The sequence below is a fragment of the Salmo salar genome, chromosome ssa12 (genome assembly GCF_905237065.1).
Source record: "Salmo salar chromosome ssa12, Ssal_v3.1, whole genome shotgun sequence".
In the NCBI taxonomy this organism is placed as follows: Eukaryota; Metazoa; Chordata; class Actinopteri; order Salmoniformes; family Salmonidae; genus Salmo; species Salmo salar.
Window position 1 is genome coordinate 17,430,682 of NC_059453.1, and position 137,500 is coordinate 17,568,181.

General features: G+C 43.7%; 3 protein-coding genes, 1 long non-coding RNA gene and 1 pseudogene across 4 annotated transcripts; 2 read left to right on the top strand and 3 right to left on the bottom strand.

The window, feature by feature from the left end:
- Nucleotides 1-40,105: 40,105 nt before the first annotated feature.
- Nucleotides 40,106-49,964, top strand: LOC123723972 (Kv channel-interacting protein 2). Its single transcript, XM_045690913.1, has 6 exons — nucleotides 40,106-40,410; nucleotides 42,803-42,872; nucleotides 44,255-44,433; nucleotides 46,288-46,392; nucleotides 47,446-47,508; nucleotides 49,815-49,964. Exons 1-6 carry the CDS (start codon nucleotides 40,243-40,245, stop codon nucleotides 49,860-49,862), a joined length of 633 nt encoding a protein of 210 aa, XP_045546869.1. The 5' UTR covers nucleotides 40,106-40,242; the 3' UTR covers nucleotides 49,863-49,964.
- Nucleotides 49,965-59,088: 9,124 nt separating this feature from the next.
- On the bottom strand, nucleotides 59,089-92,933 carry LOC106601627 (sialoadhesin). Its single transcript, XM_045690914.1, has 17 exons — nucleotides 92,912-92,933; nucleotides 91,776-91,839; nucleotides 89,220-89,297; nucleotides 88,593-88,937; nucleotides 87,659-87,883; nucleotides 64,437-64,769; nucleotides 64,095-64,325; nucleotides 63,640-63,864; nucleotides 63,174-63,500; nucleotides 62,847-63,062; nucleotides 62,427-62,690; nucleotides 61,928-62,191; nucleotides 61,556-61,819; nucleotides 61,261-61,351; nucleotides 61,099-61,153; nucleotides 60,780-61,015; nucleotides 59,089-59,219 (listed from the first exon to the last, which is right to left on the bottom strand). The coding sequence occupies exons 2-17, from the start codon at nucleotides 91,837-91,839 to the stop codon at nucleotides 59,138-59,140; spliced, it is 3,300 nt and encodes a 1,099-aa protein (XP_045546870.1). The 5' UTR covers nucleotides 92,912-92,933; the 3' UTR covers nucleotides 59,089-59,137.
- On the bottom strand, nucleotides 65,024-77,692 carry LOC123725435 (uncharacterized). The gene is made up of 4 exons (XR_006757905.1): nucleotides 77,615-77,692; nucleotides 66,843-66,920; nucleotides 66,620-66,659; nucleotides 65,024-65,133 (listed from the first exon to the last, which is right to left on the bottom strand). It is a non-coding gene; the product is annotated as an uncharacterized lncRNA (long non-coding RNA).
- An 11,090-nt stretch (nucleotides 92,934-104,023) lies between the features above and the next one.
- Nucleotides 104,024-112,203, top strand: LOC106591589 (Kv channel-interacting protein 2-like; annotated as a pseudogene).
- A 4,684-nt stretch (nucleotides 112,204-116,887) lies between these two features.
- LOC123725433 (B-cell receptor CD22-like) lies at nucleotides 116,888-123,306 on the bottom strand. The gene is made up of 8 exons (XM_045690916.1): nucleotides 123,155-123,306; nucleotides 122,480-122,557; nucleotides 119,655-119,870; nucleotides 119,214-119,477; nucleotides 118,957-119,047; nucleotides 118,797-118,851; nucleotides 118,478-118,713; nucleotides 116,888-117,447 (listed from the first exon to the last, which is right to left on the bottom strand). The coding sequence occupies exons 2-8, from the start codon at nucleotides 122,532-122,534 to the stop codon at nucleotides 117,381-117,383; spliced, it is 984 nt and encodes a 327-aa protein (XP_045546872.1). The 5' UTR covers nucleotides 122,535-122,557; nucleotides 123,155-123,306; the 3' UTR covers nucleotides 116,888-117,380.
- Between the last annotated feature and the right edge of the window lie 14,194 nt (nucleotides 123,307-137,500).

Here is a 137,500-nt window from a genome sequence, read left to right on the forward strand (position 1 = left end):
ACCCTGGTCTAAAGTAGTGCTCTAGAAAGGGAATAGGGAGCCCTACCCTGGTCTAAAGTAGTGCTCTAGAAAGGGAATAGGGAGCTCTACCCTGGTCTAAAGTAGTGCTCTAGAAAGGGAATAGGGAGCTCTACCCTGGTCTAAAGTAGTGCTCTAGAAAGGGAATAGGGAGCTCTACCCTGGTCTAAAGTAGTGCTCTAGAAAGGGAATAGGGATCCCTACCCTGGTCTAAAGTAGTGCTCTAGAAAGGGAATAGGGAGCTCTACCCTGGTCTAAAGTAGTGCTCTATGTAGGGAATAGGGAGCCCTACCCTGGTCTAAAGTAGTGCTCTAGAAAGGGAATAGGGAGTTCTACCCTGGTCTAAAGTAGTGCTCTATGTAGGGAATAGGGTGCCCTACCCTGGTCTAAAGTAGTGCTCTAGAAAGGGAATAAGGAGACCTACCCTGGTCTAAAGTAGTGCTATAGAAAGGGAATAGGGAGCCCTACCCTGGTCTAAAGTAGTGCTCTAGAAAGGGAATAGGGAGCCCTACCCTGGTCTAAAGTAGTGCTCTAGAAAGGGAATAGGGAGCTCTACCCTGGTCTAAAGTAGTGCTCTAGAAAGGGAATAGGGATCCCTACCCTGGTCTAAAGTAGTGCTCTAGAAAGGGAATAGGGTGCCCTACCCTGGTATAAAGTAGTGCTCTAGAAAGGGAATAGGGAGCTCTACCCTGGTCTAAAGTAGTGCTCTAGAAAGGGAATAGGGATCCCTACCCTGGTCTAAAGTAGTGCTCTAGAAAGGGAATAGGGAGACCTACCCTGGTCTAAAGTAGTGCTCTAGAAAGGGAATAAGGAGACCTACCCTGGTCTAAAGTAGTGCTCTATGTAGGGAATAGGGTGTCCTACCCTGGTCTGTAGTAATGCTGTAGAAAGGGAATAGGGAGCCATTTGGGACAGCCATACCGTTCATTATATGGTGAAAGTACTGCCTGCCTAGATGATCACATTCAGACACTTGAAAACACACTCACACACTCACACACACACACCACATGAGTTGTGCTGGAGAGGAGAGAGGTGTCAGGCAGAAAGAGAAAGAGAGAGAATGAAAGAAATGGCAGATGAAGGTTGTAACAATGGAGGGAGAAGAGGAGTGACCTCAAGGTGTTTCAGGGATGGAGAGAGTCTGAAGGAGAGAGGGATGGAGGGATGAGAGAAGTGTTGTGAATAGCAGGGAGGGAGAGTTAAATGAATCAGGGGTAATGGGCCTTTATCAGTGGACCTGGGTTAGAGAATAAAGAGAAGAGAAGAGGAGAGAAAGAGTAGAGGAGGGGAGAGATGGAGAAGAGAAGGGGAGAGATGGAGAAGAGAAGGGGAGAGATGGAGAAGAGAAGGGGAGAGATGGAGAAGAGAAGGGGAGAGATGGAGGGGAGAGATGGAGAAGAGAAGGGGAGAGATGGAGAAGAGAAGGGGAGAGATGGAGAAGAGAAGGGGAGAGAAAGAGAAGAGGAGGGGAGAGATGGAGAAGAGAAGGGGAGAGATGGAGAAGAGAAGGGGAGAGAAAGAGAAGAGGGGAGAGATGGAGAAGAGAAGGGGAGAGAAAGAAGAGGAGGGGAGAGATGGAGAAGAGAAGGGGAGAGATGGAGAAGAGGAGGGGAGAGAAGGAGAAGAGGAGGGGAGAGAAGGAGAAGAGGAGGGGAGAGATGGAGGGGAGAAGGGGAGAGAAAGAGAAGAGGGGAGAGATGGAGAAGAGAAGGGGAGAGAAAGAAGAGGAGGGGAGAGATGGAGAAGAGAAGGGGAGAGATGGAGAAGAGAAGGGGAGAGAAGGAGAAGAGGAGGGGAGAGAAGGAGAAGAGGAGGGGAGAGATGGAGAAGAGAAGGGGAGAGAAAGAAGAGGAGGGGAGAGATGGAGAAGAGGAGGGGAGAGAAGGAGAAGAGGAGGGGAGAGAAGGAGAAGAGGAGGGGAGAGATGGAGAAGAGGAGGGGAGAGATGGAGAAGAGGAGGGGAGAGAAGGAGAAGAGGGGAGAGAAGGAGAAGAGGGGAGAGATGGAGAAGAGAAGGGGAGAGATGGAGAAGAGAAGGGGAGAGATGGAGAAGAGGAGGGGAGAGAAGGAGAAGAGGAGGGGAGAGAAGGAGAAGAGGAGGGGAGAGAAGGAGAAGAGGAGGGGAGAGATGGAGAAGAGAAGAGAAGGGGAGAGATGGAGAAGAGAAGAGAAGGGGAGAGATGGAGAAGAGAAGGGGAGAGAAAGAGAAGGGGAGAGATGGAGAAGAGAGAAAGATAGAGAGGGGGAGGAGATGAGGTCACTGTCTTAACTCATCAAATACTGAGAAAGAGGGTGTGTGTGTGTGTGTGTGTGTGTGTGTGTGTGTGTGTGTGTGTGTGTGTGTGTGTGTGTTTCTGATGCAGGACCAGTCTCTGTAGTTCTGACCTGGTTTAGTCCTAGCTTAATGGAGGCAGTCCATTTCCTCAGTCGCAGAAACTTGAGGTCACACAAGAGTGGAAAAGAGGGAGAGGGATGAAATGTGGAGATGGGGATGAATAGTGAGAGGAATAGTGAAGGGAGTAAAGAGAGGGAGGAGGAAGACAGAGGGAGTAAAGAGAGGGAGGAGGAAGACAGAGGGAGTAAAGAGAGAGAGAGAGGAGGAGGAAGACAGAGGGAGGAGGAAGACAGAGGGAGTAAAGAGAGAGAGAGAGGAGGAAGACAGAGGGGAGTAAAGAGAGAGAGGAGGAAGACAGAGGGAGTAAAGAGAGAGAGAGAGAGGAGGAAGACAGAGGGAGTAAAGAGAGAGAGAGAGAGAGAGAGAGGAGGAAGACAGAGGGAGTAAAGAGAGAGAGAGAGAGAGGAGGAAGACAGAGGGAGTAAAGAGAGAGAGAGAGAGAGAGAGAGGAGGAAGACAGAGGGAGTAAAGAGAGAGAGAGAGAGGAGGAAGACAGAGGGAGTAAAGAGAGAGAGAGGAAGACAGAGGGAGTGGTCCATGTACAAATATAGCCAGTGTAATGGACAGAGAGATACTTCCACTCTTACAGTACTGAGGAGTGTGTGTGTGTGTGTGTGTGTGTGTGTGTGACTCCCAATGAGTCTTTCCAGGCCCATCTAGGTCCGTTGATCACAGCACCTCCAAGACCTCCAGTATCCAGGGAGGAGGTATGGAAATGACCCCAGTCAGGAGATTAGATATGGTGGGAGGAGAGCAGAGCAGACGTCTGATCACCTTAGGGACTAGTCTCTCTCTCTCTCTCTCTCTCTCTCTCTCTCTCTCTCTCCCTCATGACAGCTAGTTCTAGAGTTGTTTCCTGAGAACACCCTCACTCCTACATGGTGAAAGAGAGAGTTCTCTCTTTCTCTCGATTGATGGCACAGTCTTTGTATATGTCAGCTTTCCATCTCTCTATTTCTCTCCCTCTGTAGTCACCATCTTACTCTATACTCTCTCTCTCTGTCTCTCTCTCTCTCTCTCCCTCTGTAGTCACCATCTTACTCTATACTCTCTCTCTCTGTCTCTCTCTCTCTCTCTGTAGTCACCATCTTACTCTATACTCTCTCTCTCTCTCTCCCTCTGTAGTCACCATCTTACTCTATACTCTCTCTCTCTCTCTCTCTCTCCCTCTGTAGTCACCATCTTACTCTATACTCTCTCTCTCTGTCTCTCTCTCTCTCTCCCTCTGTAGTCACCATCTTACTCTATACTCTCTCTCTGTCTCTCTCTCTCTCTCTCCCTCTGTAGTCACCATCTTACTCTATACTCTCTCTCTCTGTCTCTCTCTCTCTCTTTCCCTCTGTAGTCACCATCTTACTCTATACTCTCTCTCTCTCTCTCCCTCTGTAGTCACCATCTTACTCTATACTCTCTCTCTCTGTCTCTCCCTCTGTAGTCACCATCTTACTCTATACTCTCTCTCTCTGTCTCTCTCTCTCTCTCCCTCTGTAGTCACCATCTTACTCTATACTCTCTCTCTCTGTCTCTCTCTCTCTCCCTCTGTAGTCACCATCTTACTCTATACTCTCTCTCTCTGTCTCTCTCTCTCTCTCCCTCTGTAGTCACCATCTTACTCTATACTCTCTCTCTCTCTCTCTTTCCCTCTGTAGTCACCATCTTACTCTATACTCTCTCTCTCTCTCTCTCCCTCTGTAGTCACCATCTTACTCTATACTCTCTCTCTCTGTCTCTCTCTCTCTCTCCCTCTGTAGTCACCATCTTACTCTATACTCTCTCTCTCTGTCTCTCTCTCTCTCTTTCCCTCTGTAGTCACCATCTTACTCTATACTCTCTCTCTCTCTCTCTCTCCCTCTGTAGTCACCATCTTACTCTATACTCTCTCTCTCTCTCTCTCTCTCTCCTCTGTAGTCACCATCTTACTCTATACTCTCTCTCTCTCTCTCTCTGTAGTCACCATCTTACTCTATACTCTCTCTCTCTCTCTCTCTCTGTAGTCACCATCTTACTCTATACTCTCTCTCTCTGTCTCTCTCTCTCTCTCTCCCTCTGTAGTCACCATCTTACTCTATACTCTCTCTCTCTGTCTCTCTCTCTCTATCCCTCTGTAGTCACCATCTTACTCTATACTCTCTCTCTCTCTCTCTCCCTCTGTAGTCACCATCTTACTCTATACTCTCTCTCTCTGTCTCTCTCTCTCTCTCTCCCTCTGTAGTCACCATCTTACTCTATACTCTCTCTCTCTCTCTCTCTCCCTCTGTAGTCACCATCTTACTCTATACTCTCTCTCTCTCTCTCTCTCTCTCCCTCTGTAGTCACCATCTTACTCTATACTCTCTCTCTCTCTCTCTCTCTCCCTCTGTAGTCACCATCTTACTCTATACTCTCTCTCTGTCTCTCTCTCTCTGTAGTCACCATCTTACTCTATACTCTCTCTCTCTCTCTCTCTCTCCCTCTGTAGTCACCATCTTACTCTATACTCTCTCTCTATTTCTCTCCCTCTGTAGTCACCATCTTACTCTATATTCTCTCTCTCTGTCTCTCTCTCTCTCTCCCTCTGTAGTCACCATCTTACTCTATACTCTCTCTCTCTGTCTCTCTCTCTCTCTCTCCCTCTGTAGTCACCATCTTACTCTATACTCTCTCTCTGCTGTCTCTCTCTCTCTCTCCCTCTGTAGTCACCATCTTACTCTATACTCTCTCTCTCTCTCTCCCTCTGTAGTCACCATCTTACTCTATACTCTCTCTCTGTCTCTCTCTCTCTCTCTCCCTCGGTAGTCACCATCTTACTCTATACTCTCTCTCTGTCTCTCTCTCTCTCTCTCTCCCTCGGTAGTCACCATCTTACTCTATACTCTCTCTCTCTGTCTCTCTCTCTCTCCCCTCTGTAGTCACCATCTTACTCTATACTCTCTCTCTCTGTCTCTCTCTCTCTCTCTCCCTCTGTAGTCACCATCTTACTCTATACTCTCTCTCTCTCTCTCCCTCTGTAGTCACCATCTTACTCTATACTCTCTCTCTCTGTCTCTCTCTCTCTTTCCCTCTGTAGTCACCATCTTACTCTATACTCTCTCTCTCTCTCTCTCCCTCTGTAGTCACCATCTTACTCTATACTCTCTCTCTCTCTCTCTCTCCCTCTGTAGTCACCATCTTACTCTATACTCTCTCTCTCTCTCTCTCCCTCTGTAGTCACCATCTTACTCTATACTCTCTCTCTCCGTCTCTCTCTCTCCCTCTGTAGTCACCATCTTACTCTATACTCTCTCTCTCTGTCTCTCTCTCTCTCTCCCTCTGTAGTCACCATCTTACTCTATACTCTCTCTCTCTGTCTCTCTCTCTCTCCCTCTGTAGTCACCATCTTACTCTATACTCTCTCTCTCTGTCTCTCCCTCTGTAGTCACCATCTTACTCTATACTCTCTCTCTCTGTCTCTCTCTCTCTCTCCCTCTGTAGTCACCATCTTACTCTATACTCTCTCTCTCCGTCTCTCTCTCTCCCTCTGTAGTCACCATCTTACTCTATACTCTCTCTCTCCGTCTCTCTCTCCCTCTGTAGTCACCATCTTACTCTATACTCTCTCTCTTTCTGTCTCTCTCTCTCTCTCTCCCTCTGTAGTCACCATCTTACTCTATACTCTCTCTCTCTGTCTCTCTCTCTGTCTCTCCCTCTGTAGTCACCATCTTACTCTATACTCTCTCTCTCTGTCTCTCTCTCTCTCTCCCTCTGTAGTCACCATCTTACTCTATACTCTCTCTCTCTGTCTCTCTCTCTCTCTCTCCCTCTGTAGTCACCATCTTACTCTATACTCTCTCTCTCTGTCTCTCTCTCTCTCTCTTTCCCTCTGTAGTCACCATCTTACTCTATACTCTCTCTCTCTCTCTCTCCCTCTGTAGTCACCATCTTACTCTATACTCTCTCTCTCTGTCTCTCTCTCTCTCTCCCTCTGTAGTCACCATCTTACTCTATACTCTCTCTCTGTCTCTCTCTCTCTCTCCCTCTGTAGTCACCATCTTACTCTATACTCTCTCTCTCTCTCTCCCTCTGTAGTCACCATCTTACTCTATACTCTCTCTCTCCGTCTCTCTCTCTCCCTCTGTAGTCACCATCTTACTCTATACTCTCTCTCTTTCTGTCTCTGTCTCTCTCTCTCCCTGTCTCTCTCTCCCTCTGTAGTCACCATCTTACTCTATACTCTCTCTCTCTCTCTCCCTCTGTAGTCACCATCTTACTCTATACTCTCTCTCTCTCTCTCTCTCTCTCCCTCTGTAGTCACCATCTTACTCTATACTCTCTCTTTCTCTCGCTCTCTCTCCCTCTCTCTCTGTCTCTCTTTCCCCCTCTCTCTTTCTCTCTCACTCTCTCTCTCCCTCTCTCTCTCTGTCTCTCTCTGTCTGTCTGTCTGTCTGTCTGTCTGTCTGTCTGTCTGTCTGTCTGTCTGTCTGTCTGTCTCTCTCTCTCTCTCTCTCTCTCTCTCTCTCTGTCTCTCTCTCTCTGTCACTGTCTCTCTCTCTCTCTCTCTTCCTTCTTAGTTTCTCTCCCTCTTTCTATCAGCAATTGTTTTCACCATCTCTAATGCTCTCTCTATCAATCTCATTGTCCTCCGTCTCCCAACCTCTCTTTCTCTCTCTCTCTATCAATCTCATTCTCCTCCGTCTCCCAACCTCTCTCTCTCTCTCTCTCTCTCTCTCTCTCTCTTTCTCTCCCTCTCTCTATCAATCTCATTCTCCTCTGTCTCCCAACCTCTCTCTCTCTCTGTCCCTCTCTCTGTCTGTCTGTCTCTCTCTCTGTCTGTCTCTGTCACTGTCTCTCTCTCTCTCTCTTCCTTCTTAGTTTCTCTCCCTCTTTCTATCAGCAATTGTTTTCACCATCTCTAATGCTCTCTCTATCAATCTCATCGTCCTCTGTCTCCCAACCTCTCTTTCTCTCTCTCTCAATCAATCTCATTCTCCTCCGTCTCCCAACCCCTCTCTCTCTCTCTCTCTCTCTCTCTCTATCAATCTCATTCTCCTCTGTCTCCCAACCTCTCTCTCTCTCTATCAATCTCATTGTCCTCTGTCTCCCAACCTCTCTCTCTCTCTCTCTCTCTCTCTCTATCAATCTCATTCTCCTCTGTTTCCCAACCTCTCTCTCTCTCTCTCTCTCTCTCTCTATCAATCTCATTCTCCTCTGTCTCCCAACCTCTCTCTCTCTCTTATATGCTGTCTCTTTCCATGTCCCTATATGTCTCACTCTCCTTTCCATCCTCTTTCTCTCTCTCTCTTTCCAATATCCACCTCTTTTCATACCCTCTATACCACTCCATCTATCTCTCTTTCTTAGACATGTCCATCCTCCTCTCTTCTCTCATTCCCTCCAAGTCATTCCTAATGTACCTCAGGCTGTGTGATGCGAGACTGTAGTCAATGGCCATTTAGCGATGGGATGTGCGTTATCAGATGTAATGATCCTCAGGGTAGACGTTGCCCTTAGGCACAGATCTAGGATCAGTTTTATCCTCCACCATATCCTGTCCTTAACCAATAGGGTGGTGAATATAAAACTGACCTTAGATCAAAGTCTCAGTTACTACTGTTGACCAGGGTCTAATCAAAAGTAGTGCACTATACCATTTGGGATGCAGCCTAGACCTAAATGAGTCTCTTCCGTACCCACCTCTACCCTGATCATCTCTTTTCATGTTTCTGTTCCTTACTGGCTAATAGAGCCTGTCTGGCTGACCCATGGCAGTCCCATTAGGTTGCCAGTTTGGGGAATAGAGCATACAGCCTGGACTTTAATACAGGGGCAGAAACACCATCCTGTTAAAGGAGAAGGACTTGAAGTGTAATATATATACACTGAGTATAGACTGACCAGGTGAACCCAGCTGAAAGATATCCCTTATTGATGCCACCTGTTAAATCCACTTCAGTCAGTGTAGATGGAGATTGAGTTATCCAACTGGCCCCTCCGTCGCGACGTAACCTGAACGCCCATCTGCGGCCCGCTAATCGTTAGCTGTCTTATCGGCTGCTATCTTAATAGGTCTATTGGACAATTTTCTTGGGCCACTATAACTATAACTATTTTGCCAATTGGACTGGTCCCCCCTACCACACGGAACCCCACTAACCTACAGACGGAAACGCACGAGGTGGCTAAAAACAGACCTCCCTCCATCTTCTACCAGCTTGCTTCCTATGGCCCTGTTAGCTGTCTGAATCTCACTTGGACATTTATGATCACTCGGCTAAGCATGCCTCTCCTTAATGTCAATATGCCTTGTCCATTGCTCTTCTGGTTAGTGTTTATTGGCTTATTTCACTGTAGAGCCTCTATCCCTGCTCATTAAACCTTATCCAACCTTTCAGTTCCTCCACCCACACATGCTATGACATCTTCTGGTTTCAGTGATGTTTCTAGAGACAATATCTCTCTCATCATCACTCAATGCCTAGGTTTACCTCCACTGTATTCACATCCTACCATACCTTTGTCTGTACATTATAACTTGAAGCTATTTTATCGCTCCCAGAAACCTGCTCCTTTTACTCTCTATTCCGGACGTCATAGACGACCAATTCTCATAGCTTTTAGCCGTACCCTTATCCTACACCTCCTCTGTTCCTCTGGTGATGTAGAGGTTAATCCAGGCCCTGCAGTGCCTAGCTCCACTCCTACTCCCCAGGCGCTCTCTTTTGATGACTTCTGTAACCGTAATAGCCTTGGTTTCATGCATGTTAACATTAGAAGCCTCCTCCCTAAGTTTGTTTTATTCACTGCTTTAGCACACTCCGCCAACCCGGATGTCCTAGCCGTGTCTGAATCCTGGCTTAGGAAGTCCACCAAAAACTCTGAAATCTTCATCCCTAACTACAACATTTTCAGACAAGATAGAACGGCCAAAGGGGGCGGTGTTGCAATCTACTGCAGAGATAGCCTGCAGAGTTCTGTCCTACTATCCAGGTCTGTACCCAAACAATTTGAACTTCGACTTTTAAAAATCCATCTCTCTAAAAACAAGTCTCTCACCGTTGCCACCTGCTATAGACCACCCTCTGCCCCCAGCTGTGCTCTGGACACCATATGTGAACTGGTTGCCCCCCATCTATCTTCAGAGCTCGTGCTGCTAGGTGACCTAAACTGGGACATGCTTAACACCCCGGCCATCCTACAATCTAAGCTTGATGCCCTCAATCTCACACAAATTATCAATAAACCTACCAGGTACCACCCCAAAGCCGAAAACACGGACACCCTCATGGATATCATCCTAACCAACTTGCCCTCTAAATACACCTCTGCTGTTTTCAACCAAGATCTCAGCGATCACTGCCTCATTGCCTGCATCCATAATGAGTCAGCGGTCAAACGACCTCCACTCATCACTGTCAAACGCTCCCTGAAACATTTCAGTGAGCAAGCCTTTCTAATCGACCTTCTCCGGGTATCCTTGAAGGATATTGACCTCATCCCGTCAGTAGAGGATGCCTGGTTATTTAAAAAAAATGCCTTCCTCACCATCTTAAATAAGCATGCCCCATTCAAGAAATTTAGAACCCTGAACAGATATAGCCCTTGGTTCTCTCCAGACCTGACTGCCCTTAACCAACACAAAAACATCCTGTGGCGTTCTGCATTAGCATCGAACAGCCCCCGTGATATGTAACTTTTCAGGGAAGTTAGGAACAAATATACCCAGGCTGTTAGAAAAGCCAAGGCTAGCTTTTTCAAGCAGAAATTTGCTTCCTGCAACACAAACTCAAGAAAGTTCTGGGACACTGTAAAGTCCATGGAGAATAAGAACACCTCCTCCCAGCTGCCCACTGCACTGAGGATAGGAAACTCGGTCACCTCTGATAAATCCACTATAATTGAGAATTTCAATAAGCATTTTTCTACGGCTGGCCATGCTTTCCACCTGGCTACCCCTACCGCGGTCAACAGCACTGCACCTCCCACAGAAATTGTTGCATCCCCTGTTACTAGCCTGTTCAACCTCTCTTTTGTATCGTCTGAGATTCCAAAAGATTGGAAAGCAGCTGCTGTCATCCCCCTCTTCAAAGGAGGGGACACTCTTGACACAAACTGCTACAGACCTATATCTATCCTACCCTGCCTTTCTAAGGTCTTCGAAAGCCAAGTCAACAAACAGATTACCGACCATTTCGAATCCCACCGCACCTTCTCCACTATGCAATCTGGTTTCAGAGCTTGTCATGGGTGCACCTCAGCCACGCTCAACGATTTCGTAACCACCATCGATAAGAAACAATACTGTGCTGCCGTATTCATTGACCTAGCCAAGGCTTTCGACTCTGTCAATCACCACATCCTCATCGGCAGACTCAATAGCCTTGGTTTCTCAAATGATTGCCTCGCCTGGTTCACCAGCTACTTCTCTGATAGAGTTCAATGTGTCAAATCGGATGGCCTGTTGTCCGGGCCTCTGGTAGTCTCTATGGGGGTGCCACAGGGTTCAATTCTTGGACCAACTCTTTTCTCTGTATACATCAATGATGTCGCTCTTGCTGCTGGTGAGTCTCTGATCCATTTCTACGCAGACGACACCATTCTGTATACTTCTGGCCCTTCTTTGGACACTGTGTTAACAACCCTCCAGACGAGCTTCAATGCCATACAACTCTACTTCCGTGGCCTCCGACTGCTCTTAAATACAAGTAAAACTAAATGCATGCCCTTCAACCGATCGCTGCCTGCACCTGCCCGCCCGTCCAGCATCACTAGTCTGGACGGTTCTGACTTAGAATATGTGGACAACTACTAATACCTAGGTGTCTGGTTAGACTGTAAGCTCTCCTTCCAGACTCACATCAAACATCTCCAATCCAAAGTTAAATCTAGAATTGGCTTCCTATTTCGCAACAAAGCATCCTTCACTCATGTTGCCAAACATACCCTCATAAAACTGACCATACTACCGATCCTTGACTTCGGCGATGTCATTTACAAAATAGCCTCCAACACTCTACTTAGCAAATTGAATGTAGTCTATCACAGTGCCATCCGTTTTGTCACCAAAGCCCCATATACTACCCACCACTGCGACCTGTACACTCTCGTTGGCTGGCCCTCGCTTCATACTCGTCGCCAAACCCACTGGCTCCAGGTCATCTACAAGACCCTGCTAGGTAAAGTCCCCCCTTATCTCCGCTCACTGGTCACCATAGCAGCACCCACCTGTAGCACGCGCTCCAGCAGGTATATCTCTCTGGTCACCCCCAAAGCCAATTCCTCCTTTGGCCGTCTCTCCTTCCAGTTCTCTGCTGCCAATGACTGGAACGAACTACAAAAATCTCTGAAACTGGAAACACTTATCTCCCTCACTAGCTTTAAGCACCCAGCTGTCAGAGCAGCTCACAGATCACTGCACCTGTACATAGCCCATCTATAATTTAGCCCTCTTCCCCTACTGTATTTATTTATTTATTTTGCTCCTTTGCACCCCATTATTTCTATTTCTACTTTGCACTTTCTTCCACTACAAATCTACCATTCCAGTGTTTAATTGCTGTATTGTATGTACTTCGCCACCATGGCATTTTTTTGCCTTTACCTCCCTTATCTCACCTCATTTGCTCACATTGTATATAGACTTATTTTTCTACTGTATTATTGACTGTATGTTTGTTTTACTCCATGTGTAACTCTGTGTTGTTGTATGTGTCGAACTGTTTTGCTTTATCTTGGACAGGTCGCAATTGTAAATGAGAACTTGTTCTCAACTTGCCTACCTGGTTAAATAAAGGTGAAATAAGAGATGAAGGGGAGGAGACAGGTTAAAGAAGGATTTTTAAGCCTTGAGACAGTTGAGACATTGTGTGTGTGTCATTCAGAGGGTGGAACCCAAAGGGTCTCAATGTGTATTCGTGCTTCTTCTGTAGCCCAGACTAATGCTGTGGGCGGTCAGATATTGGACAGTATATTACACACACACACACGCGCGCGCGGATGCCTGCGTCGCCACTTTACAGTGACAGCACATTATCAGATGAGTATTTATGCAGAGCCCCATAGTGCACTACTCTGGTCAAAAGTAGTGCTCTATGTAGGGAATAGGGTGCCATTTGGGACTCTACCTGTATGACTATATTAGACACACTGCATGGCCAAAAGTATGCGGACGCCTGCTCGTCGAACATCTCATTCCAAAATAATGGCCATTAATATGGAGTTGGTCCCCCCTTTTGCTGCTATAACAGCATCCACTCTTCTGGGAAGGCTTTCCACTAGGTGTTGGAACATTGCTGCGGGGACTTGCTTCCATTCAGCCACAAGAGCATTAGTGAGGTCGGGCACTGTTGTTTGGAGATTAGACCTGGCTCGCAGTCGGCCTTCCAATTCATCCCAAAGGGGTTCGATTGGGTTTAGGTCAGGGCTCTGTGCAGGCCAGTCAAGTTCTTCCAAACCAATCTCGACAAACCATTTCTGTATGGACCTCGCTTTGTGCCCGGGGGCATTGTAATGTTGGAACAGGAAAGGGCATTCCCCAAACTGGAAGCACAGAATTGTCTAGAATGTCATTGTATGCTGTAGCGTTAAGCTTTTCCTTCACTGGAATTAAGGGACCTAGTCTGAACCATGAAAAACATCCCCAGACCATTATTAATCCTCCACCAAACTTTACATTCGGCACTATGCATTCGGGCAGGTGGCATTCTCCTGTCATCCGCCAAACCCAGATTAATCCGTCAGACTGCATAAAAGGGGAAGCGTGATTCATCACTCCAGACAACGTGTTTCTACTGCTCCAGAATCCAATGGCGGCAAGCTTTACACCACTCCAGCCGACACTTGGCATTCCGCATGGTGATCTTAGGCTTGTGTGCGGCTGCTCTGCCATTTCATGAAGCTCCTGATGAGCAGTTCTTGTGCTGACGTTGCTTCCATAGGCAGTTTGGAAGTTGGTAGTGAGTGTTGCAACTGAGGACAGACGATTTCATCACGCTACACACTTCAGCACTCGGCGGCCCCATTCTGTGAGCTTGTGTGGCCTACCACTTTGCGGCTGAGCCGTTGTTGCTCCTAGACTTCACAATAACAGCACTAACAGTTGACCGGGGCAGCTCTAGCAGGGCAGAAATGTAACAAACTGACTTGTTGGAAAGGTGGCATCCTATGACGTTGCCACGTTGAAAGTCACTGAGCTCTTCAGTATGGCCAATGTTTGTCTATGGAGATTGCATTGCTGTGTACTCGATTTTATACACCTGTCAGCAATGGTTGTGGCTGAAATAGCCGAATCCATTAATTTGAAGGGGTGTCCACATACTTGTGTATATGTCGTGTATACCAGACCCATCATTAAATATTAATTCTCACGGAGATTGCCTACCCTGTCTTCACTGAGGCTGTGTATATTGTGTGTACATTCACCGGCTAGTTTATTAGCTACATCCATCTAGCACCGCGTCGGATCCCCCTTTGCCTCCAGAACAGCCTGAATTCTTCAGGTAATTCTACAAGGTGTCGGAAACGTTCCGCAGGGATGTTGGTCCACACTGATGCGATGACATCACGCAGTCGCTGCAGATTGGACGGTGGTACATTCATGCTGCTAACAGGCCGCTCCATCTCATCCCACAGATGCTCTATAGGGTGGAGGTCTGGGGACTGACCAGATAACTGAACTCTCATGTTCCAGGCTATGTTTCTCCAGGCTATGTTTCTCCACTCCTCAATTGTCCAGCGTTGGTGAAGGCGTGCCCACTGGAGTCACTTCCTGTTGTTTTTAGCTGATCGTAGTGGAACACGGTGTGGTCGACGGCTGTAATAGCCCATCAGTGACAAGGAGGGGCGAGTTGTGTGTTCTGAGATGCCGTTTTGCACACCACTGTTGTACTGCTCCGTTATTTGTCTGTTTGTGGCCCGCTTGTTACCTTGCACCATTCTTGCCGTTCTCCTTCGACTGCTCTCATCAACGAGCTGTTTTCGCCCACGGGACTGCCACTGACTAGACATTTTTTGTTTGTCGCGCCATTCTCGGTAAACCCTAGACTGTCGTGCGTGAAAAGCCCAGGAGGGCAGACGTTTCTGAGACGCTGGCACTGACGTGCCTGGCACCCACGATCAAACCACACCCAAAGTCGCTTAGGTCACTAGTTTTGTCCATTGTAACATTCAATCGAACAGTAACTGAATGCCTCAATGCCTGTCTGCCTGCTTTATATATCAAGCCATTTTCTCCACTAGACTCACTGTCTGTAGGAGCGATCAATTTTCGTGAACGGGATGGTGTACCTAATAAACTGGTCGGTGAGTGTAGTGTGTGTGCACATGCGTGCATGTCAGTGTGTGTGTACTCCTCACACAACCTATAAACATACTGCCGGTATCCATTAGCACTATAAGTAATTGGAGCTCAGTATCTGTCCCACACTAGCCTGCAGTATAAAGCCCTACCTCTATTCTTTTATGGGACTGAAAGTTCAGATAACCCCTATCTACAAAGAATGCTTTTAAACCTCTGGCACATCATTTAAATAAGACCCCCTTCTTTCTGGCTTCCCTTCACCTTATGGATTTATGTCTGTCTGTCTGTCTGTCTGTCTGTCTGTCTGTCTGTCTGTCTGTCTGTCTGTCTGTCTGTCTGTCTGTCTGTCTGTCTGTCTGTCTGTCTTCTTCCCCTCTCTACCTCTCTCTATATGGAGATATTTATTGGAGCCTTTCTTTCTCTATTCCTCTCTCTCCCTCTCTCTCCCTCTCTCTTTTTCTCTCTCTCGCTCTCTCTCTCTCTCTCTCTCTCTTTCTCTCTCTCTCTCTTTTTCTCTCTCTCTCTCATCAGAAACAATACACCATATGAGGAATAAGGTGTAATTTGGGACTCTCTCTCTCTCTCTCTCTCTCTCTCTCTCGTCAGAAACAATACACCATATGAGGAATAAGGTGTAATTTGGGATGTAGCCAGTGACTGCTGGTGGGCTGATCCTCATCAAGCTGTATTCAGACACAATAAGACTTTTTTTTAAGGTGCTCCCTTCTACACGCAGGCGCACGCACATACTCTTTTAGAGTTTAAATAAGGGGCAGACAGAGGAAACGATAATGCTGTTTATCAAAGTATTTTTTATCCCGATATCATGCAGAAGCCAGCTTCCTCATATTTGTGGGTTGCTGTGGTTACTGAGTGTGTTGTTCTGGTTATTAAGTGGGATATTCTATGGAAACTTTGATCGGGGGTTTAAGGTATTGTAGTGATTTGAGGGGGGGGCAGCCTCACTGAGACTTGAACCAGCAATCATGCACCAGCTGTGCCATAGAGGTCCAGACCTCTTGGTAGAGGTGCTGCACTCAAATGGCATAGAAGTCCATTAAAGAAAGAAATTGTTACGTAGAAGAAACAACACAGACTGTCTTTTTCTTAGTATATAGGCTACCCAATGAGAAGCACTCCTGTTATAGATCACACAGACACATACTGATATTCGGCTTAATTGGATCACTTATTGCTTGCTTTTGGTCAATATTTATCTGTTGTTGTTTCCCCCTACCGTCTATTTCCCTCTCTCTCTCTCTATCTTTTCTCTTTGTTCATCTGCTCCCTCCACATGAAAATGTATATGCATTTAATAAACTTGTTCATGTCTTTCTCATTTCCCCCTATACAGTACTCTCTCTCTCTCTCTCTCTCTCTCTCTCTCTCTCTCTCTCTCTGTCTCTCTGTCTTTTCTCTCTCTCTCTCTCTCTCTCTCTGTCTCTCTGTCTTTTCTCTCCCTCTCTCTCTCTCTCTCTCTTTTCTCTCTCTCTCTCTCTCTCTCTTTCTCTCTGTCTTTTCTCTCTCTCTCTCTGTCTTTTCTCTCTCTCTCTCTGTCTTTTCTCTCTCTCTCTCTCTCTCTCTTTTCTCTCTCTCTCTCTCTGTCTCTCTGTCTTTTCTCTCTCTCTCTCTCTCTCTCTGTCTTTTCTCTCTCTCTCTCTCTCTCTCTCTCTCTCTCTCTCTCTGTCTTTTCTCTCTCTCTCTCTGTCTTTTCTCTCTCTCTCTCTCTCTCTCTCTCGTCTTTTCTCTCTCTCTCTCTCTCTCTCTCTCTCTCTCTTCTGCTAGCCAAGTCATAGACACACAAGTTTGTATTCGTTCGGTGTTCCTCTGTTTTTTTTAAATGACACAGCGAAATGGAAATGATCTCTCTCTCTCAGATCCCTTATAGATCACAGCTAAAGGCTGTGAGGGGCTGAGACTGGAGGCTTTAAGCAGACACACACACACACACACACACACACACACACACACACACACACACACACACACACACACACACACACACACACACACACCTCCAGCCCCTCTCCCTTCACACTCCCAGGAACCTAGTCACTCCAAAGATGTGCAACATTTCCAAACAGTTGTGGACAGACAGACACACAGCGTCCCGTCTATGAACGCAGCCCTTGCTGGTATCCCAGGGCATTAGTGCGTGCAGACGTGTTCCCTCGATAATGTTAGTGAAACGCGCACTACCGCCCTGAACCATCTCAGCAGCTCTCCTCATTATGTAACCACTAGCTCTGGTTCAGTAGTATCTCAGCAGCTCTCCTCATTATGTAACTACTGAACCAGAGCTAGTGGTATCTCAGCAGCTCTCCTCATTATGTAACTACTGAACCAGAGCTAGTGGTATCTCAGCAGCTCTCCTCATTATGTAACTACTGAACCAGAGCTAGTGGTATCTCAGCAGCTCTCCTCATTATGTAACTACTGAACCAGAGCTAGTGGTATCTCAGCAGCTCTCCTCATTATGTAACTACTGAACCAGAGCTAGTGGTATCTCAGCAGCTCTCCTCATTATGTAACTACTGAACCAGAGCTAGTGGTATCTCAGCAGCTCTCCTCATTATGTAGCTACTGAACCAGAGCTAGTGGTATCTCAGCAGCTCTCCTCATTATGTAGCTACTGAACCAGAGCTAGTGGTATCTCAGCAGCTCTCCTCATTATGTAACTACTGAACCAGAGCTAGTGGTATCTCAGCAGCTCTCCTCATTATGTAACTACTGAACCAGAGCTAGTGGTATCTCAGCAGCTCTCCTCATTATGTAACTACTGAACCAGAGCTAGTGGTATCTCAGCAGCTCTCCTCATTATGTAACTACTGAACCAGAGCTAGTGGTATCTCAGCAGCTCTCCTCATTATGTAACTACTGAACCAGAGCTAGTGGTATCTCAGCAGCTCTCCTCATTATGTAGCTACTGAACCAGAGCTAGTGGTATCTCAGCAGCTCTCCTCATTATGTAACTACTGAACCAGAGCTAGTGGTATCTCAGCAGCTCTCCTCATTATGTAACTACTGAACCAGAGCTAGTGGTATCTCAGCAGCTCTCCTCATTATGTAACTACTGAACCAGAGCTAGTGGTATCTCAGCAGCTCTCCTCATTATGTAACTACTGAACCAGAGCTAGTGGTATCTCAGCAGCTCTCCTCATTATGTAACTACTGAACCAGAGCTAGTGGTATCTCAGCAGCTCTCCTCATTATGTAACTACTGAACCAGAGCTAGTGGTATCTCAGCAGCTCTCCTCATTATGTAACTACTGAACCAGAGCTAGTGGTATCTCAGCAGCTCTCCTCATTATGTAACTACTGAACCAGAGCTAGTGGTATCTCAGCAGCTCTCCTCATTATGTAACTACTGAACCAGAGCTAGTGGTATCTCAGCAGCTCTCCTCATTATGTAACTACTGAACCAGAGCTAGTGGTATCTCAGCAGCTCTCCTCATTATGTAGCTACTGAACCAGAGCTAGTGGTATCTCAGCAGCTCTCCTCATTATGTAGCTACTGAACCAGAGCTAGTGGTATCTCAGCAGCTCTCCTCATTATGTAGCTACTGAACCAGAGCTAGTGGTATCTCAGCAGCTCTCCTCATTATGTAGCTACTGAACCAGAGCTAGTGGTATCTCAGCAGCTCTCCTCATTATGTAGCTACTGAACCAGAGCTAGTGGTATCTCAGCAGCTCTCCTCATTATGTAACTACTGAACCAGAGCTAGTGGTATCTCAGCAGCTCTCCTCATTATGTAACTACTGAACCAGAGCTAGTGGTATCTCAGCAGCTCTCCTCATTATGTAGCTACTGAACCAGAGCTAGTGGTATCTCAGCAGCTCTCCTCATTATGTAACTACTGAACCAGAGCTAGTGGTATCTCAGCAGCTCTCATCATTATGTAACTACTGAAGCAGAGCTAGTGGTATCTCAGCAGCTCTCCTCATTATGTAGCTACTGAACCAGAGCTAGTGGTATCTCAGCAGCTCTCCTCATTATGTAGCTACTGAACCAGAGCTAGTGGTATCTCAGCAGCTCTCCTCATTATGTAACTACTGAAGCAGAGCTTGCGTTATCTCAGTGGTGACACCCGGCGCTCTCCTCATTATGTAACTACTGAACCAGGGAATATCACCATATTCCTTTATAGTACACACATTTTTACAGTGCTGTAAAGTACTTAAATAAAAATACTTTTAAAGTACAACTCGAGTCGTTTTTTTTACTATATGTACTCTACTATTTATATCTTTAACAACTTTTATTTACTTTACTACATTCCTAGTTAAAATAATACACTTTTTACTCCATACATTTTCCCTGACACCAAATTGTACTCCTTACATTTTGAATGCTTAGCAGGACAAGAACATTTGTGAACTTTAACCACTTATCAAGAGAACATCCCTGGTCATCCCTACTGCCTCTGATCTGGAGAACTCACAAAACAGAGAACATCCCTGGTCATACCTACTGCCTCTGATCTGGAGAACTCACAAAACAGAGAACATCCCTGGTCATCCCTACTGCCTCTGATCTGGAGAACTCACAAAACAGAGAACATCCCTGGTCATCCCTACTGACTCTGATCTGGAGGACTCACTAAACAGAGATCATCCCTGGTCATCCCTACTGCCTCTGATCTGGAGGACTCACAAAACAGAGAACATCCCTGGTCATCCCTACTGCTTCTGATCTGGAGGACTCACTAAACAGAGAACATCCCTGGTCATACCTACTGCCTCTGATCTGGAGGACTCACTAAACAGAGAACATCCCTGATCACCCCTACTGCCTCTGATCTGGAGGACTCACTAAACACAAATGCTTCATTTGTAAATGATGTCTGAGTGTTGGAGGGTGCCCCAGGGTATCCATAAATAAATTGTCTGGTTTGCTTAATATAAGGAGTTTGAGTATATTTAAAGCATATTTAAAACCAAATACTTTTACACTTTTACTCGAGTAGTGCCTCGACTTTTACTTTTACTTGAGTCATTTTCTATTAAGGTATCTACTTTTACTCAAGTATGACAGTTGGATACTTTTTCCACCACAGTATACAGGGAATAGGATTCCATTTGGGAGCCACGCTCTGTCTCCAGGGTGACTCACCGTCAGATCCATTGGCTTTTGCTCAAAGACATCTGAGGTCAACTGTTAATTCCTCTCTGTTATCCTCAGTCGATATACGAAACAAATGTCAGGAACCAACGGAATTACAACAAGATTTGACGATTTCATGATTATGTATCCTATAAAGTAACCATCTGTATTATTTTGAGGGTTAATTGAAGTTTTGTGGGTAAGCTGTAGACGTGAATGTGCTGTGAAGCTCGTGGTCTAACTGGCTCGGTGCGAGGTTGTTTACAACGGGAGCGCAGCGTGAGGACGTGCGAGCTTCGAGAGCAGTTGACTGTTCTCTGTCGCCGAAGTTGGTGTTCTTCTGTCGAACGGGAAAGGAAAACTCTGAAATATATTTGATTCAGTGTTTTTTTTTTAAAGAGATTTTGGTTATTTTCCCTTTTACCTTTGAATAATGTGTGAGATGTAGCTGGGATGAACCGGAGTGATTAAACCTGGAACCGAGGGAGAAGGAGAGAGAGAGGGATATTTCACCAGTGGTTTGGTAAGCACTTCTCTCGAACATGAAGGAGAAAAGTCGGGATCAGAGCTTTTCTGACTCCCGGGAACTAGACGGCTCTTATGATCCGCTCACAGGTAAGTAAATAATCATTTTCATTTTTGTTTGGATTAATAATTGCAATGGATAAACAATTGGAAAATGTATGCTAGTTGAAGTATGTTTGGTTTTGTTAGTTTGCTGACCTGGCTTTTGGTAGGCTATCTTCTTTGGTCTCTGGATATGACGTCCTTATAATAATAATAATCAGGATGTAAATGATGTAATTCATTTGGTGGCCCATCAATGACTGAAATCAACCTATTATTTGGTAGCCTAACAACATGGAAACTGTGCTGTACGCACAAAGCAAAGTGGAGGACAATCAAATATGTTCTTCAAATTGAAATAATCGGCCAGTAATAAACTTCTTTCCCCATGCGCCGCGTGGCCAGATTTGAAGGGTCAGCAGCGGCCGTTTAACCGTCCGACTCCATCCCGGACGCCGCGCGGTCGTTTGACGGTGGAGAAGTTATACTGCGGGCGGGAGAAATGGGAGCTACCGATATGGATAATTTCCCTGCCTAGTCATAAATTCTGCCGGCTCTCGTGCCTTGGGCAACCGACCAAGGTCACTGTTAAGGGCCCCTGGGATAATGGCACGGGCGAAAAATGAATGAATGAGGCGTCTAATCACGGTTGATTTTTAGGGGGTTGTTTCTAACGAATGATGAACAGTCTATTGTTGGTTAGCGGACGAGGGCTGCATCTCAATAGTCTAAGGTAGCTCCGTCTCTCATCATCTCCTCTCCTCCATTTATAGTCAATTATATTGAGAGAGGTGAAAACATGTAGAGTGAGGTCTGAGGTATTCTCTCGAGACATACGGTTTGCTTCCGGCAATGTATCCATGCTCCAGGCTTACGACCAGGTCTGAGGTGCTGAAACAAGCCTAGTCATGTGGCGCTCTCCATGGTCCTGAACATAGAAATATCCTCCATTCCATTTCTATGGTCCTTGTTGAGTTTGGTCTGTTTGAATGGGGGAGAGGTGGGATTGGTTGTTCCTTCCTTCCTTCCTTCCTTCCTTCCTTCCTTCCTTCCTTCCTTCCTTCCTTCCTTCCTTCCTTCCTTCCTTCCTTCCTTCCTTCCTTCCTTCCTTCCTTCCTTCCTTCCTTTTAAGGAAAGGAGATGAGGAAATGAAGCTAGTTAAGCCAAGAGAATGTCACATAGCCCTTGGCTCCCTATGAGTGTGATCCAATGACAGACACGTTTGTCCGTGAAATGTCACAATTTGAGGTGCCTGTCTCAGTCTGTTTAGCAAATGTCATTTGATGTTTGAATTTTCCACTTCCCAACTGTTGTTTTAGTGTTCTTCCCTTGACTGGGTTTGCATCCCAAATGGCACCCTATTCCCTATATATGTTTGGGTCAAAAGTTGTGCACTATGTAGGGAACAGGGTGCCATTTGGAGGCTCAGCCTGGAAAGATAAGTGTCATTTGAGACAAGGAGGGATCAGCCAATGTTTGGTTGCAAACAGACTCATATTCATTTTTCTATTTAATGCTCTGTGTGTGTGTGTGTCTGTGTCTCTGTGTGTATCTGTGTGTGTCTCTGTGTGTGTGTGTGTGTGTGTGTGTGTGTGTGTGTCTCTGTGTGTGTCTGTGTCTCTGTCTGTGTCTCTGTGTGTGGGTGTGTGTGTCTGTGTGTGTGTGTCTGTGTCTCTGTGTGTGTCTGTGTCTCTCTCTCTGTGTGTGTGTGTGTGTGTGTGTGTGTGTGTCTGCTCCGATAACTCTAGTCTTTTGTTCTCTGACAGATTGTCAAACAGCTCCCGAAATACTGCAATTCTCATTCTACAAAAAGCTCTGGTAACACAATCATTATTTGATCATTTACAGGAGTGTTAGACATCGAGTGCATCCCAAATGGATCTCTATTGAGTGCATAGGGCCCTGGTCAAAAGTAGTGCACTATGTAGGGAACAGGCTGCCATTTGGGACAGAGTGTTCGACGGCAGATTTTGATATGGTGATAGATTTGGTCCCAGATCAGTTTGTGCTCATGTTTGGCATGACAGTTCCATAATGAGTTGGAAGAGAGCAGAAGAAGCGTTTATTTCCAGCTTTATCCACCAATTTTTCACATTTTGTATTTTTTCATCAGAAAGGATTGCTAATGGGTACCTTCATGTGGATGTAAAATATTTCTGTTCCCAGATTTTTATTAATAGATTTTATGTAGATGTGTGTGAAAATGTTATTTTTTTTCCAAACGCTATATTTGTTTAGCTGGAAAGGAATGTTTGTATCCTGTGTATTTGACTGTGATCTGTGGCCGTCTCACCTAGCTATCTTAAGACGGATGGTTGAATAGATGACTGAAAGATGGATGGTTGAATAGATGACTGAAAGATGGATGGGTGAATGGATGGGTGAATAGATGACTGAAAGATGGATGGGTGAATAGATGACTGAAAGATGAATGGTTGAATAGATGACTGAAAGATGGATGGGTGAATAGATGACTGAAAGATGGATGGTTGAATAGATGACTGAAAGATGAATGGTTGAATAGATGACTGAAAGATGGATGGTTGAATAGATGACTGAAAGATGGATGGTTGAATAGATGACTGAAAGATGGATGGTTGAATAGATGACTGAAAGATGGATGGGTGAATAGATGACTGAAAGATGGATGGTTGAATAGATGATTGAAAGATGAATGGTTGAATAGATGACTGAAAGATGGATGGTTGAATAGATGACTGAAAGATGGATGGTTGAATAGATGACTGAAAGATGGATGGTTGAATAGATGACTGAAAGATGAATGGTTGACTAGATGACTGAAAGATGGATGGTTGAATAGATGACTGAAAGATGGATGGGTGAATAGATGACTGAAAGATGAATGGATACATTAGTGAAAAAAGGATGGATGAATAGATGAGTGAAAGATGGATGACTGAATATCCTCTATTTCTCCAAGGGTTAAACATGTTACATACATGAGTGTGTGTGTGTGTTCCTCCATCCACTTCTTGTGTGTGTCTTGCATCACTTATCAATAACTTCAGGTGCATAATAACAAATAAAAAATACTTATTAATAATAAAAAAGCAATATAAAGAGATAATCATGATGTTTGTTTGATTATCCTTGTGGGGACCAAACAACTGATTTCCATTCAAAATCCCATTGTCCCTAACCCTTAAACCTAATTCTAACCCTAACCTTAATTGTAATCCTAAACCTAACCCCTAAGCCTAAAATAGCCTTTTTCCTTGTGCAAACCGGCAAAATGTCGCCACTTGGATAGTAAAACCAAAAACCACACACACACACATGCACAAACACACACACGCTGACGTGGAAACCGTCCACTAGGGGCCTTCCAGTAGGTTTGGGTTTTGCTGGGCGATGTGGACGGGATGGTGGAAGGCCGTAAGCATCTGCCTCTGGTTGAAAAGGTTACATGTTCCAGTGATATTTTAGTTTTAACCCTCTAGAGTGGATGTCCACGCCCTGGCAGAAATCTAATACAATCTGTCAGTTTAAACTAGAGATATTTTTGCATTGGCTGCTAAAAAAGCACTATCTGTTATTCAGTGTGTTTGTATCAGCTAATGGAATGAATGCCAAATAAAGGTTTTCATCAAATCATTTTTTTCATATATTTCTTTTAATACTTCAAGGGGTCTTCAAAATCAAATGGCAAAATGATCCTTCTTAAAACAATTCCATATAGCTTAGTAGTATCCCCCGGGGCTTAGATTAGACAGGGCTTAGATTCTGGTGGGTTAAGTCTATCCCAAACCTTAACCCTTACCTCAACCATTTGGAGTTAATGCCTAACCTTAAGAATTCTGAGTTAACGCCTAAACTTAACCTTTAACACTTTGAAATGTGATGTTTTGGTAACTTGGATGAATGTCTAATTGTGATGTGAGAGCTTGTTGCTTTCGTAACCCTAGTTTTAATCGCTCCTCTCTTTCGTAACCCTAGTTTTAATCGCTCCTCTCTTTCGTAACCCTAGTTTTAATCGCTCCTCTCTTTCGTAACCCTAGTTTTAATCGATCCTCTCTTTCGTAACCCTAGTTTTAATCGCTCCTCTCTTTCGTAACCCTAGTTTTAATCGCTGCTCTCTTTCCCACGGTAAATTAAACAACTCTTAAACACCACAGAAATCTGCATCGCCGGCTCAGATCTGAATCTCAGATTGGTAATCAATGGGATTCCTGGAGGGGCCTTAGTCAGAGAGAGTGTGTGTGTGTGTGTAAGGTAAGTGTGTGTGTGTCAGTGTACTGTGTGTGGTTTGCAGTTCAGAACGTTAGGACCACAGGCCACATAGGAGCTGTCAGTCACACTACAGCACAGCAGCTGGCCTGCTATGGAAAAACAAACAGAGATATACACACACACACACACACACACACACACACACACACACACACACACACACACACACACACACACACACACACACACACACACACACACACACGCGCACACTTATGAACAAAACACACACGCACGCACACACACTTATGAACAAAACACACACACTTGCAACAATTCATGTGAGGACACACACACACATATACACATACTCATGTTGGAGAAAAAGAGATCTCGTACTAATAAATAATTGGTGTTTTGCCTCTCTGACCTTTAACTTCTCTTCAGATAATCCCTTGTTTAAACCAGAGAGAGACACAGAGGGAGAGAGAGACACAGAGGGAGAGAGAGACACAGAGGGAGAGAGAGACACAGAGGGAGAGAGAGACACAGAGGGAGAGAGAGACACAGAGGGAGAGAGAGACACAGAGGGAGAGAGAGCGAGACACAGAGGGAGGGAGAGCGAGACACAGACCGAGAGAGAGAGAGAGAGAGAGACACAGACCGAGAGAGAGAGAGAGAGAGAGACACAGACCGAGAGAGAGAGAGACAGAGAGAGACCGAGAGAGAGACACAGAGAGAGAGCGAGACAGAGGAGACAGAGGGAGAGAGAGACACACACACAGAGGGAGAGAGAGAGACACACACAGAGGGAGAGAGAGACAGAGGAGACAGAGGGAGGGAGAGAGAGACACAGAGGGGGAGAGAGAGAGACACAGAGAGAGAAAGAGACACAGAGAGAGAGAGGGAGAGAGTTGGAGGGAGAGAGAGACAGAGAGAGAGGGGGAGAGAAGGAAAGAGAGGGAGAGAGTTGGAGGGAGAGAGAGACCGAGAGAGAGAGGGAGAGAAGGAAAGAGAGGGACAGAGTTGGAGGGAGAGAGAGACAGAGAGAGAGAGAGGGCGAGAAGGAAAGAGAGGGAGAGAGTTGGAGGGAGAGAGAGACAGATGTTTGGGAGTCTCTGCTGTTTAGCCTCTGACCTCTGCTTCATATAATCCCCATGTTTAAACCATGTTAGATTAGGGAGGCTATCACTCCTCTCATCCAGTCTGTGTATGTCTGTGTGTGTGTTTCTCTGTGTGTGTGTCTGTGTGTCTGTGTGTGTGTTCTATCTCTCCTCTTCATCTTTTCCTGTCTCTTTTCCACCACACTGAGCCTTGGCCTTATTGAGGTCATTTGGCCACAGTTCAATCCCTCCTTTCAGGGCAGATGGCATTGGTACTGTGTGTGTGTTTGTTTGTGTCTGTGTGTGTGTTTGTGTCTGTGTGTTTGTTTGTGAGTGTGTCTGTCTGTGTGTGTGTGTTTGTCTCTGTGTGTGTTTGTTTGTGTGTGTGTGTGTTTGTTTGTGTCTCTGTGTGTTTGTTTGTGTCTCTGTGTGTGTGTGTTTGTGTGTGTGTGTTTGTCTCTCTGTGTGTGCGTGTGTGTGTTTGTTTGTGTGTGTTTGTGTCTGTGTGTGTGTGTGTGTGTGTGTGTGTGTTTGTTTGTGTCTCTGTGTGTGTTTGTGTCTCTGTGTGTGCTTGTGTCTCTCTCTCTGTGTGTGTGTGTGTGTGTGTGTGTGTGTGTGTGTGTGTGTGTGTGTGTGTGTGTGTGTGTGTGTGTGTGTGTGTGTGTGTGTGTGTACATCGGCTGCATCAATAACACAAGCCTCACTGTCATTATTTGTTCCACAACATTGATTGTTATACAACCAGGAGGGTTGTGTTCATTAGGTACCAGACGGACGAAACGCACTGAAACAGGGAGGGATCTACCTAGACTTTTCTAATGAGCAACGCTCATTTGTAGTTTTACGTTCCAAAATGTTTTTTTGTTGCGTGTGCTGATGAACACGACACTGGCAAGCATGACCCAACGGTTCAAACTCACTCTTAGGTCATTCATTTTGGCTTTTAGTTTTTTAAGCTGCTGTCCTGATTGTTCCTCATCTGTTCCTGTAGGACTGACTTCAAAAGCCCCCTGTTCTTGATTAAGCCCTTGACCATGTGACTTGGAAAACTCAGGGTCCAGATTGTGATCATTGACTTGAAGGGGACTATAGGTATACAGTAGACTGTGTGTGTGTGAGCAGTTACAGTTATTTAACCTTACTAAACATATTTTTTATTGTACCTTTATTTAACTAGGCAAGTCAGTTAAGAACAAATTCTTATTTACAATGATGGCCTAGGAACAGTGGGTTGACTGCCTTGTTCAGGCGCAGAACGACAGATTTTTACCTTGTCAGCTCAGGGATTCGATCTTGCAACCTTTCGGTTACAAGTCCAACGCTCTAACCACTAGGCTACCTGCCGCCCCTACACTCTAACCACTAGACTACCTGCCGCCCCTACACTCTAACCACTAGACTACCTGCCGCCCCTACACTCTAACCACTAGACTACCTGCCGCCCCTACACTCTAACCACTAGACTACCTGCCGCCCCTACACTCTAACCACTAGGCTACCTGCCGCCCCTACACTCTAACCACTAGGCTACCTGCCGCCCCTACACTCTAACCACTAGACTACCTGCCGCCCCTACACTCTAACCACTAGACTACCTGCCGCCCCTACACTCTAACCACTAGACTACCTGCCGCCCCTACACTCTAACCACTAGGCTACCTGCCGCCCCTACACTCTAACCACTAGGCTACCTGCCGCCCCTACACTCTAACCACTAGGCTACCTGCCGCCCCTACACTCTAACCACTAGGCTACCTGCCGCCCCTACACTCTAACCACTAGGCTACCTGCCGCCCCTACACTCTAACCACTAGGCTACCTGCCGCCCCTACACTCTAACCACTAGGCTACCTGCCGCCCCTACACTCTAACCACTAGGCTACCTGCCGCCCCTACACTCTAACCACTAGGCTACCTGCCGCCCCTACACTCTAACCACTAGGCTACCTGCCGCCCCTACACTCTAACCACTAGGCTACCTGCCGCCCCTACACTCTAACCACTAGGCTACCTGCCGCCCCTACACTCTAACCACTAGGCTACCTGCCGTCCCTACACTCTAACCACTAGGCTACCCGCCGCCCCTACACTCTAACCACTAGGATACCCGCCGCCCCTTCACTCTAACCGCTAGACTACCCGCCGCCCCTACACTCTAACCGCTAGGCTACCTGCCGCCCCTACACTCTAACCGCTAGGCTACCTGCCGCCCCTACACTCTAACCGCTAGGCTACCTGCCGCCCCTACACTCTAACCGCTAGGCTACCTGCCGCCCCTACACTCTAACCGCTAGGCTACCTGCCGCCCCTACACTCTAACCGCTAGGCTACCTGCCGCCCCTACACTCTAACCGCTAGGCTACCTGCCGCCCCTACACTCTAACCGCTAGGCTACCTGCCGCCCCTACACTCTAACCGCTAGGCTACCTGCCGCCCCTACACTCTAACCGCTAGGCTACCTGCCGCCTCTACACTCTAACCACTAGGCTACCTGCCGCCCCTACACTCTAACCACTAGGCTACCTGCCGCCTCTACACTCTAACCACTAGGCTACCTGCCGCCCCTACACTCTAACCACTAGGCTACCTGCCGCCTCTACACTCTAACCACTAGGCTACCTGCCGCCCCTACACTCTAACCACTAGGCTACCTGCCGCCCCTACACTCTAACCACTAGGCTACCTGCCGCCCCTACACTCTAACCACTAGGCTACCTGCCGCCCCTACACTCTAACCACTAGGCTACCCGCCGCCCGAATAAAACACGTCTCATCATAAGCCTGCTGTAGTTATTATAGTACCAGCGAGTCCCAAATGGCACCCTATTCACTATTTAGTGCACAACCATTGACGCTGGTCAAAAGTAGTGCATTCTATAGGAAATAGGATGCCAGTTGGGAGTGGGACAAACACAGGTGTTCTCGTTTGGAGCGGATGTTTTCTGGTTCGACGTTGCCACAAAGTAGCTCAACACTCCCACCTTGTGGAGGAAAGGACACATGACATCCCGTAGAGGCTGATGACCTGCTGGGCTCACGAGGTGGCAACACTGTCTATCAGACATCAATCACTATGTATCAGTGTGTCTCAGGGTAATAGTGCTGGTCTAGGATCAGGTCCCACCCCTGTCCATATACTCATATTAATTATGATCTAAAAGGCCAAACTGATTCTAGATCAGCACTCCTACTCTGAGGCTTTGTGGATACGGGCCCAGGTCCCTCCTGTCCATATGGTCTTATTGATTATGATCTAATAAAGGTTTAACTGATCCTAGACCAGCACTGATCCAGCTTGATATATACAGCCCCAGATTCTACAATATGCTCGAGGTAGAACAGCCTTATTGGCATTAATAATGTGTATTGTTCCCCTCTGTATTGTTGTAGGAGCTTGATGTGGAATATGATCAATTCACCACTACACACTGATCTAAGACCAGTTTTACAATTCCCCCTCTAATGGTTCAGATATGATGAGGTGAAATCGAGGACACTTTGTGTTGGTTGGCCTCTAAACCAGTCGCTGTGGATTGTGAGGTTTCCATGGCGATGATCATCAACTCTAATTCGCCGGCAGAGCAGAGAACGATTGAGAGAGAGCGGGAGATGATAAAACAAGAGGTGAGAGAAAGAGTGTGAAAGAGAGAGGGAGGAGATTGATAGAGACATAGATGAGTGTGAAAGAGAGAGGGAGATGTTTTCTGACCAATCAGAACAGCACATGAAGAAAGATCCTCGGTCATAACCGTGAAAGGAGAGAGGAGAGCAGAGAGGAGAGCAGAGAGAGAGGAGAGCAGAGAGAGAGGAGAGAGGAGAGCAGAGAGAGAGGAGAGCAGAGAGAGAGGAGAGAGGAGAGAGAGGAGAGAGGAGAGAGAGAGAGAGGAGAGCAGAGAGGAGAGCAGAGAGAGAGGAGAGCAGAGAGAGAGGAGAGAGGAGAGCAGAGAGAGAGGAGATCAGAGAGAGGAGAGGAGATGAGAGGAGAGCAGAGAGAGGAGAGGAGATCAGAGAGCAGAGAGGAGATTAGAGAGGAGAGCAGAGAGAGGAGAGCAAAGAGGAGAGCAGAGAGAGAGAGGAGAGCAGAGAGAGGAGAGGAGATAAGAGAGGAGAGCGGAGAGAGAGAGAGAGAGAGAAGAACGGAGAGAGAGAGGAGAGCGGAGAGAGAGAGGAGAGCGGAGAGAGAGAGGAGAGCGGAGAGAGAGAGGAGAGCGGAGAGAGAGAGAGGAGAGCGGAGAGAGAGAGGAGAGCAGAGAGAGAGAGGAGAGAGCAGAGAGAGAGGAGAGAGCAGAGAGAGAGGAGAGAGGAGAGCAGAGAGAGGAGAGGAGAGAGGAGAGGAGAGCAGAGAGAGAGGAGAGCAGAGAGAGAGGAGAGCAGAGAGAGAGGAGAGCAGAGAGAGAGAGAGAGGAGAGCAGAGAGAGGAGAGGAGAGAGGAGAGGAGAGCAGAGAGAGAGGAGAGCAGAGAGAGAGGAGAGCAGAGAGAGAGGAGAGCAGAGAGAGAGGAGAGCAAAAAGAGAAAGAGGTGTTTCACCACAAGGGAGAAAAAAAGTAAAAGAGGAAGTGAAAAAGAAGCGAGAAGAGGAAGAAGAGAAAGGGAGCGTTTCAATCACCACAAGGACTGGGAAAAAAAGAACTTGGGAGGAAGAAAGAAGAGAAGAAAGAGAGTGTGTCGCTCCGAGGTTTCCTACAGATACAGATCTAGGATCAACTTCGCCTCCTCCAATCCTAAGCTTAACCATGAGTGGTGTAAATGCATAACTGACCCAAGATCAGCACCTAAGGGCAACTTCACTTTGGGTGTGACAGATGGAGGAACACTGAGTGGTTCGGAGTAGAGTGAAGTTGCCCCTAGGGTCAGTTTTAAATTTAGCCAACTAAGGGTTAAAGTTTTTATCCTAGAACTGTACCTAGAGATAACTTCACCCAGAGAGAGAGCGAGAAAGTTAGAAAGAGAATGATAAAGAGAGAGGGAAGAAAGAGAGACGCAGAAGACAGGGACAGAGAAAGAGAGAAAGATCCAGAGAGAGGAAGCCTTGGGGAGAGAACACAGTTTCCTCTTTAAGACCAGATTGCAACAAGTGGATCCGATTTGAACAAGCTCTCCAGGACCTAGGAGAGAGGTAGAGAGAGGGAGTGAGAGATACAGACAAGGAGCGAGAGAGAGAGGGAGTGAGGAAGTGAGAGAGAGAGAGGTAGAGAGAGGGAGTGAGAGATACAGACAAGGAGCGAGGGAGAGAGGGAGTGATGAAGTGAGAGAGAGGTAGAGAGAGGGAGTGCGAGATACAGACAAGGAGCGAGAGAGAGAGGGAGAGAGGGAGTGAGGAAGTGAGAGAGGGAGAGAGGGAGTGAGAGATACAGACAGGGAGAGAGAGAGAGAAGGAGAAACATAGAAAGAAAAGACATTTAGTCGCTGCTCGTCTTGACCCAGACCCAGATGGAGATCCAGTCCTAACAGAGCTCTCTGTACAGGAAGAGGAACTGAACTCCTTGAAAATAGGATTGCAAACCCTGGACTACAATAGACCTGGGATTGTACAACCTCAACTACAGAACCCATAGAACTACATAGAACCATAAGACCACTGCAACCTTACGACCAAAACCCTATACCTGCATAACCAACAATCGCAATCATAGAACCTTAGTTGCAGGATCTGTAGTTGCAAAACCTAAGGAAAAGAACCTTCGGAAAAAAAACCTTCGGAAAAGAACCTTAGGACCTTAACCACAGAACCGTAACCACGGAACCGTAACCTTACGACCACAACCAGAACACGGTCAGGATGGGCCATCGCAGAAGAAGGTGCAAGAGACGACTACTCAGGGTGGCCAGATACCTGTACCGCTGGTTCACTGGGACCCTGGTAGAAGGTACTGTAGGGAGATGGGGGGGGGGGAACACCAGGACCCTGGTAGAAGGTACTGTAGGGAGATGGGGGGGAAGAACACCAGGACCCTGGTAGAAGGTAGAAGGTACTGTAGGGAGATGGGGGGGGGAAGAACACCAGGACCCTGGTAGAAGGTAGAAGGTACTGTAGGGAGATGGGGGGGGGAGAACACCAGGACCCTGGTAGAAGGTAGAAGGTTCTGTAGGGAGATGGGGGGGGGAAGAACACCAGGACCCTGGTAGAAGGTACTGTAGGGAGATGGGGGGGGAGAACACCAGGACCCTGGTAGAAGGTAGAAGGTACTGTAGGGAGATGGGGGGGGGAGAACACCAGGACCCTGGTAGAAGGTAGAAGGTACTGTAGGGAGATGGGGGGGGAGAACACCAGGACCCTGGTAGAAGGTAGAAGGTACTGTAGGGAGATGGGGGGGGGGGAACACCAGGACCCTGGTAGAAGGTAGAAGGTACTGTAGGGAGATGGGGGGGGAGAACACCAGGACCCTGGTAGAAGGTAGAAGGTTCTGTAGGGAGATGGGGGGGGGAGAACACCAGGACCCTGGTAGAAGGTAGAGCTGTAGGGAGATGGGGGGGGGGAGAACACCAGGACCCTGGTAGAAGGTAGAAGGTACTGTAGGGAGATGGGGGGGGGAGAACACCAGGACCCTGGTAGAAGGTAGAAGGTACTGTAGGGAGATTGGGGGGGAGAACACCAGGACCCTGGTAGAAGGTACTGTAGGGAGATGGGGGGGGAGAACACCAGGACCCTGGTAGAAGGTACTGTAGGGAGATGGGGGGGGGAGAACACCAGGACCCTGGTAGAAGGTAGAAGGTACTGTAGGGAGATGGGGGGGGGGGAGAACACCAGGACCCTGGTAGAAGGTTCTGTAGGGAGATGGGGGGGGGGGAGAACACCAGGACCCTGGTAGAAGGTAGAAGGTACTGTAGGGAGATGGGGGGGGGAGAACACCAGGACCCTGGTAGAAGGTTCTGTAGGGAGATGGGGGGGGGGAGAACACCAGGACCCTGGTAGAAGGTAGAAGGTACTGTAGGGAGATGGGGGGGGAGAACACCAGGACCCTGGTAGAAGGTACTGTAGGGAGATGGGGGGGGAGAACACCAGGACCCTGGTAGAAGGTAGAAGGTACTGTAGGGAGATGGGGGGGGGAGAACACCAGGACCCTGGTAGAAGGTAGAAGGTACTGTAGGGAGATGGGGGGGGAGAACACCAGGACCCTGGTAGAAGGTAGAAGGTACTGTAGGGAGATGGGGGGGGGAGAACACCAGGACCCTGGTAGAAGGTAGAAGGTACTGTAGGGAGATGGGGGGGGGAAGAACACCAGGACCCTGGTAGAAGGTAACTGTAGGGAGATGGGGGGGGAGAACACCAGGACCCTGGTAGAAGGTAGAAGGTACTGTAGGGAGATGGGGGGGGAGAACACCAGGACCCTGGTAGAAGGTAGAAGGTTCTGTAGGGAGATGGGGGGGGGAGAACACCAGGACCCTGGTAGAAGGTAGAAGGTACTGTAGGGAGATGGGGGGGGGAGAACACCAGGACCCTGGTAGAAGGTTCTGTAGGGAGATGGGGGGGGAGAACACCAGGACCCTGGTAGAAGGTAGAAGGTACTGTAGGGAGATGGGGGGGGGAGAACACCAGGACCCTGGTAGAAGGTTCTGTAGGGAGATGGGGGGGGGGAGAACACCAGGACCCTGGTAGAAGGTAAGTCTGTAGGGAGATGGGGGGGGGAAGAACACCAGGACCCTGGTAGAAGGTAGAAGGTTCTGTAGGGAGATGGGGGGGGGAGAACACCAGGACCCTGGTAGAAGGTAGAAGGTACTGTAGGGAGATGGGGGGGGGGAGAACACCAGGACCCTGGTAGAAGGTTCTGTAGGGAGATGGGGGGGGGGAGAACACCAGGACCCTGGTAGAAGGTTCTGTAGGGAGATGGGGGGGGAGAACACCAGGACCCTGGTAGAAGGTTCTGTAGGGAGATGGGGGGGGGAGAACACCAGGACCCTGGTAGAAGGTTCTGTAGGGAGATGGGGGGGGAGAGAACACCAGGACCCTGGTAGAAGGTTCTGTAGGGAGATGGGGGGGGGGAGAACACCAGGACCCTGGTAGAAGGTAGAAGGTTCTGTAGGGAGATGGGGGGGGGGAGAACACCAGGACCCTGGTAGAAGGTAGAAGGTTCTGTAGGGAGATGGGGGGGGAGAACACCAGGACCCTGGTAGAAGGTTATGTAGGGAGATGGGGGGGAGAACACCAGGACCCTGGTAGAAGGTAGAAGGTACTGTAGGGAGATGGGGGGGGGAGAACACCAGGACCCTGGTAGAAGGTAGAAGGTACTGTAGGGAGATGGGGGGGGGGAGAACACCAGGACCCTGGTAGAAGGTAGAAGGTTCTGTAGGGAGATGGGGGGGGGAGAAACACCAGGACCCTGGTAGAAGGTAGAAGGTACTGTAGGGAGATGGGGGGGGAGAGAACACCAGGACCCTGGTAGAAGGTAGAAGGTACTGTAGGGAGATGGGGGGGGGGGAACACCAGGACCCTGGTAGAAGGTAGGTTCTGTAGGGAGATGGGGGGGGAGAACACCAGGACCCTGGTAGAAGGTAGAAGGTACTGTAGGGAGATGGGGGGGGAGAACACCAGGACCCTGGTAGAAGGTTCTGTAGGGAGATGGGGGGGAGAACACCAGGACCCTGGTAGAAGGTTCTGTAGGGAGATGGGGGGGGAACAACACCTGGATAGGGGTAGTGGTTGAGGGGTAAGTACCAGAGCTACTATGTCTATGGGGAACAACATCTGGATAGGGGTAGTGGTTGAGGGGTAAGTACCAGAGCTACTATGTCTATGGGGAACAACATCTGGATAGGGGTAGTGGTTGAGGGGTAAGTACCAGAGCTACTATGTCTATGGGGAACAACACCTGGATAGGGGTAGTGGTTGAGGGGTAAGTACCAGAGCTACTATGTCTATGGGGAACAACACCTGGATAGGGGTAGTGGTTGAGGGGTAAGTACCAGAGCTACTATGTCTATGGGGAACAACACCTGGATAGGGGTAGTGGTTGAGGGGTAAGTACCAGAGCTACTATGTCTATGGGGAACAACACCTGGATAGGGGTAGTGGTTGAGGGGTAAGTACCAGAGCTACTATGTCTATGGGGAACAACACCTGGATAGGGGTAGTGGTTGAGGGGTAAGTACCAGAGCTTATATACAGATTCATCTTCATGTGTTGCTTGGTGGGGGGACTCCTGACCTCAGGGGGGAGTGGGGAAGGGGAAGGTGCAGTAGGAATGGAGGCAGAGCACCTGGATAGGCAGCAGGGGTGAGAGGTTGAGGGGGATGGGATGGGTGGGACTGAGGGGGGAAGTTTTGTGAGGTTCTCTCAATCTTTCTACCTTTCCCTCTTTCAGCTGTTGTAATGCTCTCTCTGTGACTTGCTGCCAGAGGCCTGTGTAGCTGTCCACATGCTGTTGTAATGCTCTCTCTGTGACTTGCTGCCAGAGGCCTGTGTAGCTGTCCACATGCTGTTGTAATGCTCTCTCTGTGACTTGCTGCCAGAGGCCTGTGTAGCTGTCCACATGCTGTTGTAATGCTCTCTCTGTGACTTGCTGCCAGAGGCCTGTGTAGCTGTCCACATGCTGTTGTAATGCTCTCTCTGTGACTTGCTGCCAGAGGCCTGTGTAGCTGTCCACATGCTGTTGTAATGCTCTCTCTGTGACTTGCTGCCAGAGGCCTGTGTAGCTGTCCACATGCTGTTGTAATGCTCTCTCTGTGACTTGCTGCCAGAGGCCTGTGTAGCTGTCCACATGCTGTTGTAATGCTCTCTCTGTGACTTGCTGCCAGAGGCCTGTGTAGCTGTCCACATGCTGTTGTAATGTTCTCTCTGTGACTTGCTGCCAGAGGCCTGTGTAGCTGTCCACATGCTGTTGTAATGCTCTCTCTGTGACTTGCTGCCAGAGGCCTGTGTAGCTGTCCACATGCTGTTGTAATGCTCTCTCTGTGACTTGCTGCCAGAGGCCTGTGTAGCTGTCCACATGCTGTTGTAATGTTCTCTCTGTGACTTGCTGCCAGAGGCCTGTGTAGCTGTCCACATGCTGTTGTAATGCTCTCTCTGTGACTTGCTGCCAGAGGCCTGTGTAGCTGTCCACATGCTGTTGTAATGCTCTCTCTGTGACTTGCTGCCAGAGGCCTGTGTAGCTGTCCACATGCTGTTGTAATGCTCTCTCTGTGACTTGCTGCCAGAGACCTGTGTAGCTGTCCACATGCTGTTGTAATGCTCTCTCTGTGACTTGCTGCCAGAGGCCTGTGTAGCTGTCCACATGCTGTTGTAATGCTCTCTCTGTGACTTGCTGCCAGAGGCCTGTGTAGCTCTCTAAGGTGTTGAAATATACACGCTGTTGTCTGGTCCTGGAATGGGTACTGTGCTCCTTGGTTTGAATCGAGCTGGTAGTAGGTCCAAGCTACAGAAATAGGTCCACTACTGCTCGCTATGGTGACTGTAGACCGTTTGAATAGGTGAGTAGCTGTGTGGTTGGGTAGAAAGTGTTCTTGTAGAAAGGTCTTGCCGCAGGCCTCGATGAGAAATCCTTCTAGAAGATCAGAGAGTTCAATCAAGTACTGGGTTAACTGAATGACAACAGAGACAGAATACAATATGGAATGTTATTAAATAGTTTGGGGTAGGTCTCTTCTCAGAGGAATGCTCCTCAGAGCCAGATGCTGATGACTCAGGTTGTCCTATGCTGGGCAGCTGGTATCGGAAACCCCCCCCTCTTGGAGAACGGGGTTCTGATGACTAGCCTTCAGGTTGTTATGCTGCTGGTGGGGAGGAGGTGGAAGGTCATAACCCCCCCTCTTGGAGAACGGGGTTCTGATGACTAGCCTTCAGGTTGTTATGCTGCTGGTGGGGAGGAGGTGGAAGGTCATAACCCCCCCTCTTGGAGAACGGGGTTCTGATGACTAGCCTTCAGGTTGTTATGCTGCTGGTGGGGAGGAGGTGGAAGGTCATAACCCCCCCTCTTGGAGAACGGGGTTCTGATGACTAGCCTTCAGGTTGTTATGCTGCTGGTGGGGAGGAGGTGGAAGGTCATTGGAAGACTGCAGAACATCAAGTGAGAGACAAGGGATGAGTTGACATATAAAGGCTCCCTGAGATTTATGCCCATTGGTTGACAGAAAGGGAAGTGATTATTGCCCGAGTGAGCCCATAGGTTAATCAGAAAGCGGGGTGGGATTGCCTTAGTGTGCCATGCTCATTGGCTGAAGTTAATAGGTGAATGACCTTCCACACACTTGTTCATGGTGAAGAGGAGATTTGACGTTATGCTGGTGAGGTAGCATTATAGTCACTACCATATCAATAGACTATATACACTAAAGTATGTGGACACCCCTTCAAATTAGTGGATTCAGCTATTTCAGCCACACCCGTTGCTGACAGGTGTCTAAACTCGAGCACACAGCCATGCAATCTCCATAGACAAATACTGGCAGTAGAATGACCTTACTGAAGAGCTCATAAAAATCCTCTGTCCTCGGTTGAAACACTCACTACCGAGTTCCAAACTGCTTTCCCAGACGAGTGGAGGCTGTTATAGCAGCAAAGGGGGGACCAACTCCATATTAATGCCCATGTTTTTGGAATGAGATGTTCGACAGGCAGGTGTCCACATACTTTTGGTCATGTAGTGTACCTGCTATGAGGATGAGTGAGATAGGAAGCGATTTGAATTGTAGAGTTTACTAAATGAATGAAATGATGATCCATTCAGACTGGCCTGACTTTCCAAACTACATCTGATTGATTGATTATTGATAAATGGTATTGATTAATCCCTTATGAGTGAAGCATCATAGCGCTGCACTGGGTTTATGAGCAGCTTGTCATGAATTATGTATAATATCTCACTATATCTGCGTCACAAATGGCACCCTATTCCCTATATGGTACACTACCTGGTCAAGAGTAGGACACTATATAGGGAATAAGGTACCATTAAGGACAAGGCCTGGTTCTCATGCCAAGACACCACTCAGAGATTCTGTCAAAACCTGGTTCTCACACCACTCAGAGATTCTGTCAGAGCCTGGTTCTCACACCACTCAGAGATTCTGTCAGAGCCTGGTTCTCACACCACTCAGAGATTCTGTCAGAGCCTGGTTCTCACACCACTCAGAGATTCTGTCAGAGCCTGGTTCTCACACCACTCAGAGATTCTGTCAGATGACTAAATTCAGTGTGTTCAAAATGAGAATTTCATTAAGCTTCAATAATCCGTTTGAAAGCCATTAAGGTACACAAGTGAATGGAATAAATCAACAACATCAAGCCATTCTCTCGATTGTGAAGATAGAGAATGATGACATCACAAGAAATAAAGAAAGAAGAAAGAAGAAGAAATCTACAAGATACAGTGGAAGGATTCTGATTATTTACATAATCCAATCAGAATGTATCTTTCAGTAAGACTCCTTCAACAACTACAGAAACAATAGCAACATAGCATGCTGCCTGCTCTTTTCATAGTCTACCTTGTTGTGTCTGATGGAACTGTGATAACACACACACACACACACACACACACACACACACACACACACACACACACACACACACACACACACACACACACAGAGCTACTGAACCGTGAGAAGGAAGCAGACCGGAACTTACGCTCCTGTGTTTACACCTCTGTCAGGTTACCATGGAGACTGCTGTTCTTCTCGGAACCCTCCGCTCTGTAGATGGAACCTGACAACCACGGCTGGTTACTAGTGGCCTGCCCTTTCTGATGATGATAGATGGATAGAGAGAGAGAGAGAGGAAAACAGGGGAACGGAGTAAAGGGAGAAAGGGCATGCATGGCTGACACACACATACAGTTAAAACACGGGTAGGTAAAATGCCATGTGACAAACTGATATACTGTATGTTCCACTAAAAGACCACTGGACCCTGATGCTGTTTACCGGCCATAGAGGGTCAGCGCAAGTTTATCAACTATCATAAGAGACTATAACCTAAAGCCAGATCAACAAACTAACTATAGCATCAGGATGGAATAATGACTACTTCAACTTGTGTGTGTGTGCATGCATATGTGTGATTTGAGTCCATTCTATGGGGTCGTGCCACCCTGCTCTAATCTGTGCTGTGATTGGTTACTTCCAGGTAACCCAGCATCCAACCACAGCAAGCGAACTATAAAACAGAGGTTCCTCAAGCTGCTGCCCTGCTGTCGCTCCAGAACCGCCCCCTCACTCAGTCAAAGCAAGTGCTCGTTTGCATATCCCCACTCCTTCCTCCGTTCCTCCGCCCCTTCAAGCCCTTGCTAAACAAGTGTAATAGGCAGTGGTGGAAGAAGCTAACCGCTAACTGCTAACTGCTAACCGCTACACAGACGAGTTGCCGTGTTGGATAGCTTTAGGCAGCTAGCTAACATAAATAGCATTCCTCTCTATTTGAGTTAGGATGTTGCTAAATTAGCTAAATTAGCTAGCTAAGTAAGTGAAAGGTAAACTAAGAAGAAGAAAACATATAACAAAATATAGCTATCTCTCTCTCTCTCTCTCTCTCTGATGCTTCTCCTTGATAAAAAAGTTAAAAAGTAAACTACTCAAACTGCAGTGCTAGCTACCTGCAGTGGTTGAAAAAGTAACCAGTTGTCATATTTAAGTAAAAGTGAAGATCCTTTAATAGAAAATGACTCAAGTAAAAGTGGAAGTCACCCAGTAAAATACTACTTGAGTAAAAGTCTAAAAGTATTTGGTTTCATATAAACTTAAGAATCAAAAGTAAAAGTAATTGCTAAAATGCACCTAAGTATAAAAAATAAAAGTAAAAGTATTAATAATTTTAAATTCCTTATATTAAGCAAACCAGACACCACCATTTTCTAGATTTTTGTATTTTATTTACAGATAGCCAGGGGCACACTCCTACACTCTGACATCATTTACAAACAAAGCATTTGTGTTTAGTGAGTGCGCCAGATCAGAGGCAGTAAAGATGACCAGGGATGTTCTCTTGATAAGTGCGTGAATTTGACAACTGACAATCCTGCTAAGCATTGAAAATGTAACCAGTACTTTTGGGTGTAAGGGAAAATGTAAGGAGTACTTTTGGGTGTCAGGGAAAATGTAACCAGTACTTTTGGGTGTCAGGGAAAATGTAACCAGTACTTTGGGTGTCAGGGAAAATGTAACCAGTACTTTGGGAGACAGGGAAAATGTAACCAGTACTTTGGGAGACAGGGAAAATGTAACCAGTACTTTGGGAGACAGGGAAAATGTAACCAGTACTTTGGGTGTCAGGGAAAATGTAACCAGTACTTTGGGTGTCAGGGAAAATGTAACCAGTACTTTGGGTGTCAGGGAAAATGTAACCAGTACTTTGGGAGTCAGGGAAAATGTAACCAGTACTTTGGGTGTCAGGGGAAATGTAACCAGTACTTTGGGTGTCAGGGAAAATGTATGGAGTAAAAAGTACATTGTTTTCTGTAAGAATGTAGTGAAGTAAAAGTTGTCAAAAATATGAATAGTAGAGTACAGATACCCCCAAAAGTGACTTAAGTAGTACTTTAAAGTACAGTATGTTAACTGAAGTACTTTACACCACTGGTAACAAGGAACTGAGTATCACCGTCTTCTATCTTTATCTCTTTCACTTCTTCTTCTCTCTTTCTCACACACAATAGGGGGTAGTTACTAAGCATAACAACCATGCCTCTCTTCCCCTCCCTCTCTCTCTCCCCCCCTCCTACAGACAGTGTAGTGGAGGATGGGGAGTTATCTACAGTGTGTTATAGACCAGAGGGGTTGGACCAGCTACTACAACAGACTAAGTTCACCAGGAGAGAACTACAGATCCTCTACAGGGGCTTCAAGAATGCACGTCTCTCCCTGAGGACTCTCTGTCTCTCTGTCTGTCTGTCTGTCTGTCTGTCTGTCTGTCTGTCTGTCTGTCTGTCTGTCTGTCTGTCTGTCTGTCTGTCTGTCTGTCTGTCTGTCTGTCTGTCTGTCTGTCTGTCTGTCTGTCTGTCTGTCTGTCTGTCTGTCTGTCTGTCTGTCACTCTCTTTAAAACCCTATCTCGCTCTCTCTTTCTCTTTCTCTCTCTTTTTCGCTCTCACTCCAATTTAATTCCAATTCAGATTGCTTTATTGACATGAAATACAATTTGTAGATATTGTCAAAGCAGTATAGTGGTACAGCATTTCAGTAAATATAGTACAGTGCAATGAGGATAATGAATACAGTTTATTTCAGTAGTAATAATAATAGTACATATAATCATGTATTCAGGTACAACACTACTGCTGTTGCATTGTGGAATCATGTATTCAGGTACAACACTACTGCTGTTGTATTGTGGAATCTACAGTCGATACATTTAAATAATAAAAATAAGTTTATGAAATTATTATAAAAAATAAAAAGAATAGCTAGTAAATAAACAACAACATGTACATGGATGATGGTTCCACTATGTATTCCTGTCAGTTATATACAATGTAAATACTTCAGGGAACTAGTGGTCATGGGATGTCCCTCAGGCTACATGCATGATGGTTCCACTATGTATTACTGTCAGTTAAATACAATGTAAATACTTCAGGGAACTAGTGGTCATGGGATGTCCCTCAGGCTACATGCATGATGGTTCCACTATGTATTACTGTCAGTTATATACAATGTAAATACTTCAGGGAACTAGTGGTCATGGGATGTCCCTCAGGCTACATGGATGAAGGTTCCACTATGTATTACTGTCAGTTAAATACAATGTAAATACTTCAGGGAATTAGTGGTCATGGGATGTCCCTCAGGCTACATGGATGATGTTTCCACTATGTATTACTGTCAGTTATATACAATGTAAATACTTCAGGGAACTAGTGGTCATGGGATGTCCCTCAGGCTACATGCATGATGGTTCCACTATGTATTACTGTCAGTTATATACAATGTAAATACTTCAGGGAACTAGTGGTCATGGGATGTCCCTCAGGCTACATGGATGATGGTTCCACTATGTATTACTGTCAGTTATATACAATGTAAATACTTCAGGGAACTAGTGGTCATGGGATGTCCCTCAGGCTATGGCAGTCATATTCATGTCTGGCTGTAATATTTGCTGTTCCTCCCTCACCCAGAATAATTCAGATTTATGTCATTTGTAAATGCCCAGAAGTTGGGAATTGATTGAGATATTGTCTTGAAAGAATATTATCTTACTTGGGAGTATTTCTCTCTCTCTTTCTCTCTCTCTGTCTCACAAACATATTATACCTGTCTCTGTCTCTCTCTCTGACCCCCCTCTCTCTCTCTGATTTTGTGTGTGTGTGTTATTTCTGTTGATTGTTCAATAGGAATGCCCTAGTGGTGTCTGTCTGTCTCTCCATCTCTGTGTGTTCTAACATTCTGTTGATTGTTCAATAGGAATGCCCTAGTGGTGTCTTTCTGTCTCTCCATCTCTGTGTGTTCTAACATTCTGTTGATTGTCCAATAGGAATGTCCTAGTGGTGTCTGTCTGTCTCTCCATCTCTGTGTGTTCTAACATTCTGTTGATTGTTCAATAGGAATGTCCTAGTGGTGTCTGTCTGTCTCTCTGTCTTAATGTGTTCTAACATTCTGTTGATTGTCCAATAGGAATGTCCTAGTGGTGTCTGTCTGTCTCTCCATCTCTGTGTGTTCTAACATTCTGTTGATTGTCCAATAGGAATGTCCTAGTGGTGTCTGTCTGTCTCTCCATCTCTGTGTGTTCTAACATTCTGTTGATTGTCCAATAGGAATGTCCTAGTGGTGTCTGTCTGTCTCTCTGTCTTAATGTGTTCTAACATTCTGTTGATTGTTCAATAGGAATGTCCTAGTGGTGTCTGTCTGTCTCTCTGTCTTAATGTGTTCTAACATTCTGTTGATTGTTCAATAGGAATGTCCTAGTGGTGTCTGTCTGTCTCTCCATCTCTGTGTGTTCTAACATTCTGTTGATTGTCCAATAGGAATGTCCTAGTGGTGTCTGTCTGTCTCTCTGTCTTAATGTGTTCTAACATTCTGTTGATTGTTCAATAGGAATGTCCTAGTGGTGTCTGTCTGTCTCTCTGTCTTAATGTGTTCTAACATTCTGTTGATTGTCCAATAGGAATGTCCTCGTGGTGTCTGTCTGTCTCTCCATCTCTGTGTGTTCTAACATTCTGTTGATTGTTCAATAGGAATGTCCTAGTGGTGTCTGTCTGTCTCTCTGTCTTAATGTGTTCTAACATTCTGTTGATTGTCCAATAGGAATGTCCTAGTGGTGTGGTGGATGAAGAGACATTCAAGTTAATCTACTCCCAGTTCTTTCCTCAGGGAGGTGAGTGTCTTTAAGTGTGTGTGCTGCACCCGTGCATGAAATTTTCTCTCTCTCTCTCTCTCTCTCTTTTTATTGTCATGACGTAACGATGTACATATTACCAAATCATACTTTAGAGATTTACAATACTAACATAATTATGATCAAAATTGTCAACGGAACAACAATAACCAAGGGTCAAAATAACCACACATTCAACAATAAGCATAGAGGACATGTGCAGGTTGGTTGGTCTGTCAGACACTGTCAAATCAAATCAAATTTATTTATATAGCCCTTCGTACATCAGCTGATATCTCAAAGTGCTGTACAGAAACCCAGCCTAAAACCCCAAACAGCAAGCAATGCATGTGAAAGAAGCACGGTGGCTAGGAAAAACTCCCTAGGAAAAACTCCCTAGAAAGGCCAAAAACCTAGGAAGAAACCTAGAGAGGAACCAGGCTATGAGGGGTGGCCAGTCCTCTTCTGGCTGTGCAGGGTGGATATTATAACAGAACATAGTCAAGATGTTAAAATGTTCATAAATGACCAGCATGGTCAAATAATAATAATCATAGTAGTTGTCGAGGGTGCAACAAGCACGTCCGGTGAACAGGTCAGGGTTCCATAGCCGCAGGCAGAACAGTTGAAACTGGAGCAGCAGCACGGCCAGGTGGACTGGGGACAGCAAGGAGTCATCATACCAGGTAGTCCTGAGGCATGCTCCTAGGGCTCAGGTCCTCCGAGAGAAAGACAGAAAGAGAGAAAGAGAGAATTAGAGAGAGCATATTTAAATTCACACAGGACACCGGATAAGACAAGAGAAATACTCCAGATGTAACAGACTGACCCTAGCCCCCCGACACATAAACTACTGCAGCATAAATACTGTCCCTCATCTTATGTTAGGCAGCAATGTAGTGCGCTGCCAACCCACAGCTCTCTGCATCTTCCCCCAACAGGACGGGTAGTCTACTCTCATCAGAGAGGTCTTTGAAACCTTGAATAAGGGTTTCAAATTTAGGGAAATTAAGCTCTCTAATTGTTTTATATTGTTGACATTTTTTCAGGAAATGCAGCTCTGTCTCGGGTTCTGCTGTGGTTGCACAGCCTTTCCTCTACAGGGAGCCAGGTTTTCCTTTGTCTAGCCTTCTCAATGGCAAGGCTGTTCTCACTGAGCCTGTACTTTGTCAAGGTTTTTCTCTCTCTCTCTCAGCCTTTCAGTCTCTCAGTATCCCCCTCTCTCACTTACTCCCCGGGCGCCGAAGACATGGATGTCGATTAAGGCAGCCCCCTGTACCTCTCTGATTCAGAGTGGTTGGGTTAAATGCAGAAGACACATTTCAGTTGAATGCATTCAGTTGTACAACTGACTAGGTATCCCCCTTTCCCCTCTGTTTCAGACTCCAGCACCTACGCTCATTTTCTGTTTGAAGCGTTTGACACCCACAAGAATGGTTCTGTGAGCTTCGAAGACTTCGTCACAGGCCTGTCAATCATCCTGAGAGGCTCTGTCACAGAGAAACTCAACTGGGCTTTTAACCTCTATGACCTCAACAAAGATGGCTTCATCACCAAAGAGGTATGGTACGATGTGTGTGTGTGTATGTATATACAGTTGAAGTTGGAAGTTTACATACACCTTAGCCAAATACATTTAAACTCCGTTTTTCACAATTCCTGACATTTAATCGTAGTAAAAGTCCCCTGTCTTAGGTCAGTTAGGATCAACACATTATTTTAAGAATGTGAAATGTCAGAATAATAGTAGAGAGAATTATTTATTTCAGCTTTTATTTCTTTCATCACATTCCCAGTGGGTCAGAAGTTTACATACACTCAATTAGTATTTGGTAGCATTGCCTTTAAATTGTTAAACTTGGGTCAAACGTTTCAGGTAGCCTTCCACAAGCTTCCCACAATACATTGAGTGAATTCTGGCCCATTCCTCTTGACAGAGCTGGTGTAACTGAGTCAGGTTTGTAGCCCTCCCTGCTCACATGTGCTTTTTCAGTTCTGCCCACAAATGTTCTATGGGATTGATGTCAGGGCTTTGTGATGGCCACTCCAATACCTTGACTTTGTTGTCCTTAAGCCATTTTGCCACAACTTTGGAAGTATGCTTGGAGTCATTGCCCATTTGGAAGACCCATTTGCAACCAAGCTTTAACTTCCTGACTGATGTCTTGAGATGTTGCTTCAATATATCCACTTAATTGTCCATCCTCATGATGCCATCTATTTTGTGAAGTGCACCAGTCCCTCCTGCAGCAAAGAACCCCCACAACATGATGCTGCTGCCCCCGTGCTTCACGCTTGGGATGGTGTTCTTTGGCTTGCAATCCTCCCCCTTTTTCCTCCAAACATAACGATGGTCATTATGGCCAAACAGTTCTATTTTTGTTTCATCAGACCAGAGGACATTTCTCCAAAAAGTACAATCTTTGTCCCCATGTGCAGTTGCAAACCATAGTCTGGCTTTTTTATGGCGGTTTTGGAGCAGTGGCTTCTTCCTTTCTGAGCGGCCTTTCAGGTTATGTTGATATTGGACTCATTTTACAGTGGATATAGATACTTTTGTACCTGTTTCCTCCAGCATCTTCACAAGGTCCTTTGCTGTTGTTATGGGATTGATTTGCACTTGTCGCACCGAAGTACGTTCATCTCTAGGAGACAGAACACGTCCCCTTCCTGAGCAGTATGATGGCTGCATGGTTCCATGGTGTTTATACTTGCGTACTATAGTTTGTACAGATGAACATGGTACCTTCAGGCATTTGGAAATTGTTCCTGAGGATGAACCAGACTTGTGGAGGTCTACAATTTATTTTCTGAGGTCTTGGCTGATTTCTTTTGATTTTCCCCTGATGTCAAGCAAAGAGGCACTGAGTTTGAAGGTAGGCCTTGACATACATCCACAGGTACACCTCCAATTGACTCAGGCTAATTGACATTATTTATCAGAAGCTTATAACTCCATGACATAATTTTCTGAAATGTTCCAAGCTGTTTAAAGGCACAGTCAACTTAGTGTATGTAAACTTCTGACCCACTGGAATTGTGATACAGTGAATTATAAGTGAAATAATCTGTCTGTAAACAATGGTTGGAAAAATTACTTGTGTCATGCACAAAGTAGATGTCCTAACCAACTTGCCAAAACTATAGTTTGATAACAAGAAATTTGTGGAGTGGTTGAAAAACGAGTTTTAATGACTCCAACCTAATTTTATGTAAACTTCTGACTTCAACTATGTGTATGTGTGTGTGTGCAAATATGTTTTCTTTCTCTTCTAAACTATTCCCGCATCCTCCCCTCTGTGTGTGTGTGTGTGTGTGTGTCGTGTTTGTGTGTGAAAATGAATGTGTGCATGTTTGTGCGTGCATGTGTATTTGTGTGTGTGTTTGTGTGTGCGTCTCTGTGTGTGTGTTTCAGGAGATGACTGATATAATGAGCTCTATCTATGATATGATGGGGACGTGTACGTACCCCTGTATGCAGAACGACGCCCCCAAGGAGCACGTCGACATCTTCTTCCAGGTAACACAACTAACCACAGATCTAGGATCAGATGAACATCTTCTTCCAGGTAACACAACTAACCACAGATCTAGGATCAGATGAACATCTTCTTCCAGGTAACACAACTAACCACAGATCAAGGATCAGATGAACATCTTCTTCCAGGTAACACAACTAACCACAGATCTAGGATCAGATGAACATCTTCTTCCAGGTAACACAACTAACCACAGATCTAGGATCTGATGAACAACTTCTTCCAGGTAACACAACTAACCACATATCTAAACCTTGATTCAATCCTAATCTGCTTGTAGACAACAGTACATTTTAAAGGCCATGTTACTGCGTTAGTGGAGATCACATTCAAGGTAAACTGAGAAGATGTCGGCTCAATTGGAAATTACCTTTAAATGCTTTAGCACGGTATCTTATTTATCCCAGGGTTAGATAATTCTACCTCCAGTGTTTTCTAATTCGATCCAGGCCCCAGGGTTAGTTAATTCTACCTCCAGTGTTTTCTAATTGAATCCAGGCCCCAGGGTTAGATAATTCTACCTCCAGTGTTTTCTAATTGAATCCAGGCCCCAGGGTTAGATAATTCTACCTTCATTGTTTTCTAATTGAATCCAGGCACCAGGGTTAGATAATTCGACCTCCAGTGTTTTCTAATTGAATCCAGAACCTAGGGTTAGTTAATTCTACCTCCAGTGTTTTCTAATTGAATCCAGGCCCCAGGGTTAGATAATTCTACCTCCAGTGTTTTCTAATTGAATCCAGGCCCCAGGGTTAGTTCATTCTACCTCCCGTGTTTTTCACAAAGGGTTTTAAAAGGACCCTCTAGACATAACCTCCTCATTGTTCAATTCTGACTTTGTGAACAACCAAAAGGTCAAATAGAGGTTACTTATATTTGTCCTGTTTCAGCTGTAGGTGTGTAACCTGTACAGTGTGTGGTGTGGAATGGAAATGTGTTTGTTGCATATCCCACTGAGACACCCTTCGGAGTGTGGGGTCACGGCCAGGGATCAGAGTAGCATATTCAACTGTTTCTCTGTTTCACTCTGTCAGAAAATGGACAAGAACAAAGATGGCGTGGTCACCATTGAGGAATTTCTGGAGTCTTGTCAAAAGGTCTGTGTGTGTGTCTGTCTGTGTGTGTGTCTGTCTGTGTGTGTGTCTGTCTGTGTGTGTGTCTGTCTGTGTGTGTGTCTGTCTGTCTGTCTGTCTGTCTGTCTGTCTGTCTGTCTGTCTGTCTGTCTGTCTGTCTGTCTGTCTGTCTGTCTGTCTGTCTGTCTGTCTGTCTGTGTATGTCTGTGTATGTCTGTGTATGTCTGTGTGAGTGCATGCTTGTGTGTGTGCATGTGTTACATTTCAGCATGATTCTATAGGATGTGATTATGAATGATGTGATTTAATAATATTTAAAACGTCACAATGTGAAGTTTATTTCCACAAATGTGTGTTTTTCCATCAGAAATGATTGCTTATGGGTACCTTCATGTGTGTGTAATGATGTGTCACATTTAACTGTGTAAAACCTTGCATTGTTACTTTTTTTCTCTGAGAGTGACATGGATATACAGTTGAAATCGGAGGTTTACATACACCTTAGCCAAATACATTTAAACTCAGTTTTTCACAATTCCTGACATTTAATCCTAGTAAAAATGTCCTGTCTTAGGTCAGTTAGGATCCCCATTTTATTTTAAGAATGTGAAATTTCAGAATAATAGTAGAGAGAATGATTTATTTCAGCTTTTATTTCTTTCATCACATTCCCAGTTGGTCAGAAGTTACAGAAGTTACAGTTATACACTCAATTAGTATTTGGTAGCATTGCCTTTAAATTGTTAAACTTGGGTCTAACGTTTCAGGTAGCCTTCCACAAGCTTCCCACAATACATTGGGTGAATTCTGGCCTATTCCTCCTGACTGAGTTGGTGGTGCTGTGTCAGGTTTGTAGGCCTCCTTGCTCGCACACGCTTTTTCAGTTCTGCCCACAAATATTCTATAGGATTGAGGTCAGGGCTTTGTGATGGCCACTCCAATACCTTGACTTTGTTGTCCTTAAGCCATTGTGCAACAACTTTGGAATTATACTTGGGGTCATTGTCCATTTGAAAGCCCATTTGCGACCAAGCTTTAACTTCCTGACTAATGTCTTGAGATGATGCTTCAATATATCCACATAATTGTCCGTCCTCATCCTCATGATGCCATCTATTTTGTGAAGTGCACCAGTCCCTCCTGCAGCAAAGAACCCCCACAACATGATGCTGCTGCCCCTGTGCTTCACGCTTGGGATGGTGTTCTTTGGCTTGCAATCCTCCCCCTTTTTCCTCCAAACATAACGATGGTCATTATGGCCAAACAGTTCTATTTTTGTTTCATCAGACCAGAGGACATTTCTCCAAAAAGTACAATCTTTGTCCCCATGTGCAGTTGCAAACCGTAGTCTGGCTTTTTTATGGCGGTTTTGGAGCAGTGGCTTCTTCCTTTCTGAGCGGCCTTTCAGGTTATGACAATATAGGACTCGTTTTACTGTGGCTATAGATACTTTTGTACTTGTTTTGTATCTCTAGGAGACAGAACGCATCTCCTTCCTGAGCGGTATGACGGCTGCGTGGTCCTGTGGTGTTTATACTTGCGTACTGTTGTTTGTACAGATGAACGTGGTACATTCAGGTGTTTGGAAATTGCTCCCAATGATGAACCAGACTTCTGGAGGTCTACAATTTTTTTCTGAGGTCTTGGCTGATTTTTATTGATTTTCCCATGATGTCAAGCAAAGAGGCACTGAGTTTGAAGGTAGGCCTTGAAATACATCCCCAGGTACACCTCCAATTGACTCAAATTATGTCAATTAGCCTATCAGAAGCTTCGAAAGCCATGACATCATTTTCTGGAATTTTCCAAGCTGTTTAAAAGGCACAGTCAACTTAGTGTATGTAAACTTCTGACCCACTGGAATTATGATACAGTAAATTACAAGTGAAATAATCTGTCTGTAAGCAGTTGTTGGAAAAATTACTTGTGTCATGCACAAAGCAGATGTCCTAACCGACTTGCCAAAACTATAGTTTGTTAACAAGAAATTTGTGGAGTGGTTGAAAAACGAGTTTAAATGACTCCAACCTAAGTGTATGTAAACTTCTGACTTCAACTGTATGTCTTTTTGTCTCTCTGAAATGAAATAATCTAGTGATGGGTTAAACAAATGCATGTCTGTCACTGAACAACCCCATGACATGATGAGATGTGGAAAATCACACCAATCTTCCCTATAAGTTATTGAAACAAAAAAGCTAATTTACTAACATTGGATATTAAACTTTTTATTTATTTAAGAACCTGTTTCTGCTTTCGTACTGTTTAAACCTTTTCTCTAACTGCTTCTTACCTGTTGTGCTTTTTGTCCCTTCCTGCCTCCTGTCCAGGATGAGAACATCATGCAGTCCATGCATCTGTTTGACAACGTCATTTAGTGATACTTCCTGTGGGTGTGGCCTAAAGGACAGCGTTCCCATATTTAGCCCCATAGCCTCCACCTCTAGCTCCCCTCTATCCCCAAACACAGACTCATTAAGGCTGTCAGGGGGTAAAAGGTACCCCTCCATGGATCTCCACTCTCCCATCCATCCCTAGGCCCTAGACCCCCCCCCCCCAAAAAAGAGACACCCCTACCTGGGAAGATCAGACAACAGTTAGGTGGGCAATAGGTACCCCTCCATGGGTCTCCACTCTCTCATCCACCTCTAGCCCATCTCTGCTCCCCAAAAGAGACACCCCTTCCTGGGAAGGTCAGACAACAGTTAGGGGCTCAAGAGCCACGCTGTGTTGGAGACCATAGCACTCATTCTATATGACATCACATTCTCACTATGCAATAATGTCCTTTATTCTCTATTACTAGTTGGACAAAATGGTGGACTCAAAAGGCTTTAAATCAGGCAATAATCTCACTGCCTGGTCTGAACTTGTTAACTGTGAGATATATTATTATCAGTCAACGAACGTTCTAGAATGTTCCATCTCTCAATGTTTTGGAATGGAATCCCCTGGCTGACGCAATTACCCACAACCCTCCAAACATCCATATTGTGTCCTATTCACCTCATTGTCTATGGAAATATGGGCGGTGTCTGTTTAGGTTTTTTTGTGGGTGACTTCCAGTTAAGCGCTTCCGGCCAATAGTTGGGAGCTAGCTAACTCAGTATCGCTTCTCACAACTTTACAAACATGGATTCACATAAACGGTCATTTTATGTTGGGTAAGGGGTTGCCACGGTAATTGGCCGAAATAGAAGCCGTTCATGGAGCAGGAGTGTTTGACCCCCCAAACTTTTTTGAGGAGCGAGTGCAGTTGTGAGGCGCCTTTTGATTTGCAGCCACCTCCTAAGGACGAGGAGTCTCTTCGGCTTTGGCTCAAAGCATTGAAAAGATGCTGTAAAGAGGTCAATGGAACTCGACCAAAACAATCGAATTGCCATGGAAACGCGTGAGGATAAAATCCCAAATCTCCTCATTGCCCCCCAGCAAAATGAACCTACATTTAGGCTTTTATTTACAGTATAGAGTATGTGTGCTATGTTGTGGTAAAAATCAGAGTTTAATGCTTGTATGGATGTCAACCACAGGAGGTTGGTGGCACCTTAATTGGGGAGGTCGGGCTCGTGGTAATGGCTGAAGCAGAATAGTTGGAATGGTATCAAATGCATCAAACACATGGTTTCCATGTGATTGATGCCATTCCATTTGCTCCGTTCCAGCCTTTATTATGAGCCGTCCTCCTCTCAGCAGCCTCCTGTAATGTCAACCCCAATGTTCAGGTCATTGTCACCAACTAACTACATTACAGTTAAAAACTACTTTGACTACACCACTGATTTCTGTATGCTAGCTATGCTACCAGCTTATATGAAGGGGAGTTAGCATTTATCAGTCACTCCTTCTAAACCTGAAAATGGACAACTTCTAAATTATGCAGCAAAGACAGCCAAATATATTCAAATCAAACTTTAGTAACCACATTGTGGGCCTGTTTACAATACATAAATCACGACGGATTGATGAATATCCACTTTGTTATATCAGATATGTTGAATGTGCACCAATCCGGCGTCCCTCTTATATCCCCCACGGTCTGTGTTCCATTGACCTCTTTACAACATCTATAGTGTCTGCATGATGTGTGTTTTAGAAATGACAATAAGTAATATTTAATGTAACTGGTTGTGTGTGTACTGTAGGTGCTGGACATTACTCCTGAAGGTGTCTGTGTATATTTTGTACTGACATGATGATGTGATGATAATAATGGAAGTGAATAAACCACTATTGCTATGCAAACCAATGTTAATGTATTATTTGTAGTTACTGTATGTACTGTACAGTACAAGAGGTGTGATTTTGAAAGCTACTCTGAAGATACTGTTATAACAAGGTGAAAACAATGACAATGAAGTTTAATCTGAACGGTTTATTAAACACAATCCACTCCTAATAGTTTCCAATATTTTGTATTTTTATAAAAGCGATAAGAGACGTTGCATCAGGACACTGAGGAAAAATATTACCACAACTTTGTCATAAAACCAATAATAAATGTATATGAACATACCAAGTAAACATATATTATGTATCATCTTACAGTACTGTATACTGTAATAGAATAGTACTGTATAATATAATAGAAAAGAAATGGTACTGTGTACTGTAATTGAATAGTACAGTACTGTATAATGTAATAGAATAGTACTGTATACTGTAATAGAATAGTACTGTATAATATAATAGAATATAATAGTACTGTATACTGTAATAGAATAGTACAGTACTGAAGAATGTACCGTAATAGTACACTACTGTAGAATGTATCAGAATATTACTGTATAATGTAACAGAATAGTACAGGACTGTATAATGTAACAGAATAGTACTATAGAATGTAATAGAATAGTACTGTATACTGTAAGAGAATAGTACTGTATACTGTAATAGAATAGTACAGTACTGTGTACTGTAATAGAATAGTACTGTATACTGTAATAGAATAGTACAATATAATTTAATAGAATAGTACTGTATACTGTAATATAATAGTACAGTACAGTATACTGTAATAGAATAGTACTGTACTGTATATTGTAATAGTACTGTATACTGTAAAAGAATAGTACTGTGTACTGTAATAGAATAGTACAGTACTGTATACTGTAATAGAATAGTACAGTACTGTATACTGTAATAGAATAGTACAGTACTGTATACTGTAATAGAATAGTACAGTATACTGTAATAGAATAGTACTGTATACTGTAATAGAAAAGTACTGTATATTGTAATAGAATAGTACTGTATAATGCAATAGAATAGTACTGTATACTGTAATAGAATAGTACAGTACTGTATACTGTAATAGTACTGTATAATGTAATAGAATAGTACTGTATACTGTAATAGAATAGTACTGTATACTGTAATAGAATAGTACTGTATACTGTAATAGAATAGTACAGTACTGTAAAATGTAATAGAATAGTACAGTACTGTATAATTTTATAGTACAGTACTGTATACTGTAATAGAATAGTACAGTACTGTATACTGTAATAGAATAGTACTGTATAATTGAATAGAATAGTACTGTATACTGTAATAGAATAGTACTGTATACTGTAATAGAATAGTACTGTATACTGTAATAGAATAGTACTGTATACTGTAATAGAATAGTACTGTATACTGTAAGAGAATAGTACTGTATACTGTAATAGAATAGTACTGTATACTGTAATAGAATAGTACTGTATACTGTAATAGAATAGTACTGTATACTGTAAGAGAATAGTACTGTATACTGTAATAGAATAGTACAGTACTGTATACTGTAATAGAATAGTACTGTATAATGTAATAGAATAGTACTGTATATTGTAATAGAATAGTACAGTACTGTATACTGTAATAGAATAGTACTGTATACTGTAATAGAATAGTACTGTATAATGCAATAGAATAGTACTGTATACTGTAAGAGAATAGTACTGTATACTGTAATAGAATAGTACAGTACTGTATACTGTAATAGAATAGTACTGTATAATGTAATAGAATAGTACTGTATATTGTAATAGAATAGTACAGTACTGTATAATGTTATAGTACAGTACTGTATAATGTAATAGAATGGTACAGTACTGTATAATGTAATAGAATAGTACAGTACTGTATAGTGTAATAGAATAGTACAGTACTGTATACTGTAAAAGAATAGTACAGCACTGTATACTGTAATAGAATAGTACAGCACTGTATAATGTAATAGAATAGTACAGTACTGTATAATGTAATAGAGTAGTACAGTACGGTATACTGTAGAATAGTATAGTACTATGTCATGTAATAGAATAGAATATAAACAGAATATAAGAAATGTATTGTTCCTGAGAGCAAACATCAAGAAGTAATTAAAACATATAATGTTCTTAGCCTTCATATCAAATCTAACAAGTTTGATTTTATGTAGCATAAAAAATATAAAATATATGCATTCTGCAGCGATACGCCATCCTATCTGGTTTGTGCTTAGTGGGACTATCATTTGTTTTTCAACAGGACAATGACCCAACACAATGACCCCTCCAGGCTGTGTAAGGGCCATTTGACCAAGAAGGAGAGTGATAGAGTGCTGCATCAGATGACCTGGCCTCCACAATCACCCCAACCTCAACCCAATTGAGATGGTTTGGGATGAGTTGGACCACAGAGTGAAGGAAAAGCAGGCAAAGAGTGCTCAGCATTTGTGGGAGCTCCTTCAAGACTGTTGGAAAAGCATTCCAGGTGAAGCTGGTTGAGAGAATGCCAAGACTGTGCAAAGCTGTCATCAAGACAAAAGGTGGCTACTTTGAAGAATCTCAAATATAAAATATATTTTGATTTGTTTAACACTTTTTTGGTTACTACATGGTTCCATATGTGTTATTTCATAGTTTTAATGTCTTCACTATTATTCTACAATGTAGAAAATAGTAAAAATAAAGAAAAACCCTTGAATGAGCAGGTGTGTCAAAACTTTTGACTGGTACTGTATATACAGTGCATTCGGAAAGTATTCAGAGCCTTTGGCTTTTTCCACATTTTGTTACGTTACAGCCTTATTCTAAAATAGATCAAATAGTTTTTTTCCCTCATCAATCTACACACAGAACCCCATAATGACAAAGCAAAAATGGAAATATCACATTTACAGAAGTACTCAGACCCTTTACTCAGTACTTTGTTGAAGCACCTTTGGTAGTGATTACAGCCTTGAGTCTTCTTGGGTATGATGCTACAAGCTTGGCACCTGTATTTGGGGAGTTTCTCCCATTCTTCTCTGCAGATCCTCTCAATCTCTGTCAGGTTGGTTGGGGAGCGTCGCTGCACAGCTATTTTCAGGTATCTCCAAAGATGTTCGATCAGGTTCAAGTCCAGAGCAGCTGGGCCACTCAAGGACATTCAGAGATTTGTCCCGAAGCCACTCCTGCGTTGTCTTGGCTGTGTGCTTAGGCTCGTTGTCCTGTTGGAAGGTGAACCATCGCGCCAGTCAGGTCCTGAGCGCTCTGGAGCGGGTTTTCATCAAGAATCTCTCTGTACTTTGCTCCGTTCATCTTTCCCTCAATCCTAACTAGTCTCCCAGTCCCTGCTGCTGAAAGACATCGCAACAGCATGATGCTGCCACCACCATGCTTCCCCGTAGGGATGGTGCCAGGTTTCCTCCAGACGTGACGCTTGGCATTCATGCCAAAAACTTCAATCATGGTTTCATCAGACCAGAGAATCTTGTTTCTCATGGTCTGAGAGTCCTTTAGGTGCTTTTCGGCAAACTCCAAGCAGGCTGTCATGTGCCTTTTACTGAGGAGTGGCTTCCATCTGGAAACTCTACCATAAAGGCCTGGTTGGTGGAGTGCTGCAGAGATGGTTGTCCTTCTGGAAGTTTCTTCCATCTCCACAGAGGAACTCTGGAGCTCTGTCAGAGTGACCATCAGGTTCTTCAGCACCTCGCTGACCAAAGCCCTTCTTCCCCGATTGCTCAGTTTGGCCGGGCGGCCAGTCTTGGTTGTTCCAATCTTATTCCATTTAAGAATGAGGGAAGCCACTCTGTTCTTGCGGACCTTCAATGCTGCATAATTGTTTGGTACCCATCTCCAGATCTGTGCCTCAACACAATCCTGACTCGGAGCTCTAAACACAATTCCTTCGACCTCATGGCTTGGTTTTATCTCTGACATGCACGGTCAACTGTGGGACCTTATAAACAGGTGTGGGCCTTTCCAAATCATGTCCAATCAGTTGAATTTACCACAGCTAGACTCCAAGTTGTAGAAACATCTCAAGGATGATCAATGGAAACAGGATGCACCTGAGCTCAATTTCAAGTCTCATAGCAAAGGGTCTGAATACTTACAGTGGGGGAAAAAAGTATTTGATCCCCTGCTGATTTTGTTCGTTTGCCCACTGACAAAGAAAGGATCAGTCTATAATTTTAATGGTAGGTTTATTTGAACAGTGAGAGACAGAATAACAACAAAAATATCCAGAAAAATGCATGTCAAAAATGTTACAAATTGATTTGCATTTTAATGAGGGAAATAAGTATTTGACCCCCTCTCAATCAGAAAGTTTTCTGGCTCCCAGGTGTCTTTTATACAGGTAACGAGCTGAGATTAGAAACCCACTCTTAAAGGGAGTGCTCCTAACCACAGCTTGTTACCTGTAAAAAAGACACATTGTCCACAGAAGCAATCAATCAATCAGATTACAAACTCTCCACCATGGCCAAGACCAAAGAGCTCTCCAAGGATGACAGGGACAAGATTGTAGACCTACACAAGGCTGGAATGGGCTACAAGACCATCGGCAAGCAGCTTGGTGAGAAGGTGACAACATTTGGTGTGATTATTCGCAAATGGAAGAAACACAAAAGAACTGTCAATATCCCTCGGCCTGGGGCTCCATGCAAGATCTCACCTCGTGGAGTTGCAACGATCATGAGAACGGTGAGGAATCAGCCGAGAACTACACGGGAGGATCTTGTCAATGATCTCAAGGCAGCTGGGACCATCGTCACCAAGAAAACAATTGGTAACACACTACGCCGTGAAGGACTGTAATCCTGCAGCGCCCGCAAGGTCCCCCCTGCTCAAGAATACATATACAGGCCCATCTGAAGTTTGCCAATGAACATCTGAATGACTCAGAGGACAACTGGTGAAAGTGTTGTGGTTAGATGAGACCAAAATGGAGCTCTTTGACATCAACTCAACTCGCCGTGTTTGGAGGAGGAGGAATGCTGCCTATGACCCCAAGGACACCATCTCCACTGTCAAACATGGAGGTGGAAACATTATGCTTTCGGGGTGTTTTTCTGCTAAGGGGACAGGACAACTTCACCGCATCAAAGGGACGATGGACGGGGCCATGTACTGTCAAATCTTGGGTGAGAACCTCCTTCCCTCAGCCAGGGCATTGAAAATGGGTCGTGGATGGGTATTCCATCATGACAATGACCCAAAACACACCCGGCCAAGGCAACAAAGGAGTGGCTCATGAAGAAGCACATTAAGGTCCTGGAGTGGCCTAGCCAGTCTCCAGACCTTAATCCCATAGAAAATCTGTGGAAGGAGCTGAAGGTTCGAGTTGCCAAACGTCAGCCTCGAAACCTTAATGACTTGGAGAAGATCTGCAAAGAGGAGTGGGACAAAATCCCTCCTGAGATGTGTGCAAACCTGGTGGCCAACTACAAGAAACGTCTGACCTCTGATTGCCAACAAGGGTTTTGCCACCAAGTACTAAGTCATGTTTTGCAGAAGGGTCAAATACTTATTTCCCTCATTAAAATGCAAATCATTTTATAACATTTTTGACATGCGTGTTTCTGGATTTTTTTGTTGTTATTCTGTCTCTCACTGTTCAAATAAACCTATTAAAATTATAGACTGATAATTTCTTTGTAAATGGGCAAACGTACAAAATCTGCAGGGGATCAAATACCTTTTTCCCCCACTGTATGTAAATGAGGTATATCTGTTTTTTATATTTAATACAGTTGCCAAAAATGTCTAAAAACCTGTTTTCAATTTGTCATTATGGTGCATTGTGTGTAGTTTAATAAGGATTTGTTTTTATTTAATCCATTTTAGAATAAGGCTGTAACGTAACAAAATGTGGAAAAAGTCAAGGGGTATAAAGACTTTTCTGAATGCACTGTATATTATGTGTATCATTGTACAGTACTATATAACATAATAGAATAGTACAGTACTGTATAATGTAACAGAATAGTACAGTACTGTATAATGTAACAGAATAGTATAGTACTGTATAATGTAATAGAATAGTACAGTACTGTATAACGTCATAGAATAGAAACAGAATAGAAGAAATCCTGAGAACGAACATCAACAAGTAACAAAAAAATACTTAGATTGTTCTTAGCCTTCATATATAATCTCATAAATTTGATTATAAGTGTATATCTTTTTTTATATACATTTAAAAAATATATATATTTAATAAAAATATATATACACTTATAATCAAATTTAGGAGATTATTGGGGTCACTTAGAAATGTCCTTGTTTTTGAAAGAAATTGTCCATTAAAATAACATCAAATTGATCAGAAATACAGTGTAGACATTGTTAATGTTGTAAATGACTATTGTAGCTGGAAACGGAAGATTTTTAAATGGAATATCTACATAGGCGTACAGAGGCCTATTATCAGCAACCATCACTCCTGTGTTCCAATGGCACGTTGTGTTAGCTAATCCAAGTTTATCATTTTAAAAGGCTAATTGATCATTAGAAAACACTTTTGCAATTATGTTAGCACAGCTGAAAACTGTTGTCCTGATTAAAGAAGCAATAAAACTGGCATTCATTAGACTAGTTGAGTATCTGGAGCATCAGCATTTGTGGGTTTGATTACAGCCTTAAAATGGCCAGAAACAAATAACTTTCTTCTGAAACTCGTCAGACGATTCTTGTTCTGAGAAATTAAGGCTATTCCATGTGAGAAATTGCCAAGAAACTGAAGATCTCGTACAACGCTGTGTACTACTCCCTTCACAGAACAGCGCAAACTGGCTCTAACCAGAATAGAAAGAGGAGTACGAGGCCCCGGTGCACAACTGAGCAAGATGACAAATACAGCATTGTTTATAAGACAAAACCGACCCTAGATCAGCACTCCAACTAAGTTTGAATACACTAGTCCTGTGTGGCTCAGTTGGTAGAGCGTGGCGCATGGTTTCCATTCCCAATGGGGCCCCCGGCATGAAAAATGTATTCACACATAAGTCGCTTTGGATAAAAGCATTTTCTAAATGGCATTTCTTATGATACATTATTATACTTAGTTTGACTATACAGGTCCAGATATATAGGGTTTCTGTCAAACTTGTGTTCAGGTCTTCTTGGTTCTGGGTTTGTTGTGTTCAGGTCTTCTTGGTTCTGGGTTTGTTGTGTTCAGGTCTTCTTGGTTCTGGGTTTGTTCTGTTCAGGTCTTCTTGGTTCTGGGTTTGTTGTGTTCAGGTCTTCTTGGTTCTGGGTTTGTTGCGTTCAGGTCTTCTTGGTTCTGGGTTTGTTGTGTTCAGGTCTTCTTGGTTCTGGGTTTGTTGCGTTCAGGTCTTCTTGGTTCTGGGTTTGTTCTGTTCAGGTCTTCTTGGTTCTGGGTTTGTTGCGTTCAGGTCTTCTTGGTTCTGGGTTTGTTGTATTCAGGTCTTCTTGGTTCTGGGTTTGTTGACTGTACTGTAGAGAATAGAGGAGTCCTCCTCAGCTGCTTGTGCCACCGTGGGTCTGAAGAGAGAGAAACAGAAATGAAATAGAATCTGCATCCCCCAAAAAACCTTCTAATACTCTTTATAGTGCATTACTTTGACAAAGGCCTATATGGTTCTGGTGAAAAGTAATGCATTAAATAGGGAATAGGGTTCCATTTGGAACACATAACAGTTCCTCAAAACCAGCACTCTCTCATTATAGACATAAGAATTGTCTTGAGATTTCCATTGTTGGGTTTGTAGTTTAAGGAAATGACATCACTAGTGGCCACTAGGGGTAAACTCTTTTGCTTATTAATGACATCATGGTCTTCTCGTCCAATAAGCAGCAGCATATGAATGAGCTGTAAACAAGAATTCAGCTTGTTTACAACCAAATCTAAAAACATTATATGTAAATAGTATGTTATAGGAGGATCAGAATATTATTTTGCGATTTCACTCGATTTTGAGGAACTATCCCCAACCATCTATTCACTTCCTCATCCTCGTTGTTCAGTGGGCTCCAAAAACACCCCAAAACATCCTTTTAAAAACAAAAACTCTAACTAGTCTATAGTGATGCATGTCTCTAGATGTTGTACACATGAAATTGTGTCATTCAGAACTTTATCCCCAACGTTATGTTCCATGTTGTTGAGACTTGAACGATGCCTCTCGTCCGTTCTAGCAGCATGATACACAGAGAATAGAACAGTTGGACGGGGAAACAGCACGAGTCACACAAAATGGAATATAACGTTGTGGATAACGTTTGGAATGACACAATTTAATGTGTACAACTGTTACATCTAAAGACCTGCATCACTATACTGAGAGCTTTCTGTTTCTAAAAGACAGTATTTGGGTGTTTTTGGAGCATTTGTTCATGTTTTTGTCACGGTTGTCGTCAGGAAAGGAGGACCAAAACGCAGCAGGAATGTGGATGCTCATCTTGATATTTGTTGAAACCAAGAAAACACCAAAATAACAAATGACGAAGAACTCACGAACAACCAAACAGTCTTGTAAGGCTCACACACGCAAAACAAGAGACAATCTCCCACAAACACTAAACCAAACACATACCCATATATAGGACTCTCACTCAGAGGCAACGAGAAAGCACCTGCCTCCAGTTGAGAGTCCAACCCCCCATTAACCTAAACATAGAAATACAACTAACTAGACTAACATAGACATACATTAACAAGGAACAGTGCCCAAAAACCCCGGAATACATAAATCAAATACCCTTCTAAAAAAACACCACCCCGAACCACATAAAACAAATACCCTCTGCCACGTCCTGACCAAACTACAATAACAAATAACCCTTATACTGGTCAGGACGTGACAGTTTTGAAGAGCCTCCGTACTACATAACGAGGACGAGGAAGTGGTTTTCTGGTCGGGGCAAGATTCTCTAAAACAAGTGAAATCGCAAACAAAAAGTTTTTCTGGACCTTTCTATAACATGGCATTTACATAAAAAATAGAAATTTGGTTGTAAAAAAGCCAACTTCTCCTTTAATGTGGTGTATCCACAATGCTCTAGAATTGGCTCTATGTTATTTTAATGGCAGAATATGCTCACCGGTTGGCAGCACTGGGGAGGTTGAATTTCACAGCATCGTACTGGACATCCTCGTCCTGTTTCTGGGGTTGAGGCAGCTGGACGGTGGAGTACAGAGGCACTTCCTGGTTTTTGAAGCGAGAGAAGTGGACGCTGGCATAGTGAACATCATCCTGGATGACGGTGGCTGCTGTCTTTGCTGCAGTAGGGGCCATGGCCATGCTTGAGACGTTTTCATACACGGGACTAGAGTCTCCCTGATGGAAAGAGAGGACAGACAACATAATGAGTAGAAATGTTCCACAAAGCAATACAAATAATCTGATTGTAACAGACTCACCTGTACATTCTCTGATATGTCTCTTGTGTCAGAGGTGGATATGGAGGCCTTCTTCCTGGTTTGCACATTAATTAATACATTTATTATTTAATGAATCAATGAACAAAGTAAGTTAATAAAAAAAAGAGTTAGAGTGAAATAATCTTTAAAAGAATCACTCACCTGAACCACATGAAGCCAGAGAGACAGAGGATGAGAACCAGAACAACCACTATGATTCCTACAGCTGCAGTCAGAACTGAGGTCTGTTTCTCTGTAATAAAATATGGATGATACGAGTACTGGCATTTTATAAACTGAAAATAAACATAGTCCAGGACAATAATACAACATTTGTTAACTGATCTAATCTCAACGTATATATAATTATAAAACAAAGTCTGATAAGCCAATGTATAATTATTAATATGAGCATAAAATGTCATTTTGTATTGAAATATTGAAGATTAAAGTTCACCTGGTAAAATGATCATCAGAGCTGTAGAGTTCCTAGATCCTCTTCCATTCCAGGCCTCACAGTGGTAATGTCCATTGTCCTTAGACTTGAACTTACTTATGTTGTACATCTGTCCAAATCCATTTAGAAAAGTCTTATTTTGAAAGTACCAGGTGTATTTGTCCACAGGTGGGTTGGCATCACTGCTGCAGGTCAGAGTCACTGAACTGCCCTCCACTATTTCACCAGAGGGACTGACTGACACTGAGGTGTTCTTTGGACCATCTGGTGGACAATATGTAACAACATTGTTTTAAATAGTGCTTTACTTGTTATTGAAACATGAATTTAAATGTGATCCTCTGATCAAAAGATGAGGTTAGGTGTACTAACACTGAACGTCCACAGACACAGAAGAAGAGTTGAGACGTCCATATTTATTCTCAGCCTCACAGTAGTATTCTCCACTGTCCTCAGAGCTGATGGTGGTGAAATTGTATGTCTTTTCAGATCCCGTCAGTGAAGATCCATTCTTCTTGTACCAGGTGTATTTGTCCACAGGTGGGTTGGCATCACTGCTGCAGGTCAGAGTCACTGAACTGTCCTCCACTATTCCACCAGAGGGACTGACTGACACTGAGGTGCTCTTTGGGCCGTCTGGTAAAGGAGAATTTGTCAGAGGGATATGACAGTAGTATATTTATGACCGTAGTATATTTACAAATGTCATGTCAAAAATAAATGATCTGTTAAGTCAGAGAACTATCTAAAACTCTAACTTACACAAAACGTTAATAAATACAGGTGGAGATGTTATGCTTTAGGACTAATTCATTTAATTCCAATTGTTTTGCTACCTTATCATTCAAACACTGAGCTGTACTTTACTCACACTTCACATCCATGTTTATGGTCCTAGACCTGTCTGTCCCCATCTCATTCTGGGCCTCACAGTAGTACTCTCCACTGTCAGATGACTGGATTTGATTGAAGACATGCTGTGGTCCTGTCATACTCTGATAGCCACCTCCATTCTTCTTGTACCAGGTGTATTTGTCCACAGGTGGGTTGGCATCACTGCTGCAGGTCAGAGTCACTGAACTGTCCTCCACTATTTCACCAGAGGGACTGACTGACACTGTGGTCTTTGGTTTATCTGATGTAAAATACCAAACATTTTGTCAAAGTGATATTAACAGCGAGTAAAAATAAAAGTTTTGTTCTGTAATGATTGATAAAGTAAGACATGTCTCTTTTGCCTGAATGCATGATACTTGCTGAGTAGAATACGGTACTATTGTACTGTACTCACACACTGCAGGAGAGCTGAGACCATCGTGGCCTTTTACAGCACAGTAGTAGCTGTCTGCATCCTCACTGCTGATGGAGTACATGGGAGAGGAGGTATCTTGTACATTCTGTCCATTCCTGTACCAGATGTAGGTGGGGTTGTCAGTCAGAGTACAGGTAGTGATACAGGTCAGTGTCTTCTGTCCCTCTGCAGCAGGAGTCACCTTCACCTGCAGACCTGAAACAATATGTATAAAACCACATACACCTCTGTGTTAACAGGATGGTTCATTTATTTTCTCCTGTAATTCAATATGATTTACAGTTGTATCATACCGTGTAGTATTACCTGTGACAGACAGAGTTGTTCCTGGGAAACTATGACCCCATTTCTTTGTTTTAGAAGTGAAGCGATACTCAGCTGAGTCCTCCTCTCTCAGATCTGTGATTCTCAGGATGAAGGGACCTCTGTATGTTCCAGTGTACTTCACACGACCTGTATACCCTGGGTCTGTGGTTAGGTCTTCAGGGGTCGACTTATCACTTCTAAACCAGAATGTTGATGTGGTGGAATAATAACCACCATAAGTACAGGATATGTCCACTGTTGACCCCTTCAAGACACAGATTCTCCTCTTGGTGTAAGTTACTCTGCTGCAGCTCTGACCCTGAACACCTGAAACACAGTGACATAACAAGAGGACAACTGGATTATATTCTCAGTTCTTTCTAGAAATGATAACAGTTCTAATATTACATAGTGAAACCAACACACACAGAGGTTGTACGGTATTGTTAATTAAAGAAACACTCACACACTGCAGGAGAGTGGAGATCCTCATGGCCTTTTACAGCACAGGAGTAACTGTCGTCATAGTTACTGAAGACTGAGTATTTGTATTGGGGGGAGGTGCTCTCATCTAGATGTTGTCCGTTCTTGTACCAGATGTAGGTGGGGTTACCAGTCAGAGTACAGGTGGTGCTACAGGTCAGTGTCTTATACACTGAAAACTGTTGAGGAGTCACCTTCACCTGAAAACCTGAATTAAAGGGGAGTAAAAACAGAGTACATCGTTTAGAATTAATGATTAAATTCATGACTCTTGAAAACTGTATAATGTGCTGTGCAGTGTTACCTGTGACAGAGTACATACATCTATGACATTGTCTGTAATTTCTATGTAATGGTGAATATTAAAGTATTACCCTTCTCATTCACCTTAAATGATTGATACTTCCTAAGTAGAATCCTAGTTTCATTCATACTCACAAACTTCAGGAGAGTGGAGACCCTCGTGACCTTCAACAGCACAGGAGTAAATGTTCACAGAAGAATCCCAGACCACCAGCATATTACTAGAGTATTGTTGGGAAGTGGGCTCATCTAGACGTTGTCCGTTCTTGTACCAGATGTAGGTGGGGTTGTCAGTCAGAGTACAGGTGGTGATACAGGTCAGTGTCTTCTGTCCCTCTGCAGCAGGAGTCACCTTCACCTGCAGACCTGAAACAATATGTATAAAACCACATACACCTCTGTGTTAACAGGATGGTTCATTTATTTTCTCCTGTAATTCAATATGATTTACAGTTGTATCATACAGTGTAGTATTACCTGTGACAGACAGAGTTGTTCCTGGGAAACTATGACCCCATTCAAAGTTGTCTGTTTTAAAAGTGAAGCGATACTCAGCTGAGTCCTCCTCTCTCAGATCTGTGATTCTCAGGGTGAAGGGACATCTGTATGTTCCAGTGTACTTCACACGACCTGTATACCCTGGGTCTGTGGTTAGGTCTTCAGGGGTCGACTTATCACTTCTAAACCAGAATGTTGATGTGGTGTAATAATAACTGTAATAAGTACAGGATATGTCCACTGTTGACCCCTTCAAGACACAGATTCTCCTCTTGGTGTAAGTTACTCTGCTGCAGCTCTGACCCTGAACACCTGAAACACAGTGACATAACAAGAGGACAACTGGATTATATTCTCAGTTCTTTCTAGAAATGATAACAGTTCTAATATTACATAGTGAAACCAACACACACAGAGGTTGTACGGTATTGTTAATTAAAGAAACACTCACACACTGCAGGAGAGTGGAGATCCTCATGACCTTTTACAGCACAGGAGTAACTGTCCTCATAGTTACTGGAGACAAGGTCTTTGTACTGGGGGGAGGTGCTCTCATCTAGATGTTGTCCGTTCTTGTACCAGATGTAGGTGGGGTTACCAGTCAGAGTACAGGTGGTGATACAGGTAATTGTCACCCAATTTGGCCAAGTTGAATAAGTCACCTTCACCTGCAGAGCTGGAGTAGATCACAACATTAAAACCCTGAATCACCTGTTCATAGTTTAATCACGTGATGCAAGACATTCCCAAACACATTTAATTCTTCAATCTGTTTCATATATACAAATCTAATTTCTAGACCTATATGGACAGTAGATTTTAATTGAACCGACTAGCAGTATAAAGCATGTAACTGTACCTGTTACAGACAGAGTGACTCCAGGATCACCAGTATATAGAATGTTACTGTACCTGTTACAGACAGAGTGACTCCAGGATCACCAGTATATAGAATGTTACTGTACCTGTGACAGACAGAGAGACTCCAGGATCACCAGTATATAGAATGTTACTGTACTTGTGACAGACAGAGAGACTCCAGGATCACCAGTATATAGAATGTTACTGTACCTGTGACAGACAGAGAGACTCCAGGATCACCAGTATATAGAATGTTACTGTACCTGTGACAGACAGAGTGACTCCAGGATCACCAGTATATAGAATGTTACTGTACCTGTTACAGACAGAGTGACTCCAGGATCACCAGTATATAGAATGTTACTGTACCTGTTACAGACAGAGTGACTCCAGGAACACCAGTATATAGAATGTTACTGTACCTGTTACAGACAGAGAGACTCCAGGATCACCAGTATATAGAATGTTACTGTACCTGTTACAGACAGAGTGACTCCAGGATCACCAGTATATAGAATGTTACTGTACCTGTTACAGACAGAGACTCCAGGATCACCAGTATATAGAATGTTACTGTACCTGTTACAGACAGAGTGACTCCAGGATCACCAGTATATAGAATGTTACTGTACCTGTGACAGACAGAGAGACTCCAGGATCACCAGTATATAGAATGTTACTGTACCTGTTACAGACAGAGTGACTCCAGGATCACCAGTATATAGAATGTTACTGTACCTGTTACAGACAGAGTAACTCCAGGATCACCAGTATATAGAATGTTACTGTACCTGTTACAGACAGAGTGACTCCAGGATCACCAGTATATAGAATGTTACTATACCTGTGACAGACAGAGAGACTCCAGGATCACCAGTATATAGAATGTTACTGTACCTGTGACAGACAGAGTGACTCCAGGATCACCAGTATATTTCCCTCCAGTCTGATCTGTTATAAATCTGAACTTGTACGTAGCTGAGTCTCTCTCTCTCAGGTCTGTGATTCTCAGGTTGTGACCATTCTTCTTATCCCCATGATACTCCAGACGACCTGCATACTCTGGGTTCTGACCTAGATCTTCAGGTTCTACACCAGTCCCCCATTTAGTGAACCAGTAGGTTGATGTGACTGTACCACTGGGATATCTGATAGAGCAGGACAGCTCAACTGTTGACCCCTTCAAAACACAGATACTCTGAGTGGTGTATGTAACACTCCAGCCATACTGACCCAGTACCACTGAAACACAGTCACACAACACAATGGTATCAGAATGAAGACAAGGTCTATTGGCTTACACTGAAGGTAGGGTTTGTCCACACTTTGTTGCCGTAGTTCCTGATTTGAGTGTGAATGGAAACCAGAGATAAGCATCACTCAGTGAGGTGTGAAAGATAACTATTTAAAGTGAAGTGGAGATTCCTAACAGAACACACCAGAATAACATTATGATTCTTAACCTTTTAGAAATGTCTGTAGATTATTAAACAGAGCAACTAAAAGATAAGAATGAGACCATACCTGCTACAGACCAGAGAAAGACCACCAACACACTTCCTGCTGTTCTCAAGGCCATTGTTGCATCTCCCACCCTGCAGTCTTAGAAACATAAACAACAACTCACTCTATAGCTGGTGAATAACTACATACATACCATCAGGGGCAGCAGGTAGGGCTCTTGTCAAAAGTAGTGCACTCTATAGGGAATATGGTGTCATTTGGGATGCAGTATAACAACACATCATCATCACAGCCTTGAGTGGATGGTGTGTAAATAACATCATTATAATAGTTTGGTAATATGGTCTGTGTCAGAGGTATCGGCAGGTAGCATAGCGATTAAGAGAGTTGAGCCAGTGACTGAAACATTGCTGGTTCAAATCCCCGACCTGGCAAGGTGGAAAAATCTGCCAATTTGAGAAAGGCAGTTACCACCAGGTTGAATGATAGCTCCTATCCCCAAGCTGTGAGACTACACAACAAGTCACACATACCTTTTATAGGAGTAGGATCTAGGATTAGTTTCCCATTTAGATCATATTTATATGGACCAGCAGGACCTGATCCTAGATCAGCACTCCAAGTCTGAGACCCTTGAGTACATAACTTATGGCTAAAAACAAACAACTATATTTCAAGATATCAAGAGTACTTACAGACTGAAGGGGAGAGGTCTTGTACAGTGAGTCAACTGACTGGTAGTGAGTGGGAACTGCTAGTAAGTGTCAGTTCTGTGGTTGATACATATTTATAGTAGTCAGAACACAAGTAGCTGATGCAGAACTGTCCTTTCCTTCCTCTTTAAGTCATTAACATACATGACTACCAGAACAGCATGTCAGAATAGTGTTTACTATAGCCTACTATATGGAATGTTTATAATATAGTAGAATGTGTTTACTATAGCCTACTATTTGGAATGTTTATAATATCTTAGAATGTGTTTAATAGCCTACTATTTGGAATGTTTATAATATAGTAGAATGTGTTTACTATAGCTGTCACGGCTGTCTAGGACCAGTGGAGATGTGGAATCAGGAGCAGGAGACAGAGGGCCGGAGCAACTGTGTTTTAATAATAATAGCAACACGCAATAGCCGTAGGGCACAGGGCGCGTGGCGAAGTCCGCCAGGGGAAAACACCTTCCCAAAATAAGCGCACTGAAAAGAAAAAGCGCACGGGGCGAGGCGCCGGCCGATCCGGACGGCGACGGTGGAATTCTTGTAGCATAGGTGGATCTAGAATATCCGCCGCCGGAACCCAGCACCTCTCCTCCGGACCGTACCCCTCCCAGTCCACGAGGTACTGCAGGCCCCCTACCCGACGTCGGGAGTCCAGGATGGCTCGGACTGTGTACGCCGGGGCCCCCCCGATGTCCAGGGGGGGCGGGGGGACCTCCAGCACCTCATCGTCCTGCAGTGGACCAGCTACCACCGGCCTGAGGAGAGACACATGAAACGAGGGGTTAATGCGCTAATATGAAGGGAGTTGTAACCTGTAACACACCTCGTTTATCCTCCTCAGGACTTTGAACGGCCCCACAAACCGCGGACCCAGCTTCCGGCAGGGCAGGCGGAGAGGCAGGTTCTGGGTCGAGAGCCAGACTCTGTCCCCCGGATTATACACGGGGGCGTCACTGCTGTGGCGGTCAGCGCTCTCCTTGTGTCGTTCACCAGCCCTCCTTAGGCACTCCTGGACACCATTCCAGGTCTCCTGAGAGCGCTTCACCCATGCCTCCACCGCAGGAGCCTCCGTCTGGCTCTGTTGCCATGGCACCAGGACCGGCTGATACCCCAATACCGCTGAGAGTTCTGGGCCATCTCGGCCCATGGCACGAACTGCGCCCACTCCCCTGGCCGGTCCCGGCAATACGACCGCAGGAACCTGCCCACATCCTGGTTAATGCGCTCTACCTGCCCATTACTCTCGGGGTGGAACCCCGAGGTCAAGCTGACCGAGACCCCCAGCCTCTCCATAAACGATCTCCACACCCTGGACGTGAACTGGGGACGCCGATCAGATACGATGTCCTCGGGCACCCCATAGTGCCGGAAGACATGGGTGAACAGGGCCTCCGCGGTCTGCAGGGCCGTAGGAAGACCGGGCAAAGGGAGCAGACGGCAGGACTTAGAGAACCTGTCCGCAACGACCAGGATCGCCGTATTCCCCTGGGACGGCGGGAGATCCGTGAGGAAATCCACCGAGAGGTGAGACCAAGGCCGCTGTGGAACGGGGAGGGGCTGTAATTTCCCTCGAGGCAGGTGCCTAGGAGCCTTGCACTGAGCGCATACCGAACAGGAAGAGACATAACGCCGAACATCCTCAGCCAAGGTGGGCCACCAGTACCTTCCCTTCAGGCCCCGCACTGTCCTTTCCACCCCAGGATGACCCGAGGAGGGTAGAGTGTGGGACCATCGGATCAGGCGATCGCGAACACCAAGCGGAACGTATTTCAGGCCCACGGGACACTGCGGTGGAGTGGGTTCTGACCGACCCGCCCGCTCGATGTCCGCATCCACCTCCCATACCACCGGTGCCACCAGACAGGAGGCTGGAAGTATGGGAGTAGGATCGATGGTCCGCTCCTCGGTGTCGTAGAGACGCGACAGTGCGTCAGCCTTCCGGTTCCGGCAACCTGGAATGTACGAGAGGGTAAAGTGAAACCTCGTAAAAAACATGGCCCACCTTGCCTGACGGGGATTAAGCCTCCTCGCTGCCCGAATATACTCCAGGTTACGGTGGTCGGCCCAGATGAGAAAAGGGTGACGTGCCCCCTCAAGCCAATGTCTCCACACCGTCAAAGCCCTGACCACGGCTAACAGCTCCCGGTCCCCCACATCATAGTTGCGCTCCGCCGGGCTCAGCTTCTTAGAAAAGAAGGCACATAGGCGGAGCTTCAGAGGAACGCCCGAGCGCTGCGATAGCACAGCTCCTACCCCAGCCTCGGACGCGTCCACCTCCACTATGAATGGCAAGGAGGGGTCCGGATGCGCCAGGACGGGTGCGTTGGTAAACAGAACCTTCAGACGATGGAAGGCTCTGTCCGCCTCTGCTGACCATGGTAGCCGCACCGGCCCCCCCTTCATTAGTGAGGTAATGGGAGCCGCCACCTGGGGCGGCCAAAACCCCGGATAAACCTCCGATAATAATTTGCGAACCCAAAGAACCGCTGCACCTCCTTCACAGTGGCTGGGGTTGGCCAATTACGCACAGCCGTCACGCGGTCACACTCCACCTCCACCCCGAGGTGGAAATGCGATATCCTAGAAATGAGACGGCTCGTTTGGAGAACTCACATTTCTCAGCCTTGACGTATAGGTTATGCTCCAGCAGCCGCCCAAGCACTTTACGCACCAGGGACACATGCTCGGCGCGTGTGGCGGAGCAAATCAGGATGTCATCGATGTACACCACCACACCCTGCCCGAGCATGTCCTGAAGGACCTCGTCCACAAAGGATTGGAAGACAGCGGGAGCGTTCTTTAACCCATACGGCATGACGAGGTACTCATAATGGCCCGATGTGGTACTAAATGCGGTTTTCCACTCGTCTCCATCTCGGATACGCACCAGGTTATATGCGCTCCTGAGATCTAATTTCGTGAAGAAGCGCGCCCCGTGAAATGACTCCACTGCCGTAGCAATGAGAGGTAGCGGGTAACTGAAACCCACTGTGATAGCATTTAGACCTCTATAGTCAATGCACGGGCGCAGACCTCCCTCCTTCTTCTTCACGAAAAAAAGCTCGAGGAGACGGGGGACTTAGATGGCCGAATGTATCCCTGTCTCAAGGACTCAGTGACGTATGTATCCATAGCCACCGTCTTCTCCTGAGACAGAGGATACACGTGACTCCTAGGAAGAACCGCGTCGGCCTGGAGGTTTATCGCACAATCCCCTCGTCGATGGGGGGGTAATAGAGTCGCCTTCGTCTTACTGAAGGCGATAGCCAAATCGGCATACTCTGAGGGAATGTGCACTTGGTCTGGAGACTTGGTCTGGACTCTCCACCGTAGTCGCACCGATGGAAACTCCTATGCACCTACCTGAGCACTCCCTCGACCACCCCGTAAGAGCCCTCTGTCTCCACGAAATCTGAGGGTTGTGCGTGGCTAGCCAGGGGATTCCCAGTACCACCGGAAATGCTGGGGAGTCAATGAGGAACAGGCTGATACGCTCCTCATGACCCCCCCCCACGTCTGCATAACCAGTGGCACTGTGACCTCCCCTACTTGGCCTGACCCTAGCGGTCGACTATCTAGGGCGTGCACGGGGAAGGGGTGGTCCAGCTGAACCAGGGGAATCCCTAACCTCTTCGCTAACCCACGGTCCATAAAACTCCCAGCTGCACCTGAATCGACTAGTGCCTTATACTGGAAGTGAGGGGAAAAATCAGGAAAACAAAGAGGTGTACATGTGGTCGACAGGGGGCTCTGGGTGTGGCTGGTGCGGACTCACCTGGGGGGTCGAAGTAGTGCTCTGCCTGCCCACAGTGTGTCCTCTGCGTCCACATCGGGTGCAGGAGAGACCCCCCCCTCCGGTCCTCCTCGATGCAGTCCCCCCTATCTCCATGGGCTGTGGAGCGGGGGGACTGGGAGGCGGAACGAACAGGCCCCGACTGGAACGTCCCCGGGAAGCCAGCAGGTTGTCCAGTCTAATGGACAAATCCACCAGTTGGTCTAGGGTGGAGGCGTTGTCCCTACAGGCCAGCTCCCGGCGGACGTCCTCGCGAAGGCTACACCTATAGTGGTCTATCAAGGCCGCTCGTTCCACCCCGATCCAGCGGTGAGAGTCCGGAATTCTAGGGCGAAATCCTGAGCGCTCCTCGTCTCCTGTCTCAAATGGAATAGCCGCTCACCCGCCGCCCTGCCCTCCGGGGGATGATCGAAAACCGCCCGGAAGCGGCGGGTGAACTCAGGGTAGTCGCCCGAGCCGAGTCTGGGCCATCCCAGACCGCATTGGCCCATTCCAGGGCTCGACCCGTGAGACAGGAGACGAGGACGCTCACCCTCTCTTCGTCGGGGGGGCGGACAGTCGCCAGGTATAGTTCCAATTGGAGCAAGAACCCCTTGCACCCAGCGGCCGTCCCATCGAACTCCCGGGGAGGAGTAATCCGGATACCACCGGCGCCCGCTTCAGGGGTGTGTGTAGGGGCGCAGGGTGAGGGACCGGAGCTGGTCCAGCTGGGGAAGCACCTCTCTCCCAGTTCTCCAACCGGGCCAACACCTGGTCCATGGCCGAGCCTAGGCGGTGGAGGAGGCTGGCGTGTTGAGAGACCTGCTCAGCCATGGACGGCGCTTCTGCTCCTGCTGACTCCATTGAGGTGCGGGATTCTGTCACGGCTGTCTAGGACCAGTGGAGATGTGGAATCAGGAGCAGGAGACAGAGGGCCGGAGCAACTGTGTTTTAATAATAATAGCAACACGCAATAGCCGTAGGGCACAGGGCGCGTGGCGAAGTCCGCCAGGGGAAAACACCTTCCCAAAATAAGCGCACTGAAAAGAAAAAGCGCACGGGCGCAGCCCGGCAATATAATAGATAATAACAGTTTTCTAATCGCAACTGTCCTGAGTGGACAATAAACAATCCCGCACGAGAACCCCAACTGAAAATACACACTAAATGACCCCCCACTAATGACAAACACAAAACAGGTGCGAGATACAGACAAAACCAAAAGACACAGAAACAACGATCGGTGGCAGCTAATAGGCCGGCGACGACGACCGCCGAGCGCCGCCCGACCGAGGAGGGGCGCCACCTTCGTTAGATACTGTGACAATAGCCTACTATTTGGAATGTTTATAATATCTTAGAATGTGTTTAATAGCCTACTATTTGGAATGTTTATAATATCTTAGAATGTGTTTACTATAGTCTACTATTTAGAATGTTTATAATATCTTAGAATGTGTTTACTATAGTCTACTATTTGGAATGTTTATAGTATCTTAGAATGTGTTTACTATAGTCTACTATTTGGAATGTTTATAATATCTTAGAATGTGTTTACTATAGCCTACTATATGGAATGTTTATAATATCTTACAATGTGTTTACTATAGCCTACTATTTGGAATGTTTATAATATCTTAGAATGTGTTTACTATAGCCTACTATTTGGAATGTTTATAATATCTTAGAATGTGTTTACTATAGCCTACTATTTAGAATGTTTATAATATGTTAGAATGTGTTTACTATAGTCTACTATTTGGAATGTTTATAGTATCTTAGAATGTGTTTACTGTAGCCTACTATTTGGAATGTTTATAATATCTTAGAATGTGTTTACTATAGTCTACTATTTAGAATGTTTATAATATCTTAGAATGTGTTTACTGTAGCCTACTATTTGGAATGTTTATAATATCTTAGAATGTGTTTACTATAGTCTACTATTTAGAATGTTTATAATATCTTAGAATGTGTTTACTATAACCAACTATTTACAATGTTTATAATATCTTAGAATGTGTTTACTGTAGCCTACTATTTTGAATGTTTATAATATCTTAGAATGTGTTTACTATAGTCTACTATTTAGAATGTTTATAATATCTTAGAATGTGTTTACTATAGTCTACTATTTAGAATGTTTATAATATCTTAGAATGTGTTTACTATAGCCTACTATTTGGAATGTTTATAATATCTTAGAATGTGTTGCCTTGCCCCTCTCAGTTCTACATGGAACAGGTCAAAGTTCTATATATTTATTATTATTTATCTAAGCCTTTTTTTACCAGGTAGGTTGACTGAGAACACATTCTCATTTACAGCAACAACCTGGGGAATATTTAAAAGGGGGATGAATGAGCCAATTCAAATCTGGGGATGATTAGGTGGCATGAGGGCCAGATTGTGAATTTTAGCAGTGGACACCAGGGTTAACACCCCTACTCTTACAATAAGTGCCATGGGATTTTTAGTGACCACAGAGAGTCAGGACACCCGTTTAACATCCCATCCAAAAGACAGCACCCTACACAGGACAATGTCCCCAATCACTGCCATGAGGCATTGGGATGTATATTTTTAGACCAGAGGAAAGAGTGCCTCCTTCTGGCTCTCCAACACCACTTCCAGTAGCTTCTGGTCTCCCATCCAGGGACTGACCAGGGGGAATGTTGCTTAGCTTCAGAAGCAAGCTAGCAGTGCGATGCAGGGTGGTGTGCTGCTAACAGTTGGCCAGTTCCATGGACTTGTAAGTAAGCATTTCATGATAAGGTCTACGCCTTTCATTAGATTTTCCTTCTATTCTACAAACCCATTCAATTTATACTCCTCATCAGCTGCATCAAAGTGCTGCTGAAGTGTGCTCTAGACTAGATCTCTCCCTACTGGTATCTCAACATTACTGCATGATAAGGGAATTATATAATAAAGGTAAATTAATAAAGAATTCATCCCTGAAACGTAACTGATTAGTAATTAATAGTTATGTAGCATGTGTAATGAATAATTAAAGTACTGAATGTAAGTCCCATAAGGTCTAGTAGAAGACCCGGGAGGAAGGGAAATGTGTGTGTGTGTTAGTGGGCCTAAGGGAACTGTAGACATGTGTTTGACCTGACCTGGAGAGACTTAGGAGAAAACAGGGAGTAACCTTCAAGGTTCCCCTAATCTCGGGGGAAAGGAACAGGCAGCGCTGGGGAGTGATTAATAGTGGTGAGAAGTCCGGGAGGGATACAATTCACCTAGTGTTCGTGTGTATGGGTGTGCGTAGGATATCTATTGTTTGTGTGTAGGTATGTGCGTAAGCGGGGAGTGAGCATAAAATGAACAACTTTGTGTAATGTACTTCAGAACGTTCTCTGAATAAACTGTACGAACCTTTTGCAGAAAGCTGAGTCCTTGACTAATTATTCTTAACCCAGTGTCTTACAAACCTTGGGGATTAGTCAAGGCTTATTGATTGTTAATTATTATCATTGGGATAGAAGATTCCACTGTCACGTCCTGACCATAGTAAGTTGTTATTTTCTATGGTAGAGTGGTCAGGGCATGACAGGGGGTGTTTATCTGTTTTTTGTATGTCTATGTTCAGTTTCTAGTTCTGTATTTCTATGTTGGTTTTTGTTTGGCATGACCTCCAATTAGAGGCAGCCGGTTGTCGTTGTCTCTAATTGGAGGTCGTATTTAAGTTGATGTTTGTCCCACCTGTCTTTGTGGGTGATTATATTTTGGGTAGTGTGTTTTCTTCTCTGCGTCACGGTTTGTTGTTTTGTGTTCTTTCAAGTATTTAAGTGTATTGCATTCAGTTTCACGTTTAATAAATATGTGGAACGAAACCGACGCTGCATTTTGGTCCAATCATTCGAACAGCCGTGACACACTGACACTGCACCATCCTAATAATAATGTCCTCAATAATATTGGGCTAATAACAACATTACAAACTGACAATAAATCAGATAGAATGGTGAAACACAACACTGTCTTCATGACAAAGTCACATTTAACCACACAAATACGTTTGTAGTCGTACAACATGCCACTGTCATTCTGTTACACTCAATACGTCCCAAATGACACCATAATCCCTACATAGTGCACTACCTTTGACCAGAGCCCTATGGGCCTGGTATGACTGTGTGCGTTTGCGTGCCCTCTCAACTTGACTGGCCTGCAGCCCTGTCAATCACCCTTTGCACCGCTGTTTATACAACTAATCAGGGTACTTGGATGCGCTGCAGGACACCGCCTCCCCTCACCTTTAGTTAGGGCACGGCATCGTCAGTCTTGAGAAGAAGTGTTGTGTTGCTGACAGACTTTTGACATGCAGTTCCTTACTGAAGTGTGAGACCAGCGAATATAACCACACAATAATATAAAACATCTTCAAATGGAAACAGCTGTGTCTGCATGTATGTGGTGGTGGTGACCATCAAGAGTAGAGTGACGGGCCTCAACACCATGTTCTGACCAGACAGCACTATAGTGGACAGAACCTAAACCAATCAGCATTAAGTACGTAGCGGGTCTCGGCATTGTCAGCTAAGCACTCAGACGAGATCCAGCTGTTTATACATGTAAAAACGGTCTGGATGACCTCTACTAATCCCTAGGTACTGACTCAGGAATGTGTGAACGACCACAGGGATGTCTGACAAAGGGTTGTTATTGTGACCACAACAAGGCCCTCCGGTTCACTTTGGGTTCTTATACAACAGGATTTCTAGGAGGAAAGAGATACATGGAAATAGAATTAAACCTTCTCTCCAGCTGCCTCTTACCCGTTGTGCATTTTGTCCCTTCCTGCCTCCCGTCCAGGATGATTACATCATGCAGTCAATGCATCTGTTCGACGTCATTTAGTGACACTTCCTGTGGGTGTGGCATACCAGAAGGGACGCCCATATTTACCCCCACTGCCCCCGCCCCATGCTCTATCCAAAAACAGACTCAATGGAGATGTCAGGGGGGTAAACGATACCTCTCCATTGGATCTCCACTCTCCCATCCACCCCTCACCCCTCTCTTCCTACCTGGGAAAGTTTCACACTAGTTAGGGGGTCATGAAACATATGACATCACATTCTCACTAAACAATGATGTATTCTATTCTCTAACTACTACTTGGACAAAATGGTGGATATTCATCTAAGGACAAAGGCTTTAAATGAAGAAATAAACTGAGATATATTAACAATCATGGAACATTCCGGTATGTTCCATCTTTCTGTGTTCCGGAGTGGAATGCCCTCGCTGATGGAACTACCTTCAACACTCCAATCATCCATGATGTCATATTGTGTCTGCATGATGTGTTTTAAAATGGCAATAAATAATATTTCATGTAACAGGACATTTGCTCCTTCTGAAAGTGTCTGTTTATTTTGTACAGACATGATGATGACATTGAAGGTGAATAAACCACTATTGCCCTCCAAACCAATGTAAATGTATTATTTGTAGTTACTGTATGTACTGTACACTATAAGAGGTGAGATTTTGAAAGCTTTTCATTTCCTCTCCACTGAAGAAACTGTTATAACAAGGTGGAAACAATGACAATGAAGTTTATTCTGAAAAGACTACAAAAAATATCACACTTCACACATTTTTTTAAAGCAATAAGAAACGTTGCATCAAGCAGAACTCTTTCCTGGACATTGAGGCAAAATTGTGCCTTAACTTGTCATAAAAACTATTTAAGAAATCACACAAACGTATATTATGTGTATCATGTTACAGTACCATATGAAGTAATACAGTAGTTCATATTTAGTCTCACAAGTCTGATGATTTTTTCAGACAGATTGTTACGCCCCTGAAAAAGGGGAGAAATAATCACGAGCGTGATATGGTATCGTTTCCTCAATAACCTTTAGTGCAATCATTTTACAAAAGTAACACATTTTACAGAACAACAGATCTACAGGAAAGAGCTAGTGTTGTAGGGTACAAGGCTTATTCAAGTCACAACAGTATACACGAATTCACTGAAACATATACTAATATCAATGTAACTGTCAAGCACAAAGCTTTAACTCAGTAAACCATAACTCAATTTATCAACAGTCAATAAAGTGTTTGAAAAACCATTATACAAACAACACCGCAAAATATCTTATTAATAACAACGCACATGTTCATTGATGATCGACATAAAATGGCAGCTACTCTCAGTACGAAGCTATCCTTCATGCAACCGAGCAGAGCTCATATTACTCTCAGAAAACTTAACTCTAACTTCCTCAAGATGTTACTAAGACACACCTAAACACTCTTGACATGTTAGCGAGTTATTACATTTAAATGACTCTGTTTAATCTTCAATAACGTACCTGAAAAAGGGGAGAAATAATCACGAGCATGATATGGTATCGTTTCCTCAATAACCTTCAGTGCAATGAGGAAAAACCCGCGATTTCCCCGCGAACTTGGGTGGAGACCAGAGCAATCGATCTCAGGCTCATAGATTAAGAGCATTTAGTAGATCACAGATTAACACTTTTCCCCTTCAATTAGGCACCACAAAATAAAGTAATCAATGTAATGTTTACACATTCCTTTTACAATTCTTACCCTTTGTACGCTTGACGGATTTTAACTTTTTAACACAATTATATGAATGTTATCAATCTCTATCAACTAATATAGAATGCATGATCTTTTTAACCTTAGATGTTTTAAGATCCTCACATACTATGAACTTACTAATACTTTTTAATGTATAACAGGCTATGAGTATTTCCTTTAACCTGTCACAATAACATATAACAAAATAATAGTAATGTAAAATATAACTGAACATCGAGGCTGACTAATTCAGATATATAACGTTTTGGTCAAAAGTTCTTGTAATCAGATACCGAGTTTGCTTTAAGAAATATTCAAAAAAAATTGTTACTTATTAAATATTTACAAGGTTCATTTCTTATTCATCACAGTTTAATAAAAGGCTAAACTGACCCTAGATCAGCACTCTTATTCTAAGTGTGAATAGAGTAGTCCTGTGTGACTCAGTTTGTACAGCATGGCTCACAGGTTCCATTCCTGCTGGGACTTCCCATATGAAGGATCTATGCACCATGACTGTAATGACTGAGTGAATGGGTTCCATTCCTGCTGGGACTTCCCATATGAAGGATCTATGCACCATGACTGTAATGACTGAGTGAATGACTTTAGATAAAAGTGTCTGCTAGATGGCGTATATGAGGTTTATGGAGAATGAATAAAATTCTAGAGAGCTGGTTGTTATGGATGTAGAAAAGTTACATGAAGCTGCTGTTATTCAGCGATAAAATAAGAATTTTTGTGCGTCACACAGCTACTCTGAATGGACTGGATTGTGAACAATACGATGCGCTGCCGCTGAATTACAGCAAGACCCCATAGTTAGCTAACTAGCTAGCTCACAAGCTAACATTTAGCTATCAACATTAGCTAGCTAGAAACAACAGACAACATTGAGCTGTCATTATGCCAAGGCCAAGGCAAGCTGCTCTGAGTTTCCAGTGTGCTTGTGTGAAAGAGGTGTCTTCAGCTCACTGATCTTCAGGACAACGGACCCAAAGTGAACCCTGACATGCATATAACTAAGTCTGTCTGTCTGTCTGGGATTATTGTGTCCCATTGTGTCTGCATGATTCGTGTTTCCTTTAAATGACAATGAATAATCTTTATTGCTGCTTCATTATTGTTATTTTATTGTGTGATCTTTTTTTATAGCATTTTGTATTATTTTCTTAACTAACAATGCAGTTGTTTTTATGTAAGTGCTTGTCTTTAACCATTTTACAGTAAGTTCTACACCTGTTGTGTTTGGCGCATGTAACTAATACAATTTGATTTGATTTGTGTGTTTAGCTGCTGGACATTGCTCCCTCTGACACTGGGTTTCTGAACATCTAAAAGCCTAAGCCGTTTGGGGGGGTTCTACTAGCTGACATATGGAATTGGTTTAAGGTGGTCGTACCATGGATCATTTAGATATTTGATTTTGATTTATAGTACCCCTTTAGGTTAAAAAGGAGAAGGACTAATGTTTGTGAGAGCAGGCAGGTGACTGCAATATAGTCTGCCTGGAACATGCCCCATATTCAATTGTAATTCAATAAAAAAATGTGCATTTATTTATCCCCTGTAGGGACAACTACTAAACACCCTATGGCATCAGGCTTGCAGTGAGTCTCACAGTGACATCACAAGGGGTCACACTTTCAGGTCACATGTCCAGTCACATGACCATACATACATACACAGTAAAACACATGATAACAACAGATGTCAGCCCCCTTAGTGTTTACAACATGGTCATCATAGAGGAGGTTCACTGGGCAAAGATCCCATCAAGGTTCTAATGATGACATCATCTCCATCATCTGACATCAATGATGACATCATCTCCATCATCTGACATCAATGATGACATGTTTCACAGATCATGCCGAGGGAGAGGGGGAAGGAAATCAGAGGTGCACTCTTCTCACTTTGATTTACACTTCACACACTCATTCTATATGTCTAGTGTTCTGTCCCCCCATCCACCATCCCCCCAAACCTCCTGTTCCCTTTTAAAGTTGGGACACGGTCCCTCATCCTCTTCCTTAATCTTCATCATTCTCCTCCCTCTCTACTATCCAGTCACTGTGTGGTGGTCAGGGTTGCCATGGATTCCTGTCTCTTCCTCTCTAGTCAGGCTTGTGTTTGAAGTGACATTTGTCACCATAGAAACAGCCGGTGGTCCTCCAGAAGAAACACTCGTCACCGTTGATGGGAGCCATCCTCCTGGTCCTGGGAGAGAGAGACAAACAGTATCAAAACACAAGCACCTGCACCTGTGCTCCTGCTTCCTCCTTCCATCACTTTGTACATTTCAAAAGTTTATGAGTTGATTGATAACACTTTAGAATAACTCATAATGATGTTTTGACAGACAGATGGATGTCCTTACCCTGTGGAGGCGTACTGGGAGGCTGAGGAGGTGATGAGGCCTATAGGGTTGGTCCTCTGAGGAGAGGGAGGGGTTCTCTACAGCCAGCGGTCTAGGTACCTGATCACCAGCCTAGTGCTCTCCAGCTCCACCCTCTGGACATGAGGACAAACAGCAGCAACAGTCAAAATATTTTGAATGGAACCAATAGCAAAGTCCCACAAGTACAATGGAACCAAAAGCATTGTCCCAAAAGTAAAATGGAGCCAATAGATTAGTCTCAAAAGTACAAGAAAAGGTGCACTTATTATTTGTAAAACCAGAGAGTCATTCTAATGTACTATCTTTGGTGAAACGTAGCTAAACCTCACAATAAATCATTATTAGATGTACAGTATGTATTTCTATATTGTTGTAATACTGGCTGTCCTGGTACCTGATCACCAGCCTGGTACTCTCCAGCTCCACCCCTGGACAGGAAGACAAACCGCAGGCGTAGTCCAAATACATACAAATGAACCAGTAGCATGGTCCCAAAAGTACAATGGAACTAATAGCATTGTCCCAAAAGTACAATGAAACCAATAACATTGCATTGGATTTTATTACCGGCTTGTTTATCATTTGCCACCAGAAAGGAGTTGAATCGTTGTACTTTTCTCTCTGTGTTGGACAGTGATACTATTTATGTGCAAGACTCATGCTCTACACTGAAGGCTCTTGACTCTGTGTATCATGCAGAGACGTCTAACTCACCATTGTGATCTCTACAGTGCTGTCAGGTGGACATCAGTAGCAACACGCAGGCTCAAACACTGGTACATTCTTATTTAGAAGACCATTTAAGGAAAACTGCCATGTTATATATCCTCTCTTCTAGCATGAAATGAGAACACATACAAACTCAGATCTCAATCTTGTTTTATGCTAACAGTTCTGAAAATTAGAACCAAACATGAAAAAAAGTCCTTTCATTTCATTATTCAGCCCCTTGATCTTAGAATGTCCTTCATTGGAGGAGTTCAAAGGACAAATAGATGAACAGGTTATTGAGATATGTAGCTGTTTCTCGTTGTCAGCCCATGTCACTAGTTTGTATTGCCTTATTTTAAGTCCCCGTCCCCACAGGAGACCTTTTGCCTCTTGCCAGGCCGCCATTGTAAATAAAAATGTGTTCTTAATTGACTTGCCTGGTTAAATAAAGATTATCCAAAAGTGCAATGGAACCAATAGCATAGTCCCAAAAGTACAATAGAACCAATAGCACAGTCCTAAGCGTACAGTGGAACCAATAGTATAGTCCCAATAGTACAATGGGACCAATGGCATAGTCCCAAAAGTACAATTGAACCAATAGCATGGTCGAAAAAGTACACACTCCTTAAGGTCAAGCTAAAAAATTGATAGCACATCTCACATAGTTCAATGCATATGACAGCATTATGTTTCATCCCACCACTCACCTTTAGCCTCTCCAAGGTGCAAGTGGACACGTTGGGATTCTTGAAGTTGACAAAGGCACATAATCTCTCTTGTAGAACTCTGATACTCTCTCTCTCCCCACAACTACAGTACCGAATAAAGAATTAGAATGTAGAACTCTGATACTCTCTATCTCCCCACAACTACAGAACATAGAGAGTATCAGAGTTCAACATTCTAATTATATCTCCACACAACTAAAGTACAGAATGTAGGAGAGGAAGGGAGGGAGGTGACCACAGTCAAAATACAATGCATATAGGAACAGGGTGCTATTTGAGACAGCCTATAGAACCTATAACTGTAGGAATATATACTGTGGAATAACCAGAATTAAACATACCCACCCACTGGAGTCCTGAGGGGAGGAGAGGACCACCACTGGAGTCATGAGGGGAGGTGAGGTCCACCACTGGAGTCCTGAGGGGAGGAGAGGTCCACCACTGGAGTCCTGAGGGGAGGAGAGGTCCACCACTGGAGTCCTGAGGGGAGGAGAGGTCCACCACTGGAGTCCTGAGGGGAGGAGAGGTCCACCACTGGAGTCATGAGGGGAGGAGAGGCCTACCACTGGAGTCCTGAGGGGAGGAGAGGTCCACCACTGGAGTCAAGAGGGGAGGAGAGGTCCACCACTGGAGTCAAGAGGGGAGGTGAGGTCCACCACTGGAGTCCTGAGGGGAGGAGAGGTCCACCACTGGAGTCCTGAGGGGAGGAGAGTTTCGCCACTGGAGTCCTGAGGGGAGGAGAGGTCCACCACTGGAGTCCTGAGGGGAGGAGAGGTCCACCACTGGAGTCCTGAGGGGAGGAGAGGTCCAGCACTGGAGTCCTGAGGGGAGGAGAGGTCCAGCATGTATTTCATGTACAGCATGTATTTCATTATTGTTGTAGTGTTTTGGGTAAATCAGAAATCAAACTCCTCTAATAATGGCTATGCTCCCTGTGGTGGGTTCTGGTAGTGCAGTCTGTATATACAATACCCCCTGTGGTGGGGTCTGGTAGTGCAGTCTGTCTATACAATACCCCCTGTGGTGGGTTCTGGTAGTGCAGTCTGTATATACAATACCCCCTGTGGTGGGGTCTGGTAGTGCAGTCTGTCGATACAATAACCCCTGTGGTGGGGTCTGGTAGTGCAGTCTGTCTATACAATACCCCCTTTGGTGGGTTCTGGTAGTGCAGTCTGTCTATACAATACCCCCTGTGGTGGGGTCTGGTAGAGCAGTCTGCATATACAATGCCCCTTTGGTGGGGTCTGGTAGTGCAGCCTGTCTATACTATGGCGGGTAGCATAGCTGTTAGAGCTGAGTTTAGGAAACGCTGGCCTAGCCACTCATGGTTAAATGATTCATTGCCACCATCATGTGTCTAATAGGCAGAAATACAAGAAACAAGAGCTGAGTGGAAATAGTTATGAATCAGTGTATAATTAGTTAATCAAATAATCTATGTATTTATTGTCTTAAATGTTGATCTTGTTTACAACATGATGCTTATACTGTATTGACACTAAACCACACAGTAAAAACTGCAAAGGTAAACATGTATTTAACGTATATAAAGTACGTAATAATGAAAAATGTGATGACAAAACAAGTGATATCATGACACTGAACAATATAGCATTACATAATATACAATTATAATTAATATAAAATGTAAAAAACTGCAAATGTTTAAATGTATGTAATGGACTGATTACATTTTTTTAAATAAAAAAACAATATCGTATTGCATAATATTTTTACCTTTATTTAACTAGGCAAGTCAGCTAAGAACAAATTCTTATTTTCAATGACGGCCTAGGAACAGTCTTGTTCTGCCTTGTTCTTGTTCAGGGGCAGAACGACAGATTTATACCTTGTCAGCTCAGGGATTCAATCTTGCAACCTTCCGGTTACTAGTCCAACGCTCTAACCACTAGGCGATCTGCCACCCCAATATAGGCTACCTGCCACCCCAATATAGGCTACCTGCCACCCCAATATCGGCTACCTGCCGCCCCAATATAGGCTACCTGCCGCCCCAATATAGGCTACCTGCCGCCCAATATAAGCTACCTGCCACCCCAATATAGGCTACCTGCCACCCCAATATAGGCTACCTGCCACCCCAATATAGGCAACCTGCCACCCCAATATAGGCTACCTGCCACCCCAATATAGGCTACCTGCCGCCCCAATATAGGCTACCTGCCGCCCCAATATAAGCTACCTGCCACCCCAATATAGGCTACCTGCCACCCCAATATAGGCTACCTGCCACCCCAATATAGGCTACCTGCCACCCCAATATAGGCTACCTGCCACCCCAATATAGGCAACCTGCCACCCCAATATAGGCTACCTGCCACCCCAATATCGGCTACCTGCCACCCCAATATAGGCTACCTGCCGCCCCAAATATAAAATGTGGAATAATATATGACAGCAATACAAAGTAAATCATCATTAAACACTTCAGGAGAAACTTGGCCCAAAAGCTAAAAATATTAAAAAGCTTTTATCAATATTATCCATATTAGTTGCTGAGGAAAGTAGGACTATTGATGTTATAAATCCCTAAATGGCAAAATTCCATTGAAAAAGATCAGAAATATAAACTTCAACTATAGATATTAAACAGATTAGTACACAAGAAAAATATGGAAATGGGAAAATCCCATTGAAAAAAAAGCAGAAGCATAACCCATTTATCATCAATATACATAATTATCATAATAAAATAATAAAATGTATATTCCAGCATTTACTCAAAAGTTAAAGATCATGGTCTGGAAAACCATCTAGATATGATAGCAAGATAATAGAGGTGTGATGCCTAGCTTTGGATTGGAACAGTAGCTCTTCAGTCCAGCTTCTGTGGTGCTTCTCTTCAGTCCAGGATCTGTGGTGCTTCTCTTCAGGCCAGGATCTGTGGTGCTTCTCTTCAGGCCAGGATCAGTGGTGCTTCTCTTCAGTCCAGGATCTGTGGTGCTTCTCTTCAGTCCAGGTTCTGTGGTGCTTCTCTTCAGAGGGAGATTCCCCTCACATTCTGAAAGAAGATATACTGAATTAGCACTCCCTTTAAAATGTTTATGGACACACACACACACACACACACACACACACACACACACACACACACACACACACACACACACACACACACACACACACACACACACACACACACACACACACACACACTTACTGCCAGGGTGTCATACTCTGGTGACCTGGTCTTCATGTTCAGAGGTGTGTACATGTCACTGTTGGGGTCACTGGTAGGGTCAGGATGGACATTCTGTGGACAGAGAGAGAGAGAGAGAGAGAGAGAGAGAGAGAGAGAGAGAGAGAGAGAGAGAGAGAAGAGAAGAAGAAAGATGGAGTTGGAGAGAGGAAATGCATGAGTTCATTGAGACACTAGTCTTTCTAAAATTGTCTCTATACACATTCAAGTACTGTATAAAACAAACACACTAACAAACAATCAAAATGAATTATAAGAGACTTACTGCCAGAGTGTCATAGTCAGGGGACATGGTCCTCATGTTCAGACCTGTGTACATGTCACTGTTACAGTCAGGACGGACACTCTGTGGAGAGAGAGAGAGAGATAGAGAGATAGAGAGATAGATAGATAGAGATATATATATATATATATATATATATATATAGAGAGAGAGAGAGAGAGATAGAGAGAGATAGAGAGAAATAACAATTAAAATAGTATGAAAGAGACTGTCGTGACACAGTAAATTAATGAAAATGGAGTTGTAACTCATGTAACTCATTCATATAATCAAAGCCTGATGAGTTGTGTGTGTGGGTGTGGGGGGGTCCTGGTGTAACTGATATAATCACCTGTGTGTCTGCTGTGGCATCACTTCCTCCTGTGGATCTCCTGTAAAGAGGGAAAGAGTGAGTTCTGCTCTCTACTGACCTCTAGTGGAAGTTGATATGTTTCTAATATAGTTTAGTAGTTAAGGGCTTTGGGCCAATAAATAAATGAATGAAGTTAATAACAAATCAGAGTGATAAGGTGAAAGAATAATACAAATATCAATTTTCCCTTCTTCACTCACCTGAACCACATGAGTCCAGAGAGACAGAGGATGAGAACCAGAACAACCACTATGATTCCTACAGCAGCAGTCAGAACTGAGGTCTGTTTCTCTATAATAAAATATGGATGACATTAGTACTGGCATTTTATAAACTGAAAATAAACATAGTCCAGGACAATAAAACAACATTTGTTAACTAACTGATCTAATCTCAACGTATATATAACTATAAAACAAAGTCTGATAAGCCAATGTATAATTATTAAGATGAGCATGAAATGTCATTTTGTATTGAAATATTGAAGATGAAAGTTCACCTGGTAAAATGATCATCAGAGCTGTAGAGTTCCTAGATCCTCTTCCATTCCAGGCCTCACAGTGGTAATGTCCATTGTCCTTAGACTTGAACTTACTTATGTTGTACATCTGTCCAAATCCATTTAGAAAAGTCTCATTTTGAAAGTACCAGGTGTATTTGTCCACAGGTGGGTTGGCATCACTGCTGCAGGTCAGAGTCACTGAACTGCCCTCCACTATTTCACCAGAGGGACTGACTGACACTGAGGTGTTCTTTGGGTCATCTGGTGGACAATATGTAACAACATTGTTTTAAATAGTGTTTTACTTGTTATTGAAATATGAATTTAAATTTGATCCTCAAATCAAAAGATGAGGTTAGGTGTACTAACACTGAACGTCTACAGACACAGAAGAAGAGTTGAGACGTCCACATTTATTCTCAGCCTCACAGTAGTATTCTCCACTGTCCTCAGAGCTGATGGTGGTGAAATTGTATGTCTTTTCAGATCCTGTCAGTGAAGCTCCATTCTTCTTGTACCAGATGTATTTGTCCACAGGTGGGTTGGCATCACTGCTGCAGGTCAGAGTCACTGAACTGTCCTCCACTATTTCACCAGAGGGACTGACTGACACTGAGGTCTTCTTTGGTTTATCTGATGTAAAATACCAAACATTTTGTCAAAGTAGTATTAACAATTAGTAAAATAAATATTTTTGTTGTAAAATGATTGATAAAGTAAGGCATGTCTATTTTGCATGAGTGCATGATACTTGCTAAGTAGAAATCAAATCAAATAGAATACTGTACTATTGTGCTGCACTGTACTCACACACTGCAGACGATCTGAGACCCTCACGGCCTTTTACAGCACAGGAGTAACTGTCTGCATCCTCACTGCTGATGGAGTACATGGGAGAGGAGGTATCTTGTACATTCTGTCCATTCCTGTACCAGATGTAGGTGGGGTTGTCAGTCAGAGTACAGGTGGTGATACAGGTCAGTGTCTTCTGTCCCTCTGCAGCAGGAGTCACCTTCACCTGCAGACCTGAAACAATATGTATAAAACCACATACACCTCTGTGTTAACAGGATGGTTTATTTATTTTCTCCTGTAATTCAATATGATTTACAGTTGTATCATACAGTTTAGTATTACCTGTGACAGACAGAGTTGTTCCTGGGAAACTATGACCCCATTCAACGTTGTCTGTTTTAAAAGTGAAGCGATACTCAGCTGAGTCCTCCTCTCTCAGATCTGTGATTCTCAGGATGGAGGGACCTCTGTATGTTCCAGTGTACTTCACACGACCTGTATACCCTGGGTCTCTGGTTAGGTCTTCAGGGGTCGACTTATCACTTCTAAACCAGAATGTTGATGTGGTGGAATAATAACCAACATAAGTACAGGATATGTCCACTGTTGACCCCTTCAAGACACAGATTCTCCTCTTGGTGTAAGTTACTCTGTTGCAGTCCTGATCCTGAACACCTGAAACACAGTGACAAAACAAGAGGACAACTGGATTATATTCTCAGTTCTTTCTAGAAATGATAACAGTTCTAATATTACATAGTGAAACCAACACACACAGAGGTTGTACGGTACTGTTAATTAAAGAAACACTCACACACTGCAGGAGAGTGGAGATCCTCATGGCCTTTTACAGCACAGGAGTAACTGTCGTCATAGTTACTGGAGACAAGGTCTTTGTACTGGGGGGAGGTGCTCTCATCTAGATGTTGTCCGTTCTTGTACCAGATGTAGGTGGGGTTACCAGTCAGAGTACAGGTGGTGATACAGGTCAGTGTCTTTGACGTTGCCCACCGTGGTGGAGTCACCATCACCTGCAGAGCTGGAGTAGATCACAACATTAATACCCTGAATCACCTGTTCATAGTTTAATCACATGATGCAAGACATTCTCATACTCATTTCATTCTTCAATCTGTTTCATACATACAAATCCAATTTCTAGACCGAAATGGACAGTAGATATTAATTCAACAGACTAGCAGTATAAAGCATGTAACTGTACCTGTTACAGACAGTGACTCCAGGATCACCAGTATATAGAATGTTACTGTACCTGTTACAGACAGAGTGACTCCAGGATCACCAGTATATAGAATGTTACTGTACCTGTGAAAGACAGAGTAACTCCAGGATCACCAGTATATAGAATGTTACTGTACCTGTTACAGACAGAGACTCCAGGATCACCAGTATATAGAATGTTACTGTACCTGTTACAGACAGAGAGACTCCAGGATCACCAGTATATAGAATGTTACTGTACCTGTTACAGACAGAGTGACTCCAGGATCACCAGTATATAGAATGTTACTGTACCTGTTACAGACAGAGAGACTCCAGGATCACCAGTATATAGAATGTTACTGTACCTGTTACAGACAGAGAGACTCCAGGATCACCAGTATATAGAATGTTACTGTACCTGTGACAGACAGAGAGACTCCAGGATCACCAGTATATAGAATGTTACTGTACCTGTGACAGACAGAGTGACTCCAGGATCACCAGTATATAGAATGTTACTGTACCTGTGACAGACAGAGAGACTCCAGGATCACCAGTATATTTCCCTCCAGTCTGATCTGTTATAAATCTGAACTTGTACGTAGCTGAGTCTTTCTCTCTCAGGTCTGTGATTCTCAGGTTGTGACCATTCTTCTTATCCCCATGATACTCCAGACGACCTGCATACTCTGGGTCCTGACCTAGATCTTCAGGTTCTACACCAGTCCCCCATTTAGTGAACCAGACGGTTGATGTGACCGTACCACTGGGATATCTGATAGAGCAGGACAGCTCCACTGTTGACCCCTTCAAGGTACAGATACTCTGAGTGGTGTAAGTCACACTCCAGCCATACTGACCCAGTACCACTGAAACACAGTCACATAACACAATGGTATCAGAATGAAGACAAGGTCTATTGGCTCACACTGAAGGTAGGGTTTGTCCACACTTTGTTGTTGTAGTTGCTGATTTGAGTGTGAATGGAAACCAGAGATAAGCATCACTCAGTGAGGTGTGAAAGATAACTATTTAAAGTGAAGTGGAGATTCCTAACAGAACACACCAGAATAACATTATGATTCTTATCCTTTTAGAAATGTCTGTAGATTATTAAACAGAGCAACTAAAAGATAAGAATGAGACCATACCTGCTACAGACCAGAGAAAGACCACCAACACACTTCCTGCTGTTCTCAAGGCCATTGTTGCATCTCCCACCCTGCAGTCTTAGAAACATAAACAACAAGTCACTCTATAGCTGGTGAATAACTACATACATACCATCAGGGGCAGCAGGTAGGGCTCTAGTCAAAAGTAGTGCACTCTATAGGGAATATGGTATCATTTGGGATGCAGTATAACAACACATCATCATCACAGCCTTGAGTGGATGGTGTGTAAATAACATCATTATAATAGTTTGGTAATATGGTCTGTGTCAGCGGTATCGGCAGGTAGCATAGCGATTAAGAGAGTTGAGCCAGTAACTGAAACATTACTGGTTCAAATCCCCGACCTGGCAAGGTGGAAAAATCTGCCAATTTGAGCAAGGCAGTTACCACCAGGTTGAATGATAGCTCCTATCCCCAAGCTGTGAGACTACACAACAAGTCACAGATACCTTTTATAGGAGTAGGATCTAGGATTAGTTTCCCATTTAGATCATATTTATATGGACCAGCAGGACCTGATCCTAGATCAGCACTCCAAGTCTGAGACCCTTGAGTACATGACTTATGGCTAAAAACAAACAACTATATTTCAAGATATCAAGAGTACTTACAGAGTGAAGGGGAGAGGTCTTGTACAGTGAGTCAACTGACTGGTAGTGAGTGTGAACTGCTAGTAAGTGTCAGTTCTGTGGTTGATACATACTGTATTTAAAGTAGTCAGAACACAAGTAGCTGATAAAGAGGAAGGAAAGGACAGTTCTGTAAGACACTAACATGCATGACGTGCAGAAAAGCACGTCAGAATAGTGTTGACTATAACCTACTATTTAGAATGTTTATAATATCTTAGAATGTGTTTACTATAGTCTACTATTTGGAATGTTTATAATATCTTAGAATGTGTTTAATATAGCCTACTATTTAGAATGTTTATAATATCTTAGAATGTGTTGCCTTGCCCCTCTCAGTTCTACATGGAACAGGTCAAAGTTCTATATATTTATTATTATTTATCTAAGCCTTATTTTACCAGGTAGGTAAAATTCTCATTTACAGCAACAACCTGGGGAATATTTAAAAGGGGGATGAATGAGCCAATTCAAATCTGGGGATGATTAGGTGGCATGAGGGCCAGATTGTGAATTTTAGCAGTGGACACCAGGGTTAACACCCCTACTCTTACAATAAGTGGCATGGGACCTTTAGTGACAACAGAGAGTCAGGACACCCGTTTAACATCCCATCCAAAAGACAGCACCCTACACAGGACAATGTCCCCAATCACTACCATGGGGCATTGGGATGTATATTTTTAGACCAGAGGAAAGAGTGCCTCCTTCTGGCTCTCCAACACCACTTCCAGTAGCTTCTGGTCTCCCATCCAGGGACTGACCAGGGTGAACGCTGCTTAGCTTCAGAAGCAAGCTAGCAGTGGGATGCAGGGTGGTATGCTGCTAACTGTTGGCCAGTTCCATGGACTTGTAAGTAAGCATTTCATGGTCTACGCCTTTCATTAGATTTTCCTTATTTTCTACAAACCCATTCAATTTACACTCCTCATCAGCTGCATCAAAGTGGTACTGAAGGTTCCAGTGTTCTAGACCGGAGCTCTCCCTACTGGCATCTCAACATTACTGCACCATCCTAATGATAATGTCCTCAATAATGTTGGACTAATAACAACATTACAAACTGACAATACATCAGATAGAATGGTGAAACACAACACTGGCTACTCGACAAAGTCACATTGAAGCACACAAACACATGTTTGTAGTAGTACACCATGCCACTGTCATTCTGTTACACTGACTGCGTCCTAAATGGCACCATAATCCCTATTTAGTGCACTACCTTTGACCAGAGCCCTATGGGCCTGGTATGACTGTGTGCATTTGCGTGCCCTCTCAACTTGACTGGCCTGCATCCCTGTCAATCACCCTTTGCACCCGGTGTTCATCCAACCAATCAGGGTGCTTGGATGCGCTGCAGGACACCGCCTCCCCTCACCTTTAGTTAGTGCATGGCATCTTTAGTCTTGAGAAGTGGTGTTGTGTTGCTGACAGACTTTTGACATGCAGTTCCTTACTGAAGTCTGAGACCAGCGAATATAACCACACAATAATATAAAATATATTCAAATGGAAACAGCTGTGTCTGCATGTATGTGGTGGTGGTGACCATCAAGAGTAGAGTGACGGGCCTCAACACCATGTTCTGACCAGACAGCACTATAGTGGACAGAACCTAAACCAATCAGCATTAAGTACGTAGCGGGTCTCGGCATTGTCAGCTAACCGCTCAGACGAGATCCAGCTGTTTATACATGTAAAAACGGTCTGGATGACCTCTACTAATCCCTAGGTACTGACTCAGGAATGTGTGAAGGACCACAGGGATGTCTGACAAAGGGTTGTTATTGTGACCACAACAAGGCCCTCCGGTTCACTTTGGGTTCTTATACAACAGAGTTTCTAGGAGGAAAGAGATACATGGAAATATAATTAAACCTTCTCTCCAGCTGCTTCTTACCCGTTGTGCATTTTGTCCCTTCCTGCCTCCAGGCCAGGATGATTACATCATGCAGTCCATGCATCTGTTCAACAACGTCATTTAGTGACACTTCTTGTGGGTGTGGCCTATTGAAGGGACGCCAATATTTACCCCAACTGCCCCCTCCCCATGTTCTATCCCAAAAACAGACTCAATGGGGCTGTCAGGGGGGTAAACGATACCTCTCCATTGGATCCCACTCTCCCATCCACCCCTCACCCCTCTCTTCCTACCTGGGATAGTTTGACACTAGTTAGGGGGTCAAGAAACAGATGACATCACATTCTCACTAAACAATGATGTATTCTATTCTCTAACTACTCATTGGACAAAATTGTGGATATTCATCTAAGGACAAAGGCTTTAAATCAACAAATAATCTGAACTTGTTAACTGTGAGATGTAATATTATCAATCATGGAACATTCCGGTATGTTCCATCTTTCTGTGTTCCGGAGTGGAATGCCCTCGCTGATGGAACTACCTTCAACACTCCAAACATCCATGATGTCATATTGTGTCTGCATGATGTGTTTTAAAATGGCAATAAATAATATTTCATGTAACAGGACATTGCTCCTTCTGAAAGTGTCTGTGTTTATTTTGTACAGACATGATGATGATATTGAAGGTGAATAAACCACTAATGCTCTCCAAAACAATGTAAATGTTTTGTAAACACACACACACACACACACACACACACACACACACACACACACACACACACACACACACACACACACACACACACACACACAGTTATTCTTGACCCTGTTATACTTTGACAGTGAACATGACCCTACTGAATGGAGATCTGGGTATTACTGGCATACTCTACTCTACTGAACACGTTTTAAACATGCAATTGAATAAACTGAACTAAACTAAACACATGAAACCACAGTCCAGGATCAGTATTCACAAAGTGTATCAGAGTAGGAGTGCTGATCTGGGATCAGTTTAGCCTTTTAGATCATAATTATATGGACCGTCTGAGACACTTTATGAATACAGGCCCTGATGTAAGTACAAAGACACAGGAAGTAATTTCATGTATGGCTAAAAACATCAAAACTAAAACTATATTCCAAGATATCATCAAGTGTACTTACAGAGTGAAGTGAAGGGGAGAGGTCTTGAACAGTTAGTCAACTTACTGTCAATGCGTGGAAACAAGAAGTAGTCTACTGTAAGTGTTAGTAGAAGCAGGCGTAGCCTGTGTGAGTTCTGTGGTTGACATATTTTCAAGTAGCCTAGTCTGGTCATTAACATGCAGCAACAGCATATCACATAAGGGATGTTACTGTATCTAAATAGAAAATGGTCTAAAGTCAGAATACTGTAGTTACATTTCTTTATTTGAGGAGTGGGCCTACATGTTTTACAAGAGACAAAATGTGACCCATTCCCATCACTCCTCATCAGCTGGTACTGAAGGTTCCAGAACAGATGAAAGGGGAGTATCATTGGTACCAGTGTTCTAGACTAGAGCTCTCCCTACTGACATCTCAACATTACTGCAGCTTCCAGGCTTCAAATGTCCCTACAAGTGTGATGAAAATGTACAAAATAGAAGGTAGAAAATGTCAAAAATATATATAGAATATAACAGTCACGCACATAAAAATACTGTGTTATTGGTACTTATGTTGAACTGGTGTTTGAATTGAGTGAACTAGTGAGCTCAGCTAGCTTGTTAGCTACATGAAGCTGCTGTTATTCAGCGATAAAACAATAATTTTTGTGCACAACACAGCTACTCTGAATGGACTGGATTGTGAACAATACGATGCGCTGCCGCTGAATTACAGCAAGACCCCATAGTTAGCTAACTAGCTAGCTCACAAGCTAACATTTAGCTATCAACATTAGCTAGCTAGAAACAACAGACAACATTGAGCTGTCATTATGCCAATGCCAAGGCAAGCTGCTCTGAGTTTCCAGTGTGTTCTTGTGTGAAAGAGGTGTCTTCAGCTCACTGATCTTCAGAACAACGGACCCAAAGTGAACCCTGACATGCATATAACTAAGTCTGTCTGTCTGTCTGGGATTATTGTGTCCCATTGTGTCTGCATGATTCGTGTTTCCTTTAAATGACAATGAATAATCTTTATTGCTGCTCCATTATTGTTATTTTATTGTGTGATCTTTTTTTATAGCATTTTGTATTATTTTCTTACATAAAAACAACTACATTGTTAGTTAAGCGCTTGTCTTTAACCATTTTACAGAAAGGTCTACACCTGTTGTGTTTGGCGCATGTAACTAATACAATTTGATTTGATTTGTGTGTTTAGGTGCTGGACATTGCTCCCTCTGACACTGGGTTTCTGAACATCTAAAAGTCTAAACCGTTTGGGGGGTTCTACTAGCTGACATATGAATTGTTTTAAGGTGGTCGTACCATGGGTCATTTAGATATTTGATTTTGATTTATAGTACCCCTTTAGTTAAAAAAGGAGAAGGACTCATGTTTGTGAGCGCAGGCAGTTGACTGCAATATATATTCAATTGTAATTCAATTCAATAATAGCATTTATTTATCTCCTGTAGGGGCAATTACTAGGCACCCTATGGCATCAGGCTAGCAGTGAGTCTCACAGTGACATCACAAGGGGTCACACATTCAGGTCACATGTCCAGTCACAAGACCATACATAAACTCAGCAAAAAAAGAAACTGCCCTTTTTCTGGACCCTGTCTTTCAAAGATAATTTGTAAAAATCCAAATAACTTCACAGATCTTCATTGTAAAGGGTTTTAACACTGTTTCCCATGATTGTTCAATGAACCATAAACAATTAATGAACATGCACCTGTTGAACGGTCGTTAAGACACTAACAGCTTACAGACGGTGGACAATTAAGGCCACAGTTATGAAAACTTAGGACACTAAAGAGGCCTTTCTACTGGCTGTGAAAAACACCAAAAGGGTCCAAAAGCAGGGACCCTCCCTGCTCATCTGCGTGAACGTGCCTTAGGCATGCTGCAAGGAGGCATGGGGACTGCAGATGTGGCCAGGGCAATAAGTCCGTACTGTGAGATGCCTAAGACAGCGCTACAGAGAGACGGGACAGACAGCTGATCGTCCTCACAGTGGCAGACCATGTGTAACAACACCTGCACAGGATCGGAACATCTGAACATCACACCTGCAGGACAGGTACAGGATGGCAACAACAACTGCCCGAGTTACACCAGGAACACATAATCCCTCCATCAGTGCTCAGACTGTCCGCAATAGCCTGAGAGAAGCTGGACTGAAGGCTTGTAGGCCTGTTGTAAGGCAGGTCCTCACCAGACATCACCGGCAACAACGTCGCCTATGGGCACAAACCCACCGTCACTGGACCAGACAGGACGTGCTCATTACTGACGAGTCGCGGTTTTGTCTCACCAGGGGTGATGGTCGGATTCGCATTCATCGTCGAAGGAATGAGCGTTACATCAAAGCCTGTACTCTGGAGCGGGATCGATTTGGAGGTGGAGGGTCCGTCATGGTCTGGGGCGGTGTGTCACATCATCATTGGACTGAGCTTGTGGTCATTGCAGGCAATATCAAAGCTGTGCGTTACAGGAAGACATCCTCCTCCCTCATGTGGTACCCTTCCTGCAGGCCCATCCTGACATGACCCTCCAGCATGACAATGCCACCAGCCATTCTGCTCGTTCTGTGCGTGATTTCCTGCAAGACAGGAATGTCAGTGTTCTGCCATGGCCAGCGAAGAGCCCGGTTCTCCATCCCATTGAGCACGTCTGGGACCTGTTGGATCGGAGGGTGAGGGCTAGGGCCGTTCCCACCAGAAATTTCCGGGAACTTGCAGGTGCCTTGGTGGAAGAGTGGGGTAACATCTCACAGCAAGAACTGGCAAATTTGGTGCAATCCATGAGGAGGAGATGCACTGCAGTACTTAATGCAGCTGGTGGCCACACCAGATACTGTTACTTTTGATTTTGACCCCCCCTTTGTTCAGGGACACATTATTCAATTTCTGTTAGTCACATGTCTGTGGAACTTGTTCAGTTTGTCTCCGTTGTTGAATATTGTTATGTTCGTACACATATTTACACATGTTAAGTTTGCTTAAAATAAACGCAGTTGACAGTGAGAGGACGTTTCTTTTTTTGCTGAGTTTACATACACAGTAAAACACATGATAACAACAGATGTCAGCCCCCTTAGTGTTTACAACATGGTCATCATAGAGGAGGTTCACTGGGCAAAGATCCCTTCAAGTTCTAATGATGACATCATCATCTGACATCAATGATGACATGTTTCACAGCTCATGCCGAGGGGGAAGGAAATCAGAGGTGCACTCTTCTTCACTTTGATTGACACTTCACACACTCATTATATATGTCTAGTGTTCTGTCTGGGATCTGTGGTCTGTGCCAGAGGACTACAAACGGAGCACAAATCTGTGCTTCTGCTTCCTCCTTCCATCACTTTGTACATTTCATAAGTTTATATGAGTTGATTGGTAACACCTTAGAATATCTCATAATGATGTTTTGACAGACAGATGGATGTCCGTACCCTGTGGAGGTGTACTGGGAGAATGAGGTGTTGAGGCCTATAGAGTTGGTCCGCTGAGGAGAGGTAGGGGTTCTCTAAGTCTAGTGGTCTGGGTAACTAATCACCAGCCTGGTGCTTTCCATCTGCCCCCCCCCGGACAGGTGAACAAACTGCATGTGCAAGACTCATGTTCTACACTGAAGGCTCTTGACTCTGTGTATCATGCAGAGACGTCTAACTCACCATTGTGATCTCTACAGTGCTGTCAGGTGGACATCAGTAGCAACACACAGGCTCAAACACTGGTACATTCTTATTCAGAAGACCATTATAAGAAAACTGTCATTTTACATATCCTCTCTTCTAGCATGAAATGAAAACACATAAAAACTCAGATCTCAATCTTGTTTTATGCTAACAGTACCGAAAATTAGAACCAAGCATGGAAAAAGTCCTTTCATTATTCAGCCCCCTGATCTTGAATTCCCTCCAAGCCAACCTAAAACTCCAGGACCTGATCTTGAATTCCCTACAAGCCAACCATAAACACCAGGACCTGATCTTGAATTCCCTCCAAGCCAACCTAAAACTCCAGGACCTGATCTTGAATTCCCTACAAGCCAACCTAAAACTCCAGGACCTGATCTTGAATTCCCTACAAGCCAACCTAAATCTCCAGGACCTGGTGTCTGGAGGATTTCAAAGTACAAATAGATGAACAGGTCGTTGAGACATGTAGCTGTTTCTAGTTGTCACCCCATGTCACTAGTTTGCATTGCCTTATGTAAGGAAGCCTGTTGTTTTACACCACACAAGCCTTCACACACACATAGAAACACACACACAACCACCATTTTTTTGTTGTTGTGTTTGTGCTGTTGCCAGGGTCCTCTGTCTGTGTTGTTTGTTTAGTCATACTTCTTTTTTTTTATTCCCCGTCCCCACAGGAGGCCTTTTGCCTCTTGCCAGGCCACCATTGTAAATAATAATTTGTCTTTAATTGACTTGCCTGGTTAAATTAAGGTTAAATAAATAGTGTCCTAAAAGTACAATGGAACCAATAGCATGGTCCCAAAAGTACAATAGAACCAATAGCATAGTCCCAAACGTACAACGGAACCAATTTCATAGTCCCAAAATTGCAATGGAAACAACAGCATGGCCCAAAAAGTAAACTGGAACCAAATAGCACAGTCCCAAAAGTGCAAACTCCTAAAGTTCAAGATAAATAATTGAGAGCACAACTCACATAGTTGAAGGCATTTGACAGCCTTTAGCTGCATCCCACCTCTCACCTTTAGCCTCTCCAAGGTGCAAGTGGCCATGTTGGCATTCTTCAGGTTGACAAAGGCATATAATCTCTCGTGTAGAATTCTGATACTCTCCCCACAACTACAGTATAGAATGTAGAATTATAATGTAGAACTCTGATACTCTCTATCTCCCCACACCTACAGTACAGAACACAGAGAGTATCAGAGATCTACATTCTAATTCTATGTTCCGTACTGTAGGTGTGGGGAGATAGAATTAGAATGTAGATCTCTGATACTCTCTGTGTTCTGCACTGTAGGTGTGGGGAGATAGAATTAGAATGTAGAAATCTGATACTCTCTATGTTCCGTACTGTAGGTGTGGGGAGATAGAATTAGAATGTAGAATTCTGATACTCTCTATCTCCCCTCACCTACAGTACAGAACGTAGAAGGGAGGAAGGGGACCACGGTCAAAACACATCCATTACAGCAACATTATCACAACCTAACATTATTAATGATCCCTAAATGGCATACTATTCCCTACATAGTGCACTACTTTTGAACAGGGCCATAGGGAATAGGAATATAGCAATAGTGTGCTATTTGGGACAGTCTATAGAACCTATAACTGTAGAGATGTATACTCACATTACATGATGTATTATTTGGATGTGGAATAACCAAACAACAGACTGGGTGTGATTTCAGTGAACAAAGTTTGTCTGTAATGATGAGAACCTTGTCTTAGACATGGAGATTCATGTTAGCTCCTGGAGCTAATGCTAATGACTTTAGCTCAGTGCACTAGTATGGTCTAGTGTCACATTAACAACCCAGGTATGATACCCAGAGTTAAACATACTCACCCAGTAGAGTCCTCAGGGGAGGAGAGGTCCACCACTGGAGTCCTGAGGGGATGAGAGGTCCACCACTGGAGTCCTGAGGGGATGAGAGGTCCACCACTGGAGTCCTGAGGGGATGAGAGGTCCACCACTGGAGTCCTGAGGGGAGGAGAGGTCCACCACTGATGTCCTGAGGGGATCAGAGGTCCACCACTGGAGTCCTGAGGGGATGAGAGGTCCACCACTGGAGTCCTGAGGGGGGAGAGGTCCACCACTGGAGTCCTGAGGGGAGGAGAGGTCCACCACTGGAGTCCTGAGGGGAGGAGAGGTCCACCACTGCTTTCCTGAGGGGGAGGAGAGGTCCACCACTGGAGTCCTGAGAGGAGGAGAGGTCCACCACTGTAGTCCTGAGGGGGAGGAGAGGTCCACCACAGCAGAAGGAAGAGGAAAATGTTCAATCATTATTAAAACCAGAAAATAGTTCTACTTTACTATCTTTGGTGAAATATTGTAGTGAAACCTCACAATAAATCAATGTTAGATGTACAATATGTATTTATTTATTGTTGCAGTTTTTTTATTAAATAAAAAGTCTAACTCCTGTAAAGTCAATGGCTGTGCCCCCTGTGGTGGTGGTGTCTGATATAGTGCAGCCTGTCTATACTATGACCCCTGTGGTGGGGTCTGGTAGTACATCCTGTCTATACTATGCCCCCTGTGGTGGGGTCTGGTAGTGCAGCCGGTCTATACTATGAACCCTGTGGTGGGGTCTGGTAGTACAGCCTGTCTATACTATGCCCCCTGTGGTGGGGTCTGGTAGTGCATCCTGTCTATACTATGTCCCCTGTGGTGGGGTCTGGTAGTGCATCCTGTCTATACTATGTCCCCTGTGGTGGGGTCTGGTAGTACAGCCTGTCTATACTATGCCCCCTGTGGTGGGGTCTGGTAGTGCATCCTGTCTATACTATGTCCCCTGTGGTGGGGTCTGGTAGTGCAGCCTGTCTATACTATGATCCCTGTGGTGGGGTCTGGTAGTACAGCCTGTCTATACTATGTCCCCTGTGGTGGGGTCTGGTAGTGCAGCCTGTCTATACTATCACCCCTGTGGTGGGGTCTGGTAGTGCAGCCTGTCTATACTATGACCCCTGTGGTGGGGTCTGATAGTGCAGAGAGGAGAGATGGAGTGACAGACACACAGCCAGACACACACTCACAAACACACCCACACAGCAATATTCACATCAACATCAGAGGCAGTCGGTGACATGTCAGAGGAGGGAGGACAAATGTTTTTTGGCCTATCACAGCACATTGGATGACTGTCATTCACATTCCATTCACCCAGCTCAATGTAACATCAATAGGTTTAGGCTACTACATGTTATGATACTCTAGTGTTCCCTATAGCCATCATGAGGTTGTTACAACCTAGCCTATGAGTTAAAGTTTACAACGTGGGCACACAGGTCGAGAGAAATTTGGAGTAATCAAGGTGACAGACAGTGACACATTCAATACTGCCTTGCACACTCTTGCCTGCATCTAGCAGATATAGGGTGTAATCATTAGTCCAACATTTGCAAACGAGAGTTTCTGTTGGATTAATTCAGGTATGTTTATCCCTGTTTCATTTGATTCCGTTTAAGAAATGTTTTTATACAGAATCGGCTGAATGAATACACCCCTGTATCACACACAAACACACAGTTCACTTTCATAGCAGCCTCATAGAAAGAGAAGGATCACTTTGCCCGTTGTAGAACTCCTTCTCCCATCTTTGCACTCTACTCCTCTCACCTTTTCCCTTTCCTTGTGGACTTCAGTGCACAGCACATCAGCTGTCTGTGTTCCTACAGAAGCGGTGACTCCCCCCAACACCACAATTTTATCCAAGCCTCCTGTTCTCTTAGGAACACTGTCTCTCTTCCTCTTCTTCAGTCATTATATTCATTATTCTGTTCTTCCTCCTCTGTCAAATCCGGACAGTGCGTGGTGGTCAGGGTTGTCAGGGTGGTCAGGGTTGTCAAGGTGGTCAGGATGGTCAGGATGGTCAGGATTGTCAGGGTTGTCAGGGTGGTCAGGATTGTCAGGGTGGTCAGGGTGGTCAGGGTGGTCAGGGTGGTCAGGGTGGTCAGGGTGGTCAGGGTGGTCAGGGTTGTCAGGGTTGTCAGGGTGGTCAGGGTGGTCAGGATTGTCAGGGTGGTCAGGGTGGTCAGGGTGGTCAGGGTGGTCAGGATTGTCAGGGTTGTCAGGGTGGTCAGGGTGGTCAGGATTGTCAGGATAGTCAGGGTGGTCAGGATTGTCAGGGTTGTCAGGGTGGTCAGGGTGGTCAGGATTGTCAGGATAGTCAGGGTTGTCAAGGTGGTCAGGATGGTCAGGATGGTCAGGATTGTCAGGGTGGTCAGGGTGGTCAGGATTGTCAGGGTTGTCAGGGTGGTCAGGGTGGTCAGGATTGTCAGGATAGTCAGGGTTGTCAAGGTGGTCAGGATGGTCAGGGTGGTCAGGATTGTCAGGGTTGTCAGGGTGGTCAGGGTGGTCAGGGTGGTCAGGGTGGTCAGGGTGGTCAGGATGGTCAGGGTGGTCAGGATTGTCAGGGTGGTCAGGGTGGTCAGGGTGGTCAGGATGGTCAGGATTGTCAGGGTGGTCAGGGTGGTCAGGATGGTCAGGATTGTCAGGGTGGTCAGGGTGGTCAGGATTGTCAGGGTTGTCAGGGTGGTCAGGGTGGTCAGGGTGGTCAGGGTTGTCAGGGTTGTCAGAGATTTCCAAGTTGTTGTGTAATGTTCATGTCCAATGGACGATGAGCACCAATACGTTTTATCTATAATTTCTCTTCATATGACATGGATTGAAAAGGATTTGACAGTAGATTGCCGACTTGATGCATGATGATGACTGCTTGTCTATCTTGCAAGCTAAGATTTTGAAAGTATGATGTTGACATGATCAGTCCACCAAAGGTACTGTAGATATAACGTGATTTGACTTCATTTTGTCTGTGGCCTATGACCTTGAGCCTTCTTGAACGGGCACTTCTGATGTAACTCTATGGCAGCCCCATAGATTTTACAGTGGCTTAGTGTTCCCATGAGTGCCAGAACACTGAGCCAATCACGGCGCAACTAGAGAACATTACCAACCTGTCACGTCCTGACCAGTGAGAAGGGTCATTTTACCATGGTAGAATGGTCAGGGCGTGGCAGGGGGGTTGTTTTGGGGTTGGTTCATTTCTAGGGGCATTTGTTCTAGTTTTCTGTTTCTATGTTTCATTTTCCATGTGTGGCCGAGTATGGTTTCCAATCAGAGGCAGGTGTCTTTCGTTGTCTCTGATTGGAAGCCATACTTAGGCAGCCTGTTTTTCTTTGGGTTTTGTGGGTGTTTGTTTTCCGTATAGTCTGGGTACCTTACGGAACTGTTGGTCGTTGTTATTTTGTTGTTTAAGTGTTCTCATAAAATAAATTAAGCATGAGCACACTACACGCTGCGCCTTGGTCTAATCCTTTCGACGCCTGTGACACAACCCCTATGCTCCGTATTTTCCGCTGGCTGCCCCCCCACCACAGAAGTCACTGAGCTAGGCTGAAACACCTGCATTTTTGAGCTGCAAAAAAGAGACCATGTTTGTACGCGGCTTTATTAACTCAATGCTTTATTTTTATTTTTTTACATTGTTTGCAAACTGATATGTGACACGTATTAATGCCGAAATAACATGCAACAAAAAGCTTGCTGCCAGAGGCCTGTGTAGCTGTCCACATGCTGTTGTAATGCTCTCTCTGTGACTTGCTGCCAGAGGCCTGTGTAGCTGTCCACATGCTGTTGTAATGCTCTCTCTGTGACTTGCTGCCAGAGGCCTGTGTAGCTGTCCACATGCTGTTGTAATGTTCTCTCTGTGACTTGCTGCCAGAGGCCTGTGTAGCTGTCCACATGCTGTTGTAATGCTCTCTCTGTGACTTGCTGCCAGAGGCCTGTGTAGCTGTCCACATGCTGTTGTAATGCTCTCTCTGTGACTTGCTGCCAGAGGCCTGTGTAGCTGTCCTCATGCTGTTGTAATGCTCTCTCTGTGACTTGCTGCCAGAGGCCTGTGTAGCTGTCCAAGGCGTTGAAATATACACACTGTTGTCTGGTCCTGGAATGGGTACTGTGCTCCTTGGTTTGAATCGAGCTGGTAGTAGGTCCAAGCTACAGAAATAGGCCCACTACTGCTCGCTATGGTGACTGTAGACCGTTTGAATAGGTGAGTAGCTGTGTGGTTGGGTAGAAAGTGTTCTTGTAGAAAGGTCTTGCCACAGGCCTCGAAGAGAAATCCTTCTAGAAGATCAGAGAGTTCAATCAAGTACTGGGTTAACTGAATGACAACAGAGACAGAATACAATATGGAATGTTATTAAATAGTTTGGGGTAGGTCTCTTCTCAGAGGAATGCTCCTCAGAGCCAGATGCTGATGACAGGTTGTCCTATGCTGGGCAGCTGGTATCGGAAACCCCCCCTCTTGGAGAACGGGGTTCTGATGACTAGCCTTCAGGTTGTTATGCTGCTGGTGGGGAGGAGGTGGAAGGTCATTGGAAGACTGCAGAACATCAAGTGAGAGACAAGGGATGAGTTGACATATAAAGGCTCCCTGAGATTTATGCCCATTGGTTTACAGAAAGGGAAGTGATTATTGCCCAAGTGAGCCCATAGGTTAATCAGAAAGCGGGGTGGGATTGCCTTAGTGTGCCATGCTCATTGGCTGAAGTTAATAGGTGAATGACCTTCCACACACTTGTTCATGGTGAAGAGGAGATTTGACGTTATGCTGGTGAGGTAGCATTATAGTCACTACCATATCAATACACTATATACACTAAAGTATGTGGACACCCCTTCAAATTAGTGGATTCAGCTATTTCAGCCACACCCGTTGCTGACAGGTGTATAAAATCGAGCACACCGCCATGCAATCTCCATAGACAAACACTGGCAGTAGAATGGCCTTACTGAAGAGCTCATAAAAATCCTCTGTCCTCGGTTGAAACGCGGGTACCTAAAACGCATGTGTCACACACACACACAGAGCTACTGAACCGTGAGAAGGAAGCAGACAGGAACTTACGTTCCTGTGTTTACACCTCTGTCAGGTTACCATGGAGACGGCTGTTCTTCTCGGAACCCTCCGCTCTGTAGATGGAACCTGACAACCATGGCTGGTTACTGGTGGCCTGCCCTTTCTGATATATATATATATATATATATATATATATATAAGAGAGAGAGAGAGAGAGAGAGAGAGAGAGAGAGAGAGAGAGAGAGAGAGAGAGAGGCTGACACACACATACAGTTAAAACACGGGTAGGTAAAATGCCATGTGACAAACTGATATACTGTATGTTCCATTAAAAGACCACTGGTCCCTGATGCTGTTTACCGGCCATTGAGGGTCAGCGCAAGTTTATGTGTGACACTTTATACACTAGAGACCACTAACTGATAAAACACTGCATCTCTCTCTCTCTGTATATATATCACCTATCATAAGAGACTATAACCTAAAGCCAGATCAACAAACTAACTATAGCATCAGGATGGAATAATGACTACTTCAACTTGTGTGTGTGTGCATGCATATGTGTGATTTGAGTCCATTCTATGGGGTCGTGCCTTCCTGCTCTAATCTGTGCTGTGATTGGTTACTTCCAGGTAACCCAGCATCCAACCACAGCAAGCGAACTATAAAACAGAGGTTCCTCAAGCTGCTGCCCTGCTGTCGCTCCAGAACCGCCCCCTCACTCAGTCAAAGCAAGTGCTCGTTTGCATATCCCCACTCCTTCCTCCGTTCCTCCGCCCCCTTCAAGCCCTTGCTAAACAAGTGTAATAGGCAGTGGTGGAAGAAGCTAACTGCTAACTGCTAACCGCCAACCGCTACACAGACGAGTTGCCGTGTTGAGTAGCTTTAGGCAGCTAGCTAACATAAATAGCATTCCTCTCTATTTGAGTTATGTTGTTGCTAAATTAGCTAAATTAGCTAGCTAAGTAAGTGAAAGGTAAACTAAAAAGAAGAAAACATATAACAAAATATAGCTATCTCTCTCTCTCTCTCTCTCTCTCTCTGATGCTTCTCCTTGATAAAAAAGTTAAAAAGTAAACTACTCAAACTGCAGTGCTAGCTACCTGCAGTGGTTGAAAAAGAAACCAATTGTCATATTTAAGTAAAAGTGAAGATCCTTTAATAGAAAATAACTCAAGTGAAAGTCACCCAGTAGAATACTACTTCAGTAAAATACTACTTGAATAAAAGTCTAAAAGTATTTGGTTTCATATCAACTTAAGAATCAAAAGTAAAAGTAATTGTTAAAATGCACTTAAGTATCAAAAATGAAAGTAAAAGTATTAATAATTTTAAATTCCTTATATTAAGCAAACCAGACACCACCATTTTCTAGATTTTTTAAATTTTATTTACCGATAGCCAGGGGCACACTCCTACACTCTGACATCATTTACGAACAAAGCATTTGTGTTTAGTGAGTGCGCCAGATCAGAGGCAGTAAAGATGACCAGGGATGTTCTCTTGATAAGTGCGTGAATTTGACAATTGACAATCCTGCTAAGCATTGAAAATGTAACCAGTACATTTGGGTGTCAGGGAAAATGTAACCAGTACTTTTGGGTGTCAGGGAAAATGTAAGGAGTAGTTTTGGGTGTAAGGGAAAATGAAAGGAGTAGTTTTGGGTGTCAGGGAAAATGTAAGGAGTAGTTTTGGGTGTCAGGGAAAATGTAAGGAGTAGTTTTGGGTGTCAGGGAAAATGTAACCAGTACTTTGGGTGTCAGGGAAAATGTAACCAGTACTTTTGGTGTCAAGGTAAATGTAACCAGTACTTTGGGAGTCAGGGAAAATGTAAGGAGTACTTTTGGGTGTCAGGGAAAATGTATGGAGTAAATAGTACATTATTTTCTGTAAGAATGTAGTGAAGTAAAAGTTGTCAAAAATATGAATAGTAAAGTAGAGTACAGATACCCCCAAAAGTTACTTAAGTAGTACTTTAAAGTACAGTATTTTAACTGAAGTACTTTACACCACTGGTAACAAGAAACTGAGTATTACCGTCTTCTATCTTTATCTCTTTCACTTCTTCTCTCTTCCTCTTTCTCACACATAACAGAGGGTAGTTACTAAGCATAACAACCATGCCTCTCTCCCCCCCTCCCTACAGACAGTGTAGTGGAGGATGGGGAGTTATCTACAGTGTGTTATAGACCAGAGGGGTTGGACCAGCTACTACAACAGACTAAGTTCACCAGGAGAGAACTACAGATCCTCTACAGGGGCTTCAAGAATGTACGTCTCTCCCTGAGGACTCTCTGTCTGTCTGTCTGTCTGTCGCGCTCTCTCTCTCTCTCTCACTCTTTAAAACCCTATCTCGCTCTCTCTTTCTCTCTCTTTTTCGCTCCAATTCAATTCCAATTCAGATTGCTTTATTGACATGAAATACAATTTGTAGATATTGTCAAAGCAGTATAGTGGTACAGCATTTCAGTAAATATAGTACAGTGCAATGAGGATAATGAATACAGTTTATTTCAGTAGTAATAATAATAGTACATATAATCATGTATTCAGGTACAACACTACTGCTGTTGTATTGTGGAATCATGTATTCAGGTACAACACTACTGCTGTTGTACTGTGGAATCATGTATTCAGGTACAACACTACTGCTGTTGTACTGTGGAATCATGTATTCAGGTACAATACTACTGCTGTTGTATTGTGGAATCATGTATTCAGGTACAACACTACTGCTGTTGTATTGTGGAATCTACAGTCAATACATTTAATTAAATAAATAAATATGTTTATGAAATTATTTTAAAAAATAAAAAGGATGGCTAGTAAATAAACAACATGTACATGGATGATGGTTCCACTATGTATTACTGTCAGTTATATACAATGTAAATACTTCAGGGAACTAGTGGTCATGGGATGTCCCTCAGGCTACATGGATGATGGTTCCACTATGTATTACTGTCAGTTGTCACATAATCCATCATGCTGTTGAAAGGAGGACCAAGGCGCAGCGGGAATATGGATGCTCATATTTTTTTTTTTTTTAAAAGGAGTAAAGCATCCACTGAAAAAACCAATAAACAAAACAATGAACAGTACTCACGATATGACAGTGTAGCAGGCTAAACCAAAAAAAAAAGCAGTACTCACAACACTTCCCCACAAACACACAGACAAACACACCCAACTAATATAGGACTTCCAATCAAAGGCAACACCACACAGCTGCCTTCAATTGGAAGTCCACCCCAATTACCTCTACATAGAAACACCCAACCTAGACAGAACAAAGAAAACCCAACTTCTTCTGCCACGCCCTGACCAACACTTGTACACCTGCTGGTCAGGACGTGACATCAGTTATATACAATGTAAATACTTCAGGGAACTAGTGGTCATGGGATGTCAATCAGGCTACATGCATGATGGTTCCACTATGTATTACTGTCAGTTAAATACAATGTAAATACTTCAGGGAACTAGTGGTCATGGGATGTCCCTCAGGCTACATGCATGATGGTTCCACTATGTATTACTGTCAGTTATATACAATGTAAATACTTCAGGGAACTAGTGGTCATGGGATGTCCCTCAGGCTACATGCATGATGGTTCCACTATGTATTACTGTCAGTTAAATACAATGTAAATACTTCAGGGAACTAGTGGTCATGGGATGTCCCTCAGGCTACATGGATGATGGTTCCACTATGTATTACTGTCAGTTATATACAATGTAAATACTTCAGGGAACTAGTGGTCATGGGATGTCCCTCAGGCTATGGCAGTCATATTCATGTCTGGCTGTAATATTTGCTGTTCCTCCCTCACCCAGAATAATTCAGCTTTATGTCATTAGTAAATGCACAGAAGTTGGGAATTGATTGAGATATTTTCTTGAAAAAATATTATCTTACTTGGGAGTATTTCTCTCTCTTTCTCTCTCGCGCACTCTCTCTGTCTCATTCTGTCTCACAAACATATTATACCTCTGTCTCTCTCTGTCTCTCTCTGTCTCTCTCTCTTTCTGACCCCCCTCTCTCAATTTCTCTTTCTGTGTCGCTGTCTCTCTCTCTCTAACACTCTCTCTCTCTGTTTTTATGTGTGTGTTATTTCTGTTGATTGTTGAATAGGAATGTCCTAGTGGTGTCTGTTTGTCTCTCTGGCTTAATGTGTTCTAACATTCTGTTGATTGTTCAATAGGAATGTCCTAGTGGTGTCTGTCTGTCTCTCCATCTCTGTGTGTTCTAACATTCTGTTGATTGTTCAATAGGAATGTCCTCGTGGTGTCTGTCTGTCTCTCCATCTCTGTGTGTTCTAACATTCTGTTGATTGTTCAATAGGAATGTCCTCGTGGTGTCTGTCTGTCTCTCCATCTCTGTGTGTTCTAACATTCTGTTGATTGTTCAATAGGAATGCCCTAGTGGTGTGGTGGATGAAGAGACATCCAACTTAATCTACTCCCAGTTCTTTCCTCAGGGAGGTGAGTGTCTTTAAGTGTGTGTGCTGCACCCGTGCATGCAATCCTGTTTAAGTTTTTATATGTCTCTTTCTTTCTCTGTCTCTCCCTCTCTCTGTTTCCCCTTCTCTCTCTCTCTCTCTCTCGCTCTCTCTTGAATAAGGGTTTCAAATTTAGGGAAATTAAGCTCTCTAATTGTTTTATATTTTTTACATTTTTTCAGGAAATACAGCTCTGTCTCGGGTTCTGCTGTGGTTGCACGGCCTTTCCTCTACAGGGAGCCAGGTTTTCCTTTGTCTAGCCTTCTCAATGGCAAGGCTGTTCTCACTGAGCCTGTACTTTGTCAAGGTTTTTCTCTCTCTCTCTCAGCCTTTCAGTCTCTCAGTATCCCCCTCTCTCACTTCCTCCCCGGGCGCCGAAGACGTGGATGTCGATTAAGGCAGCCCCCTGTACCTCTCTGATTCAGATGGGTTGGGTTAAATGCAGAAGACACATTTCAGTTGAATGCATTCAGTTGTACAACTGACTAGGTATCCCCCTTTCCCCTCTGTTTCAGACTCCAGCACCTACGCTAATTTTCTGTTCGAAGCGTTTGACACCCACAAGAATGGTTCTGTGAGCTTCGAAGACTTCGTCACAGGCCTGTCAATCATCCTGAGAGGCTCTGTCACAGAGAAAACTCAACTGGGCTTTTAACCTCTACGACCTCAACAAAGATGGCTTCATCACCAAAGAGGTATGGTACGATGTGTGTGTGTGTATGTATGTACAGTTGAAGTCGGAAGTTTACATACACCTTAGCCAAATACATTTAAACAACTTTTTTCACAATACCTGACATTTAATCCTAGTAAACATTCCCTGTCTTAGGTCAGTTAGGATGATCACTTTATTTTAAGAATGTGAAATGTCAAAATAATAGTAGAGAGAATGATTATTTGAGCTGTTATTTCTTTCATGACATTCCCAGTGGGTCAGAAGTTTACATACATTCAATTAGCATTCGGTAGCATTGCCTTTAAATTGTTTAACTTGGGTCAAACGTTTCGGGTAGCCTTCCACAAGCTTCCCACAATACATTGGGTGAATTTTGGCCCATTCCTCCTGAAAGAGCTGGTGTAACTGAGTCAGGTTTGTAGGCCTCCTTGCTCACACACGCTTTTTCAGTTCAGCCCACAAATGTTCTATGGGATTGAGGTCAGGGCTTTGTGATGGCCACTCCAATACCTTGACTTTGTTGTCCTTAACCTGTTGGGGGTAGAGGGCAGTATTTACACGGCCGGATAAAAAACGTACCCGATTTAATCTGGTTATTACTACTGCCCAGAAACTAGAATATGCATATAATTATTGGCTTTGGATAGAAAACACCCTAATGTTTCTAAAACTGTTTGAATGGTGTCTGTGAGTATAACAGAACTCATATGGCAGGCAAAAACCTGAGAAGATTCTGTACAGGAAGTGCCCTCTCTGACCATTCCTTGAGCTTCTTGACTCTGTTTATTGAAGACTGAGGATCTTTGCTGTAACGTGACACTTCCTACGGCTCCCATTGGCTCTCAGAAGGCGGGAAAAAGCTGAATGATGTAATTCCAGCCCCAGGCTGAAACACATTAGCGCTTTTGGCAAGTGCTCTATCAGAGGACAATGGGCTGAGGCGCGTGCACGAGTCGACCCCATGTTTTTATTTTCTATCGTCTTTGAACCTAAACACAGATTCCCGGTCGGAATATTATCGCTTTTTTTATGAGAAAAATGGCATAAAAATTGATTTTAAACAGTGGTTGACATGCTTCGAAGTACGGTAATGGAATATTTAGAAATGTTTTGTCACGAAATGCGTCGTGCGCGTCACCCTTCTTTACCATTCGGATAGTGTCTTGAACGCACGAACAAAACAGAGGATATTTGAACATAACTATGGATTATTTTGAACCAAACCAACATTTGTTATTGAAGTAGAAGTCCTGGGAGTGCATTCTGACGAAGACAGCAAAGGTAATAACATTTTTCTTATATTAAATCTGATTTTGGTGAGTGCTAAACTTAGTGGGTGTCTAAATAGCTAGCCCTGTGATGCCGGGCTATCTACTGAGAATATTGCAAAATGTGCTTTCACCGAAAAGCTATTTTAAAATCGGACATAGCGAGTGCATAGAGGAGTTCTGTATCTATAATTCTTAAAATAATTGTTGTATTTTTTGTGAACGTTTATCGTGAGTAATTTAGTAAATTCACCGGAAGTTTGCGGGGGTGAAGTATGCTAGTTCTGAACGTCACATGCTAATGTAAAAAGCTGGTTTTTGATATAAATATGAACTTGATTGAACAAAACATGCATGTATTGTATAACATAATGCCCTAGGGTTGTCATCTGATGAAGATCATCAAAGGTTAGTGCTGCATTTAGCTGTGGTTTGGGTTTATGTGACATTATATGCTAGCTTGAAAAATGGGTGTCTGATTATTTCTGGCTGGGTACTCTGCTGACATAATCTAATGTTTTGCTTTCGTTGTAAAGCCTTTTTGAAATCGGACAGTGTGGTTAGATTAATGAGAGTCTTGTCTTTAAAATGGTGTAAAATAGTCATATGTTTGAGAAATTGAAGTAATAGTATTTCTAAGGTATTTGAATAACGCGCCACGGGATTCAACTGGCTGTTGAGTAGGTGGGACGATTTCGTCCCGCCGACCCTAGAGACGTTAAGCCATTTGCCACAACTTTGGAAGTATGCTTGGCGTCATTGTCCATTTGGAAGACCCATTTGCAACCAAGCTTTAACTTCCTAACCGATGCCTTCAAATGTTGCTTCAATATATCCACATAATTTTCCTCCCTCATGATGCCATCTATTTTGTGAAGTGCACCAGTCCCTCCTGCAGCAAAGCACCCCCACAACATGATGCTGCCGCCACCATGCTTCATGGTGGGGATGGTGTTCTTTGGCTTGCAAGCCTCCCCCTTTTTCCTCCAAACATAACGATGGTCATTATGGCCAAACAGTTCTATTTTTGTTTCAACAGACCAGAGGATGTTTCTCCAAAAAGTACGATCTTTGTCCCCATGTGCAGTTGCAAACCGTAGTCTGGCTTTTTTATGGCGGTTTTGGAGCAGTGGCTTCTTCCATGCTGAAGGGCCTTTCAGGTTATGTCCATATAGGACTCGTTTTACTGTGGATATAGATACTTTTGTACATGTTTCCTCCAGCATCTTCACAAGGTCCTTTGCTGTTGTTCTGGGATTGATTTGCACTTGTCGCACCAAAGTACCTTCATCTCCAGGAGACAGAACGCGTCCTCTTCCTGAGCAGTATGATGGCTGCGTTGTCCCATGATGTTTATACTTGCATACTATTGTTTGTACAGATGAATGTGGTACCTTCAGGTGTTTGGAAATTGCTCCTAAGGATGGACCAGACTTGTGGAGGTCTACAATTTTTTCTCTGAGGTCTTGGCTGATTTCTTTTGATTTTCCCCTGATGTCAAGCAAAGAGGCACTAAATGTGAAGGTAGGCCTTGAAATACATCCACAGGTACACCTCCAATTGACTCAAATAATGTTAATTAGCCTATCAGAAGCTCCTAAAGCCATGACATCATTTTCTGAAATGTTCCAAGCTGTTTAAAGGCACAGTCAACTTAGTGTATGTAAACTTCTGACCCAGTGGAATTGTGATACATTGAATTATAAGTTAAATAATCTGTCTGTAAACAATTGTTGGAAAAATGACTTGTGTCATGCACAAACTAGATGTCCTAACCAACTTGCCAAAACTATAGTTTGTTAAGAAGAAATTTGTGGAGTTGTTGAAAAACAAGTTTTAATGAGTCCAACATAAGTGTATGTAAACTTCTGACTTCAACTGTGTGTATGTGTGTGTGTGCAAATATGTTTTTTTTCTCTTCTAAACTATTCCCCCATCCTCCCCTCTGTGTGTGTGTGCGTGTCTGTGTGTGTGAGCATGAATATCTGTGAGTGTGTGTGTGCATGTTTGTGCGTGCATGTGTATTTGTGTGTGTGCATCTGTGTGTGCGTCTGTGTGTGTGTTTGTTTCAGGAGATGACTGACATAATGAGCTCTATCTATGATATGATGGGGACGTCCACGTACCCCTGTATGCAGAACGACGCCCCCAAGGAGCACGTCGACATCTTCTTCCAGGTAACATCTAACCACAGATCTAGGATCAGATGAACACCTTCTTCCAGGTAACACAACTAACCACAGATCTAGGATCAGATGAACAACTTCTTCCAGGTAACACAACTAACCACATATCTAAACCTTGATTCAATCCTAATCTGCTTGTAGACAACAGCACATTTTAAAGGCCATGTTACTGACTTTCCACTGTAGTAGCACCTACGGAAACCCCTAAATACCTCCCCGAACACTCTCGCGACCACCCCGTGAGAGCCCTCCGTAGCCATGAAACAGTGGGGTCATGACAAGCTAACCAGGGTAGGCCTAGCACCACGGGAAACGCAGGAGAGTCAATGAGAAAGAGACTGATTCTCTCCGTGTGATCCCCCTGCGTCACCATGCCCAGAGGAGCGGTGGCCTCTCTAATCAACCCTGACATAATGGTAGACTATCTAAGGCATGAACTGGGAGGGGTGTAGCCACAGGAACGATGGGGATCCCTAAACTATGGGCAACTGAACTGTCATTAAAATTCCCAGCCGCGCCTGAATCGACGAGCGCCTTATGCTGGGAATGCGGGGAAAACTCAGGAAAAGTGACGAACAAAAACATGTGTGCAACAGAGGGCTCTGGGTGAGAATGGTGCTTTCTCACCTGGGGTGACGCCAGAGTGCCCTGCCTGCTGCCTCGACCCCCAGAGGAACCATCCCGACACCGACCGGCAGTGTGACCTCTGCGGCAACAGATGGTGCACGAGACGGAACCTCCTCGTCTCCCTGATTGCAGCACCTCCCAACTCCATGGGCATCGGAGCGGTGGTGCTGGGGGATGGAACCAACAGACCTCGATCTGGACGTCCGCGGGTAGCCAGCAGGTTATCCAGCCGAATGGACAGGTCCACCAGCTGGTCGAAGGTAAGGGTGGTGTCCCTGCAGGCCAACTCTCGACGGACGTCCTCGCGCAAACTGCAGCGATAGTGGTCGATCTGGGCCCTGTCGTTCCATCCCGCTCCAGAGGCCAAGGTCTGAAAGTCCAAAGCGAACTCCTGTGCGCTACTCGTCCCCTGCCGTAGGTGTAAAAGACGTTCACCCGCCGCTCTGCCCTCGGGTGAACTCCTCAAAGTGGTCCAGCACCGCATCTCCTTCCACCCACACGGCATTGGCCCACTCCATGGCTTTTCCCGAGATGCATGAGATGAGGGCGGACACCCTCTCACGGCCCGAAGGAGCGGGGTGGACGGTTGCCAGGTATAAATCCAACTGCAGTAGGAACCCCTGGCAGCGGGCAGCCGTCCCATCGTACTCCCTAGGGAGGGTGAGGCGAATCCCACTGGAACCGGGAGCAGGGGGAGTGAGTAGTGGAGGCCCCTGTTGTGCTGGGGGAAGCGCTGGAGGAACTTCCTGTCTCTCCCAGCGGTCCATGATTTGGACAACGCGGTCCATGGCAGCGCCGAGATGGTGGATCATCGCCTCTTGCTCCAGGACGCGCTCCTCGACCCCTATACCAGGGGCACCTGCTCCTGCTGACTCCATATGGTGGGTGTGGAATTCTGTAAGGGTTGCGGAACTGGTGGCAGTGAAGTCAGACGCAGGAGAGCAGAAATAGGTAATAGCCGGAGCAGTTTAATACAAAACCCACGGCAATACAAAAATAACCTACACGGGTACAAAACCCGACGTGCACCAGTAACATAGAGTACAAGCACTTACAAACAAACAATTCCACACAAGGACATGGGGGGAGCAGAGGGTTAAATACACAACAATTAATGAGGGAAATGGAAACAAGGTGTGTAAGAAAACAAGACAAAACAAATGAAAAATGAAAAATGGATCGACGATGGCTAGAAGACTGGTGACGCCGACCGCCGAACACCAAGGAGAGGAAACGACTTCGGTGGAAGTCGTGACAATAGTACAGTACTGTATAATGTAATAGAATAGTACAGTACTGTAGAATGTAATAGAATAATACAGGACTGTAGAATGTAATAGAATAGTACAGGACTGTATACTGTAATAGAATAGTACAGGACTGTAGAATGCAATAGTACAGTACGGTATACTGTTGAATAGTACAGTACTGTAGAATGTAATAGAATATAATATAAACAGAATATAATAAATGTATTGTTCCTGAGAGCAAACATCAATAAGTAATTAAAACATATTTATAATGTTCTTAGCCTTAATATAAAATCTAACAAGTTCGATTTTATGTAACATAAAAAATATATGCGTTCTGCAGCGATACGCCATCCCATCTGGTTTGCGCTTAGTGGGACTATCATTTGTTTTTCAACAGGACAATGACCCAACACACCTCCAGGCTGTGTAAGGGCTATTTGACCAAGAAGGAGAGTGATGGAGTGCTGCATCAGATGACCTGGCCTCCACAATCACCCCGACCTCAACCCAATTGAGATGGTTTGGGATGAGTTGGACCGCAGAGTGTAGGAAAAGCAGCCAACGAATGCTCAGCATTTGTGGGAACTCCTTCAAGACTGTTGGAAAAGCATTGCAGGTGAAGCTGGTTGAGAGAATGCCAAGAGTCTGCAAAGCTGTCATCAAGGCAAAGGGTAGCTACTTTGAAGAATCTCAAATTTAAAATATATTTTGATTGGTTTAACACTATTTTTTGTTACTACATGATTCCATATGTGTTATTTCATAGTTTTTATGTCTTCACTATTATTCTACAATGTAGAAAATAGTAAACATAAAGAAAAACACTTGAATGAGTAGCTGTGTCCAAACTTTTGACTGGTACTGTATATACAGTGCATTCGGAAAGTATTCAGACCCCTTGGCTTTTTCCACATTTTGTTATGTTACAGCCTTATTCTAAAAATGGATGAAATTGTTTTTTTCCTCATCAATCTACACACAATACCCTATAATGACAAAGCATAAAACGGAAATATCACATTTACACAAGTATTCAGACCCTTTATTCAGTACATTGTTCAAGCACCTTTGGTAGTGATTACAGCCTTGAGTCTTTTGGGGTAAGATGCTACAAGCTTGGCACCTGTATTTGGGGAGTTTCTCCCAATCGTCTCTGCAGATCGTCTCAATCTCTGTGAGGTTGGTTGGGGAGCGTCGCTGCACAGCTATTTTCAGGTATCTCCAAAGATGTTTGATCAGGTTCAGGTCCAGAGCGGGTGGGCCATTCAAGGACATTGAGATTTGTCCCTAAGCCACTCCTGCGTTGTCTTGGCTGTGTGCTTAGGCTCGTTATCCTGTTGGAAGGTGAACCATTGCGCCAGTCATGTCCTGAGCGCTCTGGAGCAGTGTTTCATCAAGAATTTCTCAGTACTTTGCTCCGTTCATCTTTCTCTCGATCCTAACTAGTCTCCCAGTCTCTGCTGCTGAAAAACATACCAACAGCATGATGCTGCCACCACCATGCTTCACCGTAGGGATGGTGCCAGGTTTCCTCCAGACGTGACGCTTGGCATTCAAGCCAAAAAGTTCAATCTTGGTTTCATCAGACCTGAGAATCTTGTTTCTCATGGTCTGAGAGTCCTTTAGGTGCCTTTTTGGCAAACTCCAAGCTGTTATGTGCCTTTTGCTGAGGAGTGGCTTCCATCTGGAAACTCTATCATAAAGCCCTGATTGGTGGAGTCCTGCAGAGATGGTTGTACTTCTGGAAGTTTCTTCCATCTCCACAGAGGAACTCTGGAGCTCTGTCAGAGTGACCATCGGTTCTTCAGCACCTCCCTGACCAAAGCCCTTCTTCCCTGATTGCTCAGTTTGGCCAGGCGACCAGTCTTGGTTGTTCCAAACGTATTCCATTTAAGAATGAGGGAAGCCACTGTGTTCTTGTGGACCTTCAATGCTGCAGAATTGTTTGGTACCCTTCTCCAGATCTGTGCCTCGACACAATCCTGTCTCGGAGCTCTACACACAATTCCTTCGACCTCATGGCATGGTTTTTGCTCTGACATGCACGGTCAACTGTGGGACCGTATAGACAGGTGTGGGCCTTTCCAAATCATGTCCAATCAATTGGATTTACCACAGGTGGACTCCAATCAAGTTGTAGAAACATCTCAAGGATGATCAATGGAAACAGGATGCACCTGAGCTCAATTTCGAGTCTCATAGCAAAGGGCCTGAGTACTTATGTAAATTAGGTATTTGTTTTTTATATTTAATACATTTGACAAAAATGTAAAACTGTTTTTGATTTGTCATTATGGTGCATTGTGTGTAGATTAATGAGGATTTGTTTTTATTTAATCCATTTTAGAATAAGGCTGTAACGTAACAAAATGTGGAAAAAGTCAAGGGGTCTAAAGACTTTTCTGAATGCACTGTATATTTTCTGTATCATTGTACAGTACTATGTAACATAAGTTTTATTATAAGTGTATATATTTTTAAATAAGAATAATATATACATATACACACTACCGTTCAAAAAGTTTGGGGACACTTAGAAATGTCCTTGTTTTTGAAAGAAAAGCACATTTTTTGTCCATTAAAATAACATCAAATTGATCAGAAATACAGTGTAGACATTGTTCATTTTGTAAATGACTATTGTAGCTGGAAACGGCAGATTTTGTTATGGAATATCTACATAAGTGTACAGAGGCCCATTATCGCAACCATCAGTCATGTGTTCCAATGGCACGTTGTGTTAGCTAATCCAAGTTTAGGCTAATTGATCATTAGAAAACCCTTTTGCAATTAGTAGCACAGCTGAAAACTGTTGTTCTGATTAAAGAAGCAATAAAACTGTCCTTCTTTAGACTAGTTGAGTATCTGGAGCATCAGCATTTGTGAGTTCTATTACAGGCTTAAAATGGCCAGAAACAAAGGACATTCTTCTGAAACTCATCAGTCTATTCTTGTTCTGAGAAATGAAGGCTATTCCATGCGAGAAATTGCCAAGAAACTGAAGATCTCGTCCAATGCTGTGTACTACTCCTTTCACAGAACAGTGCAAACTGGCTCTAACCAGAATAGAAAGAGTAGTGGGAGGCCACGGTGCACAACTGAGCAAGATGACAAATACAGCATTGTTTATAAGACAAAACCGACCCTAGATCAGCACTCCAACTACGTTTGAATACAGTAGTCCTGTGTGGCTCCATGGTTTCCATTCCCAATGGGGCCACAGGCATGAAAAAATGTATTCACACATAATTATAAGTAGCTTTGGATAAAAGCATTTTCTAAATGGCATATCTTATCATAACACTTAGTTTGACTATACAGGTCCAGATATACAGGGTTTCTGTCAAACTTGTTGTGTTCAGGTCTTCTTGGTTCTGGGTTTGTAATGTTCAGCTCTTCTTGGTTCAGGGTTTGTTGACTGTACTGTAGAGAACAGAGGAGTCCTCCTCAGCTGCTTGTGCTGCTGTGGGTCTGAAGAGAGAGAAACAGAAATTAAACAGAATCTGCATCCCCAAAAAAACCTTCTTATTCTCTTTCCGGCCTATATGGTTCGGTGAAAAGTAAGCATTATGGGATAGGGTTCCATTTGAACCACTGTGTATGTAGTTTCAGAAATGATTTCATTTAGAAGGAAATGACATCACTAGTGGCCACTGGGGGTAAACTATTTTGCTTGTTAATGACATCATGGTCTTCTTGTCCAATAAGCAGCAGCATATGAATGAGCTGTAAACAAGAATTTAGCTTCTTTACAACCAAATCAAAAAAAAAAAGTATATGTAAAATATATGTTATAGAAGGGTCACAATATTTTTTGCGATTTCACTCGTTTGTGAGAAACTATCTCCAACCAGCGATTCAATTCCTCATCGTTGTTGTTCAGTAAGTGGGCTCCAAAAACACCCCAAAACATCCTTTAAGAAACAAAAAAGCTATACATAGTCTATAGTGAGTGGTGCATGTCTTTAGATGTTGTACAAGTGAAATTGTGTCATTCAGAACTTTATCCGCAACGTTATGTTCCATGTTGTTGAGACTTGAACGATGCCTCTCGTCCGTTCTAGCAGCATGATACACCAGAGAATAGAACAGTTGGACGGGGAAACAGCACGAGTCACACAAAATGCAATATAACGTTGTGGATAACGTTTGGAATGACACAATTTAATGTGTACAACTGTTACATCTAAAGACCTGCATCACTATACTGAGAGCTTTCTGTTTCTAAAAGACAGTATTTGGGTGTTTTTGGAGCATTTGTTCATGTTTTTTCAGAGCCTCCGTACTGCACAATGAGGATGAGGAAGTGAATTGCTGGTTGGGGTAAGTTTCTCTAAAACAAGTGAAATCACAAAAAAGTTTTTCTGGACCTTTCTAAAACATGGCATTTAGATACAAAATAGAAATTTGGTTGTAAAAAAGCCAACTTCTCCTGTAATGCGGTGTATTCACAATGCTCTAGAATTGAGTCTATGTTATTTCAATGGCAGAATATGCTCACCGGTTGGCAGCACTGGAGAGGTTGAATTTTACAGCATCGTACTGGACATCCTCGTCCTGTTTCTGGGGTTGAGACAGCTGGACGGTGGAGTACAGAGGCACTTCCTGGTTTTTGAAGCGAGAGAAGTGGACGCTGGCATAGTGAACATCATCCTGGATGACGGTGGTTGCTGTCTTTGCTGCAGTAGGGGCCATGGCCATGCTTGAGACATTTTCATACATGGGACTAGAGTCTCCCTGATGGGAAGAGAGGACAGACAACATAATGAGTAGAAATGTTCCACAAAGCAATACAAATAATCTGATTGTAACAGACTCACCTGTACATTCTCTGATATGTCTCTTGTGTCAGAGCTGGATATGGAGGACTTCTTCCTGGTTTGCACATTAATGAATGCATTTATTGTTGAATGAATCAATGAACAAATTAAACTAATAAAAAAGAGTTAGAGTGAAATAATCTTTAAAAGAATCACTCACCTGAACCACATGAAGCCAGAGAGACAGAGGATGAGAACCAGAACAACCACTATGATTCCTACAGCTGCATTCAGAACTGAGGTTTGTTTCCCTAAATGAAAATATAGATGATATGAGTACAATAGTACAATATTTGTTAACTGATCTAATCTCAAAGTATATATAATTCTAAAACAAAGTCTGATAAGCCAATGTATAATTATTAATATTAGATTTAAATGTCATTTTGTATTGAAATATTGAAGATGAAAGTTCACCTGGTAAAATGATCATCAGAGCTGTAGAGTTCCTAGATCCTCTTCCATTCCAGGCCTCACAGTGGTAATGTCCATTGTCCTTAGACTTGAACTTACTTATGTTGTACATCTGTCCAAATCCATTTAGAAAAGTCTCATTTTGAAAGTACCAGGTGTATTTGTCCACAGGTGGGTTGGCATCACTGCTGCAGGTCAGAGTCACTGAACTGTCCTCCACTATTTCACCAGAGGGACTGACTGACACTGAGGTCTTCTTTGGTTTATCTGATGTAAAATACCAAACATTTTGTCAAAGTAGTATTAACAATAAGTAAAAGATATATTTTTGTTGTAAAATTATTGACAAAGTAAGGCATGTCTATTTTGCCTGAGTGCATGATACTTGCTAAGTAGAAATCAAATCAAATAGAATACTGTACTATTTTGTTGCACTGTACTCACACACTGCAGGAGAGCTGAGATCCTCTTGGCCTTTTACAGCACAGTAGTAGCTGTCTGCATCCTCACTGCTGATGGAGTACATGGGGGAGGAGTTATCTTGTACATTCTGTCCATTCTTGTACCAGATGTAGGTGGGGTTGTCAGTCAGAGTACAGGTGGTGATACAGGTCAGTGTCTTCTGTCCCTCTGCAGCAGGAGTCACCTTCACCTGCAGACCTGAAACAATATGTATAAAACCACATACACCTCTGTGTTAACAGGATGGTTCATTTATTTTCTCCTGTAATTCAATATGATTTACAGTTGTATCATACAGTGTAGTATTACCTGTGACAGACAGAGTTGTTCCTGGGAAACTATGACCCCATTCAAAGTTGTATGTTTTAAAAGTGAAGCGATACTCAGCTGAGTCCTCCTCTCTCAGATCTGTGATTCTCAGGATGGAGGGACCTCTGTATGGTCCAGTGTACTTCACACGACCTGTATACCCTGGGTCTCTGGTTAGGTCTTCAGGGGTCGACTAAACCAGAATGTTGATGTGGTGGAATAATAACCAACATAAGTACAGGATATGTCCACTGTTGACCCCTTCAAGACACAGATTCTCCTCTTGGTGTAAGTTACTCTGCTGCAGCTCTGATACTGAACACCTGAAACACAGTGACATAACAAGAGGACAACTGGATTATATTCTCAGTTCTTTCTAGAAATGATAACAGTTCTAATATTACATAGTGAAACCAACACACACAGAGGTTGTACGGTATTGTTAATTAAAGAAACACTCACACACTGCAGGAGAGTGGAGATCCTCATGGCCTTTTACAGCACAGGAGTAACTGTCGTCATAGTTACTGGAGACAAGGTCTTTGTACTGGGGGGAGGTGCTCTCATCTAGATGTTGTCCATTCTTGTACCAGATGTAGGTGGGGTTACCAGTCAGAGTACAGGTGGTGATACAGGTCAGTGTCTTTGACGTTGCCCACCGTGGTGGAGTCACCATCACCTGCAGAGCTGGAGTAGATCACAACATTAAAACCCTGAATCACCTGTTCATAGTTTAATCACATGATGCAAGACATTCTCATACTCATTTCATTCTTCAATCTGTTTCATATATACAACTCCAATTTCTAGACCGAAATGGAGAGTAGATATTAATTCAACAGACTAGCAGTATAAAGCATGTAACTGTACCTGTTACAGACAGTGACTCCAGGATCACCAGTATATAGAATGTTACTGTACCTGTTACAGACAGTGACTCCAGGATCACCAGTATATAGAATGTTACTGTACCTGTGAAAGACAGAGTGACTCCAGGATCACCAGTATATAGAATGTTACTGTACCTGTAACAGACAGAGAGACTCCAGCATCACCAGTATATAGAATGTTACTGTACCTGTGACAGACAGAGAGACTCCAGGATCACCAGTATATAGAATGTTACTGTACCTGTGATAGACAGAGAGACTCCAGGATCACCAGTATATAGAATGTTACTGTACCTGTGATAGACAGAGAGACTCCAGGATCACCAGTATATAGAATGTTACTGTACCTGTTACAGACAGAGAGACTCCAGGATCACCAGTATATAGAATGTTACTGTACCTGTTACAGACAGAGAGACTCCAGGATCACCAGTATATAGAATGTTACTGTACCTGTTACAGACAGAGAGACTCCAGGATCACCAGTATATAGAATGTTACTGTACCTGTTACAGACAGAGTGACTCCAGGATCACCAGTATATAGAATGTTACTGTACCTGTGACAGACAGAGTGACTCCAGGATCACCAGTATATAGAATGTTACTGTACCTGTGACAGACAGAGAGACTCCAGGATCACCAGTATATAGAATGTTACTGTACCTGTGACAGACAGTGACTCCAGGATCACCAGTATATAGAATGTTACTGCACCTGTGACAGACAGAGTGACTCCAGGATCACCAGTATATAGAATGTTACTGTACCTGTGACAGACAGAGAGACTCCAGGATCACCAGTATATAGAATGTTACTGTACCTGTGACAGACAGAGTGACTCCAGGATCACCAGTATATAGAATGTTACTGTACCTATGACAGACAGAGAGACTCCAGGATCACCAGTATATAGAATGTTACTGTAACTGTGATAGACAGAGTGACTCCAGGATCACCAGTATATAGAATGTTACTGTACCTGTTACAGACAGAGTGACTCCAGGACTTCCAGTATATTTCCCTCCAGTCTGATCTGTTATAAATCTGAACTTGTACGTAGCTGAGTCTTTCTCTCTCAGGTCTGTGATTCTCAGGTTGTGACCATTCTTCTTATCCCCATGATACTCCAGACGACCTGCATACTCTGGGTTCTGACCTAGATCTTCAGGTTCTACACCAGTCCCCCATTTAGTGAACCAGACGGTTGATGTGACTGTACCACTGGGATATCTGATAGAGCAGGACAGCTCCACTGTTGACCCCTTCAAGGTACAGATACTCTGAGTGGTGTAAGTCACACTCCAGCCATACTGACCCAGTACCACTGAAACACAGTCACATAACACAATGGTATCAGAATGAAGACAAGGTCTATTTGCTCACACTGAAGGTAGGGTTTGTCCACACTTTGTTGCCATAGTTCCTGATTTGAGTGTGAATGGAAACCAGAGATAAGCATCACTCAGTGAGGTGTGGAAGATAACTATTTAAAGTGAAGTGGAGACTCCTAACAGAACACAGCAGAATAACATTATGATTCTTATCCTTTTAGAAATGTCTGTAGATTATTAAACAGAGCAACTAAAAGATAAGAATGAGACCATACCTGCTACAGACCAGAGAAAGACCACCAACACACTTCCTGCTGTTCTCAAGGCCATTGTTGCATCTCCCACCCTGCAGTCTTAGAAACATAACCAACAACTCACTCTATAGCTGGTGAATAACTACATACATACTATCAGGGGCAGCAGGTAGGGCTCTAGTCAAAAGTAGTGCACTCTATAGGGAATATGGTGTCATTTGGGATGCAGTATAACAACACATCATCATCACAGCCTTGAGTGGATGGTGTGTAAATAACATCATCATAATAGTTTGGTAATATGGTCTGTGTCAGTGGTATCGGCAGGTAGCATTGTGGGTAAGAGCATTGGGCCAGGAACTGAAACATCGCTGGTTCAAATCCCCGACCTGGCAAGGCGGAAAAATCTGCCAATTTGAGCAAAGCAGTTACCACCAGGTTGAATGATAGCTCCTATCCCCAAGCTGTGATGCTAAACAACAAGTCACACATACCTTTTATATCATCATTATATGATAGTGTCTGTATTCACAAAGTATCTCAGAGTAGGATCTAGGATTAGTTTCCCATTTAGATCATATTTATATGGACCAGCAGGACCTGATCCTAGATCTGCACTCCAAGTCTGAGACCCTTGAGTACATGACTTATGGCTAAAAACAAACAACTATATTTCAAGATATCAAGAGTACTTACAGACTGAAGGGGAGAGGTCTTGTACAGTGAGTCAACTGACTGGTAGTGAGTGGGAACTGCTAGTAAGTGTCAGTTCTGTGGTTGGTACATATTTATAGTAGTCAGAACACAAGTAGCTGATGCAGAACTGTCCTTTCCTTCCTCTTTAAGACATTAACATGCATGAGGACCAGACCAGCACATCAGAATAGTGTTTACTATAGCCTGCTATTTGGAATGTTTATAATATCTTAGAATGTGTTTACTATAGTCTACTATTTGGAATGTTTATAATATATTAGAATGTGTTTACTATAGTCTACTATTTGGAATGTTTATAATGTCATAGAATGTGTTTACTATAGTCTACTATTTAGAATGTTTATAATATCTTAGAATGTGTTTACTATATTCTACTATTTGGAATGTTTATAATATCTTAGAATGTGTTTACTATAGTCTACTATTTAGAATGTTTATAATATCTTAGAATGTGTTTACTATAGCCTACTATTTAGAATGTTTATAATATCTTAGAATGTGTTTACTATAGTCTACTATTTAGAATGTTTATAATATCTTAGAATGTGTTTACTATAGCCTACTATTTAGAATGTTTATAATATCTTAGAATGTGTTTACTATAGTCTACTATTTAGAATGTTTATAATATCTTAGAATGTGTTTACTATAGTCTACTATTTGGAATGTTTAGAATATCTTAGAATGTGTTCACTATAGCCTACTATTTAGAATGTTTATAATATCTTAGAATGTGTTTAAATTAGCCTACTATTTGGAATGTTTATAATATATTAGAATGTGTTTACTATAGCCTACTATTTATAATGATTATACTATCTTAGAATGTGTTTACTATAACCTACTATTTGGAATGTTTAGAATATCTTAGAATGTGTTTACTATAGCCTACTATTTGGAATGTTTATCATATCTTAAAATGTGTTGCCTTGCCCCTCTCAGTTCTACATGGAACAGGTCAAAGTTCTATATATTTATTATTATTTATCTAAGCCTTATTTTACCAGGTAGGTTGACTGAGAACACATTCTCATTTACAGCAACAATCTGGGGAATATTTAAAAGGGGGATGAATGAACCAATTCAAATCTGGGGATGATTAGGTGGCATGAGGGCCAGATTGTGAATTTTAGCAGTGGACCTCAGGGTTAACACCCCTACTCTTGCAATAAGTGCCATGGGATTTTTAGTGACCACAGAGAGTCAGGACACCTGTTTAACATCCCATCCCACCCTGTACAGGGCAATGTCCCCAATCACTGCCATGGGGCATTGGGATGTATATTTTTAGACCAGAGGAAAGAGTGCCTCCTTCTGGCTCTCCAACACCACTTCCAGTAGCTTCTGGTCTCCCATCCAGGAACTGACCAGGGTGAACGCTGCTTAGCTTCAGAAGCAAGCTAGCAGTGCGATGCAGGGTGGTATGCTGCTAACAGTTGGCCAGTTCCATGGACTTGTAAGTAAGCATTTCATGGTAAGGTCTACGCCTTTCATTAGATTTTCCTTCTATTCTTCAAACCCATTCAATTTACACTCCTCATCAGCTGCATCAAAGTGCTGCTGAAGTGTGCTCTAGACTAGAGCTCTCCCTACTGGTATCTCAACATTACTGCATGATAAAGGAATTATATAATAAAGGTAAATGAATAAAGAATCCATCCCTGAAACGTAACTGATTAGTAATTAATAGTTATGTAGCATGTGTAATGAATAATTAAAGTACTGAATGTAAGTCCCATAAGGTCTAGTAGAAGACCCGGGAGGAAGGGAAATGTGTGTGTGTGTGTGTGTGTTAGTGGGCCTAAGGGAACTGTAGACATGTGTTTGACCTGACCTGGAGAGACTTAGGAGAAAACAGGGAGTAACCTTCAAGGTCCCCCTAATCTCGGGGGAAAGGAACAGGCAGCGCTGGGTAGTGATTAACAGTGGTGAGAAGTCCGGGGAGGGATACAATTCACCTAGTGTTCGTGTGTATGTATGTGCGTAGGATATCTATTGTTTGTGTGTAGGTATGTGCGTAAGCGGGGAGTGAGCATAAAATGAACAACTTTGTGTAATGTACTTCAGAACGTTCTCTGAATAAACTGTACGAACCTTTTGCAGAAAGCTGAGTCCTTGACTAATTATTCTTAACCCAGTGTTTTACAAACCTTGGGGATTAGTCAAGGCTTATTGATTGTTAATTATTATCATTGGGATAGAAAATTCCACTGTGTCACGTCCTGACCATAGTAAGTTGTTATTTTCTATGGTAGAGTGGTCAGGGCATGACAGGGGGTGTTTATCTGTTTTTTGTATGTCTATGTTCAGTTTCTAGTTTTGTATTTCTATGTTGGTTTTTGTTTGGCATGACCTCCAATTAGAGTCAGCCGGTTGTCGTTGTCTCTAATTGGTGGTCATATTTAAGTTGATGTTTGTCCCACCTGTCTTTGTGGGTGATTATATTTTGGGTAGTGTGTTTTCTTCTCTGCGTCACGGTTTGTTGTTTTGTGTTCTTTCAAGTATTTAAGTGTATTGCATTCAGTTTCCTGTTTAATAAATATGTGGAACGAAACCGACGCTGCATTTTGGTCCAATCATTCGAACAGCCGTGACACACGGACACTGCACCATCCTAATAATAATGTCCTCAATAAAGTTGGGCTAATAACAACATTACAAACTGACAATACATCAGATAGATTGGTGAAACACAACACTGTCTACTTGACAAAGTCACATTTAACCACACAAACACGTTTGCCACTGTCATTCTGTTACACTCAATACGTCCCAAATGACACCATAATCCCTACATAGTGCACTACCTTTGACCAGAGCCCTATGGGCCTGGTATGAATGTGTGCGTTTGCATGCCCTCTCAACTTGACTGGCCTGCAGCCCTGTCAATCACCCTATGCACTGCTGTTTATCCAACCAATCAGGGTACTTGGATGCGCTGCAGGACACCGCCTCCCCTCACCTTTAGTTAGTGCACGGCATCGTCAGTCTTGAGAAGAAGTGTTGTGTTGCTGACAGACTTCTGACATGCAGTTCCTTACTGAAGTGTGAGACCAGCGAATATAACCACACAACAATATAAAACATCTTCAAATGGAAACAGCTGTGTCTGCATGTATGTGGTGGTGGTGACCATCAAGAGTAGAGTGACGGGCCTCAACACCATGTTCTGACCAGACAGAACCTAAACCAATCAGCATTAAGTACGAAGCGGGTCTCGGCATTATCAACTAACCGCTCAGATGAGCTCCAGCTGTTTATACATGTAAAAACGGTCTGGATGACCTCTACTAATCCCTAGGTACTGACTCAGGAATGTGTGAAGGACCACAGGGATGTCTGACAAAGGGTTGTTATTGTGACCACAACAAGGCCCTCCGGTTCACTTTGGGCTCTTATACAACAGAGTTTCTAGGAGGAAAGAGACACATGGAAATAGAATTAAACCTTCTCTCCAGCTGCTTCTTACCCGTTGTGCTTTTTGTCCCTTCCTGCCTCCCGTCCAGGATGAGAACATCATGCAGTCCATGCATCTGTTCGACAACATAATTTAGTGGCACTTCCTGTGGGTGTGGCCTATATTTACCCCCACTGCCCCGCCCCATGCTCTATCCAGAAAACAGACTCAATGGGGCTGTCAGGGGGGTAAACGATACCTCTCCATTGGATCTCCACTCTCCCATCCACCCCTCACCCCTCTCTTCCTACCTGGGTTAGTTTGACACTAGTTAGGGGGTCAAGAAACAGATGACATCACATTCTCACTAAACAATGATGTATTCTATTCTCTAACTACTAATTGGACAAAATGGTGGATATTCATCTAAGGACAAAGGCTTTAAATCAACAAATAATCTGAACTTGTTAACTGTGAGATGTAATATTATCAATCATGGAACATTCCGGTATGTTCCATCTTTCTGTGTTCCGGAGTGGAATGCCCTCGCTGATGGAACTACCTTCAACACTCCAAACATCCATGATGTCATATTGTGTCTGCATGATGTGTTTTAAAATGGCAATAAATAATATTTCATGTAACAGGACATTTGCTCCTTCTGAAAGTGTCTGTGTTTATTTTGTACAGATGATGATGATGATATTGAAGGTGAATAAACCACTATTGCTCTCCAAACCAATGTAAATGTATTATTTGTAGTTACTGTATGTACTGTACACTATAAGAGGTGTGATGTTGAAAGCTTTTCATTTTCTCTCCACTGAAGAAACTGTTATAACAAGGTGGAAACAATGACAATGAAGTTTAATCTGAAAAGTTGATTACAAAAAATATGACACTTCAAATATAATTTTCTTTAAGCGATAAGAAACGTTGCATCAAGCAGAACTCTTTCCTGGACATTGAGGAAAAATTGTGCCTTAACTTGTCATAAAAACTATTTAAAAAATCACACAAATGTATATTATGTGTATAATGTTACAGTACCATATGAAGTAATACAGTTGTTCATATTTAGTCTCACAAGTCTGATTCTTTCAGACAGATAACATATAACAAAATAATAGTTATGTAAAATATAACTGAACTTCGAGGCTGCCTAATTCATATATATAACATTTTGATCAAAAGTTATTGTAATCAGATTCCGAGTTTGCTGTAACTTAAAAAATATTAGAAAAAAAATAAATATTAAATATTTACAAGGTTAATTTCTTATTCATCATAGCTTAAAAGGCAAAACTGACCCTAGATCAGCACTCCTATTCTAAGTGTGAATAGAGTAGTCCTGTGTGACTCAATTTGTACAGCATGGCTCACGGGTTCCATTCCTGCTGGGACTTCCCATATGAAGGATTTATGCACCATGACTGTAATGACTGAGTGAATGGGTTCCATTCCTGCTGGGACTTCCCATATGAAGGATCTATGCACCATGACTGTAATGACTGAGTGAATGGGTTCCATTCCTGCTGGGACTTCCCATATGAAGGATCTATGCACCATGACTGTAATGACTGAGTGAATGACTTTGGATAAAAGTGTCTGCTAGATGGCGTATATGAGGTTTATGGAGAATGAATCAAATTCTAGAGAGCTGGTTGTTATGGATGTAGAAATGTTAAAACACACATCCTACACAGTATATATGTCAACACTACTCCCTACCCTGGTTAACAGGAAGGTGATGCTGACTCAGCATCTAAACCAACAACACTTACTGGCAGTGCAGAGAAACAAGAAGTATCCTACAGTAAGTGTGAGTACTGTGGTTGACACATTTTAAAAGTAGCCTAGTCAGGATGTTAAGACGTTAACGTGCATAAACAACATGTCAAAAAATAGTTGCATTTGTTTATTTGAGGAGTGGATCTACATTTTATAAAGAAGCTGAATATGACCCATTCCCATCACTCCTCATCATCTGCATCAAAGTGCAACTGAAGGTTCAGTGTTCTAGACTAGAGATCTCCCTACAGACATCTCAACATTACTGCAGCCCCCAGTCCTCATATTATGTCCTCATTCATTTGGGCAGTAATAGGAATAGAATTAATGGATAGTGTTCGATTCATTCCAGCCGTTACAATTAGTCCATCCTCCTATATCTCTGCCCACCAGCCTCCTCTGTTGTACAGTGCTGATAGTATCTTTATATAGCAGAGGCATCAATGAACATCACCATAGTCTGCTGTATTGACTGTGTAGTCTATTGTAGTCTGCTGTCCATAAATAATGTCATTTATAAGACTCAACTATCCAAAGCAATTTACAGTCCTGTGTGCATATATTTTGCATATGGGTGGTCCTGGTAACCAAACCCATTATGATGTAGATGCCATGTTCTACCAGCTGAGTTACAGAGGAACATATTCTGTATAGTCTAATGTTTCACAATGTGTCTCATGTTAATGCTACTCCTAAACACAACCCACCATCACTGAGTCTCATGTTAATACTACTCCTAAACACAACCCACCATCACTGTGTCTCATGTTAATACTACTCCTAAACACAACCCACCATCACTGTGTCTCATGTTAATACTACTCCTAAACACAACCCACCATCACTGTGTCTCATGTTAATACTACTCCTAAACACATCCCACCATCACTGTGTCTCATGTTAATACTACTCCTAAACACATCCCACCATCACTGTGTCTCATGTTAATACTACTCCTAAACACAACCCACCATCACTGTGTCTCATGTTAATACTACTCCTAAACACAACCCACCATCACTGTGTCTCATGTTAATACTACTCCTAAACACAACCAACAATCACTGTGTGTCATGTTAATACTACTCCTAAACACAACCCACCATCACTGTGTGTCATGTTAATACTACTCCTAAACCTCTTACGAAGTATTCACTCAATCACTCTAACCCTTACTGTCACTCTTACTTTAGGCCGTTTTCAAAATGTCACCACAACAATCTATTGCTCTCAGAGCCCTTAAAATAGCATGCACAAGTTTTTATGTGAAACCACATGTACAATGTACATCCCATCTTTTGTAGCATACAATATAGCTCAGTATTTCTCAAGGGTGCCAATAACTTTGGTCATGACAGTATATCCCACAATCCGATTAATATGTAAAAATACATTTACCCTCACACACACAGACAGAAACAGACACATAACACGCACACACACACACAGTTATACTTGACCCTGTTGTACTTTGACAGTGAACATTGAATGGATATCTGGGTATTACTGGCATACTCTAGTATACTCTAGTATTCACAAAGTGTATCAGAGTAGGAGAGCTGATCTGGGATCAGTTTAGCCTTTTAGATCATAATGATATGGACCGTCTGAGACACTTTATGAATACAGGCCCTGATGTAACAACCAAAACACAGTTCAAAATAAACCAACAAGTACAAATATACAGGAAGTCATGTGATGTATGGCTAAAAACATCAAAACTAAAACTATATTCCAAGATATCGTCAAGTGTACTTACAGAGTTAAGTGAAGGGGAGAGGTCTTGAACAGTTAGTCAACCTACTGTCAATGCGTGGGAACAAGAAGTAGTCTACTGTAAGTATTAGTAGAAGCAGGCGTAGCCTAAGTGTGAGTTCTGTGGTTGACACATTTTAAAGTAGCCTAGTCAGGGCATTAACATGCAGCAACAGCATGTCACATAAGGGATGTTACTGTATCTAAATAGAAAATGGTCTAAAGTCAGCATACTGTAGTTGCATTTCTTTATTTGAGGAGTGGGCCTACATGTTTTACAAGAGACAAAATGTGACCCATTCCATCACTCTTCATCAGCTGCATCAAAGTGGTACTGAAGGTTCCAGAACAGATGAAAGGGGAGTGTCTTTGGTACCAGTGTTCTAGACTAGAGCTCTCCCTACTGACATCTCAACATTACTGCAGCCTCCAGGCTTCATATGTCCCTACTAGACCGATGTAAATATACAAAATAGAAGGTCAAATAACATTTGGAAATGTTAAAAATATATATAGAATAAAGCAGGCACCCACGTAAAAATACTGTGTTATTGGGACTTATGTTGAACTGGCATTTGAATTGAGTGAACTAGGGAGCTCAGCTGGCTTGTTAGCTACATGAAGAGGCTGTTATTCAGTGATAAACAAGCATTTTTGTGCATCACACAGCTACTCTGAATGTACTGGATTGTGAACAATACGATAAGCTGCCGCTGAATTACAGCAACACCCCATCATTAGCTAGTGAGCTAGCTAGTTAGCTAACATTTAGCTATCAACATTAGCTAGCTAGAAACAACAGACAACATTGAGCTGTCATTATGCCAAGGCCAAGGCAAGCTGCTCTGAATTTCCAGTGTGTTCTTGTGTGAAAGAGATGTCTTCAGCTCACTGATCTTCAGAACAATGGACCCAAAGTGAACCCTGACATGCATATAACTAAATCTGTCTGTTTGTCTGGGATTATTGTGTCCCATTGTGTCTGCATGATGCGTGTTTTTTTAAATGACATTGATTAATCTTTCATGTATTTGGTTATTTCTGCTTCGTTATTGTTATTTTATTGTGTAATTAATTTTTATAATTTAAAAAATGTAATATTTTCTTACATAAAAACAACTGCGTTGTTGCTTAAGTGCTTGTCTTTAACCATTTCACAGTAAGGTCTACACCTGTTGTGTTTGGCGCATGTAACTAATACAAGTTGATTTGATTTGTGTGTCTAGGTGCTGGACATTGCTCCCTCTGACACTGGGTTTCTGAACCTCTAAAAGTCTAAGCCGTTTGGGGGGGTTCTACTAGCTGACATATGGAATTGTTTTAAGGTGGTCGTACCATGGATCATTTAGCTATTTGATTTTGAATTATAGTACCCCTTTAGGTTAAAAAAAAATACTTAAAAAGTGATTTGATAAAATATTGAATTTGGACTTTACTGCTATAGACAATACAAACGCATTGAACAACACATTCATAAATGGTTAAAAAAAAAAGACAGTGAAAAAATGTATCATAAGGACTAATGTTTTGAAGTGACTGTCCTATATCTAGGGGATATAACAAAATGTGTTTTTTTGGACACATACATTTTACATTTTAGTCATTTAGCAGACGCTCTTATCCAGAGCGATTTACAGTAGTGAATGCATACATTTCATACATTTTTCATACATTATTTTATTTTTTTCGTACTGGTCCCCCCGTACATACACTATACAAAAGAATGTGAACATCCCTTCAAATTAGTGGATTAGGTTATTTTAGCCACACCTGTTGCTGACAGATGTATAAAATTGAGCACACAGCCATGCAATCTCCATAAACATTGGCAGTAGAATGGCCTTACTGAAGAGCTCAGTGACTTTCAAAATGGCACCTTACAACAAGTCAGTTTGTCAAATTTCTGCCCTGCTAGAGCTGCCCTGGTCAACTGTAAGTGCTGTTATTATGAAGTGGTAACGTCTAGGAACAACAACGGCTCAGCCGTGAAGTGGTAGCCCACACAAGCTCACAGAACGGGGTCCGCTGAGTGCTGAAGCGCGTAGCATGTAGAAATCGTCTGTCCTCGGCTGCAACACTCACTACCGACTTCCGAACTGTGGCAAGAAGCAACTTCAGCACAAGAACTGTTCGTAGGGAGCTTCATGAAATGGGTTTCCATTTCTTAAGATCAATGTGCGCAATGGCAAGCGTCGGCTGGAGTAGTGTAAAGCTCGCCGCCATTGGACTCTGGAGCAGTGGAAACGCGTTCTCTGGAGTGATGAATCCCGCTTCACCATCTGGCAGTCAGACGGACTAATCTGGGTTTGGTGGATGCCAGGAGAACGCTACCTGCCCCAATGCACACTGCCAACTGTAAAGTTTGGTGGAGTGCAGAGAAACAGAGAGAAACAGTCAAAGCCTAAATCGTTTTCCTAGATATGGTCTATGTCTTTTCCAGAGTAGAGGGATTCACATCTTTCATCAATGTAGTTTTTTTTCATTGTCACTCGACAAGAGAATTCAGACAATCCAATCAGGGAGGGAAACGTAAATATACGCCATGTGGCAGCGGATAAAGATACAGATAAAATTACATTTAATAATGAAACTTCATCTGATTTGATAAAACTGTATTTTATTATGAATTAATACAACTGATTGACATAATAAAGCAGTCATTTGTACACCCAGCTCCCCCACATGCTGAGAGGATACAGACAGATTGTCATTTTACATTGATGCTCTCAAACAGTCATTCTGTACTCCTCATATTGTCACTTTAGTCAACTTCAATTGTATTAGTCCACTGAACATACATGTATTAGTCCACTGAACATACATGTATTAGGTCACTGAACATACATGTATTAGTCCACTGAACAGACATGTATTAGTCCACTGAACAGACATGTATTAGTCCACTGAACAGACATGTATTAGTCCACTGAACAGACATGTATTAGTCCACTGAACAGACACTGAGTGTACAAATATTAGGAACACCTGCTATTTCCGTGACACTAACTGACCAGGTAAAAGCTTTGATCCCTTATTGATGTCACTTGTTAAATCCACTTCAATCAGTGTAGATGAAGTGGAGGAGACAGGTTAAAGAAGGATTTTTAAGCCTTGAGGCATGGGTTGTGTATGTATGCCTATTCAGAGGGTGAATGGGCAAGATAAAAGATTTAAGTGCCTTTGAATGGGGTACAGTATTAGGTGCCAGGCGCACTGCTTTGAGTGTGTCAAGAACTACAATGCTGCTGGGTTTTTCATGCTCAACAGTTTCCCGCTTGTATCGAGAATGGTCCACCACCAAAAGGACATCCAGCAAACTTGACACAACTGTGGGAAGCATTGGAGTCAACATGGGCCAGAATCCCTGTGGAACGCTTTCGACACCTTGTAGAGTCCATGCCCCGACGAATTGAGGCTGTTCTGAGGGCAAAAGGGGGTGGAGCAACTCAATATTTGGAAGGTGTTATGGGTCTTGTTCCAATATCCACAGTAGCACACTACTTGTTTCATTTAAGGTGGTCTAGTGTGGATGTTAGAACACCCCATGGACACTGGAGACGTTCCAGGCTGACTCATGGTTGCGTGCCACGTCACAGACTGTGCAGTCGTGCATCAGTTTGCTATAACATGATTGGGTTAGCTGACATCTTAAACAAACACCTATCCAGGTGTTGTGAGAGAAGGCAGGTGACTGCAATTTAGTGTGCCTGGAACATGCCCCATATTCAATTAAAAAGCTTTATTTATTTATCCCATGTCGGGGCAATTACTAGGCACCCTATGGCATCAGGCTGGCAGTGAGTCTCAAAGTGACATCACAAGGGGTCAGACTTTCAGGTCACATGTCCAGTCACATGACCATACATACATACACAGTAAAACACATGATAACAACAGATGTCAGCCCCCTTAGTGTCTACAACATGGTCATCATAGAGGAGGTTCACTGGGCAAAGATCCCTTCAAGTTCTAATGATGACATCATCTCCATCATCTGACATCAATGATGACATCATCTCCATCATCTGACATCAATGATGACATGTTTCACAGATCATGCCGAGGGAGAGGGGGAAGGAAATCAGAGGTGCACTCTTTTTCACTTTGATTTACACTTCACACACTCATTCTATATGTCTAGTGTTCTGTCCCCCCATCCACCATCCCCCCAAACCTCCTGTTCCCTTTTATAGTTGGGACACGGTCCCTCATCCTCTTCCTTAATCTTCATCATTCTCCTCCCTCTCTAGTATCCAGTCACTGTGTGGTGGTCAGGGTTGTCATGGTGGTCAGCGTTGCCATGGATTCCTGTCTCTTCCTCTCTAGTCAGGCTTGTGTTTGAAGCGACATTTGTCACCATAGAAACAGCCGGTGGTCCTCCAGAAGAAACACTCGTCACCGTTGATGGGAGCCATCCTCCTGGTCCTGGGAGAGAGAGACAAACAGTATCAAAACACAAACACCTGCACCTGTGCTTCTGCTTCCTCCTTCCATCACTTTGTACATTTCAAAAGTTTATGAGTTTATTGATAACACTTTAGAATAACTCATAATGATGTTTTGACAGACAGATGGATGTCCTTACCCTGTGGAGGCGTACTGGGAGGCTGAGGAGGTGATGAGGCTTATAGGGTTGGTCCTCTGAGGAGAGGGAGGGGTTCTCTACAGCCAGCGGTCTAGGTACCTGATCACCAGCCTAGTGCTCTCCAGCTCCACCCTCTGGACATGAGGACAAACAGCAGCAACAGTCAAAATATTTAGAATGGAACCAATAGCAAAGTCCCACAAGTACAATGGAACCAAAAGCATTGTCCCAAAAGTAAAATGGAGCCAATAGATTAGTCTCAAAAGTACAAGAAAAGGTGCACTTATTATTTGTAAAACCAGAGAGTCATTCTAATGTACTATCTTTGGTGAAACATAGCTAAACCTTACAATAAATCCTTATTAGATGTACAGTATGTATTTCTATATTGTTGTAATACTGGCTGTCCTGGTACCTGATCACCAGCCTGGTACTCTCCAGCTCCACCCCCTGGACAGGAAGACAAACCGCAGGCGTAGTCCAAATACATACAAATGAACCAGTAGCATGGTCCCAAAAGTACAATGGAACTAATAGCATTGTCCCAAAAGTACAATGAAACCAATAACATTGCATTGGATTTTATTACCGGCTTGTTTATCATTTGCCACCAGAAAGGAGTTGAATCGTTGTACTTTTCTCTCTGTATTGGACAGTGATACTATTTATGTGCAAGACTCATGCTCTACACTGAAGGCTCTTGACTCTGTGTATCATGCAGAGACGTCTAACTCACCATTGTGATCTCTACAGTGCTGTCAGGTGGACATCAGTAGCAACACGCAGGCTCCAACACTGGTACATTCTTATTTAGAAGACCATTTAAGGAAAACTGCCATGTTATATATCCTCTCTTCTAGCATGAAATGAGAACACATACAAACTCAGATCTCAATCTTGTTTTATGCTAACAGTTCTGAAAATTAGAACCAAACATGAAAAAAAGTCCTTTCATTTCATTATTCAGCCCCTTGATCTTAGAATGTCCTCCATTGGAGGAGTTCAAAGGACAAATAGATGAACAGGTTATTGAGATATGTAGCTGTTTCTAGTTGTCAGCCCATGTCACTAGTTTGTATTGCCTCATTTTAAGCCCCCGTCCCCACAGGAGACCTTTTGCCTCTTGCCAGGCCGCCATTGTAAATAAAAATGTGTTCTTAATTGACTTGCCTGGTTAAATAAAGATTATCCAAAAGTGCAATGGAACCAATAGCATAGTCCCAAAAGTACAATAGAACCAATAGCACAATCCTAAGCGTACAGTGGAACCAATAGTATAGTCCCAATTGTACAATGGGACCAATGGCATAGTCCCAAAAGTACAATTGAACCAATAGCATGGTCCCAAAAGTACACACTCCTTAAGGTCAAGCTAAAAAATTGATAGCACATCTCACATAGTTCAATGCATATGACAGCATTATGTTTCATCCCACCACTCACCTTTAGCCTCTCCAAGGTGCAAGTGGACACGTTGGGATTCTTGAAGTTGACAAAGGCACATAATCTCTCTTGTAGAACTCTGATACTCTCTCTCTCCCCACAACTACAGTACAGAATAAAGAATTAGAATGTAGAACTCTGATACTCTCTATCTCCCCACAACTACAGTACAGAATAAAGAATTAGAATGTAGAACTCTGATACTCTCTATCTCCCCACAACTACAGTACAGAATAAAGAATTAGAATGTAGAACTCTGATACTCTCTATCTCCCCACAACTACAGTACAGAATAAAGAATTAGAATGTAGAACTCTGATACTCTCTATCTCCCCACAACTACAGTACCGAATAAAGAATTAGAATGTAGAACTCTGATACTCTCTATCTCCCCACAACTACAGAACATAGAGAGTATCAGAGTTCAACATTCTAATTATATCTCCCCACAACTAAAGTACAGAATGTAGGAGAGGAAGGGAGGGAGGTGACCACAGTCAAAATACAATGCATATAGGAACAGGGTGCTATTTGAGACAGCCTATAGAACCTATAACTGTAGGAATATATACTGTGGAATAACCAGAATTAAACATACCCACCCACTGGAGTCCTGAGGGGAGGAGAGGACCACCACTGGAGTCATGAGGGGAGGTGAGGTCCACCACTGGAGTCCTGGGGGGAGGAGAGGTCCACCACTGGAGTCCTGAGGGGAGGAGAGGTCCACCACTGGAGTCCTGAGGGGAGGAGAGGTCCACCACTGGAGTCATGAGGGGAGGAGAGGCCTACCACTGGAGTCCTGAGGGGAGGAGAGGTCCACCACTGGAGTCAAGAGGGGAGGAGAGGTCCACCACTGGAGTCAAGAGGGGAGGTGAGGTCCACCACTGGAGTCCTGAGGGGAGGAGAGGTCCACCACTGGAGTCCTGAGGGGAGGAGAGTTTCGCCACTGGAGTCCTAAGGGGAAGAGAGGTCCACCACTGGAGTCCTGAGGGGAGGAGAGGTCCAGCATGTATTTCATGTACAGCATGTATTTCATTATTGTTGTAGTGTTTTGGGTAAATCAGAAATCAAACTCCTCTAATAATGGCTATGCTCCCTGTGGTGGGTTCTGGTAGTGCAGTCTGTCTATACAATACCCCCTGTGGTGGGTTCTGGTAGTGCAGTCTGTATATACAATACCCCCTGTGGTGGGGTCTGGTAGTGCAGTCTGTCGATACAATACCCCCTGTGGTGGGGTCTGGTAGTGCAGTCTGTCTATACAACACCCCCTTTGGTGGGTTCTGGTAGTGCAGTCTGTCTATACAATACCCCCTGTGGTGGGGTCTGGTAGAGCAGTCTGCATATACAATGCCCC

Coding starts and splice junctions, on each gene's coding strand:
- LOC123723972 (XM_045690913.1), top strand. CDS start 40,243: ATGCCTCTCTTCCCCTCCCTCTCTCTCTCCCCCCCTCCTACAGACAGT. Junction 42,873..44,254: donor CCAGTTCTTTCCTCAGGGAG/GTGAGTGTCTTT, acceptor CCTCTGTTTCAG/ACTCCAGCACCTACGCTCAT. Junction 47,509..49,814: donor TTCTGGAGTCTTGTCAAAAG/GTCTGTGTGTGT, acceptor CCTCCTGTCCAG/GATGAGAACATCATGCAGTC.
- LOC123725433 (XM_045690916.1), bottom strand. CDS start 122,534: ATGGCCTTGAGAACAGCAGGAAGTGTGTTGGTGGTCTTTCTCTGGTCT. Junction 118,852..118,956: donor TCTGGCTTCATGTGGTTCAG/GTGAGTGATTCT, acceptor TGTGCAAACCAG/GAAGAAGTCCTCCATATCCA. Junction 118,714..118,796: donor ACATATCAGAGAATGTACAG/GTGAGTCTGTTA, acceptor TCTTCCCATCAG/GGAGACTCTAGTCCCATGTA.
- LOC106601627 (XM_045690914.1), bottom strand. CDS start 91,839: ATGCATGGACTGCATGATGTAATCATCCTGGCCTGGAGGCAGGAAGGG. Junction 87,884..88,592: donor AGTCTCTCTGTCTGTCACAG/GTACAGTAACAT, acceptor GATCTACTCCAG/CTCTGCAGGTGATGGTGACT. Junction 63,865..64,094: donor TCTCCACTCTCCTGAAGTTT/GTGAGTATGAAT, acceptor CCTTTAATTCAG/GTTTTCAGGTGAAGGTGACT.